This window comes from Neopelma chrysocephalum, unplaced genomic scaffold, assembly GCF_003984885.1.
Source record: "Neopelma chrysocephalum unplaced genomic scaffold, ASM398488v2 Primary Assembly neopelma1_96710, whole genome shotgun sequence".
Lineage (NCBI taxonomy): Eukaryota > Metazoa > Chordata > Aves > Passeriformes > Pipridae > Neopelma > Neopelma chrysocephalum.
Window position 1 is genome coordinate 1,347,288 of NW_020925354.1, and position 134,883 is coordinate 1,482,170.

Here is a 134,883-nt window from a genome sequence, read left to right on the forward strand (position 1 = left end):
AATATTTCAATAATATTTGAGTTGCGGTTCTGGCTGAGTCTTAAAATATTTGTGACGTTGTATCAATTGCAGGTTTTAAAAGCTATAAAAATGCATTTAAATCATACTTGGCTGGTTCGTTATGGTATGTGTAAGAGGAGAAACTGCAGTAGTGTTATAATTTCAAATACAAATCAGGAATTGTAGAACAGATAAGAATCAAAGATTTGGGGGCCAGGAAAGCTGACAGTGCAAAAACAAGTAATTGCCTAGTATCTGTACTGCTTTCGAAACCAGAGAGACAACTGCAGCTGTGCTGTGTTCTTACAATTGGCAGAGGATAGGTCTGTAAGCCAGGACTGCATGGAGCTTCCCAGCAGCCTGTGCCTAAACCAATGCAGACCCCTCCCCTCCCTTCCCTTCTCCTCTCCTCCCCTACCCCATGCTGTCTCCCACAGGACAGGCATGGAAATGAGGGTACACTCCATGCATTAGTCAGTATGTTGAGTACAGTTCATACATTCGAAAGGCTGCTGTTTGGATTGATGGAACAGCTGTTAGGAGCTGAGATGCCATCATAAACCCACCTAGGAATCTGTGACTCAAGAGGGAAGAATGAAGGTAAAATCTGGAACCCAGAGCAGAACATGAGGAAGAAAATAGAAATACCAGAAACAGTAAGATACTGATGCCATATTATAAAATGTTTCAGCAATTTAGCATTCCTGGTGCTCTGCTGACTGTGGCCCATGGGGATTGGATTCTGTCTAATATCAATTAGTCAAGTATCTGTGTGGTGTCCAGGCAGTGCAGCAGCAGAGTGCAAATGAAATGGTGGAAAGCGTTTACCATTTCAGCTTCATCCTCCAGGGTCACCTCCTCTGCCTCAGCAGCTGAATGAAGCCATCTGGAGGAAGAGCCTCTGTGCAGGTTCAGTCAGAGAGCACTCCCAGATCCTGCTCCAGATTCAATCCAGGCTTCCTGCTGGCAGGCAGAGGATGGAGCTATGCTATCTGGGGTACACAATATGCCCTAGAATCTGGAATAAGAGTTAGATGAGTTCTCTCATCCTTGTTGGGAGGCTGTTGGCTCATAAGGAAAGATAACTGGTTTATCTGTTTTGGAAGGAGTCAAGTTTCTTTCACCAGATTTGCATCTGTTGGAGTGTGCTACTTATCTCTAGTGACCTTGCTACAGATGTTCTTTTTGTTTTTTATTTAGGGAATGTACAGCAGCTGTTTCTGTCCCCTGTCATTGGCCTTGCCGTCTCCCATGCTTTGCAGTATGTAGTTAGACATAACAATTACAAAACAAACACAAGAGGCAACTCAGAGTAGCTAATTTAAGTCAAATGCAGTGAATGAAAAAAACAGTAATTATTAGGGGAAGAGGAGGAAGAACAGAATTATGCTGCTATATTATGTATTTTTTGGCTCCCTGAGTGTGTGCATTCTATGTCACTTACTCTTTTTAAGACCTTTCTTAACCCTCATTTGCTGCTGTCCGTGTATGTGTCGCTGAGGAGAAGCTTTTGACTGAGCTGGCTCTGTGGAAATTCTAAATTAGTTTGACGTTTCCATGGAAAGAGGGAGGGAATCAGAGACTGTGACTGTCACAGGGAGACAGGCAGTGCCATGCAGTGGGAGAGAGGCTATGGAGGTGGGTAGTCAGATTGTCATCATTGCTAGTCTTCAAAGAAAGACCTTGGTGGACATGTGTAATCCTCAATACTAATTATGAGAAATTTGGCAAGGAGGGTAGGAAGGACTCAGCTGAAGGATCTGAATAGGGAATTGAATGAACAAAAGCAATAGAGATGATCTTTATTGCATAGCTTTGCATGCCACACTTTGAGTCCTATGAACAGGCTCAGATATTATCACTGCAATGATATTTCAAGATAGTAACAGCTGGAAGCAGAGACTTTAGAATAGGTAAAAGACACATGGTTTTGGCAAACTTAAACTGAAAGTATCTGAAAAGGTATCTGTAAAACTACGTAAAATGAAGAAAGAAATAAGATTAATGTCTGGAAGAATAGAAACAAAACAGGTAACAGCACAAAGATGACAGGGAAGAATAACTATTTTTGGGATAGGACTGGAAAAAATGGAGGAATAAGAAGGAACAGCATACTAGCGTGTTAAAATAGAAATCATAGGGGAGGTTTCCATGAAATCAGGGTGGGAGAGAGGAGAATTTAAGTCTGCCAATAGATCTAGGAGGTACAGAGACTTGCTACAAGACATTGCCATTGTCATTTGTCTGGTAATCTGATCAGCATCGTTCTGAGTACAAGTGATGTTTTCTGCCTCTGCTTTCTCTAGCACTTAGACATTTAAAAAGTCATTTTAATGCTACAATCATCCATCGTTGATGAAATCTGGTATCTTTGTTCACAGTGCCATATGCAACAGATATCTTCATCACGGGGCTTGCTTCATCATGCTACTGGTTTTGTCCTTTCTTTTTAGTAATTCTTGTTCTTCTCTGCTTTCTAACATGAAGTTTTCTTCTGTGAATCTTGTGCTTCATCTTCTTCATCCATTTTTTAACTTTTTTAATCCGTGGACTCACACAGAACTTTTTGCCTTCTATATAGAGACTGACAGAGAAAAAACTAGTTGTCAGTTTCAAAGAAAAGATGTAAAACCTCCAACTTTTTAAAATTATCATACTTAGCACTCACCTATGAAGTTAGACTTGATTAATTGTAAATTATATTTTATACTGTGTTTATTAACTTTTTTTTTTAGTTTCAAATAAGTCAAAGTCAGGATCTGAGTTTTACATGATTAAACCTGTCTTCCAAAATCTGAAAAAAAGCTTTACTACTTCAGTGCAAAAAGAACCACAGTGCAAAGCAGTACATTTCTATTGCAAATAAATAAGTAGACCACTCTATAATTATTATTATTGTCATTACTACCATGCAAAAGTCTAGCAAATGTACCAATTTAACCCAAACAGTGTGATATTGTACCAGCTATAAAATTATAAATAGCTTATGTACAAAAGTAAAGCTTATTTAATGAGTTTAGGCAATGTTTTTTAGAGGATTAATAGTTGGAAAAAACAGAGAAGTCTTAAGGTACATGAGTAATTTTTTAGTTCTGAAAATAAAGTGAGAGTCTACGTGCAGGCTGAATAATGATCAATATTATACTGAAAAGGAAATTCAGTTCTACCAAAAAATTTAAATAGCACAAGGAAAGACAGTTCTTAAATCACAAACAATGGTGTTTTCATTGAATTTGTATTAGTTTTCCAAGATTACACTTATTTCAATGGTGCCTAGCAGGTTTTAACTCCCTTTCCCAGAAAAGGACTCAAAATATTTCTTACATAACAGCTTCTAGGTGACACAGGCCATCAGCTTTCTGGATTTCAAACCTCTCCACTCTTCGGAGAATTCCTTTGGGAATTTCTTCTGTAATCTTTGTGCAGCAGTTAAAGGCCCCAGGAAACAAAGCTAAAAAGTGTAGTAACGATGTTAGAAAGAACAGAGATATGAAGGGGACAAGTCATAGTTTGACTGCACAGAATCACATAGGGGTTGAGATCGGAAGGGACCTCTGTAAGTCATCGGGTCCAGACCCCTGCTCAAGCAGGGCCACCTGGTCCCTGGGTCCTGCTTAAGCTCTGCTCCCAGCCCCTGATAATGTAGTTGGCATAATTAACACCATTTTATGAGGTAAGCAGCCATTCTGTGACCAAGCAAGTCATATGTTCATGCCCCTTCCTTCATTGTCAGAATGAGGATCTTCCCCAAAGATCCTATGAACCAAGCAGACAAACCAAGCAGATTTCCACTTCCCTTCCCTACTGCCCCCCAGCATGTACTGCTGCCTGCTATCATTCCTCTCCAGATGAAGGACTTTGTGTTTCCTCTTGTTAACTTAATGAGATTCCTCTCTGCCCATTTCTACGTCAGTAAAACCATGTGGTGCATCAGCTACTGCTCCCAGTATTTTATCTTGTGCAAAATATGCCACAGGCACATTCTCTTCCATCATCCAGGTCATTAATTAAGATGTTGAACAGTATTGGTCCCTGGGGTTTGTGCCACTGATCACAACCCTCTGGACCTGATCCTTTCTCCATTTTTCAGTCTGCCTCACTATTCAGTCATCTATCCTATACTTTGTCAGCTTGTCTATGATGATATAACAGGAAACAGCATCAAAGCCTTTACCGAAGTCAAGGTACACAACATCACTGCTCTCCTCTTGACCAACAAGCCGGTCAACTCATTGGAGAAAGTCGCTAGGTCAGTAAAATGTAATCTCCCCTTCATATATCCATGCTGACTACTCCTGATCACTGTTTTGTCCTTCAGGTCTTTCAGAATGCTTTCTTGGAGGATTTTCTTCATTGCCTTCCCAGGGACTGAGATGAGGTTGGCCTATTTGTCCTGTGGCCTTATGTAGGTCTGGGTTTTAAAAGTGCTCCCTAATTTGGTCTTCCTCCACTGATAGTATGTCATCCTTGTTCTAGACTTTCCCTCTCAGGGACCTGAGATTCTTAAAGGCCAGTCTGAATCGTAAAGAGTAAGGCAAAAAAAGTGTTGAGTCCCTCAGCCTTATCCATGTAATTTGTCACCAGTTACTCGGTCCTGTTTAGCAGTGGGTTCACATATTTGCTCCTCTTTCTTTTGCTATTTATCTACTTGTGGAATACTTTATTACACATCACGTCCCTTGATAGATTCAGCTCCAGGTCAGTTTTGTCTTTGTCTTTCATAACCCCATTCCTGCATGATTAGACAACAACTATATGACTCCACCTGGCTCACCTGCCCCTGCCTCCACCCCTTTTTTCCTTACTTTGTTTTTATGTTCAAGTTTAGTTAGAAGCTCTGAGCATATCCATGCAGGCCTCCTGACACACTGCTTGGTTTTTTGTTTGTCAGGACAGATCTTTCTAGAGCTTGGAGGAGGTGGCCCTTGAACATCCACCTACTCTGCTCAACTCTCTCCTATCTAGGACTATATTCCATGGAATTCTTCCAAACAGGTCTCTGAAGAGACTGTAAATCTGCTCTCATTAAATCCAGGGCTGTGATATTCCTTTTTTGCCCTTCTCCCTTCTCCTAGGATCCCAAACTCCACCATCTTATGGACTCTGTAGCCAATGCTGCCTCTGATTTCATGTGCCTGACCAGGTTTGCCTTGTTTGCAAGTATCTGGTCCAGCTGAGCGTTTTTCCTTGCTAGTTCCTTGATTACTTGTGGTGGAAGATGTCATCAATGCACTTGAAAAAGCTTGTGGATTGCTTGAGCAATTGCTTTAGCTGTATTGCCCTTCCAGCAGATATCAGGGTGGTTAAAGTGCTCCATGAAGATGAGGGCCTGTGAACCTGAAGATTTTTCCAGCTGTTTAAGGAAGGCCTCAGCTACATCTTCCTGGTGAGGAGGTCTTGTCAGAGACTGAAATGGTTAATGATTTATGCATTCCAGGAGTTTGCAGGCTTTTGACTTTTGCATTATACCTCTGATGGGCAGTTGGGCCTGCCCCGAGACATGGCCCGTGACACTGACCATGGATATAATAACTCATAACTTCTTGGCGTGTGGGGGCTTCCCTCCTTCACCCCCAGCAGATCAAGGCCACCACTTCAACCGACAGACATGGAAGCGGCAACTACCAAGTGTCATTGCTGGACCCCGTGGGCGGTGACTATATCTGTTTCTTTTGCACTCTCAGCTTTTCTTTTTCCTTACTCTCCCTTACTCTTATCCTGTTTTTTCTCTCCCCTATGCATTTTCTCCCCCCTCCCAAAGGTTATCTCTATGGCGCATTGTTATATGACAACACCCAAAATGCTAGCATACCTGTTGATACAAGATTGTTAAAATAAACCTTACCAATATATGTTTTCAGACACTGATTATTTAGTGTCGTTTCACTCTAATCCACCCCAAGGGAATTATTGATAAAAACCTGAGTTACCCCCCTCCCCTTTTCCTCAGGCGGGTCGTAACAGGTCTATAGCAGGCACTTGCTACCACGTCACTCATGTTGGTCTGCTCACTAATCCTGACCTGTGACCTCTCTGTTGGCTCATCATCCATTCCCAGGCAGAGCTCCATGCACTCCTGCTGCTCTCTTGCGTAAAGGCCAGCTTCCTCTCCTTGTCTTCCAGCCTGCTCTTCCTGAAAGCCTGTATTCCTCAGCTGCAGCACAGCAGTCATGTGAGTCACCCCACCACTCACCCCAGTGAACTACCAGCCCTGTACTGCAGACAGACTTCAGACTCCTGTTTGCTCCCCATGCTGTTAGTTGAAGGGCATTTCAAAGTGGTGTCAAGGGTTAATTATCTTTACAGCTTATGGGATACCATCCTCTCAGCTTCTCCCACAAGAGAGATTGGTGATTTTGTTGTTTCAAGAACAATTTATTTTACCTCTCCTTGTGCACACATATGTAAAGGCTTATTACAGTAAAATAAAAATAATTTTAAAATATTTAGAATCATAGAATCAACCAGGTTGGAAAAGACCTCCGAGATCATCAAGTCCAACCCTTGATCCAACACCACTGTGGTTACTAGACCATGGCACTAAGTGCCACATCCAGTCTCATCTTAAAAAACTCCAGGGATGGTGAATCCACCACCTCCCTGGGCAGCACATTCCAATGCCTGATTACCCTCTCTGTAAAAAATTTCTTCCTAATAGCCAACCTACCTAAACTTCCCCTGGCAGAGCTTAAGACCATGCCCTCTTGTCCTACTGCTGGTTGCGTGGGAGAAGAGACCAACCCCCACCTGGCTACAACCTCCTTTCAGGGAGTTGTAGAGAGTGATGAGGTCTCCCCTGAGCCTCCTCTTCTCCAGGCTAAACAACCCCAGCTCCCTCAGCCTCTCCTCACAGGACTTGTGCTCGAGTCCCTTCACCAGCCTTGTTGCTCTTCTCTGGACCTGCTCCAGCCCCTCAATATCCTTCCTGAACTGAGGGGCCCAGAACTGGACACAGTACTCCAGGTGTGGCCTCACCAACACTGAGGACAGGGGAAGAATCACTTCCCTGGTCCTGCTGGCCACACTGTTCCTGATCCAGGCCAGGATGCCATTGGCCTTCTTGGCCACCTGGGCACACTGCTGGCTCATGTTCCGCTTCCTGTCAAAATTATTTTTATTTTTTGGAAGAAGATCACCAACATTAATGACAGAGAAAGTGTCAGGAGTATAATTTAAAAGATCTGCCTTGTGAGGTAGAATCAGGGTCATTACCTTGTTATCTTTTAGAAATTATTAATGCTGTTGCTGGGATTTGTGGGTTTTTTTGCCTCAAGGGCTCCCATGCCTGAATGTGTCTCCACTAGGGAATAATCTCCTGCCAAATTTTTTTCTGGTTGCTAATACCATCTTGAAAATAAAAAGTCACTGAACTTTAAAAAGCAGATTGTAATTCAAGGTAGTTTGTGGGGTTTTTGGTGGGTTTTTTAAAGACAAATACTAACATCTTGGTATTTGATTTTCTCTGTGCTGGCCCAGAAAGGAATTTCCTCCATCAACACACGGACAAACAAAGCTATATATATATTGCTTAGGGATCTACCCAGGATGAAGGTCTCAAGATTAAATTTGTGCTTCAAAGTGAGCACAGCAAGGACTCCTGTGTCCCAGACCATGAACTAATCTGGGAGAAGTGGTGAAAGTGTTCTTCCTATTTGTTTGAATTTTTTTCCTAGCCACGTTGTCGCCTAAGTAATCATTTAGCTTTGAGCACAAGACTCACAGCAATAGAAAAAAAGACAGAGAATGAATTTCAGTTCCTGTAAGTAGGAGATAAGAAGTCTGTTCAAAAATTTTCCTGTATGCAAGAAGACTGTGTTCTCTGGTCCTGACAAGAGTGCTTGCTCAGTGCTGGAATAACAGATGCTAGCACACCTAAAGAAGTGAGTTTGAGCAGCAGGTGGGGGAGCAGGAGTTGCTGGAGAGCAGTCACACTGTCCACTGCAGCTTGCGGGGGGGCTTTTGTACCTGTGGGGCTGATGACAGACTCCTGGGATTTCACAGTCAGAAGGGAGGGTGAAAGACAGCAGCTGGCCTAGCATTTGTCTCCTCAACAACCAGGAGAGAAGGACTATAAATAATCACGTGGTGCAGAAGAACTAATTAAGTGTTGAGCATTACCTGTGTAATCTCCCTGTTGTCCTTTGCTTTTCTCTCTTCAACGCCATACTTCTTGTGAAGCCAATTAATTGATGTTCACAAATGGATTCAGCTCATCGAACACCACTAAGTGTAAGTTTTTTTCTGAGGCCTCAAAGCAGTGTTGGTAGCACTAAAGGATAAACTTTTGTTGTTGCCAGTCAGCTCCTCACAGAAGGATTATGCCAGATGAAAACTCAAGGAAGAGTAATTATATCTTGAACTCTATCTGAGGTTGCCTGCTGTGCTTTTTGGAGAAATCTATTCCTGTTCTTTTTTGGGGTCGAGTAAACTAAAATACCTGGCAAGGCCAGCACTGCCAGCTCCCGTGGAATGGCTGGATATTAGCAGGAGGTGTTAGGGAGAGCCAGCGGTCCTCTGAACTGTGCCTCAACTGTTTTTGCTGATGCTTGGCTACCATCTCTTGCCCCTATCCTACTTTATGTTTAAAAACATTGCTTGTTTTGATCTGATTACTCAGATCTAAACCATCAGTATTGCACTTCACAGTGCAACCTTTGAATTGGAGCATTAAAGCCACTGACATCCAATTCACGCAGTTGTACAAAAGCTATGCCTTGCGACGTGAGCATGGGTAGCAGACTGCATGTGAAATGGTCAATACACCAAGAGAAAGCAGACTGAAATTCCATATATCATGTAAGCAAGGTGGTGCTTATGTTCTTGCTAAAGAAACAAAAGTGTTTCTTATGGAGATTGAGAGGCTGCTAGTAACTTTTTTTTGGAGATGTATGCCTGGGAGGCTTCTTGCTTTCATTGGTATGTATTCCTCAAGGAATTCTGATCTGGACTAGTTTTTGTAATGAAAAAGCTGTCTCTTTTTTTGGTTTCGTTCTCTGCATGAAAGTACAGCTACAATATGGAAAATAGAAATTAATCTCTGAATCACAGATGAATGCATAGCATTGGGGACTTCCTGTCAGGGAACATGACAGAGTCATCAGCAACCTTCTGCTGACAGCAGCATTTGTGATAACTGGTACCTTTTTACATGGGAGCCAGTTTTAAAAGTGATTTTTTTTTTCCTGGGTGTGAAGAATGATTAGAGCAGTGAGCCAAGGAATTCCTGTATTTCCCCAGAGCCCAGGAGAGCTGATGCTACTCTCCTGGAGCACTGAGCCATCCTGCAGCTCCATTATTACTCTAACTTCACTCTAATCCTGCAAGTGCAAACAAAGCAGGAGGTAATAAGCAAAGCTAATGATTTCTGCCCAACCCAATATCATAATTTTTTGTGGTTTCAGCAATTAGGTCACGGTTATTAGTAATCATTGATCTAAACAGTAGTTAAAAGGAAAGAACTGTGGTTTTCCACATGGGTGGCCTTTCATGTGCCATTTATCAGTCAATGAGATTTTTTCAGTGCTGTCCATTTCATTTGTCTCTGTGGCTCAGTGGCACAATCAGAAATACACAGCAGCTTACCCGAAAATTATTTAGACCTGTTGTCTGACACTGAGCCTCTTTAACCAGCTGCTGCTGGTTAAAGCAGATGATGAAAGGACCAACAAGCTTAGTGATGGATCTTGAGACAGGTCCCCTCAAGGATTGCTCTGTTGTTATTTCAGCAAGTGATATTATCTGTTTTGGTATTTCTTCCCTGGGAACTCTTGACAGGGAAAGACCTATTGGTTTTTAAGTTATTTAGCACATTTGAAAAAAACCCCAAATCCACTTAATTTTTTTCTCAACAAAAAAAACCCCTAAAATTCTTAATTATTTTTAAACAGTGCTTGTTGTTCAAGGAATGTAGCACATGAATTTAATTTCAACTTCCCATGGTGGCTTGTTTCCTTGGAAGTCTGTCAAATCTTTGTGTCACTTTCTTAAGGCTGAGAGAATCCAAAGCAGTTGGCATTTAGAGATTAGTGTTTTCATCTTCATTCAGCTAGACCTATTAAAACCTGTTCTATTAAAATGTTGCTCCTAAATGTAGAAGATCCCCAAAGACTGTGAGAGTCAGTGAGTTTGAATTGATGTGATGGGGCTCTGGGGCCCTCAGGACATGGACCTGCTGCAGTGAGTCCAGAGGAGGCCACGAATATGATCAGAGGCCTGGAGTACTTCTCCTATGAGGAAAGGCTGAAAGAGTTGGGGTTGTTCAGCCTGGAGAAGAGAAGCTCCAGGGACACCTAATTGCAGTCTTCCAGTACCTAAAGGGGGGCCTACAAGAGAGCTGGAGAGAGACTATTTCCAAGGGCATGCAGTGACAGGATAAGGCAGAATGGCATGTTTACATTAAATGTTAGGAATTAGATGTTAGGAATTAGATGTTAGGAAGAAATTCTTTACTGTGAGGGTGGTGAGAAAATGGAACAAGTTGCCCAGAGAAGTTGTGGATGCCCCATGTCTGGAAGTGTTCAGGGCCAGGCTGGATGGGGCCCTGGGCAACCTGGTAAGTGGAAGGTGTCCCTGCCCAGGGCAGCAGGGATCTAGATGATTTTTAAGGTCCCTTCCAACCCAAACCATTCTATGATGGAAGTAGAGTACTTCGGAATGAAGCACAGTGAAAACAAAGCATCTGATGGTACGAGACCTCTGTGAGTACTATTCAAATATAATGTGTCTTTACACTTTAGTTGATCAATATCAAGTCTCTTTGACTGTCTGAAGTTTCTTTGTCCATTTCCTATTTGCTACCTGGCCAAACTTAGTCCACAGAAACTTTTCTCATCCTTCTGCTTCACTTTTTTCATTGTCATTCTCAAACTTGAGAGCCACATGTTAATCAGTTGAGGAAGGCTGCGTCGTGTAGGGTTCAGGCAAGAAAAATTAAAAGCAATTATTGCTGCTTTAGGCAGGACTTGTGCAGCTCTTTTCTTCACAAGTTTCACTCCAGCAGTTAGTGTTTTGACCAGGCCTTTGGTGTTCCCTCCTGAACTTTGCTGGCAGCACAGAGGAGACTGTCAGTACTGCTGGCAGAGCTCCTCATTAACCTTTTTGAACTGGATGTGACCCATGGACTGCTGAGTGAAAGGCCATGCTGTAGTTTTTCTTTTATGTGACCAAAAACTGAGAAAAATAGTTCTGGAATTTACACAAACTAAGGGAGCCCAGCAAATATGCATAATGTTACTGAGCAGGAGGGGTTCCCCCAAAGCATAAATCTGAGGCATTTGCTGTTTCTATGCTGAAACGTGAGACCTGCCACTGATGTGCCTCAAGTTCACGCTGAACTGATGCAGCTCTGCACAACTTTGACACACCTGTGCTATTAGCTGCAGGCATTAGTGTTTCCCAATGGAATTCTTTTGTGGTTACAAAGTAGGCTTTGTACATTTGGAAGAACAAAGCAAACAAAACAATTTGCATTGATTAATTTGATTAATATCTTGCTTAGAACATGGAAAGTGTTGATATGCTCCAGTATCAATACAGCCACAGACAAGTTTCAGCCCTAAATCCCATGTTGTTGGCTTATGAACATAGAATCCAGGCTCTACCCTTGGAGGGAAATTTACTACCACATCACCTACACTTTAAATTACTGTAAGGCAGCTCATTTAGTACTCACTTGTTCATGAAGCTGCCAGAAAATGTTCCTTTCATTTGAAACAAACTTGAGGCTATTTTAAGAGTTCAGCACCTCAAGGCAGGTCTTTTCAGCTTAACCTAATGCAAGCCAGTAACTATTTCATTGTGCAGAAGGCTCTGATCCTGGTTGGCAGGTGAACAAAGTGGGATGCTAGAATCCTTGACAAATGTAGCATAGCTGTAGTCTGTTAAAACAAGGAGGTTACTTAATAGCTGGACTTGAGAGGGGAACTCAAATGCTGAAAAATGTGCTAGTGCATCCTACTGCTTTGACTGCATGGTAATACACACAGTTGAAGCACAATTCTGAGAGATGAAAAAGGATAGAACAGTTTCTAACCTATAACTCTAAATCAAATATAATTAATAATGTATAAATCTATAAATCATACTATATAATTCTGTGGCAAAGAATAAATACAAATGAAGTTATGCAGTGATGCTTTTCCTGTTTTGCTATGAGGACTGCTGTTAATATGGACATTTTCAAGGCTGGAAGAATGACTGGAGATGGACAGATGAGTATTTCATACACATCAGGATTGTCAGATTGGTCTTTGTCCATCAAATCATGAGAGCTTCCAAGCTCTCTGTCCCTATACAACATCCTTGATGATTGTATTACAGAGCACCAAGGAAATGCAGGCTGTAAATTGGCAAAACAGAGTGTAATATTGATGTGGTCAAACAAACAGTAATATCTAGTGCCTCGCCTAACAAAAACAAACCTCATAATGCCTTGCACATAAGTGCATAAAGAAGCTGTCATGTGAACATAGATCTGTTTTTATCTATAAAGCAACACATTTTGATAACAGAGAACCCATCTCCAACACTGCACCCTAGGTCTCACTAGACTAGCATTATTAGAATAACTTGAGTAGGATAACTGCAGATAATTCCTCTGGAAAGTCTCAGTCATTCTTATTTAGTTGTTATTCCTATGCTGTAGCATCAAACACTTGATTTAGATGCTATTACTGTGTAAGGATTACCAAATTTCTCTCTTCATGTCTTCAAAATGAAGTACATGTAGGAGCTTCCGAAAGAGAACTTCTGTCTTCTCAAACTGAAATTCCCAAACCAACCATCTTTAAAATAAAGTTCTCTTGTCCAACCTACTGATAGTCTGTAATGCAGTGCTGCTCCCTTCACTGCAGGTATGGCACTCTGTAAATCCCTGGCACAAAGATGTGATGATAGAAGGCTATCAGGATTTTTTGAAGTAAAATTGCAAAAACTTCTATTGAATTGTATTACAGGGAGTGTGGGTGGAGGAGTGGAGGTTGTGGCAGGGGAAATCCCCATCACACTCTTCAAAATAATCTTGATCTCATTTTCTGGTGTTGCCTGGCCAGGCCGCATTCTTTTCTGTGGCCAGATATGGTTTTGGCCAACATATGGCTTTCCTGACCTCTGTCAACAGCTACCAATTCACATCCACAAGCAAAGTAAACTTTTGCAAGTTTACATGTACTAGCCCAAATCTCACTTGTATATCTGTACTGTCACCCTAAAATAAATGGATGCATAATGGAGACCCTAAGGCTACACTGGGTTAAAGCCAAATCTAGTTCAGCTCGTGGTAGGCTGTGCCTCTGTACCCTGACAGCCATGTGCAGTTCTGCTCTTTTTTATTGTGGGTTCTGTCATTTGAGTATCATTGCCAAGTATGGAGTGTGTTTGGGTGAGGAAAGTTAGGTGGTAAAGGCATTTCCCCTGTGCTAGGTGATTCAGTATAAAAGAACGTGTTCTAAGAGAACCTTTACTTTGACCTGTGCATGTACGTGCCAGTACTATTGTGCAATACCTTGCTGACTGGCTAGATCATAAATCTAGTACAAAACCTTTCCCATGCCAGCAGGTGCAGTTGCCATTTTAACAGGATAAAGTTTTAAGGCAGATTTTGTCCGTGTGTTGTGTAAATTTTTATAGAAATCCATTATTCCTACTCCTATAAAGCCAGTGGAGCTTGAGAAAGGTTCACCCCAAAGAATGAAGTGCTCCAGAAGCTGAGTTATCTTCTCTGTGAACACAGTTTTTTTAACAATAAAAATTACATCGAAAAACGAAGAATTCAAGCACAGCACTGGCCAATCTTGTTTGAATTTTTTTAAATTTTTATAGAAATGCATGAAGTGTTATTAGATCTCCTGAATCCTCAAGACATGCTGCACTGAATGCAGAGCAAAGCTGCATGCAAAGCTGCTTTTCTGGTGAGAGAAATCAGTTACTTGAAGTTTGTCATTAAAAGGTTTTTGAAACCTTTGCCACCCAGGGCAATTTCACTTTAAAGAAAAAAGATTAAGTGGTTTTCTAAACATATTCTCCCTGAGAAGCTTGGAAAGGAGGAATTCACACCTGAACTAGAGTGATCCTTTTGAAAAAATACTGAAATTTTACTAGGTGCTCCCTCAGGAGATCACTGCTTCTCCTTCAGCAGCTAAAATCTTTCAGCTATCTTTTTGATAATGTTTCCTACAACAAATAATTCACTTGGCTTTTTCTTCCTTAAGCCACTTCACAGAATGATAAAGTGCCCACATCTGTTGTGGAAACACCAGGTTTGCTGAGGAAATGCTCAGGTGACTCCACTGAAAATGCCAATTGCTCTGTGGAGTTAAGACAGCCAGGTTTCACTTTTTGAATCTTCCCATGCTACAGCAGAGACCTCTAAGCTATCCACTCTGGTCCTGTACAGAGCTGCAAAGGCTCAAGCAAACACAATTCCAGGTAGACACACTTGGGGTCTTTTTTTTTTTTTAAGAGAATAAAGTATAGAAATAGAGAAAATACAATTTTACTTACTCTCAGACGTCTGACTAACCGTGACTGCTAGAACAACCAAAACAGCGACTAAGTTCACATCCATTCCTCCCAGGAGCTGTGGGAGCACAGCCACAGAGCAGGCAGTGAGCTGAGCTGCAGGACTAACACCTGACCCTACCTCCCGGCTGCTGGGGATGAACGTGGCTTAAAGCCCCACCCTGAGCAGCAGCTTGACGTTGGCGTCCTGTGTGGCACTATGGACTTCAGCAGGATTCCTCTTCCCACCTGTAGACACATGGTTAAGTGTTTTGCCAGATGGGAAAATCAGCTGTATTCCACATAGTGCCCCAAGATGGTACTGCCTTACAGCCAGATCCTCACAGCCCCCACTGATGAGGCTCTTCAACAACAGAAATGCCAAGAGTAGAAATAATTCAGAACCAAGTCCTTGTGGGATTAAGGCAAAAGGAGAAAAATCCTTTGCTATTAGGTATCATCTCCATGAAGCTAAACAAGCATTGTTGTTGGCCAAACCTGCTGTGTTATAAACAGGTTCAACCTCAAGGAGACCTGTGCTGTAAGGACTGTAAGGACCCTGAGCAAGGCCCATATTATTCCTGCCACACTTGGCATTCAGCACTGGTTCAAACCTTAAAAAACCAAAGAAAGACTACTGTGCAATCTCAGCCTGAATGGAACACTGTGGCTGTATGAGTAGCAAGCAGTTGCTGTATTCCAGCAGGCTGTCTGCACTGACCTTTCCCAGGGCTGAACCAGAAAAATGAGTCTGGAAATTCTCTCTGCTCAACCAAGCTCATCTTTGCTCTGGCTTATTACAGCCATCCTTACCATTCCTAAATTTGCAGAGCGCAGGGTAGAAGACACTGCTAACCTCAGGGACTTTAATCTATACTTACACTGTCCCAACACCAGTTTTGCAACTCCATCTAATAATAAATTAATATAGTGCAATCAACCTTTCTAGCTATCAGTGTTTTACTTTACAGCTCTCGGTTTCTGCTTGACTGTTATCTATCAGGATAAGAAACTGGGGCAAATCCAGAGTGCACCACTTGAAATGTTGTACTTGAAATGCAAGTCTACTGTTAAGAGGAAAAAGAGTAGATGATAATGATGTGTGCTGTTTAAAGAATGATTTCAGGGAAGTAACTTATGATGAAATCAACAAGCTGATTCATTGTCACCATTTAATTACAGTGAAAAATCTGTATTATAAAAGCTAAACAACACCTTTATTAACTTGAACCTATGTAAGTATAAGACTATTAGCAGCATTAATGTTCTTCAGAGTAGCATGAAGAGGAACAAGTTAGAGTAAAAGAAATATGAGATAGGTGTTACTGGAGTAACATGTTAAAGGAACAGTTTCAGTCAATATTAGAATTTGTATTCCAGTGTCTGGTTGATGCTGTAAACTGGGTGCTTTGTTTCCTTGCAGATAATTAATTAGTTTGTTATGGCAAATGCTTCACATGGGATCTCCAGGTACAGTTTTAAAAGTTTGATGTAGATTACAAAAGTATCACCACAGTGTACTATGTGGACTATGGAGTATAGGGAGCTGTAGCAGTGATGGGGATGGAGAAAGAACCAAAGCACCCTGTGTTTCTTATGACTAGTTCCTGTATGACAAGTTTGAAGTGTTCCCAGGGGACTGCTCAGACACACACACCTGCTATGTTCTCAAAAACACAAAGCAAATACAGGTATCTGCAGGTATTTATTTTCTCTTCTGCTGGCAACAAACAATAGCACACTGAATAAAACTTATTTCTTTCAGCGTGAACTCAAGTTTTACATCTCATGTTCCCTCAGAGGTCATGGTCTCATTCATAGGTCCAAAATAAAGCAAATGGTTTTTTACTTCAATGGGAAAGTGCAGCAAGGAAACTATGATTGTGTCAGATCCGGAACATGCTTTTCACTTTATGGAGGCTATATAATGTGTCAACAATTTAAAATGCTAAACCTAATAGAACGGAGAAAATGTAAACTGAGGAAACAATGCTGATTTATGAGATTGAGAAATTAAAAATAAAATCAAAGTCAGAGAACAATAGCAAATATTGTGCTATGGCTCCACGTGAATGTGTAGGCAGCCATCCAATTTACAAAGGAAGAAGGAGCTAGCCAGAAATTCTTTTCCAAGAATTGGGCTGACATAGTTGACAGTGGCATTAGTTATAAGCATAGCTGAAGGAAGGCGAAGAGTTCTATTGACATATTGATTTGGATTGCATTCAAAGCTCAAATCAAAGCGCTAACCTGCAGGTAGAAAGTGTTGCAAATGAGAAGCTAGTCATACGTCCATCCTGAGAAACAAATTCTTGTTTTAATCCTTTTAGAAGTTCTAGCTTTTATTTGAGAATGTAAAACTGCTAGAAAGGCTAAAACTGACAGCTCTTTTAATCTGAGTCTTTAATTTTTGAGCAATGGTTAATGATTTTAACTTCTTCTACATTAATATGCATTGTAACATGATACCCTCAGTTATATATACACCATTCCCCAGTTACTCAAGTGGAGGCAAGAGTAAATGGCCCTTCTGTAATCTATTCCTGTAACAATCTTCTTTTGCCACAGGAATGCTGATTACTGAGGAAGACTAAACCACTGACTCAGTTTGTTAAAGCAGGATAATTCTGTTAAAACAACTTTGGATCTTTGCTGTTTCCAGCAAGGCTTAATTTGATGAAGGCTTCTGACATACTGATAGATGCAAAAGGGTTATCACAGTACTTCCCATTACTCCGTAAATGATCATAATCATCAACTCACAATAATGATATTTTTTAACCTAGACTTGCTTAAATTATGAATGGAAGAGTTCACAAAATTATATTTTGGACTTCCTAGCAATGTCTCCAATTGTTTGTGTGGGCATCAAAATCCCAAACTGTGAACTCCTCAGATGTCCCCTATTCTAGACTGCATCAGCTGGCCCTGTGCCTACCATAAACCCCCTGACTTTAAAATTCTCTGCATAACTCTCATTCAGACTTCTGCATACCAGATATTTATCTGTGGGTAGTTTAGCTGGGGAAAAAAAAAAAGAGTCCAGAAGAAAACTTTGAGCTGTGAACGTTATAAATGGTTAATGCACTTACTAAGATGCAAGCCAGCCAGATTCAGTTCTCTGCCTGAGAGGAGGGTATGGATAGACCCAATTCTCAGGAAAGCTCCCCAACAGCCAGCTGAAGCCTCAGCAGGGTGTATTTTATACTCAGCATTACACCTTTTTGCTACATAAAACCTAGAAGAAACTTGAGGTGGGACTGAAGCACCCACTTCCCTTCCATCAGGTGAATTTACCCACAAACAGATAATGCTGTCATACTCCTGTGGTGCTCAGCCTCCCCAGGACCCTCTGGTGCACAGAGCTGCAGCACTTATAGGAAAAGCTGAGAGGCTTGTCCCTGTCTGTGCTGTTGCCTGGCACTTAGGGCATGGACTTTCCACTCCCTGACTGCTAAATTATGACAGAATAGGATGAAAGTTGAGTTTTTTGGAAGAACGCAGGATTTTGTTCTGAAAAAGATATTTTGGGCTTTACAGACCAATAAAACAAGTGCAGTGCCAAAATTGCAGAGAAATACCTAGTATTTTCCATTGTTCATTTCAGTAAAATGTTCCATATGGGTATTCTGAATTCCATCAGAAGTAGCTGACACAGACAGACAGAAAGACAGAAAGACACCCCAGCCCCCACCCCCCCATTTTACCTTTTACCTGGGAGTGTCTCTACTGGACTTAAGCTCTTACTGTGGCAGCATCTATCACCACCAATGGAAACAGCACAGAGAAAGCCCCTACCACCAGGGCACAGCAAAAAGGGATTGCTCCTGACAGGAGAGGCCAAACCACAGGAGGAGGCACAGATGCTAATAGGGATGAGAAGCTGACTGGCATTCAAAAGAGAAGTGAAAATCTTTCTGAAGCGAGAACTATGAGGAAAACTGAAGTTGATACAAGTTCTGTGACTCTGTTCCTCTATGAAGGCAAGAAACAGATACTGCAGGGAAGATGGGCACAAAAATATTGCAGTCTAGGGAGGCAGACACCCAGAAATCCATTACTGAGGAAGCAAGGAGTACCATTTGATAGAATGCTGTGTTAGCATCTTGTTGCAGATGTTGAACCATTCTGGGAAGTCAGCCTTGAGCAGAGACCCAGGATTCCCCTCAAGAACTTTCTTCAAGACTGCCAAGGAGTACATTATTGCCAGTGAACTGAAAGTTTGGCTTCCAGTGGCATGTTCCCCTCATTTGAGAGAGGCAAATTATAACCCTTCCTGTACATCCAGTATGACACTTAAGGCTGACATACTATTATGCAGCATTAGAAGATGGACCTAATCCATTGAGGCAGTGAGCAAAAGGAAAAACTGAAGACCCTTCCCTTCTCAATCTCTATATTTAAAAAAAAAATCATAATTTAGAGGACCACAAGATGGATGCTGAAGAGAAAGAATGGCAGATGGCTGATTGGTTCAGGACAAAACCTGACGCTGAGATGCACAAATGAGAAATAAGTAGACTGGGATTCGTATTTCTGAATAGAACAAAGACCATTAATTCTGCATGCTTCCTTATTAGTTATAAAATAAACATATTTTCTTGACTACATAGTTTAGTCATTCTTGAAACCAAGTAAAAAATGTAAAATGGAACCATTTACATGTGTCCACACAGCCTCTTTCCAACTTGGCCTCCCAAGAGCCTTTGTCTTTTGTCATGACAAAGCGAGTGCCAAAGACCAGGTTCCCCTAAGTTTTGGATTTTTTTTTGTCGTAGGCCTTAACCGACTTTTAAATGAGGAAGTGAATCTATTATTTTGATTCTAAAAGACAAAAATCAAAACGGGGGATGGACAGAAGGTCTACGGACAAACATGTGAAAACTCATGCCCTACAGAGGCAGTACCTGACCACACAGATCACTGCTCTGGATCAGCACGATGCTCTGTTTCTAACCTGCTTCTCCCGAGTCCTAAAAAGCTTGAAGTTGGCTTTCAGGACAAGATCTATTATGATCTCCCTATCTTTAAAAACCAACACTGCATGTATAGGGGGACAATAAAAAGTGAGAAACGTTCAATGGAAATGCATTAAATTGTTTTTAGAAAAAGGCTGTTGCTTTTTTCTACCAACACAAATAAATACGCAGACATTCTGTTTTGCACTTCGGCTGAAAATGTGTTTACAGTCACAGGAGACTTGCGCAGGGACAAGAACAAACATAACCTCCTGACAAGGTTATACTAACATGGGTCTGTGTGGAGCACATGCAGTGCACTACACCAACGCATGGCGACCAGCAGTCTTGCACCACTTTTATAGGGAAAAAATGTGATTCTCTCTCTTCTCCTGACCCAAATTCACTGACTGTTACAGTAGCTTGTGAAGTCACTACCAACCATGAACTATGATCTCTTGCAGCCCTTGTTTATACCAGGAAATGAAATTTTGTCTTCTAAAACATCATGCCCTTGTGTTACATTTTGTTATTTGGCCAGTACTTTTGTACAACTTCACATGACCTCACATCTGGCAGGTATCAGGTAGTTGTCCCCTTGCTGAGGCTATGCTATACTCTTTAGTCTCACATGGTTCCTCATTCAGAGCTGAATTCAGTTTCTTTAAGCCCTGCGTAGACCAAGACTTTTATGCTTCTCCTAGCCCAGGCTAAGAAATGTTAGGGTGACACTAACGAAGGATCTTTCCTTTCTGAACAGGCCCACTTACTACAAAACAAGAGTGGTGTGTTTTCACCTCAGGGCCTTGCATAAATTTCCTGTCAATGCTTGTTCTGTCTCCAGAGCTGTCAGGCAGCTTGGCAGAAGTGAGGAAATTCACCATGCAAGGAGTGGTCATCCCAAACAGCTTCTTCCCTATGCCTTTTTTATCTTTTTCTGGTTCTTTTTTTTTTCACAGAAGGGCACAAATGAACTTCAGTGTACAACCTCATCATGTGTTAAGATTAAGCACAATAGACAGGGCTGCAGCTGGGTCAATTTCTACTGCCTCATTTGGAGAAAATCTGATTTACCATGATTTTGAAAAGGGATGTACTTTACCAACAATGGGAGACATAAAGAGCAAATTTTTGAACAGTAAAATGATGCATGAATTGGATCTAGATCCCCCCTATCCTCCTCCATGATGCCACTGACTGAGGAAAATGTACTTAAGAATTTTCATTTAACGAGAATTTGAAAGAAAATTTAAAAAAGTGTGTGACTATTCTTGGCTGCTCTCTTTTTGGAATACTAGATACATGAATTTCACAAGTCCTAGGAGTATGTGAAATGCCAAAATTTTGAAGAAAGAAGTACTGATTTCCCTTTATTAGTTCTAATTTACATTTATAAAGTCTGTTACTTGAACTTAAACAAGATCAGAATCGTTTCCTCTATTTTCATATTTTTACAGTTAAATGTTACCTACATGATATAAACCAGACTATTTATACTGTATGACCACTTGGGCACAGACTGTCTTCCTGTTACACAACAACTAACATAATGAGTGACTGAAACCTTCCTGCACTACCCAGATCAAATAAATTATTATTAAGGATGCTATTAATAATATATCTGCTTCTGTGGTTTTTACTCACTAATACCGGGAAGGACTTTGGTTGCTGGATTTGGCCTGCTTTTCTTCTGAATTCCACTCAAAGAAATGTGATCACCAAACATTCCTCAGCCGCAACAAATATTCCTCATTTGCATGAAACCAGCACAGCAAACCAAGCTCATCTCACAGCCAAAAGATCAAGGCTTCACGAAAATACAAAGGTACAAATTTGCACTTAAATTGCTTTTATGTTGTTAACCACTTGAAGTAGGGTAAGTAAATATGCGTTTTTGTTTAATCTCATTTACACTCAAGTACCACTGACTGTATGTTTCCAGTTAAAGATGGACAACCATGACTTGTCCAATTCTTCAGGGATCCAGTCTTTGAGTTCAACAAAAAACCAAATCTTGCAAGTAAATGCTGACTGTCCTGTCCAGGCATGGTTCCGTGCCCTCCAGAGGACATTACACACATTGTCTTACTTGTAAGACAATGCCTCTCTCAATGCCTTTTTTTTCTCAAATTATCCAATGGTTTCCAGTCCATCAAATACCTGAATGGAAAAAGAGTCCTACGCATTTGTATTTACTGACTAACTTGGGGCATGGAGGTGATTTACTTTGGCAAGTGATTTTGGTATCTTAGTTCCTCATCACTATTCCAAATCCTATTTTCTGGCATTGGAAAGTTGTTTGCAAAACCTGCTCTGTTTTTGTAACTTTAAAACCCAAACTATTTCATCACTTTAGGTCAGCTAGCAGGAAGTGACTGATATATACCATTTAACCATGAAACTCTAAGCTAGTCTTTACAGAATTGGAAACAAGCTCTTCTCTAGAGCAGGCTTTTTCTTGAAAAACTACATTTCATCATAACATTCTCCAGTCAGCTCTACTTCTTCAGTTTCAAAGTAGAGCTGTTTATCTTTCAACACACTTCTTGGCCCAGCTCCCCCACTTTTTCAATTTAGACAATAAACCTCTTTTCCTCCTATAAACTAACCAGGGACCTAGTGAGCCTGGGTAATTCTTACAAAGCACAATTGGAGATAAATGTGAAATGCTACCGCCAGTAGAGTCATGGAGATAGAGGAAAGAAAGGACAAGTCATGGACTGGAGAAAAGAAAACAAGTGGCAGTGAAATTTTACTTTGATAAAGTATGAAGGGATAAAACATTTGATAGCATTGAAATGTATTTTATCTAAGTCCCACAAAACCTTTGCTCAACTATTTTGACTTTGAAAGCCTAGCAGAAAGCCTCCAGAACCAAATTTTCTCCTGTATGTCACTCTGCAAGTCCTATCCTTCTCTGTGAAGCAGATAAAGGCCTGCAAGTATGGGTTGCTTTGGGAGAGAAAGTCAGCAGAAATAGCAAACACCCTTTGTAAGCATGGCTGGATGAGTGTTTTCAGACAACATCTTCAATAAACAGTATTCTGTTGCATTTTTTCCCAAGTCTAGATATAGCACAAACTTGAAATATCTTAGTAGAAGCTCTTTTCATTACACAGAGACACCAATGTTTATTACCTCTATGAGAAATAAAATAATCTGGTTTTATTATAAGTAAATTTATTTAAGTGGGAAACAGGGGGTGTTGGGATTTTTTTCTTACCTCCCATTTAATTTCGGGAGTATTTAGGCGCCTCGTGAAGATTGTAAGGTGAAAGGCCCCGTCAGGGCTGCACACTGAGGGAATATTGTGGTTGAGGTAGGATACAATATATAAATGGAAAATTTACACTGGCCACATGTCTTTGTGTGCAAAAGAACCCCCACTGTGCGGTACAGGGGGGTACGTCATCAACCAATCAGGTGGGACCAATCAGGTGGGACCAATCAGGCGGGAGGGTGACACCCACCCGCCGGTTTGAAAATTACCCTTTAAGGTAAAATACCTGTTACTTGCTGAATATTCAACATCTTGGATGGCCGAAGAGTACAAAAGGAGAGTACAAAAGGAGCGTGGTTTTCGAGGGGGGTGTGCTTTTCCAGGCGGGTGGCTTGGAACTGCAGCCAGCGCTGCAAATAAAGGATTCTTTTCTGTAAGTTTCCTTGTCCTGCAAGTGTTTTTTGCCATTTTATAAACTGGGAAAAGAGATTTTTCTCACACCTCTGTAGAAGTAATAATGTCAGTGTGCCAAAGCACCTTGAATCTCAACTGAAAGCAAAAGCTTCTGCATCCATCAATAAAGTAACTCCGGCCAGGGAAACTGGAGATATACTGGCATAATGAAGTATCACCACTGCCATGGAAATTACATGTTCTCTACCTTCAGTCAATATTAATCCTTTTGAGTGATTCTTCCTCTGCCGCTACTTGGTATCACACACCATCAAAGGAGGAACAGAGCATTCTGCTACAATCATTCAACTCACCTTCACCTGTGCACTTGAAACCTTTCATCTTTCATGTAAGCTTGGAGTTTGTGTACACTATGTGGCAATGAGAACAAACTCACTGAAAGGCCAGTCCTTCTGCAAGACAGGAAGGTAGAATTACTGGGTGAAGGAAAAAGCAAAGCAACTCTGTCTTCAATTATTCGTTTTTCAATAGCCTTTTTCATACTATCAGTTCCTTTCTTCCAGAGATTCACCTACAGCCTGCTATGTAAGCAGTTTGGACAGATTCTTATTAAATGCTCAGTGTATGCCTAGTCCTAAGCACTTTCCATCTTCTGCTGAATACCTATCATAACTGTGACAAGTGAATGCTTCTGAATATGTGCCAAAGGCAAAAAAAGTTGTACTAAACATTTCCAAACTTCTGTTCACTATAAAGTGTGGAAATGCTCACAGTTGGTAACTAAGAAAACAATGCCTTTTTTGCAAAGCTAATCCAGGCAACAGAGAACCACAGAAATGTGCCAACATTCATTGCTTTTAAACAAGCAGCAAGAATATACTTACTTGTAAACAAATCACTGCCAAACTAGTTTTCTTATCTGAAGTGAGTTTTCAAGAAATTTGATCATTTGACTGGACTTTCAGTGGCAGAAATTCAGTAGGAAAAAACCCTCTTTTTTTGAAACTCATGATTTTCTTTCTAACAGAAGCCGGTTTTAACACTCACAGAATCTAAAGAATCATGGAGCCCCATACAGCACATACTCAAGCCATGGCTTTCCCTAATGCTCCAGCACTCCTTCTTTTCAGTGAGTGTGCAGATGGCAGCAGGGAGAACAACCCACATCTCCCTGGGAGTGCTGAAGAGCAGTATCAGAGATTTCTAACTGCAATAAATATCTATCATGACAAGATCAGGTGATCAGCTTTTATATATTGCCACTAAGAGAGACTGACAGTACCTAGTACAAGCTCTGATGTAGGATACCCAAGCAGAGCCTCTTCTATGTTTAGCTTCAAGAGAGAAAGAGGTGCAAGTTTTTAACAAATTTCATGTTCCCAGTCCAAGTCCCCATACACTGGTGCTAGAACAAACTATTTTTTTCAAAGAAATGCAAACTGAAGCAAAGATTTTGCACTGCAAATTTCAGCCATGTTAAATGTACTAACTGCAATTGTGAAATCTTTCAAAGAGAAACTCCTGGCTTTGGACAGATTTTGAGAAAGAAAATTGTCTAGTTTTACAATAAATGATTGATCTGCATTTTAAATGTTAAAATTCATTTTAAAAAGCTGATCATCCCTCTACTGGAATATACTGGTCTAGAAGTAATCATAGAATCAGTGCCTCATGAGATCTGCCTTTAGTTATTTCACTTTTTTATGTTTCCTTGTATGTCAAAGAATCTCCTGGATAAAAGTCTTTGAAGAGATAGTTTCCTTTTTGAACAATAGGAAATCATGTGAATGACAGGAAGATAAGCCCAATCTACAGTGCCAATTACAGTCAGCTACCATCTAGTTAGTACAATCAGGGATGACTGGAATGCAATTCAGCATGTACACTGGAAGTATACATCTGTTCTAGGAAGAGATAAATTGCATTTTAAGCACCATTGAACAGACTGACTAGCTACACACTGAATAAGAAAAAGGGTCTTTACGATGGTTTGCTACGATACAGATGTCTACCACTTAGTCTGCTGCACCCAGCTGAGTTATCTGGTACATTGAAGCTGAACCACGCTTTTCATCAAACCTGAAGTAAGTCAAGCACAAGGAGAATGCAAGGAACACTGCTGATGTCTCTGTAGCCATATAAAATTACTAGAAAAATGCTTGCTCAATAGTTTTATAGATATTTAAATGCAAGATGCATGATGCAAAAACATGTTAAATTATTTTTCACTTTGGGAAAAAATTATACATAAATTGTGTCCATTTTTATGGTACAAGGTTCTATGTGCCTTTGCTTTGCTCATTTATATTTAATGTACAAGGCATACAGAATACTCAGCCAAAAGATGCTGGCAAATCACTCAAATTTTCACCTTAGCAAAACAGGTCTAGCAGAAGGAAAGATCTCTCTCTACATGAACTAACAAAAAAAAAATTACTTGTGCTAGAAGGCTTTGCTAGCTAGAGCATTCTGTATCAAAACTCCCCAAGACACAACCATGGTTCCACAGTAAAACTAGGAAACAACTGAGTGCTTGTATCTGCATATTATATACAGTTAAAGCAACAGAAAGACACAGATGATTTTGTTGGAAATACACTGATAAAGCCCTATTACTTGAATCTTACAGTATTCATTTGGCCCAGAAACACTTCATATTTTTAGCAGTCATGATAAAATTTGCTACTAAACTGTTGGCAGTAATATGTAAAAAGGAATTGGTTTTGATTATCAGCAATTTAAACTGAAATGTGAAACTAGCAGTATTATAACCTTCTAAATCCCTTATGCCATTATTATGTCTACTATCTTTGATTTAATTTCTTTACTGCAGTTCCTGTACTAGAACTCACAGCTACCAGCTTCTTTGGCTCATCTGTAAAAATTGTTGTGAATGAGATCAAGGAAATTATCCCACACCAGTCCAGGAGCCCTTGCTCAATGTTATGCAATTTTTAAGGAGAAAAATGAGATCAAAGTAAGATTAAATTCCCCTTGCAACATGAGGAAAGCTCCAGAGATATCAGTAACATTCCTTGGTCAAAGGAGTTGTTTCTGTGGTGTATACAGCAACAGCATACAGAGACTTGGCCAATTATCCCTGCAACAGTTTGATTAAACAAATCCATTTTCACACAGACCGTTTCACCCATTCTTACTAATAAAAATGTTTTTGGTCAATTAATTTTGACTAAACAAATCTGTTTCTACAAACTGCCTAGAAATCTACTTAACACTTCCATCAAAAGGAATACAGTATAATTTCTTTTCTAGTTTTCAATATTCTGAAGATTTCCTTCAAACTGAACTAAATTTTTTGCACACCTGGGTTCCCCAGTCACAGAAATAAACACTCCTCCTCACCCCAGGAAAAATCAATCCAAAATTAGGTTAAGCAAATTGAGAGTTATATATGAAGATAGGAGGAAATATCAGTGTTTGATACATATAAATATATGTATCAACACATACACATATAAATACAAGCTCTGTTTTACTTCAATAGAGGGTTTTAGTACAAGAAAACAGTTCTACAATACAGCATTCAAATTTATAATTCAATGCAGAGGATGTAAAATTTGGGAAATTTTAAGAAATAACTGAAGGCACTAATTTATTATTTTCAGAAAAAGTGTTACTCCTGTTTTTTAGTAATGAATGCAAAGGGTACTTAAACCTGACAGCTCTTCCTTTGATTCAATGCAAGGTCTGCCTGTAGAAGGGAAGCAAAACCTAGCCTGTGGACTCAAAATTACCAGTTGATCAAAGCCTGATATGCAAAGTGATATGTAACATTTAGAATACAAAATTCTTCTGCCCTGAAAAAAATGCATAATTGACAGAATTTATATTGGCTCAATTACTTAAACAGAAATGTTCTCTTCTGATGCATTTCATCACTTAGCTTCATACTGACAGTAACTGATGGAATAAAAAACCATGTGTTCCACACTAACTACGTACTAACATTTCCTTTAGACTGAATTTTTACCCCTTTTCTCTCTTTCTGGAACTTAATGTCCATTAGCAAAGGAAATGTTTTTTCGTAATAAGCCAATATCAGTGGCCTGTTGTAAAAATTATTTCAGTTTAGTTCAAAGTTACAGCATTTTCCTTGGGACATGGCACCAATTATGAACAATTCGCTTACCAATAACTAATTAAAGGCACATGACACAATATAATTCACTGTAGAAAAAAGCAGGACCAGTAGTCAGGTGAAAAGACTGATTAAATTTTAAACTAGAATACAAACTGATAGGAAATGTATTCACTCATTCTGGTATGGCCACTAGGGAATTAGGAGAAATTTTATCTTATTTCTACAGAACTGGGGAGAAGAAACATTCCAACAGTTTTCCTTTAACTTGGCAATTATTAGTACCTGCTTTTTACAGCAGCAATCCATTAAAGCAGGAACAAAAGCAGCACAGTTCTAACAGGAAAAAAGTAGGTCAGGAAAACCCCACACTTACTTCAAATTTTTTAAGTTCAACTTGAAAATAAAACTGGAAATGGAAAAAATTTAGACTGGCATACTAAATGAACCACTGGAATACCTAATATTTTAGTGATATATATCACATATTATGCACAAAATCATCAGCTTGAGTTTGTAAACCATCTTTTGTGTAATTCACATGCTTTTTCGCATTCACATTTACCCTCTGTAGCAATGCATGAAGTAAAGCACAAAGTCATTACGTTTTTAGCATTTTGTTTTATTTTTGTCATGGTTTTGCTACACATGGCAGGCATCAATGCATAGTTGAAAAATACCAGTGAATTTGAAATGTACATGAAATACCAGTAAGGAATTGGTAAGCAATTCACCTGTAACAGGCAGGTGTATCTCCCAGGTGCCATGGTGTAGCAGGATGCTCTGCCTGGAATGGGGGTAAAACAACTCCAACAATGCCCTCTTTGCAAAGCTACAGGTGCATGGAGAAGGGGGCTGTCCTGCTGCTTTTGGTGTGGAATAATGCTGAAACTAGCCTGACTCATCAGTCCCAGAGTTAAACATCCTGATAGTGAGATGAAGCTGTGGTAGACCTCGTAAAGTACCTGATAAAGGACAACCATGTAATACCACTGATAAACTGACTGAAAGATGCTGAGCTGACATAGCCGACCTGGAAACATATGGCCCAGTTTCCACTTTTTAATTTGAGGACCTTGTAACATCCCTCTTTCTGGAGTGTGTGTGAAAATTCCTCCCTGGAGTGGGGATGGCCCTCAAGGTTACTCCTCAAGACTGAGAGAACGAGATTTGCTCACAGTCGTTGGTATGGCTGAGTAACATCAATCTCTGCTTAATAATTGCTTTTGCTAGCTTTGACATAATTGCTTCAGTAGAACTGCTTTAATATAATAACTTCAATATTGCGTCAAAAATACTGCACTGCACTGTACAGCTACCAATACTCTGTAGTAAATAATTCTGGTAAAGATCTTTTAGTCTAATCATTATCACAATAAAGAATTTACTTTTATATAAATATTGCCATTCTTAATTCTGTGGGACAAAGCTGTATTAAGGTTCAATTCCACACGTATAATCCTTTAGACATAAACCATTGGCAAAGTCTAGGGCTAAGACTGGATCCAGCCACACCTAGACGCCTCTCTCAGAAGGAGTTTAGAAAGCAAGAGGGTCCCTTCTGTGCCTCCTGACTCAGTGAGGGGGGGACTTTCTAATAAACTTTGTCTGAAGCTCCCACTCTGCCTGTGACACACAGGTGAGACAAACACTTTTAGTTCTCCTTTGTACTCTACTCTGTCTACGTACAAACTACAGCAATATATGCAACATCTCTGTTTACTTTGAAAAGTTGCCAATGTCAGCTACAGTTGCCTGAATGTCAGGTTGAGGTGTGAGACTGCCATGTCTGTTTGGAAGGAAAGAAGTCATGTATCAGAAGTGCTTGCTACTTTCCTTAACACATCTCCAAGTGGTGTTCACCCATTGCTGTCGTAGAACTGGTGTAAGAACATGACCAGAAAAAACAGCTAACAATTATTGTAAAAACTCACACAAAAATAGCTAGAAATATAGAGAATGAAAATATGTGGTTTTAAACTACTGAAGACATCCCCATTAACTGATCCTTAAAAATAGCTAGAACAGTACAGTACCAATCTTAAGGACCACTGGTGGACATATAGTTACCAAAAATGCTAGAGCTACAGTCTAAAATTGAGAAAGTGAAATTCTCCACTTTGCTCCTATATGCATTTCCCTTTGCAACAAATCTGGATAAAGCACAAAATTATACAAATATAATACCATGAAACGAGAATATTGAAAATTTTCTACACGGACTTCAGTGTTCACTCCTTGCACCAAATATATTCATTACTGGCGTTCATAGCCTGCAGTTTAAAATACAGGACAGAAGTAAACAAATGAGCAGTGCTTCTCTAGTAAACCATCATGCCTTTGGATAAAAGACAGTTCTTGCTCTGAGGGCTCTAAAGCAAGACGTTTCTTATGTTGTTTCTGGAAAACTATAAGAGACAGAAATCCATGGCATGAGGATAACCCTTTAAGAAATGTTCTGCTTTTCCAATCTTTGTTCCAAGAAAGAAACCTTTTATTCATTTTATAATAAAGGCTAAACTGTACTGTCAGACAAGTTCGCATTAGCATACATTTCTAACGTGAAGAACAAACAGTGCAGAGACTATTCTTTTGGTGGAAAGACACATTTTAAATGGGTAAAACATTTTCCATAATTAGCATAGTGTGCTGCAAAGTGCCACAGAAGGTCTCTTGTACTGATTAAACCAGTCATCCCAATTAATAATTTGCTTGGGGGCTTTTTTTGTACTTTATACTAACATATATTTACAAACATAAATGTAGTATTGCCACAGCACCTAACGTTGTCACCCCTTGGTAACCTGGCAACTTAAGGTCAGCACATGCTACCCTATATATGCTCTTCCACAAAAATAATCCCTTTTGACAGCTAGTCATCACAAACTGCAGTAGTTAAGGTCCCATTTCTTTAATGGGCAATAGAGTTCAATGAATAAAAATATTAAAAATTAGTAATAGACATTCTCGGCTTGTACTTCATAAACTACACAAGAGTCTAGACAGTCTTATCATGTTAGACAAGACCAGACAATTTTTAATTTGGGACTTTTTCTGAGAAATTCTGTAAATGAACACTGAATAGTCCACAATGCAAAATACTACTTCATAAACCTGCACCATAATAACATTTTCCTCAAGGAACTGATTTATGAGGAAATTTCTATTTCTGTATAATAATAATAATAATAATAAAAATAAAAATAATAATAATGCATTTTATTTAACGATTATGAGGATGATATTGCACTTAATGCAAAATTCCATTTACAGGTACAGTAAGACAGTAATGTCTTTAAGCAAACACATTTTGAGCAATTTTTATTTTCTTCTATCTTCCCTAAAGCTTATGTTTTACTATAATAAATGTTTGCCTTCACACAACCCTTAAATACTTACTAAAATTCCTTAGTTTCAAATTCAATAGTATTCATAATTAGTGTATTTTTAAAAATTAAAAACAATTTGGTCAGCACATCATAATACTATAACCAAACTGCCTTCTCTTTTCTAACCACGAAGCTAGTAATTATCTGCAAATTTACTACCAAGCAACTATAGAGGAACAGAATTTACTAAAACTCTACATGATAGCAGGGTTCAAAGAGGTGCATAGACAGCTGCACAGTGTGAAATACAGACAGTGTTTCTTTTAAAACAGTCCAATATAAGAGTCCAGCGGGACTCTTAACAAATAATTAAATTCAAAAGGCTAACATTTTTTTTACAACTACCATACACTATTAAATCCCCAGTAACACTTAGCATTTATATAGTACTTTACATTTTTAAAGCGCTATACAAATACTATCTAGATTGAAATATATTCTCTAAAGGCAAAATACAAATCCAAAGTGAATGGTGATCAGAAGAATGGCACCATGACAATAAAATGCATGACAGTAACGCAATTACTACAGAGAGAGACTAAGAACTTTATAAATCAGCTAGCTATGCATGAGCTATCATGGGAGATCACATGCTTAACAAGGGAAATGTACAGATATAAAATTATCACCATTCATTAAATAGGTTGTATGACAACAAGGGTAACTGGCTTCACAACCTTAAAATGCCTAACTTGGGAAGGTGTAGGAAACAGAAAGAAACCCCTTCAATAATAGACAGCCAGGTTATTTCAAGAGATAATACAAACAGCCTTTAAAAGCCATCATTCTTACACATCAATGTGGATTCCATGTTTTATAGACATTAATTCTCTAGTGCCTGTTAAATACATGATGAATGAACACAGATGAGGTAAAGATGCTGTAATTGCCACATACAGCCAATACGGCAAAGGAGGAGTTTTTCCAAATGGGCAGATCCAGAGGCCATGACGAATCCCGTCACGGACATGATGAGAAGTCCAGGATATGAACAACATCCAGGGAAGAAAGCACCATGAGTCCTTAAGCCTGAAAAGGTGCATAATAAACTTTAATGTCAGAGCCACAACGGGAATCATGGTAGAACAATGAAGAAGTGGTCTCCGTGGAAGAGTCAGAGCAGCCTGCAGGAAAGAAAAGTATAATAAGGTTCATGGATGTTTACAGGTGTACTGTCAGGTGACTAAGTGGAAGTGCAAAGAAAAACCACTCCTTTTCACTACAGTGATCAAAACTAACAATATGACTATTTTATGCATGAGAGCTGTGTGCTCCCCTGTCTCTCTACTGTATGATATGAATCATGCATCCTACTACCCATTATCAACAGCAACACAAGGAGGGAGAGGGATGAGGTATCCTACTTGTCATACAGTCATATGGTGCACAGGAACTTGTATAATCTGCTGCACTGACTATTTGTATTTAATTTCAAGATAATTAAAAGGAAAACAAGCAACCAATACACTTGAAATATTTAATATGCTTTACTTGAAATAAATCATATGGTTTAATGGCATTTATTTTCAAAATCCATTTTGTATTTTACTACAGTTAGCACCTGCAAAGTTGTTTCAGTTGCACAATGTTTAAAACAGAACAGTAATTTTCAGTACAATAAAAATGGGATCAAAGTCACATGTATTTTGATTGCCTTGAGACAGTCTTCTTCCTGGACAGGCAAAACAAAGTTCAGAAGCCCACATTTGAAACATTTGTGACTGTTTTTTTTTGTATCAACAATTTGTTTAACATTAACTTAATTGAAAGCCTTATATTTATTTTTAATCTAGCTAGTGAGATTTGATTTAGCCATTTTAAGAAGTGATAATGTAAATTTAATGTACATATTTCAGAAAATATCCTGTGGATGTACTTACTAGCAGCAGCTAGAACCACTGCCACAAATTCAAACACTGTAAAAAAAATGTAATAATATCTTTAAAGATACTATTGACAAATAAGTGACAAATAAGTAGATTCATTTTTCTGTAAGCACAGGAGAAGCAATAGCACATTACTAAAAGATCTATACAGGTGCAGATACTGGTGAACATTTGGAAGGACTGTAAAAGGCACCAGAGATGTAACTTGACAGTGTATCTCACTGTTGTATTGAACAATCCCTCACTGTAACTAATGCAGAAAGCAGAGCATTGCTAACCTGTTCGGTCTTTGGTTGTGTTTAATCGTTGCAGAGTTCAACAGCAGGAGTACCTGGCAGTGGGACTCTGGAACAGCTTCATCAAGCCTTCATGCACAATTTAGACAACTGCTTGGAACCCTGTCTTCTCTGTAAAGGAAACTTTGATGTAGCTGTAGCTAAGTAGTACAGAGATGGGAAATTATGGACTACCTTGGATTATAACAGCCTCTGCTTTAAACAGAAGCCAACAATACAAACCCTGCAGAAAGCTTTGCCCTATTAGCTTCCCACCACATGCTTGTCCCTGACTCACATTCAGGTGATGGGATTAAAAGTCTCACAAACTGTCTCAACCATTTTCAACTCTAATGTTATGGACCCAACTCCTTTAAGTTGGTTCAAAAGGCGTGTTTTCTACAACTTAATTTCTGTTTCACACAAGCAGATTGTTCACGGATTAAAACAGAAAAATCTTGCAATGGTGAAATTGTTTATCACCTGCCCTGCAAAGAGTCAGATTTTTCCCACTGTGAACAAGAACCTCAAAAGTCCATACTAGCCTAATTTTGAAAAAACCTGGATAGTGATACATTTTGGCAGATAGCCTTGTTATAAGTCGTAAATTCAAGAGTGGAAGTTTTTCCTTCCCCTGCTCCCCTGTAAGAGAAACAGAGTTCGAATAGGGAAGGGGGAAGGGGATCAATTAGCCTTACAAAAGAACCTAGCTGGCCAAGCCACATTCCTAGCTAATGGCCCATCAGAGGCTGGGGGTGGCTGGCTCTTCCCAGAGAGGAGAGGGGCTGACGGCCGAGAAAGGGACTGTGTCCGGGCATTTCTGGAGGAAAAGCCTGGGAGCCAGTCTTTCTGGTTTTCTTTTCGTCCTGGTGAGGCCTGACCACCGGCCTTGCGCCGCCACTGCCTCGTGACTCCAGCTGGGACCTACTGGGTTTTCATCGGAGAGGTCTGTGCTTGCTGGGAGAGAAGGGGAGAGCCTTGGAACACCGTCATCTCAGAACAACAGTGAGTCCCGTTGGGGGTGGACTGCTTTCCCTCTGCCCTTCTCCCATTGGGGGAAGGGTCTCCGTTTTCCTTTTCGGCTTCTCCTGCAATCCGAGACCACCCCCCAGACCCCCTCCTCGCGTGGTGACCGCCAGAGCCCAACAGCGCCCCCTGCAGGTCACCACAGGGAACTGCAGGCTCTGCACCTCCAGCGACCCAACAGCGCCCCCTGCCGACCGTGATTAGAACTGCGCTAAAAGACAGAGAAGTATTCAGATTTTTTCTTTTGTTTGAAGGGAACTTCTGGGTACAGGACCATTGTTCAGTTGTTTTTATGTTCTGTTACTGTTCTTGCCAATATACATATATCTTTTAATAAAGGGTTGTTATTTCTTCTGTTTTTTTCCGCACTTCCTCGATTAAAGCACCTTAATTTTAAACTTACAATTGCTGAGAGAGAGAAGTTTGGTCTATCTCATACCTCATCCTCTTTAGCAAACATTCCAGTCTCTTCAGACTGAGACAAGCCTATTGACTGATCTTTATTTCTGCACTTTGAAAAAATCAGTAGCAAAGTCTAAATTAGTCTTTTTCCTCTGCCCTGTTAATGTTAGGTACCAATAGCAACACGGTAAGTAAGGATATTTTTAATGTTACTTACATACCCAGTTTAGCAGTATTGGTGCCAATCTTTATCCAGTTTTCGGAAGGTGAGGCTTAAATTTTTTTCCTACAAATTTTAGAGGGCAGGGTTGTTCATACAGCCACCTGTGTGTTCAATTTGAGCAAGACAAAGCCCTATTTTATAATAGCAGTACAATTATTAGGCTTCTGAAATGCTGTGCCCAGCAACAGTTGCTCAGAATAGTCTGTTTCCAGTTTTACATTCTGTGACTAGAGGAACACTTACATCCTTGAGTTGCCAAGCCCAAGAGACAGATAGGTAGTTCTGTTTGGCAATATAAGCAGTTACACTCTCCTAACAGGCAGATTTGTTTGCATTTAGAAATCAACAGATCTTTAAAAAAAATTAATTTAAGTTAGCACAATTTTCTGCCTTAAACTGCCTGAAAAATGTTGCAAACAGAATTTATTCACAAATGACCTTTTCCATGAAATGAACCTACATGTTCAATCAGGTGCAAGATGATCTGGAAGTTCCTGCTCCTCCAGCCCCTCTCACGCACTGCAATGAGCAGCTGGAGACAGGAGACAGTAATCACACGCAGGAGAACTGTAACACCATGGATGTTAAGTCACCACACAGGCTCCCTCAGGCATATCCTATGACGCTTCCCAAGCCTGAAGACCTTATTTTATAGTAACATATTCAGTGTAACATATATAGTTATATTATAGTAATAATGTGAACAATACAGTGTCATATTCAACACTATATTATTTGTGTTTGTGCAAAGCTTATTCTCCAGTTCCAGAAATGCCCCTGTGCAGCCCAGGTTGGTCAGCAGTGGCACATTAACCAGCTGTGTTATGTATATTTGCTGGTACAATCCTGTTTGCCACCAACTGCATTTTCTACACTTTCAGAGTCTTCAGTAGCAATACAGCAATTTCTGCAAGTCTGTTCTGCAACATGAGTATCTGGGCTATAATCCTGGGGGACACTGGGAGCAGCCTCTCATTCTGTATCAGCAATCCTGACTGATGACAGGCTGCAGTACCTATCACCTTTAGGGTTAGTCAATGAAACAGATTCTTCAAACAGCTATTCCTCGATCCTTCTACACTCCTGCACACAGTACAAAGTACATGGAACACAAAAAACTACAAATTCCAAGTAGTGAAGTTCTTGTAGATTTCATACTTGTTGCAAAAATAATGTGGGAAAAAGGGCAGATCACATGGTACTTGGTACACAAGTATTTATTAAAGCAAACATATAAATACTACAGGTGACTATTTAGCTGAATAATCCAGAAAAATAATGATGGCCATGAAAAACAGACCAATGGCCACACAATCCAAGTAGTGAGCTGCGTCAGCAGGAACAGAAGTAGGTGACTGGAGTACTGTGAAGGTAGCAAGTGGAGGCAGAAGGCAATACTGCCTTGCGCTGCACAGAAAGGTTACTTAAAGAAGTTAATCTGTCATCAGATTTAAAAGTGATGATAAAGAGCTTTATAGGTAATTGTGTAGAGTAATGTGAAAAGTACTATTGTTACAAATTAGTAATAGTGGTGTGGTTAGTCATTTAGACTTCTTAATTGATTAGTAATGTGTTGCATAAGCAGTAAACATTGTAGTGTCATAAATCAATTACTGTCAATCCTGCAATTTAAAGACGAAGAATGAGACTGTAACTAACAAATACATAGTAAAAAAGTATCCCATGAAGTAATAAATTACATAGGAACTAGCCTGAAATTATGACATGAAACTGAGAGGTGCATCATATTAAACTGAGGAAAGAAAAATCACACATTACATCAGATCTAGCTTGCCAGACAGCACACTGCAGAAAAGTTTATGGGGATTACATTACATCACAAACCAAAGAGACTGATGGCACTGCAAGAAGACGCAAAACTTGTAACAGGTGATTTTTTTTCCTTTTTAAAAAGACAAAAGTGTTGTATCTGTGTGCCACTGAAAGGAATTAATCTATGCTATTTGGCTCATATGAAGTCTCACCTAAAACACTACTCATGGTTTGGGACAGGACCTTGAAGATAATTCAGGCAAAAGGCAATCCGGAGGAGAGGAGAAAAGCAGTATGTGGTTTAGAAAACATAAATCCAGCCCTGTACAATTTTTTTTGAAATTTATTTTAATTGAGAAGAGAGTTTTTGTAAAGCATAATGGCTTTGCAAGTTGTAATTCTGTTACTGCTCTAAGAGTCAAGGGACCTACCCTGGATATGTTTTACAGTTTTTTACATTTTTTTTTAAACATCTTTTATTAGCCCAGTAAACATATGGAAAAGGAAGGAGTTTGTAGGCAAATTACTTTGAAAAACCCTTTGGACTTCTTGTTTTTTCCTTACCTCAGCTAAATAAATTTGGCTACTGAAAGGGCTATGATTCTACTGTCCACATGGTGTGTTTCTGACGTGAAAAACATTTTTGAGGAGAGCAGAGAAATTAGCTGTCTTTTGCAGAAAAACCTTAAAGAATAAGAAAACAAGATCTAAATGTCAACAACGGTAGCCTGGATTAGAAAATGAATTGCTAGCTGCTTGGGAATTGAAACAACACAGGAACAAATTAAGTCAAGAAATTACAATAATTTACTGTGTTTCAGATACACAAACGTTCTCCATCATGGAAAGTGTAAGAATATTTAACCTTGCCTCACTGAAAGCAGCAAAGAGACAGGCCACCTCCCAATTCCATGATACAGTTCAATACTCAACTTTCCAAACAGACATTGGTGAAGAGAGACATCTAGTGTTCACAATTAAGAAAAAAATACTGGTAATCATTTCAAATGCAAGAAGCAGCAGTACAATTTCAGTAATACCTTCTAATAGCCAGTCATTCATTACTTGCATTTACTGATTTTAAAACAAGAAAATAAACATGAGAATAATTAAGGCGTTTAAATTCTATTCCATAATGTTAACATTATAGGATCCATTAATCAACCAAGCTGAAGAGTGGGCATAAAGAGAACAGAGCCAGGCTCCCGGTACCCACTGACAGAGCAAGAGGCAATGGGAATGGACTGAAACACAGGAAGTTCCTGGGAGGGAACACATTTTCACTGTGATGGTGACTGTGTATGCGATGCAAACATATTACTCAGAAAGACTGAATGAAATCAAACAGCAGCTCTATCATCTACTTTTTAGATAGTTCTGCCTCACATTTCAGATATTTCTAACCCTTACTGTAAACAGAAATGAAATAATCCACTTTATACACAAAAGAGTTCAAGGCAACACTTAACTTTTTAACTTGGCTAACAAAGCAACTACATGATACACATAGGATAGCATGTACAGCTTTCAGAACTCTTTTTCTAAATAGCAGAAACCTAACAGTAGAATATTTTTATGGCTTTTAAAATCATAAAACCTGCATATAATTCCATATATCTAACTTTAGTGTTTAGGACAATAAAGTAAGCAGTGATGAAGAAATAAAAGAAATAAATTACTGATCTATTGACTTACCCTTAAAGAGAGGGATCCAGCAAGAAAGAAGTGGTCCACATCAATGACAGAGGCGAGGAAGCCAGCCAGAGTGACCTCAGTGAAGTCACTTTTCTTCCTGAGTCCAATCACTATGGCCCAGGACCACATTCCCAGTATACCATGCACTGCATTATCGGAGAAGGCTTGGAGCCACTCATTTTGCTGAATGAAGGAAAACTGCAGAAGTCTGTCTGCTATGAAGCAGAATATCCCCAAACCTAGACTGGAAATAACTGAAGCTGTGCTGAAAGTCTGGAGAAGAGCGTGGGCCTTTTCAGTCTCAGATGCCATGACAAAAGCCATGTCACAGCACACCAAATGTCATCAGGATACACACTGTGCATTGTCCTTTGTATTGTCACTTGTTCTGGAAATGTCAGAGATCAGAAAGAAAATTATAAAAGAAAAAATCCATTAGCACAAAGCATTTGTCACAACTAGAATTGAGCATAAAAAAACCCCAAATTCAACCTTTGCACTTAATATTCCTAGGGAATTTTTAGTTTCAGTTAATTTGTTGACTTGAACACCACAGCTCTGAATTAAAACACTTGTCCTGTTTTAATTAGAATGAGCACAAATAACATGGAAAGTTCTAACTGCACTTACTGAAAGATTAAATTTTACAAAGTAATTTGAAACACGTCTATGATAATACATTTCAAGACTCCTTCTGGTCTTAAATACATGACATTAATTGAATTAAATACTTTACAATGTAACAACAAAAGATTACTCAATATGGAGGATTCCTAGGACTGATGCTCAAAAATCCCAGATCTCTCTATGTGACAACTGTTAAAACTGAGTTTTTAATCTATAATCCAAACCACTATTTTAATTTACATATTTTGCAAACATATGTATTATCCCCCTGGTACACTTCCCTAAGCAACTCCTTGTTCAGTTTAGAGACTGGGACGTAGAATAAGCCTTAAGAAAACCAGAACCACTTAAATATCTTCACTATTTATCATAAACACAAAAATACAACAACCATTCAGTCAACCAAAGTAACCAAAACTGAGTGCTTACAGAGGAAAACTACATATGCTTTTCCTCAGTATGTTCTCCAGCAGCAAATTCTGCTGTTAGTTTTAGGACTGTTGTCTGCCACATTACCTTCATAACTCCTCTTTTTGCAGAGAAAAAGAAAAGCAAATTAACTAATCTCAGTCATTTTACTATTCAAAAGTTGCTGTTTGAAAATAATGGTGTTGTTATTTACATTAATAATAATTTTGAAGTTCTTAGAACCTATTTATGTTCTATGAACATATGTTTTATGAAACCCTCTGATAAGAAGTGATTTCTTGGGAATAATTACTTACCTTAAGTAATTAACACCTCAAAAGAAATTCCAAAAATAATTAAAGATCTTAAAGATCTCCATCCCATTCCTCCCAAACAATTATAGGATACCTGGATTACAAAGATACAATACTCATTTACGTGATAACATTAAAAAGAACACTTTTGAAAAAAAAGTCCTCATGTTAATGAAGTATTCCCTAGCTTTGTTACGTTAAACATGCTGAAAAGCTGTCTTTGAAGGACAGTACCAATTCTACCTGTTCTAACTGCTATGCTAGTCTTTTTGGGGAGCCATAGGGATAGACCACAGTTTTGAAACCTATATCCTATCTAAAAATGGATTCTTCCCACGAATTTGCCATTTTTGTGCGCTACATTAAACCTTGATACTCTGTCTTCATATAGTTCTATTAGGTAAACTTTTATTCTAAAGGTACTTTTTGTGAGTGTATTAGAATTCCTCTGAAAACGAATAACAACGTTGACACGTAACAGTTTATGATTTTAAACATATCATTTATTGTAAGTCTCGGAAAATATAAGATGTTTCTTCCAGATTATTTCCATGCCTGCTTATTGTAGAATTATCTGCAAGACATGACTGCTGGCATCTTTATAGGAAAAAAAAGCCTGCTGAATCATTTCTGTGGAAAACATTAAAAAAAGAGAAGAAAGCATGAATAATATATAGCCTTTGTACAGAGATGAAAAAAGTAGGTCAAGTTTAGCATCTGTTAACCATGACTGTGCCTCTTGTGAATGAACATGTAAACACAAAATATTTCCTGAAACACTCTAAGTGCCATTTTCTGGTGGATGACTTAACAGTACATTTCTGAATAACTTCCATTTTAAAGAAAAAATGGTGATCTCCTCACAAATGTTTCTTCTATATAACCATCATGTCAGATTGGATTTCACTTAAAATTACCATATAGTCTATGTAAGAATCCAATCTGTGCAGAGGTGATGCAGCAACATACCTTTAAAAAGCACACCAGTATTCAAAATCAAACTTATCCTGGGACTAGGAGGACATATTTTTTTCCACTGCAGGTGCCTTATTCCAGTAGCAGATGTGGTCTCTGCCTCAGAGTTGAGCCTCTGTGCTTTCTGAATCCAGTCTGTCCAATCCAAAGCAGGAAATACCAAACACCATTTGTTCCATCCTAAATAACACAAACAAGGCAGCAGTAAGACTGATACTACACAAAGCTCTTCAAACGTTTTACAAAACACACATGAAATCTGAACAATAGTAAAAAAACCCAGAAAGGATAAACATATATTTAATTAATTCATGAACAAATATAATTGAGCTAAAAGCAACTTCCAGCTAGGGCTCTGAATTGCTGTTAAAGAAAGCAGGAAAAAAAGACCATAAAACAAGAGAAGAGCACACATAAAGACAGAACACAATAATAATGAAAAGATAATAAACCCCAAAGTGGTAAACTCAGAAAAGAACACTTCCAGTCTTTTAAGTAACTGCCTTTCAAAAATATAAAGCAATCTATTTTAGCAGATCCCTTCTTGTGCCTGAAAGATTCCCACCTAATGAAACATTTATGAGTCACAATCGGGGATCTATTTTTTAATTTCACCCCGTTACCAAGTGGCCTTGGAATAGATAAACAGAGACCTAGAGATTGAAACAGCAACAGAAATCTGTGTCAATTTGGTGTTAGACTTACACTGTTTTGCTATGGATAGTATTACCATGTGCATAAAGTACACAAGACAAGTAACACTACAGACTTTAAAAATCCACAGTGAGTATGATTTGAGAATTATGTATCATGAAATAAAGGTAATAATGCCAACTGGACAAGAACTATTGTATGTGAATGGGTTTCTTTCATACAGAATGAAAAACAGGATGCAAAACTGGCTTCAGGTTGACCTCAGTGAAGAGCCATGTCCAAATGTTTTTAAACAGCCTATTTCTACCATCTTTTTAGACAAAAATATGTGTAAAAATCAAGTCCCATTCCCAGGCACAACGACATTAACTATAAATATTCTGCAAATCAAGAGTGAAATCAGACTAGAAAAGGCAAAACTCTGTTCAACCAAAATAATCTCTAAAATGATAAATTTAATGTAAACCTAGAAACACTTTTTTTCTGAAATGATAAATTTAACGTAGAACTAGAAACTTTTTTTTGTCCGAAAAATTATGATTTCCAAGCTGTTTACAAAATATCACAATAAAGTATCATATGTTTTTCTATCCTATAAATCTCAGAAAGCATATTGGTGGAATATACATTCCTGTTAAACCATAAAGTTGGGAAATAATTCACACAAGAATGCTTAAACTGGGTGGTCAGTCCAGTTAACATGCTGAGGGGAAGCTTTATGTTGGTTCTACATAAAACACAAAAGCTGACAGAGTAACACTGCCTAGAGTTGTGATTTCTCGTGTAATTTTTATATGAGATAAAGCATTATACATAATCTCTGCCTATGCCCTCAAAATGCAATTTTGCTGATATGTTTAATGTAATTTAAGGAAGTTACCAATAATACTTTAAAAAATGCACAGTTAACACTTTAAATTACTGACACAAGATATTTACATCAAAACTGTAAATATGCATTGGGGGAAAAGAGATGACACTAAGAGGCCTTTCAACTCATGCTGTATGAGCAAAACAAAATTCCAATGGTTAAAATTATCACTTAGAAATACTGCTCTCCCAAATTTTTTCTCCAGTTTTGCAAGATGTTATCAGGTATGGGAAAACGTAATGCATAAAATGACAGAATCACAGAATCAATTAGGTTGGAAAAGACCTCTGGGGCCACTGAGTCCAACCTGTGACCGAACACCACCATGTCAACCAGCAGAATTATTTGGACTTTATGCAAGAAGTCAAAAGAATGTAGTCCCTTAAAACTCTATTATCTCCTAAAAACTCTAATATTCGATATTGGATGTTAATTTATATTAAAAACTGCATGATGTAGAATAACCATTTAAGACACCAGCTCAAACCTTAAGCATATTAATTCATGGAAAAGGAGATCCCAGCCTAAGACAATTTATGAAGATCTGGCAATGCAAGTATTTTTGGGTCAAATAATTATAATCCATTATTGGGGCTGGAGGGCGGGAACGGACAAAAGCCCAGAAGGAACCCGTAGGATTTACCAAGATGCTGAGAAATTAACTAAATTTAACCCAGCAGGAAATTAACCTGAAAATCCGGAGTGTGAGGGGAGCCCGGAGCCCCCGAGGGGTGACGGGACTGGGAGCCGCCGCCGCCCGTGCCCAGCCCGCCCCGGATCCCACCTGGAGCGCGGCCGCGGCCGCCGCCATCCGCCCCCTCACCCCATGACGGGAAGGCGTCCCGGCCGCTCCGATCCCAGCAGGAGCGGAGTAGGAAGCGCGTTAGGAAGCATGCGTGGCCGCGGAGCAGCCTGGGACCCCCATCAGCCTTGTCTCCTCCCATGCCCGCCCCGCCCCGGTTATGAGGGAGAAGTTTTTCCTAGTGGGGGTTAAAAATAGTGTTTGGGTGTTCGTGCTATGGTTCGTTATAGCGCTGGGAGAAAAGCGTCTTCTGCCCTGATAGAAATTATTTATTTACTAAAAAAAAAGAGAATATAAAGCATTTGGGAAACATTTTATTGGACTTCTTGGTGTAAGCTTCTGAATAAAAGCACGTTTTTACAGTTAAAACTGCCTATCCCTATTCTAGTCAGTTCAGCAGTTCACTAAGTTGTTCTATAAAATCAATTGATTCAAACACAACTTCATACATTTAAAAGCAGCGCGGTCAGGTCAACCATGATGTATTTATACTGTGCTCTACTATTTCACCAGTTCTCTTTGTCTATACCAAATACACCACTGACACTGTTACTGACATTACAGTGGCAGCTTACAGACTTCACGGGTGTTACAATGGCATCTTGAACCTGTGCCTTCAGCCTTCCTTCCTGTCGTCCCTCAGAGCTCCCTCAGACACAGCTGGGACAGCTCCCATGAGGACACGGAACACAGGTCTTCATCTGCTATGAGGCTTCACTTCCCAGAAGCTGCAAGCAGAGATTCAATATCCTGAATGACTTTAGAAGTTTTCTCCAAAGCTTTCAAGACACACCCGACACTGAGTTCTTTTGATTCACTCCTGCTTTCATTTTTTCTGATAGCAATACCAGACTGATTGGATTTTGCAGCATTTTTCCTTTCCAGAACATTGCTACTGTCTAATAAAACTAGTGTTACTTTGTTAAGGAAAAAGATCAAACTCTTCCTCCTAATGAGAAAAATAATTCTGCATGTCTGTATTTATCATTCTGCATTACAAAGTCTCACATTTTGTAGCATGATAATTACATATAGCCAAAAAATAAAGAGGGTATATTACTTAAAATGTCTATAACATTTATATAAAAATGTCTTTTAGACTTCAATTTTTCCAGGAGTTACTTTAAAAAGAAAACCAATGTTACACTGCAGTTTAACAGTGTGCACTTTTCACACTAATTGAATTGTACTATGGTTTAAAGACAATTATAGAGTGGCTTTAAGCAGATTCAGGACAGTGCACATTTTGAGCTGGCTGAACACAATAAAACAATACTAAGGTAGCTGATAAACAGAAAGATACTGTACTGCAGCAACAAGCCCCAAGGCAACTGCCTTCTCTGTCTTTCAAGAACAGATCAGCAGATGACTCTTAGCAAAACTGACGCAACAACCATTAAAGGGCTTTGTTTTTCAGTGACTTTTTTATTTTGGTGCTGTAATGTAGAAGTTGGACAAGATAAGTGATAAAACAAAAATGATAAATAAGAAAAAGAGGTAATTTTAAGAAGTGAGTAAGGGAGTAAAAGAAAGCAGGAACAGGATAGAGAGCCTTTGATGATGTAAAGTGAATATTTGAACATACAGATGAACAGCAGAATATAAAAGTGAAAAATCTTTACAGCTTTCAAAAAGACACAATTAAATCTCTGTATTTTTTCAAGCTCAGCATCAGCAGACCTGTCCAAAAAAATAAAGGTTATTAAACTATTTAGTATAATAAAAGGTTCTCAAAGACATTTTATATTTCAGATTTTATTTAACAGTTTCCAGCAATACTGAAAGTTGGATCAGCAAAATCCAAGTGAAAAATGAATGCTTTATTTCTGTCTTTCATACCACTATTCAACGGCTGACATTTATTAATCATTTGTGTTCCCAAAAATCAAGGCTCTGCTCTAAGAATAGTCTCTTGCTCTATGTATCTATAAATATAGATACAATTTTCATTTCATCAGCTATAAAATGTATCAGCTGAATCTGCTATAATTTAAGTAACAAGTACAAGTGTAATTGATGTCAATTAACACATTTTTAATACCCAAATGTGTTTGCATGTTATGTCAGTAGACTTCTGGTCAGTAGTACGTATTAAGAAGGGCAAATACATCAGCAAGAGATCCAACTGCTAAGTTCAAAATTCTGTTTTGAATTGCTTGATGTTCTGTTAAAAGACACCTTCCTTAGTCTAGTTTCTCCTTTTTGCCTTGCAAGATACTATCTCTGTAACATTAATCCTCCTTTAGCCAAGTCACCATAATTCTGATATTTACGTAAGACAGGCTCAATGAAACAACGTCCACCTGGAACCCACCTAACATTTCAAAAACTGAATCAAAAATATAAAACCATACAAAATAAATGGTCTTTTTGACTATTAGGAAGTGCAATTATAAAATTCACAGTTTATAATATTTTTGAGTTTTGTTTTCAACATTATTTATAGTCAATCTTTTAGGACAATGATGAATACCAGTTTTCTTTAGTTACAGAGTGTGCAGTATATTCAGCAATCTCTTTCCTTTCACTCAAACTTCTGCACCATTCTATTGCTGTTCTGATGTACCTATGTTAATATGAAAATTCAAAAAAGCAGTTATTTATATGAAAAAGAAACTATTAATTTAAGCAAAAAACTGAAGGTGTTAAGCAATACATTTGGATCTGAAAGAAAAAGCTATGATTCAAAATCTAGCTTTTTCTCTAGTTTGCCTTGTCATTTTTTGATTCATATTTTTTGTCCAGAATGTCCTTCATATTTAGATTTATGCTGTTACAGAAAACTATAATAAAGCTGTTATAATTTGTGATGAATAGTGTGCAAGTGGTTATTTTTGTTTGTGAATATCTGCTTGCTGAAATGCAGCACAGTAAGCTTCTGATGATACCCATAATAGGCTGTAATTCGAGCAAGGAGATTACAGAAAGTAATCTGCAGGCAGAGGTCATTATCTGTAATAATGCAAAAATTGGATAAAGTGCTGTCCAGTTTTATGTACCAGCTCTACATAGGACATTGGGGTTTCTTCTTATCCACTGAGGGAAATGCCAAGTTGCAGCCCTAGTTATTTTTCTAAAAAGACATTGCAGTAACAATTATGATGTAATCAAGCATGCAGTGGCCCTGGGTCATACAGGTCCTGAATCTTTGCCAGACGTAAGATGGAGCTTTTATCATTATGTGTTTGGTTCAGCCCTCCCAGTATACTGGCAGTAAATACTGCTTGTTCATTTAAATGGATTTGTACATTTAAATTGCTTAAACTGTTTATACCTTTCATAGACTCCAGGATGACTTATTAACTGCTCTACCCCATCAGGAGTAGTTAACTTACACCAGCCTATATCTTCATTTACCTTAAAAGAAAAAAACATTACAAGTATTAATTTTCTGCTGCAGTCTGAAGACGAAAAAGCAAGTACAATTTGCCAACCTAAGAATTAAGTATCTATGAACAATCCAGTTCAAACACTTATAAGTTTATGCTTTGCTAAGGATAGAATCTGGCACACAGTCTTAAGCTGTGCCAGGGGAGGTTTAGGTCAGACATTAGGAAGAAGTTCTATACAGAATATGATTAGGTATTGGAACGGGTTGCCCAGGGAGATGGTGCAGTCACTGTCCCTGGAGGTATTTAAGAAAAGAATGGATGCGGCACTCAGTGCCATGGTCCAGTTGACAAGGTGGTGCTTGGTTACAGGTTGGACTCGATCTCGGAGGTCTTTTCCAACCTAACTGATTCTGTGATTCTGTGGTATAGTCTGCTATGACAAATGCAGGGGAAAAAGGCCTTAGCATAGCTCCAAAACTTGCTTTGTGCTATTCAAGAATAAATTACTTCTAACAGTGCATAGAAATGTCTCCGAACCTGTAGAATTTTCAATTCTTTTTAATTTTTGTATTTTATAGTCATCAGAACTTTTGCTTCATTTTCTCATTGATTTCTTAGTAACACTTTTTCAATTAAAAGTTTTAAGAATAGTCCTTCCTCTAACTTATGAGTTACCTGGATCTCACTAGAGGAGGAGCTGAAATCCCAAACCACATTCAGGGTCAACCCATCCCAAAAAGCAGCATGGACTTTATGATCTGAGTACACAACGAGTCTTCCCATGTTGGGAATAATCTTTTCATACAGCAAAACTAGCAACATTTCTCATCCATCTGTCTCAGGCACCTAGAACCAAACAAATACATCAAAAACTTGAGGAAAGATTACTTACATCACTATAGCTGTTTGCATATGGCCCAGATTTTCAATTCACTTGTTTTTCCCCAATTACAACCAGCTCTCTTCATCATGCAGTTTCTTTCTGCTTCATAAATGTAATTTTACAGTGCATGCTTTTGGTTCCCAAATATCTACCTTCTGATCTGTGAGAATACACTCAACATTCATTCCTCCAGATTTAGTCCTATTCCCTATAGTATGTATAATCTTCCCTATAACACTGAAAGATTAATAAATTTTCAGCTACATACCACTTTCCAGCAGCAGAGATGATAGTTATGACTTAATAACAGTTTTGTCGTGCAGCAATAATGAAATATTCTGAGGAGAAAAAAACCCAAACAAAATATTAAGCATTTCATTCTTATTATGTCTTCTAGGCAGTTAGGAGCTTCGTTTTTTATGTTTACATATGTCCTCAGTGCTAATATAAATTCCTTTAATTTTTATACTTAATGTAATAATAAGTGTTACATGTAATTTTAACTCCTGTCCTTTCTAAGTCAGAAGAATTAATGTAACAAAGGTAAAGTTACTTGGTTGCCTGAGTAATAATGGAGGATATAGAGTATGGATTTCCTGGTACATCAGGAGGAAGACTGTTCGCTGAATACATTTTTTCTTCCACCTGCTGTAGAGCAGAAAGATGAATTAGTTACAGGTACCATAGCATGAAAACAGCATTAAGAGCTTGCAAGTCATGAAATTTCTAATCTCCCAGAATGAAACTATAATCACATTTAAATCTGCGCCCGAACAACTATCTCCTCAAAAAGTAAAAAAAAAAAAAAATATTCAGCTTCTCTGCACTCAGTAAGGGCCAAGAAGTTATCTTATCAGAGTAGACTGTAGTTCATTACTGAGTAACAACGTCTGACTATGAGTTAAAGGCTGGGTTTGAAGAGTACAACGCTGATCCTTAACTCTGCTTTAAAAATACAAGGCACCACATAAGCACTTGAGAGGATTTCTGCTCTGGGGAAACTTAGCAACAGGAAGACACAGAGAGGCAAAATCCTTTCTCCAGCACTGAACAGCTGGTCTTGTAGCAAAGCCAGAATGTATCTTCTAGGTTCTGTCTCCATACAGTAGAAAACACTTCCAAATACATAAAGATTAATAATCAATATGTTAGTTTAAAGACTAAACTTCTAAATTAGCGACAAATGGTAGTAGTAGTATCTTACTCTTGGGTTTGATAAAATAAATGTGACAGTGAATAAAATTTTCCTTATTGTGTCTGTAATTTCCAAAAATACTCCTTCTGAAGCAGAAGGAGTAATCTCATTTTTTTGTATGATCGATGGCTTGATACAGGCATAATTCACTACAGACTGCATAGCCAAATGTATTAAAACTAAGAAAGGTGCTAAGTTGAAGGGATTTGGAATATACTTTAAAATAGCTTTATTCCTTTTTTGTTCCTTTTTGGACTGCATAATGTATGAAATATTCTCCAAAAAATGCTCCCTCTGACTTGAAAAATGAGTCATCACCAGGATAAATTTCTGTGATGTTAGTCCTACCATGGATAAATCTAAGAAAAATAACATAATTTTTAACAGGTATTTAAAATGCTGTTTCACTAGACAAGCAAAACAAGTTAGTACACTTGAAGAAAGCAATAAGCAGAAACATATTTTCAGCAACTCTCATGTGAAAAAAATTTCATAAAGAGTGAAATGTACCAACAATTTCTTTTAACACAGAAGATGAGCATTACCAGGGCTGTTTCTCTGCATGTGTGCATGAGGGGAAGGATTTAAATAAGCTAATCAAAGTTTTTTTGTGTGTTGAGGTAAACATCTCACAAGAGCTGCTCATATCACTGACCACAAAATACAGTGATTCTGAAGAGAATAACCAAGTTTCTTAGTAGACCAGCCCTACCTAGTGTACACAGAAAACTGTCAGACTGAATGATTCCTGAACAATCTGAAGCTCAAAACCACACTACAGCTGTGTGTTTCTCATTAATGTCAATGGTCTTTTATCTGTGATCATATGCTATCTTCGAGCCTAAAACCCACTTAATGACCCAACTCTGTGGTTAGATGCCTGGACTTAGGAGGTGGGACAAAAGAGTTAAGTGTGGCTACTCACCATACTTTCAAAGAAAAGAGGTTTCTGAGAAAAAAAGCTCTGAAGTGCTGCAAACATTTTGTTCAGATGAGATGAAAATTTAGGAATTACACTAAGAAAAATGAAGAACACTGGGCAAAAGGATTAAAAGTTTCAACAGCAATGATGCTTTTATCAAAGACTCTTAGATGCTGATAGCAATTATAACCATTTCAATTTGAAAGAGCATTTAAAAGAAAAAAGTCTTTTTTTTTAACCATATGGACAAGGTGACTAGCCAGGAAAATCCACAGTTGAACTGCCTACAACATGTGAATTATGGAGGTCACCAAGACAAACATTTCTAAAGCATTAAATCATCAGTACCAAAAGGAGCACTAAGTAATTTGCAAAGAAACCAAGTACCATGATTGTCAGTGAAATCTGAGGGAACTCCAGCTGTCCAATAAACCTTTAAGAAATCAAATCATTTCTTTAGAATCCTTAAACATAGTTTCAGATTCAGACCTGGAAATACACTGTACTAGAAAATCTGAAGTCCAATGACAAACAGGAGAAATGAAGAGACTCTTACATGAAGATTGTCTTCAATTTTTCAAAGAGTGGTAAATGGACAAAGTAAAACTTTTCATCTTAAAGCTTAATTCCCATACAAATAAAGTCTTCCAAAGATGACACATGTGATTTCCTACATACCTATAAAAAACACCCTGGCACCATACAACTTGAATTAGCTGAGGGCATGAATAGTTTTCAGTGTCTTCATTCTGAAAGAAGTCACAGAAAGTCCACCTGTGTAAAATGCAATAAAAGTCTCACTAAGTCTAAAGGTTGGTTGGTGTTTTTTTTTCTTTTGTGTGTGTGCTGGTAATCATTTCTGTAACTAGAATTGATGCATGCACCTATTCAAAAGGAAGGGGCTGCATATTTTCAGAGTCCTCCAATTCCTTAGTTATTCACATTAGTTACCAAATTAAACTTCTCAACCCTGCAAATGTTTTTATTTTTAGTGATGCTGACAAAAGAACATGTGCCACTGACCCAACTCAGAAGTATTTTCTCAAAAATAAAAAAAAAAACCCTAACACCTGTGTACTTTTTCCACTATTCTCTTTTCCTTTTATATGTTTATACAGCATGTTAGAAAAGAGAATTTATTTTTTTTGTTCTGGACTAATTACTATAGTTTCATTACAGTAGGATACAGAATGTTGATTTCACAAATGTCATGTTTGAAGAAGATTCTAAAAAACCCCCAACTGATAGTGATTTTAAACTTTTTCTTTAATAGCTAGAATTCAGTTATTTCCCTAGAGGCTGAAGTTCCAAATTGCAAAATTGTGAAACACGTTAACATTTACAGTGTAAAGAGCTTAAATCACCTGTGTAAATGTGGGGCTCTGCAGCTGAGCGGCAAAGCTGTAGGTAAACAAGAAACTGATTCATGTGTTTCAGTGTCTGTTAAAACATCAGCCTTGATAGATGTATGGTTATTTTTCCCATATGGCTTCATTACATTCTTAACAGTATGTAAGTTACAGAACATCAGTGCCAAAGACAAAGGATATTTCCATTCTTCTGGACAGGAGGAAACAAACACTGTGTAACTCGTGTATTCAGAAGAAAAACTGGTGTAGAACAAAGAGTCTCCATCTCTGTCTCCTCAGTCCTTTGGTTTGGTTGGTTCTCTATATTTACCTTCAGCACAACCATGTTTATTTTTTTTATTCTCTATTCTTGTTTGTTTCAATGACATTTCTGTAACAGAGTTACTACTTGGTTTTCCATGCTGATCTCCAGTTTGATAGTCGCTGTACTTTTGAAAGGAGCGTAAGGATGCTGCAGATGACTGGCTGACTTTGCATAAGAACTCCACTGTAAATTCTTGCTGCAATTCTGACAGGTAAAGGTGAGCATAGCCATCTACAGATGAGATCTTCACACTGCCATTGTCTATACATCTTGTCAGACCAGCTGCCCAGCTGTTGCAGGGTCAGGCCATCTAATTTCTAAGATATCACTGAGAAGAATCTAATACAAGAAAAAGAATTGGAATGTGCAGCAAGATAAAAATGACCTGCCTTTCAGAAATTACAATGGAGAATTTACATTTAAATGAATTCAGTTATTCTGCAAGGTGATGTATGACATGAAATGTTGCTCTGTATTTATTTGCATATATGAACTCAAGAAGCAGCAAAATATCTAACCTTCATATCTGCTTCCTCCTGTTCTAACAAAGTTCTATCTAGCAATAAGGTTAAAATTTAATAATAATTCATAAAGTAGTGAGGTCCAGGGGAACTGACAAGGCACAACTACCCATAGACTGTATGTATTTCCATTTCCAAGAAACTGCTTCTTAAGAAACACTGAGGAGAACGGCTGAACTATCTTGTACATGTCAGTTACTGGCTGAGTTCATAAAGAATTGCAAAAGGACCCTAAAAAAAAAAATCAATGACTAGACAATAACACTGCAGATAAAAATTCAGTTGGGATAAACATAATGTGATATAAATGGGGAAAAGCAGCCCTAGCTTTCTATATAAAAGAATGGGCTCTGAGTTGACTGCTCCTGTTGGAGTTCCTCCAACCAGGAATGAGATCTTGGTATTATAATTGTCAGTCCCACAAAAACATACTCAATGCTCAACAGCAGTTTAATCAGTGTATTATATGTTTGAAAATTCTAGGAAAGGAACAAGAACAAACAGAAGATATAATGATAACACTGAATATGTATTCACAGTTAACCTGCACTTTGAATACTGTTTGCAGTTCTGAACAGGCCACACCACTGACAAGATCTCCCTCATCAAGCTGTCTAGAGATGTGGATGGTTAGAGTGGCCAAAGGAGATCCTAAGCACACCATAGTAACAGGTTGTTTTAAACCTCAAGCATGATCCCAGTAATGCAGTACAAGTGGTTTTGTGCCCTGTGGCACATATATAGTGATACCGACTGACAGTGTTTAAGCAGCTAAGCATTAGCATGAAGTGTTTTACACTTCTAATGAAGTGTCATCTACAAGTTATAAAATTCGCCAGATTTACCAGTTGTCTTAAGACTCCCACACCGGCATTCAGTGGGAACACCAGAGGGATGCTGATGAGGAGTAAAGCTCCCAGAAACAGTAAACTGCTCTCTGGATGGACGTTCAGTCTGACCTAGAGCAGTCATTCCTGCAGAGTGATGCTCTGCCCCATTCCTCTCACAGGCCCCAGCAACAGTCTCACATAGGTCCTTCAATGGGGAAACAATGGAATACTGAACCTGACAGCCGCTTGGAAAACACCATCCTATTTCACTAGGTCTTTCCTGAAAGGTTTCTGCTGCCAAAATGTAACAACATAAAAACCAGCTCTCACCTTTTTTCTCTCTGGAGGTATAACCCGAGAAGGTAAGTACGGGCGAGAAGAAAACTTGTTCCGGAAATCTACAGCTCGTAGAAGTTGTTTCTGTTGCAGTGTGGAGAAAAACAAAACCACCCTGTTACGGGTTTTTATATGAGGAGATAACATTTTAAACTAATTTTTTACTTATCTTTTACGGAGCTGATCTAAGAAACCCTCTCCACTTTAGAGAGAAAAACAAGAACTTTGTGCTGTGACTCCCCTGGGCCGCCCCGTGCCCGCGCAGGGCGGCAGCCCCGGCACTTCCATCTCAAAGAAAGCTTCCTGGGACAACACAGGGAAGAGGTACCGCTGCCCTCCCCAAAGGCGATGCTCGTCCCTTACCCTGTAGGCACTGACGACGAAGGCGACCCGCTGGCAGGTGGTCTCCGCCGGCTGGAGCGGGTGGGCGGCGGCGGGGAGCACCGCTTCGTACAGGTACTCGCAGCCGCACGGAGACAGCAGCAGGCGTGACCCTCCGCGTAATGCACCTCCACCGAGTCGTCCCCGAACAGCACCAGGACGTCGAGCTGGGACCACACGGGATCGGCCGGGGCCGACTGCGCTCGGGGCGAGATGGCCCTGCCGGTGAACGGCGGGAACCGCGGGGCAGGACGGGGGCAGCGCTGAGCTCCTCCCGCGCTTCTCCCAGGTGAGGTACCCGCAGCACCCCACTCGCCCACGGAAGCTTCACGCAGAACTGCGCTGCTTCTCCCGCCTCCCTACGGACCAAGCCAGCGGCGTTCATTCCTTGCCTCCCCACATCGGAACCTCTGGAAAACTAGGAGGCAGGCTGCCCATCTACAACATACCCCAGAGACAGACTACTTATAAATAATTCTCTAGTGACTGCTGCTTTACATTCATGTATTCGCAGGGCAGGGAAATTCAACCTGTGTAATTAGAACTGGGTAGCAGAAGTCGTAGCTGAATAGGCAAGGTCTGAGTTCCTAAAGGACAATTTTAAAATTATGCCTAGCTGCCTTTTTGGAAGATTATATACAACACCCTCCCTCCCTAATACTTACAATTAATCAAAGCTGGTTTAAGTGGATTGACAGTTTACAGCCAAGTGGCAATTCATTATTGATCCCCATTCAAAGCACTTAATAAACAGAACTGAAGATCCACACTAGAGCACATGGTCTTGCTGTAACAGTCGTCCCTTACCTACCTATGGAGGTACAAGTTTCTCAGATCAGTGAAATCATGGATGAAGCGCGTTCAGTACAACTTTCCATTCTCAACAGCTGTTTTCCCAGGTGAGAGTACATCAGCATCCAGTCAAGTGGCTGCAGGCACAGCCATGCATCAAAATACCCTTGTTCTATTTGCAATACTCTTTTTAATGAGTATTATTCTGTACAGTACTTGCCTGAAGCAAGTTTCAAAGTATATATTGGGATTATGAATGAGTATTGAATATTAGTTTTTATTATGGGTGATACACTGTATTTTCCTGACAATTTCACTGCTATGGTTGAAACCTTCACCAAAGAAACTGTGGAAGTAGGTCCCACAGACTGAAGTAGAAGTGGCAAATCAGCAATCCAGGGTACTAACAGTGTACTATCTTCCCTGGCTTTTTGTTGGAATGTAATTTTCTGTTCCTGTACACTATTACCAGGATGCACAAGCATAAACTGGATGATTAGGACCGCAATTCAATCAGAGCGTAGTTGCAAACTTGAGCTATCAGTAATAGAATGAGTTCTGTGCAGTAGGAAGGAAAGGCAGAATGTGATAAGAAAGTACTGTCTCAGAGAGAAATAAAGATTACTATTCAAAACCAGACCAAGTGTCACAAATATTCAGTGCCATAATGGATTACTGTATTGAAAAAAAAATCCCAGCTCTGCACAATTTGTGATACCTGTGATACCTGACATAGTTTTGTTTCTTTCTGTAGTGCTACAACTAACCTAAAACCCAACAGTCAAAACCTAGTGACCATTTGTTTTCCTAAAAAAAAAGAAAAAAAAAAAGGCCAGTAGCAAGACCTTCTTTGTAGGAAACTACTGAGAGTAAGTGGACTTCATTTCTGAATATGAAAATCACTCAACAGCAAAGCACATGCAAACCAGCAACTCTGGCAGCCCAGTCTGAAATTAAACAAAGTGTGGTTTTTAAATACTAAACATTTCTGTTAAATCACAATTAGATTTTTCAGAGTGGGAAATATTGTGCACTTTTACTGATCTGTGAAGCTTGGTTCTCCTGTTCAAATTTGAATGTGAAGCCTGTTTCTTTTCGGAACCACTGCTAAAGAAGCTTGCTTCACATCTCCCCCAAAGTTTGCTCTCCATGCTTCTGTGCCTTCGCTGGTTTACCATTACACCATAAAGCAAATCCACCTTTTTAAGTGGTTATATATTTGCAAGGCATTGTTCAGAAACCTGTAGATGAGAAACATATACACAGCACTTGAAATGCGTAAATGCTAAAATCAGGTGAAATAATCTTAAAGACTCATTTCTATCATACACAGAACAATGGGCAATTAAAAGTGGGCAGACAAGCAGAAAAGGGTGATTCTGACAATCAGAAACCTGCTGCTTTGTGTTGCTCTCCTCACATCTCATTCCACCGTCACTAATTTGTATTAAACTTCTGTGAGATATAAGACAAGTAAGAATGACTTAAGTGTTTAACGAAAAGATTATGGTGTGTTCCTTATGCAGTAGGACAGAGTTATAACTAATTTTTCCCTACTGCAGTAATGGCTTAAAGCTCTTACCAAGCTTCACAGGTACAGAGACAGCAAACTTCTCCACTACTTTGAACAAAAGTCTCACTTCATGATTTTTCAGTATTTCTGGTGGAGGGAAAAGCTTATGTTGCAAACTTGACCTCAGTTGCTTCATATATACAAATTCCTAGTTCTCAACATTTTAATAACACAGGATGATTTGGCACACTTCTTATCTATGTGCAAGATGTACTGTCTCCACAAGCTGACCGAGTACATCTGGAACCTGAGAGCTACTTTACAGAAAGACTCATCACGACAGATGCAAAACAAATATGAAAAGTGAAGTCCCTCTAAGTCACTATTACTTAACTGTAAAGCATATATGGGACTTTTAAAAGGCTCAAATTCCTTGGGACTTTTACTTTTGAGTAAATATGTTTTCCAGAAGACATCTGCTTATAAGGTCAGCAGAAAGTCTGACCTATATTTGGATTACAAACTTTGTATGAAAATTATGGTCAATGAGCAAATGCATGTATGAAAATCAGCTAATTTTCACATTTCTAGTTTCTGGATTTCAGTCTAAAGACTTTGAAATGCTAATACAGTCCTTAGGACCATACTGCCTTTTAATAAATTTTATTTTTCCAGTGAGTATTAAAAGATTATTAAGAGTCTCTGCCACTGTGTACTTTGAAGAAAAAAAAGGAGTGTTGGGCAAAGGAGCAATAGAAGGTCAAAATTAATTTTTGTTTTAAAGCAAAAGGACAAGGTAGTGAAATTATACCAAAGGAAACAAAGCTAGTTGAATTTTATTTTCCAAAACCCCAACCTAAATAAGTATGTTAAATAACCATCCAAAAAACAGTGTTCACTGTATTAGCAGATGCACAACTTATTTAATCAAACAAATAACAGTGAAATATTGTCAGAATTATTTACATGCATATTTACAATGTGTGTTCTTTATAGTAGCAAATTTCTGGGAATACTTGCGTCTGTTCTTGGTAAGTTTTTCTACTCAGTCTAACCAGTATAGGTAACAGGAAACAAACTGAGTTTGGCAATAAAACCAGTGGAGCATCCTAGGAAAACTAACATGATTATATGGGGTCCAAAAAAGAGCAGTTGGCTTCAGAATGTTAACATTTATGAAATAAATGAATTTACTCCAATTACAAAATTAAATCAAACTACATAAAATTAGAAGAATAAAGGAAGTTACAAGCGTTGCCAGAAGGTTAGACATGTTAGATACATTATTGAAAACAAAAAAAAAAAGAAGAAAAAAGAGCACTGCATGTATGCTTGAGAAGCATGGATTCAAACATAACCACATTATTGTAGTCTTGAAGAACACAACAAATTACAGCATAGTTTTTGCTTGTAAATTTGAAAATGAGCTTATCTGAACCAAAGATCTTGAAAGCACCCCACTTCCAAAATACTGCTTGCTTTTTCCACGTATCAACATATAACATTTATTCCAGGGGAAAAAAAAAAAAAGTCCAGACCTCACCCATACATGTTTTGGAAGAGTAATAAAACAGAAATAAACAAAACAAAAATCCATACGCAAAACAAAACTCTCACAAAACACTTCTCATGATTGTGATCTACAAAAAAAATTAATTTTTTCCTTATTTCAATCACACTCTTCTTGGGGGGAAGGGAAGGAATCAAATACAACATATATGGTATATGGTAAATAGAATGAGTATATCCCCAATATATACTAAAGCAAACAAGCAAGCAAATTCAGATCATTATTCTTTCCCTTTCTCCCTCAAGGGAAATTTTATGGGGCAATTCCCCATTAAACTTTAATTTCAATTATAACTTCTAAATCATTTTTATTGCAGCCAAAACATTGTTCAAAAAACATTATTCATAAAATAAACTATGATATATACACAACATTTTAAGTTACAGGGCATAAGTTTACAATTTTTGGCAGATTCTGTTAAATAAAATGGAAATTGTATAACTTTAGTACTTGAGGAAACTAAAGTTCCTCATTTTGGTACAAATATTTTTTGTCCCCTGTATTCTAACTATACCTAAACAAGTTTAATAAACTAACATTAATATGTAACATCTCACTGTTTTCTCTCATGTTCTGATTCTAGACAGAATTTTTCATATGCTTCTTCAATTTCTGGATCCATCTCATCATCAATCTCATCAAAATACCTAAAGAAAAAAGAAATCACCAAAGGTGTTAAGTTTACATACAGACTTTGAAAACCATTTGTGTAGATGTCAAGAATAAAACAAAGCTTTATAAATGACAGTATGTATGACATTATTTTTAAAGGGGATGAAGAAGAAAAAATAATGGGTACTAGGAAAACAAATAAACAGAAACCTCAAAGCAGCATAGATGTGTACAAATACCTACAGTGTTTGTCCCCTTTTTAGATCTTCTGCTGCCCAGTTTAAAAGACAGAACTAGTTCTCAATATGATAGAAAGCACAATCATGCAATCCAACCTTCCCAAAATTTACTAACGCATCTATACTGATATATTTACAAAAAACATAATTACCAACATATTAGCATGGTCAACATGCTAGCTCAAGGAATATGTTTATATAGAAACCCTGTGCTCCTGTTTGTTCATATTTAAAAGGAGGCTCCCTATTGCACCTGCGTTATACTACCTTGTATTACAGGGTAGCTGGACTTTCAGAAAAGATCAGTCTTATTTAGGTCAAAGGAAAGACTGGATCCCATTAATTATGTAAGTATTGCACACAGAGGAGACTAACACAGCGTTTCAAAATAAAGCCAGGGAGTGATGGGCATCACTTCAGCTTCTTTCCCCCCACAGTATATTGGGAAGTAACTTGTGTGTTCCCTGTTTTCTCCATATCCAACTCTCATGTCCTAACCATAGACTAGGACAATAGAGTTGTAGCTTGAACATGATAGTGTATGTAATTCTAAACAGTCTTAAAAAATTGAGTCAGCAGCTACTGACTCTCCAGAGGTGTGCATTAATTTCAGGTGTTCAGTTTACTACTTTCTGTGTCTCAGTTCTGAACAGCGGAATCAGCATGTCTGATCTGCACAGAGGCCATAAATGTGTTTCACAGAAAACCTCAGCAAGCCATAGAAAATGTGTATGAAAAGGTTTTTTACTCCAGCTTGTGCACTGAAAAAGCAATCTACATATTTATTTGTTCCTTTTTTCTTGCAGAAGTGTAGCCTGCAGAAGGCAGAATCCTCACACAGAACCCTCCTCCCTGATGTCAATCATGAGAAATAGCTGACAGAGAATCAGCAGACATTTGTCACACTTTTCTTAAGCCTTCAACAAAGAAGGTTACAGAGTCACCTTGCTTTAAAGTTGACTCAGAGTCACTCTTTGGATTTGCTGTGTTTTTAACTGCTGTCTGTTCCAATTTGCATTTATTCTTCTAAGCACAGAGGTTCACATGCGTCTTTTTTTGATACCTCTGTATAAGCTTGTTGATTTCTGATGACATCTCTTATTTATCTTCCGAAGTTGCCACTCCCCACAGTTAGGCACAATCTAAAAGTTTTCTAATTTCCTAACACAAATATCAATCCAGGCTTGCACTCTTACCACACATAAACACAACACTGAACATGTTCTTGGGTATCAAATCATGATATGAAAGTCCTTCTCTGTGAGTCCAAAGCTCAGAACAATTTATTTTAGACCATATTCTTTTACTTATTTTACATATTTCTTTCTTATAAACTGACACTAGAAAAGTCAGACTACATTTTCACCTATTGCTTCCCCCTTTGCTTTCCTTGCTCTACAGGAATACTGAAAAGCTCTTTAATTCAAGCACTCTTGTGCTGAGGAGAGGAACTTAAATTCCTTCCTTTGAAAGACTAAAAATTCAGTAATTACCTCTAACTGAGATGTTTATGTACATCAGTCAAATGAATTTAGGTTGCCTCACTAGAAACACTTCAAGGCTTGGTGCTTCATTTTGATTGCAAATTTTTTTGAAATGCAGACGTTTGTTTGTATATGTGCATAAATATTTGAAATGTAACTATCCTACTGAAGTGGGTACATATGAAATTGGTTTCAAACTTGTGTGATTACAATCCAGTTTACACCCAAACAAACACTTCCACTGTAGAACTAAGTAACAATTATCTTATTTAATTTCACTTTTGTCAAGATTGGAATCCTAATTCTGCAGCATCACAGAATCACAGTAAAAATAATTATTATTAAAAAATTACATCCCTAAAAAAGAAAACATACATATCCCCAGGTCCTGATAGATCTGCTCCATTTTCTTCATAATATGGAAACAAATCCTCTCTTTCAAGCAGCTCTTGGTATTCTTCTTGATAATCTGGTGAAGTAAAAATAAGATTGAGTAACTAGAAGACTAATCCTCTAAATTAATATACATCTATAAACTTTGAAAATAGGTTAACGATACCATAAATGTCATGAAGCATGTTAACAGGAAAAACTCCCCCTACAATGTTTTCTCAGGACATGATTTGACCTTTAAGACTGATGCCTAACTTCCCACAAACTGTAAAGGTAGTGACAGATGTCTTTACATCAAATGATGCCATGCCACATTGTGCTCAGATTACAGATGACAAAGAAATGAAGGAATAAAATCCCTTTTACCACAAACAATGGATAAACAGTAGAAGATTTGAATATTTCTGGCTTCCTGGAGAGACTGAATGCTGAGGACTATGGCACAAATTCTTCTGAACTGTATGAACTCAAATGCACATTCTCTATTTCAAACATCTTACCTTCTTTTAATGCAGAATAAAGCATGTGTTCCACAAAACCAGGAATTCAGACAGATTTTTGTCTTGTAAGTTGTCTAAGTTTCAGATGTTTGAAGAACTTCAACAAGCCATAAACTTAACTACAACTTTTTGAAGATGATTGAGAAGGCAGGTAAACTAAACTTGTGACATACCTGGGTCTGCTGCAGTGAAAGGAACACCATCAGATGTGTAAAATGTTGGCTCATTCTAAGAATAAAGTCAAACAGAAGGTTATACGTATTCAGAGACAGCTGTTTGTAGTTTTGAGTAATGTGACTATTTATGAATCAAATTAAATTCACATTAATTTAAGAAACTGAAATGTCCATGTATTCTTACCATAAAATAGTTGGGGTCATTTTCAGGGGTAGCTTCTGTATGTGAAGTTGTTCCATGAACTCTACCCCAGTTACTAGATCGCAGTTCTACTAGTTTCAGAAGCTTATGTTTCACATCTCTGAAATAAAGAAAACCACTACAAAAGTTACAATGTTTTGTGCCAAGCAAGAAATTGGGCTTCTCTTACTGTGCAATACAAGATAGTTAAATCACTCCAAAAAATGTTCTAGAAAGGACAAAATTTGGTCCAATCTGCAGAAAATTTTAAGTTAAATTCTTCACCTGCAAGTATAGATGCTTTATGTGTCAATTTTGAGATACTCACCCTCTCCGCTTTCTCTGCTGTTAAGTAAGGAGCTCATATGAAAAAGGAAATTGTTATAGTTTTTATTGGGATACCGCACCTTGCAACACAAGCTGGGGAACAAATCCTTTTCTGATAAAAGGAAAATACTGGGAGTAACAGGGGGATGATCTTCAAATTTTACTTCAGCCATTTATTCTATGCTCCCAACTTCAGCCCTCCTCATTGTACTGAAATGTGGTAGTTAACAGTGAGAAATAATGTCCCCAGTACATTAGATACCTACACCAATTTCATCCCTAAAATAAGAGAAATTGCCTTCTTTTAAGCAAGTCTATGGAGAAGAGTCTCATTAAGGAATACATAAAAAAATAAAATTTTTTATTGTTTTTTAAATTCAAATGAGTTTGCTGTTCTGTGTCTTTGAAATCTCAGCTTGTGCCATCAATTTTGATTCCTGAAAGCAAAATTTTTCTCATCCTCCTTGGGGGCAGCTCAGTTACAACCCATAAGATATGAGCTACCTCTTGGCCTCCCCTCCATATGGCAAGAGATCAGTGTCTGAACCTACTACAGGTTTTTAGTGAGTTTGCAAGAAGTTGAGGATGAAGCACAGCAGAATCAGACAACATCATGCACACAGTTGATTGGTCAGCCACTAGTACATTACTAATATGTTAGTCAACCACTCATTTTTTTCCAGACCACAATAAAGACCTTGGCAAAAAGATGTGTTATCCAGAAGAAAAACAAAACCACAAAGCATATTTCATTTTGCCTCTACATTTATAGTGATTTGTAGGTATTTGATACTGCTACATATTTAATACTGTTTGTATATACTTAATGCTGTTACATTCAGATTTAAAAGTATAAACTATGAGATATGGCCACTATTGTTTCTTTGTATATACTTGCATTTAGACCGTAAAGCACTTATGGAAGATTTCAAGACCTAAAAGGTTAAAAAAAAATAAAAATAGAGTGGAATATGCACCTCTGTTAAAAGAAAAAAAAAACCAAAAAACCCTCCACAAAACAAAACCAAAAATCCACACACCTCTTCAACTGAAAAATACCTTTTCTTTTTTTACATGGGAAATGACCCAAACATCATGTTATTTTTAGTAAATAAAAGTAAAGATAATTTTTTGGACCTGTTCATTATTCTTGAAGATTTTCAAGTTGTTCTGTTCAATATAAACAAAACACTGCACGTAAGTTTATCTTCTCACCTGCTACAGCTTGCATCCAACACAACATTTTCAATTCTCTGAATCACTTCCTCCATATCATTCTTTCCTTTTTCTTTCCAGGCATCTTCTAAAACTGAGCCTGTCAACTAAAGACAAAGGATTAGTATTTTTTTTAAAGAAAATTAGAAAACCTTAATAAACTGGCAACTTAAGAGATTCTGTAACAATTCACGACGCTTAGATGCATTAGGTGACTACCTGAGGGCTGAAGCACCCCATTGCCTACATCTCTTTGTTAAACAGATTAATAGATCTCATAATAGTTTATTTTAAACTACAGACAGCATAGTAACTCTATGTCCAGTAGAGGTATATGTTACCTAGAAGTTCACAACCACTTTTTTCAGTCTTGAAATATGATTTTGAAACAACTCTGCAGTGACAGCAGTCAAATCTTACTTGATTTAAGTGCATACTATGACAAAGGAAACCTTATTTTTGCAGCTGATGCCACCAGCTTACGTGAGAACAAATACTTTAATAAACTGTAGAAACATTGCAGTCAACTTGACTAGCATCACAGAGAATTTCATCTGGGTGTATATATAGAGGAGACCAGAGTCATCTGATCAAGCCACCCCAAACTTTAATACATAAAGTCTGTGAAGCTAAAGCTGCTGTTGAGAAAGCTTTAGCAGCAGTCTAAAGCACAGAACTGCTGTGGATGAAAGCTTTTTACTACAGGAATAGGTACTTCATTGAGTATTTTAGTATTTATAACTTCAAGACTTAAGTAAGAAAAAAACTGGTTTGCCACTAGGACCAAAGTTAATGGTAATCCCTGATCTTCTCACCATAAATATTACATGATAGAAAATGCTTGAAATGGCACCTGATGATACAAAGGGATAAAATCCTAAGATAAATGCAAGATATATTGGTCAGCATTTGTTTGGTATTCACACTATTCTACTGTTGTCCTACCTTGATCCTAGATAATTAGATAATAGCATCAAGAAGATTCATTAAAAATAAATATTGTACAGCAAAAAGGTGAAAAACTGTATCACTGTATTAAAATGAAAAGATAAGACCCTTATTGCTTTAGTAGTAAAACCAAGGTTTTATGAGATAGCCTAGTCCAGCTACATGTGAACTCAACATTTGTAGATACTGTAAGACACCAGAAAATATGTGCATTAAAAAAGAGTCTCTATGTTCTGTAAGACCTTTTAATACTGTAGTGTGTCAGAATGATCTAGATCACTCTTGTTTTTTTTCAGAATGAATGCTGTCAAGCCAAATCTCCACCTTCATTGGAAAATGACTGAAAAACAGCACTGCAAAACTTCCTGAAGTGTTGGAAAAGGTTCTTCAGTGGGCCTTGCCCTCAGGGAAGCACTGTCAATGTAATGACTGACCACAGGAGCGAATGTGCTCATTGAGCACAACCTCACACTTGCAATGAAGCAATCTGCTTAAACATCCAAACATCAAATGAAGGTTTTAAATTGAAAATATCTCTCTTCCTTACTTTCTATTTACCATATCAAAAGAAGCTGTCAGAATTGAAATTCAAGCCAGAAGAGGCTGAGAAACAGTGGAGAGTGAGGAAGGGTAAAGAATGAGGAGAAACAAACAAGTCAACCAAAAATCTTCAGAAAAAAATGTCTAGCACTTAACTTTCATTCCTAAAATAAACTGTGTTTTTCCAACTATGAGTATAATAATACCAGTGAAGATAAAAGTTTCTCCCTGCATAAAAGGTAATATTTTTTTTTTTTAAAAAGTAAACTTACTATCAAAGAGGTTTGTTTTCATCATGAAAGACAAATATATATATTTCTATAACAGTAACGACACAGACAAAACAGAATAAAACAACAGATATCAAGAATCTTTTGCAAAAAAGTGGACCCTAATTGCCCAGTGTCCTTCAGAACATACAACACACCCGAGATTCCACAATTCATCCAAGCTGGTTAGTTTTCTCCCACACCAGAAGCAGCCAAATGAGACCTGAAGGGACTGCTTACTCCTTTGAACCTTAGCTTCAGTTTTATTTCTCTTGTTCATACACAAATGGCCTTGAATTCACTTTTAGAGCATCACTTTACTTTTCTTACTGGCTCAATTTTCTAATGATATTAAGGAAAACAAAAGTAGTTTGCTCTGCTAATGATGTAATGCATAAAACTCTATAAATACTTCCTCATTTGCAGTTTACCCTGCTGTTCCCCAAAGCTAGGAAGGTTAAAAACCCATGATTATAGTACTGTCTCACCTTCAGGAGTTTCACTGCACATATCAAATTACTGTCCACAGGATTAGAGAAGAGTGCATTTAGTAATTCCCGAAGGCCTTCTTGAAGAATTTCTGCTCGTGTTACCTGTCCCCTCGTTCCTTTAATCTGAAAAATACATATTAAAAAAACCCCCCACATTTAAAAGACTTGAGTTTTAAAAATTAGTCTAGGCACATTTTCTCTTTTCAATGCTGTGTGGTTTGTTTTGTGATCAACATAGTTGATCTCCACACTGGGAAGAACATGCTAAATACTGCAATCATTTTAGAATGCAGATTTTCACAGAATCATAGAATGGTTTTGGGTTAGAAGGGACCTTAAAGATCATCTAGATCATCCTCGACCTGCTGGCCACACTTCTAGTACTATCTAGTACTTTAAGTACTATCCTTACAATTCTGAAATAATAATGTGTGCCTAGCATTTGTTTCTCTGCTAACAAATTGCTAAGAAAAGCTATCAAATGCCTCCCCAATGGTCCACCAAATATCAAATTCTCAAAACCCCATGCTCTTTTCCACACTACATTATGTATTTTTTACAGCTGTGGTGGCTTACTTCCAGAAGGCATTCTTTATGTATTTAAAAAATTACAGAAAATGGTTTAAACATAAATGGTATACTCCACAGAGTATGGTAAACTCCAAAAATGGACAACTCCCTCTCCTTCAAACTCTTTGCACATCTTTCTTTTTTCCTTCTAGCAAGTGAAAAGTAGATTTCAAAGACCACTTGCAAACAGAAATTAAAGAGTCAGAGAATGATTTTCCTCATGGCAGCAGAACATTTTTATAGTGTCTGCTTAAATCAAACCATTGAAATAATCAAGTCAAAAGTACACTACAGCACTTAGTGAATTTGGTGAATACACAGCTGTAAAAGAAAATTCTGTAGACTTTTTTGTACATATCACAAATACAGAAAACCAATACAAGATTTCATGCTTCATGCATAAGCCATGGAGTCAATCAGCAGAAGAAATATGTTTAAAGGTCTCAATTTTTAATTTGTCATTTTGAGGATTTCCACATCTTTCTCAAGGGTTTGTTAACACCTCCTATTAATGTCTTAATGCTGATTTACATGGGTTATTGATCCTGATCTGCTTCTGCTAGGCTGTAACATTTCGCATGTTGGTTTAAGTATAGTCATATGGGGGTTTTGCCAGTAAAAGAAAATGTCAAAAGCTTTATTTCAGAGGTGTTTTATGGTCAGTTCTTTCTATGAATTCTTACACTTTAATTTCTATACACTTATCTTCTAATGATTTTTTTTGATTGTTTGTATGTTTCTTGGACAAATGCTTTATAATGAAACTGTTCTAAAGTTCTTTTACTTTACTCCCCTCTGCTTTAAAAAAACACCTCAAAGTATTTCAGTTCAGTGTTTACCTAAAAACAAAACAAAAAAATAACGAAGAACCAATTGACATACAATTTTCTTCTTACCTCTAAGTTAAGGTAAAGTTCAGCTAAGAACAGCACAAAGGAATGAAATTGTTTTTTAGTAGCCTCGTCACCTTTGGTAGCTTCATTTCTGTTTTCATACTCTGTTCGACACCTGTAAATATTAAAACAAAATCATATAATCTATAACCATTCTAACATATGTAACGTGCTACTCAAATATTGAAGGGAATGATGAGAACTTATGACCTGCATGAAAATTGTTACATGCTGAATGCTGGGGAGTGTGATATGTGAGGGATATGAGGCCTTCACAAAGGAACAGTGGATTTTCATCCCTTTAGACAATACATATGATTACATGATTATGTGTTTAAGCAGTAAGATATCTGATGCAGCAAAATGAAATAGAGCAATTTACAACACGTAGAAATGAAGACAGTTCAATAATTTATACATTAGAACATCAGTTGAGAATGTGTAACACTAGCACAGGCAGTCAAATGTCCACAGAAATAGACACGTTCCCCCCTTCAGGACGCTGCCCATGTTGTCTTAGATGCCTTTACACTTATTTAATAAATTCTTTATCTCACCATTTTAAATGACAGTGATACACAATTCAGGACACTGAGCTGAGGGGTGCAAGTGATATTCCAGAGGGAAGGGATGGCACAGGATGGGATCTTGACAGGTTTGAAAGGTGGCCTGTGCAACTCATGAAGTTCAACAAGGCCAAGTGTAACATTCTGCACATGTGTCAGGGCAATTCCAAGCACAAGTACAGACTGGGCAAAGAAGTGGTTGAGAACAGCCCTGTGGAGAAGGACTTGGGGGTGTTGGTTGATGAGAAGTTCAACATGACAGTAACACACTTGCGGCACAGAAAGCCAACCATGTCCTGGGCTGCATCCAAAGCAGCGTGGCCAGCTGGACAGGAGATTCTACTCTGCTCTCATGAGACCCCAACTGGAGCACTGCATCCAGCTCTGGGGTCACCAACATAAGGACACAGACACGTTGAGCAAGTCTGGATGAGAGGCATTAAGTTGATCATAGGGCCCGAGCACCCTTCCTATGAAGACAGGCTGAGAGATTTGGGGTTGTTCAGCCTGGAGAAGAGAAGGCTTTGGTGACACCTTCCAGTACCTTCCAGTACCTACAAAGAGCCTACAAGAAAGCCGGAGATGGACTTTTCACAAGGGCATGTAGTGATAGGACAAGAGGGAATGGCTTCAAACTTAAAGAGGGCAGGTTTAGATTAGATACTAGGAAGAAATTCTTCACTCTGAGGGTGGTGAGGCACTGGAACAGGTTGCCCGGAGAAGTTGTGGATGCCCCATCCCTGGAAAGTGCTCAGGGCCAGGTGGAGTGGGGCTTTGAGCAACCTGGTCTTGTGGGAGGTTCCCTGCCCATAGGAGGGGTGTTGGAACTAGATGATCTTTAAGGTCCCTTCCAACTCAAACCACTCTATCATTTAAATATAAACACACAGGATTAAGACAGTATGGCAATGAAGTAATTTTTCTAGTATTCAGCAACTGTGCCAAAACTATACAAGTTTAAATGGCAGTCCAAAAACAAATTTAAAAAATAATTGAGATAAAAGGAAGGCCAGACAAATTCTAATGTATTCTCAGTGATTGTGTAATGGATTCAAAAACAGTGGAGAAATTGAGAAATCTAAAGAGCTGAAATTTCAGGTAGTAACTTTGCTGAGAAACAGAAGAGGATCTCTCTGTGGTCATATTGTAGGGTTGTTTATCTGCACACACCCTCTCTCCTCTCAATTTCATCCATATTAGCAACAAAAACCTAAGCAACTTTGAATTCATGGCTTCAGGGTGCTAAAATGAATGTTATCTACTAGGTTTGCTTAGGAACCAGGAAATCCAACATACCTAGGGATTTCCTTTCATTTCCAAGTAACACACAGAGTTAAAAAAACCAAAAGCATTAATTTTGAAAGCAATGAAACAAGGGGAAAATGAGTATTTTCAGTCTGTGTATGTCCTGGTTTTAGCTGTTGCTTTGCAGTGTTTACATTACATCAAGGACTTTTCTGCTTCTCATCCTGCCCCACCAGTGAGGAGGCTGGGGTGGCACAAGCAGACAGTCAGGAGAACTGACCTCAAGTGACCACAGGGATGTCCCATTCCACGTGGCCTCATGCTCAGCATATAAACTTGGGATAAAGCTGGCTGGGGTCTGCTGTTCAGGAACTGGCTGGGCATGGGTGGGTGGAGTGGGTGGTGAGCAACTGCATGGTGCTTCATTTGTTTTGTATATACTAATTCTTTACAAAACAGAAAGATATGTAAGAGAGTAACAGGCTTCAAGTGACCTGCTGATACTGACCTTTGAAGTAACAACTGTCGGAAGTTCCCACTTTGTGGACTAATGGTTAGATGGTGAGATAGATAGTTACACAACCGTGCTCCCATGTAGGAAAAATTTGGGACAGATGTGGCCTTCCGAAATAAAAATGGAAAAATAAATTATTCATAAAACTAATGATTAAGCTATCAGGAAATACCTTTAAAAGCTTCTTTGAAATCTGTGCTTAGTTACAGTTGATTAGACAACTGAAGAGCAGAAGAGTAATGATTAACAATTACTATTTGCCATGTTCATTTTGTATCTCATCAACACTTCACTATATGCATTTCAGCACTTAAAAGTTCATTTTACTGTGATTTTGTGGCTCTAAGAAAACAATCACCATTATGCCATATATCTTCAACTCTACTTCTGCATTGTGACCTACAGCCAAAGAGTGTCTGAAGGTCACTTACAAACTCTTATACAAAAAGCAACACTGGACATTGAAACACTTTTTCAAAGACACATACTTTCTCAAGGAGCAGTGTAAACCTGCTTAGTTGGGTTAAATTAACATCACTAAAGCAGACACATATAAACTTCAGCAATTTTAATCGTTTTGTGATAAGCCAGGAAACAAGTATCTGGGCTTCTGCTCAACACAGAATAATAATAAGCGTAGTTGACTTACGCTTAAACACTATCCTACCCTGACATACAACAAATCTAAAATTAGATACTTTGGGATAGTAGCACAGCTTTTTTGTGCTAAGTTGTATTTTTCACATAATTTCAGACTGGTAACACTGGGCTTCTCAGCTGAGGAAGACACAGTAAACCCTAATGCTGGACTTGTTTTTAAGTTACATTAGATGAGAGTCAATGTATTTAAAATACAAGAAGTTAAAAATAGCATAAATTCCTCTTTTTTTCTTCAGTGAACTTATATGGAATATTTTCATCCTTTTATAACTATCGTCCATGGGTTCAAATAAAGGATGGGAATGAAGTAATTCTTCTAGTATTCAGCAACTGATGCTGTCAAACACCACACAGATGATCTTAATGTCTAACTAAACTGTCTTCAATTAAATGTGCATTAATTTTGTATAATAATGAGAAACTTGAAATTCTACAGTTCTGTACAATGGCCAACCAGTCATTCCACTTTTACATACCCCAGATTAAAATATTCTGCAGGTATCTGCTCTTGAATAAAAGTCTGCATTCAAGGTAGAACTTGAAAGCAACAAACCCATGAAAGGGTGAGACACCCAATGTAATAAATAGCAAGCAGAAGCGTGGCTTCATTCTATGCAGTGAGCCCAAAAGACAGCAACAGCAGCTCATTTGCTAAGCAACACATATTAAGCTGTTCTTTCCAATGGCTCCCCCAATTAGTACAGAGTTCAGCTCAAGGTCTCTGTCCTCATTTCCATGGCCATCAATGGGACTGGATCTAGTTACCCTCAGATGAGCTTTCCTCTTCTCCAGTTATGCTGTTCCGAAATAGGTATATTCCAAATTAAAGCAAAAAACCTGTCAATAAAGAACCATTTCCCAAGGGGTGATGTGTACAGTAGGTATGAACTTATTTTTTTTAAATACCAAGGAATTAAGAATATTTTAGGATTATGAAGAATTTTTTTTGCAGGATAGAATGAAAAGGTACAAGTCTGACATTGATTAAGAGTTTCAAATATAACCTTCTTTAATTAAACACCATAACTTCAACTGTAGAATTTTACCGAGATCTACAAATACATAAAAAAGGAAGCAGCAAGCTGGGGAAGTGTATACAAGATAGGTAACCCACATTTGAGCTACCATTTCAACTTATTGAGCAAAATCTTTCCCTGTATGTTTCAGTCTGAAAGGGGGGGGGGGGAATCAAACCATTAAAATACTACACAAGTACAATGAGCTAACAAATAATACTGGCACACATTCTTGGACACTATGTAACAGAGGCATATCTTTGTTATAAGACAGAATACACAGACTACCTGCTGGTAGATGAGTTCAACAAGTTCTTGTAAAGCTTCATCTGTAGTGACCCAGCCATTCAGTGCCTCAGCAAAATGCTCTATTTCAGTTTCAAAACAACCTGGCTGCTCGGTGAGGTGATTTAGGAAGTCTTGTACATATTCTGCTAAAGTCAGATAGCCATCGTATCTATCTTCAAAGGAAGAATCCTGTAGAAGTGAAAGAATATACCAACCTCTTAAGAAGAACCTTGAAAAATGCTGTCACACTATCTCCAGAAGTAACTGTACAGCCCCCAGTTTTGAGTCTCTGCATACTGATTACACAGTGCACTTCAACTTTTTTACAGAGCACAGACCTCACCATATCACAAAGCTCTTGTAGTCTGAACATCTTAACCAGGTATTTTAGAGACATTAGGGTCTTCCAGCAAAACACATCAAAAGAGGGATTAAACAGAAATCAGTTTTCCAAGTTGAGTGCAAGATTAACTAACAAAGTAAGTATCTGTTAAGGGTAGGACTACCAGACCGAGGCTCAACACCCATTCCTGATGTGCACACAAAATGTATTGTGGACACATGAACTGTAGAAGTAAAAAACTGAAAATCTGAAACAAAGTATTTTGGACTTAGTGTGTACAGTGCTCCAAAAGAAGGGGAAGAAATTGAAGAAATACAATAAATATGGTGTCGTGTTCCCATGTAGAAAGTATAACCAGGAAAACTGATATTTTAAAGTCAGCATATTTGCAGCACTTGGCAATAGATGAAAGATTACAAGGCATGAAATGAAACTATTCAAATGGCATTGCATTCATTTGCAGCTACTGAGGTTAAAAACCAGACAGTAAACACACCTGTTCCCTAAAGAAAGGAGTGGCTAGCCCAATATCACTTCATCAATGCCTATGCTCCTACTGATGGGACAGAGGAATGATGATTCTGTCCATTCAAAAATGAATGTATATAAGTATCTAATGTCAATACTGTTACAAATTATTATGATGTGATATATTAGAGGAATAGCGAAAAAAAGCAGCACAATTTGTGATGTCACTAGTAGAAACACAGTACAAATAATTCACTTTGTCACACTACACAAATGATTGTGAAAAGCATCTCATAGATTTCAGAAGTGTCAGACAAAGCCTGAAAAGTGACTGCTAAAAAGTAACTTACAATTAGCAATTCAAGACATAAGAGTAACAAAGAATATCAGAATTCTCAACTGATCTACTATTTAAAAATGTTTAAAGTGTAGTATCTACTGCAATGAAAAAATGAGCTAAAATGATTAAAGACTCCTTCTTTACATAGTGTACATAGAGTAACAAGGTTTATAAGTATATTCTTCCTCTCCCTTAATGAGGGGTTTTCATTTACTATATCTTCAAAATGCCTCCATCTCTCCTCTACTGTGAAGCAACATGGATCTGTGAAAATTTTTATCTCAGTATGAACTGTGAGAAAGACAGATACACACTGCTGAAAATCAAGTACTGACATTAATTTCATGACTTGTGAAGAATGCGTGGGAAAAAAAGCAGACTTTCCAAAATTCCCCAGATAAGGTTATACAACTCTAAGCTAGTGAGGTGGGGGACACATTGATGTAACAACAGTAAAACTAGAAAGATTTCCTATGATGTTTAATTAAGCAGAATATTTGCTCAGTTAATATACTAAAGACTAAGTAATTTAATGCTGCCCATCAGAAATAGGAAAAAAAATATGGGTTTATGGAAATAATAGTAAACTGTTACTACCCACAAGGATAAAGCCTTCAACAACATGATCTGAGCTGAGGATTGAAGCACAGGAATTTTGGAGGTCCTTTTCAACCTAAAGTATTCTATGATTCTAATGGATTAGAGCTCATAAAACCAAAAAGTAAAGGCTAACAGGCATAATGTGTGACTTGCTAAACACTCCATGTTGCTAAAGGAAATCAACTTTTACAAGGTAACTTCAGACAGCCCAGTAAGAGTTCTGTACAATAAACTTAAAACTATTTTATTCCACAGCACTATTACATTACTGTGCAGCTAGTGCAGCTTATTCATATACAGCTGAACTAGCATCTCTGCAAACAACCTGTTTGAAGACTCTCCAGCCAGGCTTAAGAGCATGCAATTGCTGTAGCTAATAAAAGAAGCTGCTCTTTCTGACAGTCCTCAGATTGTTATGAGATCCCCATCAGCAGAGAGGAAGGTATCTTCCTCTCATACACACTTAGTAAGAATTCAGTCTTGGAGGAGAATGAATGTAAGGGACCCTAGTACCATTTGGTGTACTGGTGTCCCCGTATACTCCTACTTCCTACAATTTTGTAATTAATTGGCTAAACACAGAGGCTAAACTCTGTGCCATGTTCATATATCTGTACTAATTATGCGACTTCAAAAGAAGCCTAGGTTTTAGTATTTATGCTAGGGAACTGAACAAATGGGAGAGAAAAATGAGCAATCCAAATATGATAATAAAGTTGTATATTGCTAAATTACTTACACTTGATACTTTAAAAACTAACTGAATTTAGCCCAGTGACTTCTAGACATAAACTATGTGCATTTCTCATTGTCAGATTTTAAGATTTAACATAAAGATAGCATCATGCACTGTATCAACGCAAGAAAAATACAGCAAATGGCTCTTGCATATTTTTAGCAAAAGTTGGCTAACAGAAACCTGCAAGATTACACACTCATTACAAATCTATGATTCCAAGCCATGGAAGTCGACCAGAAATTTTTCATTAATATCAGTAGTTTCTCCATCAAGCCAGCGCTAATTCTTCTCCCTAATGTTTGAGAGCTATAGGATGGGATCCTGGATTATTCACAACAAAGGGGTCACCAATTAAAAGATTATAGGTTTGCTTCTCTTCTATTAAGTGTCACTTCACAAGTTTACAGACATAAGAATAGAAGACTAAATAGGTACTAAAACTCCTCTGATTTACATAAAGATAAAACAGAAATTCTACAGAAAAGATTCATGAGCCAAATCTGCTCTTGGAGTCAGTTTCTGTACATATGCTGGTTACCATTTTCCTCTATCTAGTAAATTCACATTTTCACTTAGGAACTTAGTAACTAATCATTGATTTGATTTCTCTTTGGACTTCGTTGGAACGAGCTTTTTTTCCTTCAGATTATATGCACTTAACAAGTTTACAATAAAGTTATTGCAAATTCAAGTACTAAGACTGTTGCATATACAAAACAACCTGTGCATGCTGAACGAGGTTAAGTGCCATTCTTATGCTTGGCCTTCTTTTGGAAACTAATTGAAATTAAAAAAAAAGGCAGGAGGGAAGGATTGTGGAATCCTAAAATAATAAAAGTCTCACTCCTCAAACTATTAAGTGAGAGCATCATTATGCCCTTCTCTAGTCTACTGTAGACACCTACAATTTCTGATGGGTTGGACCCTGTATGCAAACAGAATTTCGTGAAGGCCTTTCTCCAAAGCCCTGGTAAAGTTCTTCTGAAAATTCTAGTAAGCATTGTATGCTGTACCTCTTAAACTATCTTCACAGGTAATAGATAGTTTTGAGTATCAGAACTGACTGGAAATAACTGATCTAATAATCAAGTGTTATATGGACACATATGGTAATTATAATAATGTACAATCAAATAATAAATCAGCACTATTTCCAAAACAATAAACGTTTAATAGCAAAACCACTGTATATTTTATATGAGAAATTCAAGTTTTCAGACATAAAAATTCTGGGGAACTTATAAATGAAAGCTAAAAAGTACTAATTTTAATTCAGAGAAAGAGAAAAGTTTCTCAAAACCTTGTCTTGATTCAAATTTTAAAAACTCATGGTCAAAATCTGTGTAATAATAAAGTGTGCTAAAATTTCCTATTTTTACTGCAAGTGAGGCCAGTTTATGAAATTAATTCAGTCATTAAAGTAAAAAACCCAATATTTTGTAACAGCAAAGGATGAAAGTCTGAAATAACACTGTTTTATGCCTAGTACATTCTGATTAAAGTTCCTGCAACATACTTTCAAATATGCATTCTAGGTTTTGCTAACATTTCAAGAGGTATTTTTATTAACAGATGAGTCACATTCATAGCATATTCCAACAACATAGCAATCAGGAACTCCCACATGCTTGTGTGTTTTTGCAAAACAGCTGAAAAGCAACATTGTTGGCCTTGAAACTTTGCAATTTTAAGTGAGCACTATGTATACCATTCAAAAGGGCCTTTTTTTTTTTTTGTCTTGAAACTAAAATATTTTTTTTTAGAAACCATGTAACCTCTACTGGGGCAAAGTAGTTATTTTTCCCCTAGATTCACTGAAGCATATTCACATTGGCATTTTGTTAACAGTTCTATATTGGCAGTAGGCTTGTATTATCCAGGAGAGTAATCATATTCAGTAAGCTGATAAAGCTGGTAACATAAAGGTAACATCAATTTTACTGGTGAGGTAAAGATTTCAAAACACCAAACCCCCACATTTAGCATTCAAATAAAATATTTTTGTACAGGTTATTAAAAAATCTATTTGCTTCATCATCGTTGTTTTTTATCACTTGATTGTATTTGTAAAAGTAATAGTTCCCACCTGTTTGGCTATAGTACCAGAGTTTGCCCGCTTGTGTAACAAAATGATATTCCAAGAATTCACACAGATCTTCCCTGGTGTAGAACTACTGAAGCAGCAACATGGAAGACAATGGAGCAGAAAGTAAAAGTACCAACTTCATGATGCATCTACAATATTGATCCAAAATCACCTTTAGTCTAGCTGGAAATATACTTCCAATTAGGTGTGTGGGTAAGTAACTGCTAGTAATGAGTATAACCTTATTTTTTTGTCCTTTGGTGATACAATGCCACTGAAGAAATTAAAAGACACATGATGATACACTGACTTAGGCAGTCACGACGAATCACAGGAAATTCAGGAAAAGCAAAGCCTGTGCTCATAAAAGCTAAAGTTCAAGCTTTCCCCCGCACCTTCTTCAAAAACCTGTGAACTCTACATAAAAATGCAGTATAGCTTTTAATGAAAATGCAGCGTAGATGTCACTACAACAGAGACAGTCACCAAAAAACCAGCTTACTCTCATGCTAGATGTAACCAATGCTTGGTGTAACCAACAAGGAATGTGGTTACCTCCAGCAAGCCTTGGCAAAATATCCCACACTAAAGGCTCCCATGTACACCATAATATTTGCCCATTACCACTTAACGTTCTGGCTGCGACTCTGGAGGTTATTGTGACAATTTTTGCAGTCTCTTCAGCAAATGCAAAATTGAAATTATCTGATATAAAAGATCTCAAGAAAACACTGTTAACTGGAATATAAGCACATAGGCATATACTAAGGAAGATGCTAAAACACTCACTGTGAAATTCTGATTGAAATTCTGGTTGTACCCTGGTGGATAAAATTCAGGCGCTTTAACAGACAGCTTTGATGTTACCACAGAAGCCACAGTCAACTGAGGTTCAGTCATTTCTGGTCCAGAATCAAGAACTGAAACTTTATCTTCTGATCCAGATGGAAATCCAGTCTTTTGCAGGTGTTCTGAAAAATTTTTGTTAACAACTTGTCTTAGAAATCACTAAACTAGTATGTATTCACACAGAGTAAACCCAGAATATATTTTTACTTCAAATATAATTTTTCTGTAAATGTACTTTCAAGTTTACTTTAAATACATAGTTTTTATTATTTTTCTTAAATAAGGTAAAGTTTTCATTTGAGCACACTCTAGATGTCTTTCTATGTGATGGAAAGTGAAGGGGACCAAAAAAAAGGGAGAAGGAAAAGAAAGAAAAAAAAGAGCTCTTCTCTCCTGTGAAAACACGTTTTCTGAAAGAGCTAACCTAAGTAACTAGTAAATCTGCTTATGGTACGTTTGCTCATCCTGCGGTTTTTCATAGATTTCAAATACAAATTCAAGACTTTGGAAGGTTAATAAATGAAATAAATTTTTAGGAACTTATTTTTAACAAAATGCTCAGAGACACTTAGCTATCATTGTTCTCATACACCATTTGCCAAAACATCCAGTTTAAGGTGTTTTTAAAATGATATTTTCCAAACATATCATTAGAGATTAGCTCATAAGTTTATCGAAAACAGAACCTGATACCTTCCTGAAAAAGCTGACCGACAGACAGTGCTTTGTGTTACTGTTGGGTTGGGTTTATTTTTGCGCAAACCTTTAGGCTGGAGTTCTTCGATAGGGGGAAGGCTGAGACCATCTGTGGTCAGATTAACAGATGGATAAAAAGCACACTCAGATGTGGGAGAACAGAGGCAGGGGGAAGGACAGAGAGTGTTGCAAGCAGCTGCACTACATCACACCTTTACCTGGGCCAGGTCCATAACCCAGTCTCCTGGTTTCAGCTGGGACAGAGTTAATTTTCTCCTTAGTAGCTGGTACAGTGCTGTGTTTTGGATTCAGTATGAGACTAATCAGTCAACATGCTGATGTTCTGGGTATCGCTAAACAGTGCTTAATTTAAATCACGGACTTTCACTTTCCCATGCTCTGATAACAAGAAGGTGCACAAAAAGCCGGGAGGCAGCATAGACCAGACAACTGACCTGGACTGACCAAAGGGACAGTCCATTCCATAGAATGCGATGTTCAGTGTATAAACTGTTGGGGGGGGGGGGAGGGGTCGGCCAGGAGTTGCCGCTGCTAGGGGATGGGCTGGGCATCGGTCAGCAGGTAGTGGGCGACTCTGCTACGCACCACTTGTTTCTCTTCGGTTTCATTCCTCTCACCCCTCCCTAGTCAACCAGGTGTCCCCCGGCTCCCCAGGGCTTCTCACTCCGACCCGGCCTCAGCGCGGTGCACGGCTCGGGTACTTAGGAACAGGACCACCTTCCCGCGGACAGGTGCCGGTGCCCCCGCGCCGCTCAACCCCCGTGCGGCGCCGCCAGGAGCCGGGCAGGTGCCCCAGGAAAAAGGAAGAGGGGGGAGGGTGGTCCATACCAGCCTTCCCGGTGCCCAGCGGCGCCGTCTTCGGAGGCCTCAATGGTTCCTGCTGCGGGAAGAGGCCGCCCGCTTGGTGCTGCTGCTCCTCGGCCGAGCCCGAGCCGCGGGCAGCGCTGACCCCGGGGCAGGCCCCGCCGCTGCCGCTCTCCGACGCGCCCCCTCCCCGGCCCGGGCCACGGCTGGCCCGGGGCGCCCGCTCGAAACTCTCCGACATGCTGAGGCCGGCGGCTCGGGCGCTCATGGGAGGGAGGGAGCGGGGCGGGGGCCCGCGGGGGGCGGGCGGAGCGCGGGCCCGCCCCGGGCCCGCCCGGCCGCTGCACTTTCGGTTTCGCGCTGCTGCCGCGCCTGTCCCCCGGACCCGCGGCAGCCTGGAAATGGTGTTTCCAAAGCCGCGATATTCTCTGGGATTGATCTCCCCTCGGGGAAAGCGGGCGAGGTGGCCGTAACAGGGCCAAGGCTTCGGCTACAGCAGCAGAGCTGTAGCCACAGGTGCATCGCGCCACGCTGCGCACGCACAGCTGTTTCCAGCAGAAAGGGGTGGGAAAGCTGTGGGTGAAATTCTAAATTTAACGTGACGAAGTTAAGTCTCCAACATGACCACATTATTGTACAGTTAGGGATACTTAATATAAATGTGTTTGCCAAGAACAATGTGTTTTCATGTATAATTTATGTATGATGTGGTAACAAATGCTCTTCTGATTTAATTTTTAAAACCACCTTCCATGCCAAGAAGAACAGACTGAAAAAGATGGTCCATGTAACGCATTTTTCTAATATTATCATGTTAACTGTGAATGATCCAACTCACATGTGCACTTACAATTTAATTCTTCTATTTTTGTTCAATTTCAGTCCAGAGTCTTGCTCTACTTGTTCTGCAAACTCCAGATCACAATCTGCTTTCAAGATGAGGAGGGCAACTATGATCTGGGGTGCCCCAAATATACCTCAGCTGATCCTGCTGGCAGTGTTTGTGTTTTGTCTCCCTGAACAGTCTGATCTTTGCTGACCTTGCCACCCGTTCCTGCCAAAAAGTCAAAAGGTTGTGTGGTGTTGGGTCAAATTCTGTTCACCACTCATGAGAGAATGAAAAAATAGGCAAGTATGTATGAAAGGTTTTTAAAAAAATCAGAACAGCGCTGTCTTGTATTTAAAAAAAAAACTGGATTGTAAAATGGTGCCTTTAAGAGTTCCTACTTTTTTTAGGAATGTTTACTATTACATGTTACCATTTTCAATTTTTAACAGGGGGAGGGGTAGGGTGTAACATATTTTTTACTTCCCCAAAGCATGAATTGAACTGATTTTTGTTGAGATAAAAAGGTGGCCAGACATTAATGGTGACACAAGTTAAAATTAATGAGGCTTATGGGAACACTGTTCCTAGGCAACCCCTTCTGAAAGTAAAGAATGGTAAAATAACATACCTATACTCTGTGACTGGAATGAGAGACAATGCAGGAGGTTCTGTCAGAGTCTTGTGTAAACAATTGTCACAACTAACTTAAGGAGTATTACCAATCCTTTAAATATCACAAATTAGTTACTAAAATATCTATATTACAAATATTCAGTGTTCTTGTGTTATTTTAGCTCTAGTTTTAAAGCCTATATTGTGACCTCTGTCCCCATCTGTAGACTTTACCTTACCAGGAGGTAAAAAAAGCTTGTATTAATGTGAAAAAGAAAGTTGAAATTCTGCATCATTATATACTGCAACCACTTTTCAATATGCCAATTTTTCAAGAAAGCAAATCTTACTCTTTAAGGTATACACCTATGAGGAATTAAATGCCTCAGGTTATCATTATTTAACCAGAAAACTTTTCACCTTTGGTCATAAATATGAATTCTTTTCACTTAGCAGATATTCTATATTATCTTAATTTAATGACTGTTTGGCAACTACTTACCACTTAGAGTGGAATGTGATCCCAAGTCCATATTTTTCTTACAGATGCACTACTGAAGTTTGCATGAGAACAGTTGTGTTTGACTGGGAATCCAATTTCTCCTCCCTAATTAGACATCTAAAACAAAGTTAAGAAAAATAATCAGAGAGTTAATTTCAAAATTACAATACCTGAACACTGCCTACAATAGTATACCCCTTTAGACTGCTAAAACATTCTAAGCAGAATGGCCTGAGTAGCTGAAGTCCTGTCAATTGCTACAAGCCTCTGAGACCAAACAGCAGAACACTGAGATCCCTAAGCTAGCAAAACATATCCTAAGCACTCAATGACTGGATTAAACCTTCACCAAAGGCCATTAGGAGCACTTCTAAGTATCCACTAGGAGTTACCCACTTTGTCCTAAGAGTCTTACCTAATAGTCTGAAACAGTTCAGAACCAATACTGCACACACCTTTGATGCCAGGTGTTGAGAAACCACACACTGCAACCTTGTCACTATTCAGAACCCAGGCATTTTTACATACTTCTGTTTGGGGTTTTTTTAATGCTGATAACATATAATAATTAGGAAAAAAGAGAGGGCTAATTCTAGCTTTTAAAATGGAATTAATAACTGAATTATGCCGATCTCTATCATACTGATGAGGCTTTTATTGGACTATGGGCCCAACGGTTATTGAGCCCAAAACATAAAGCACAGGTATAACTTATTTAAAAGCACCATAGTGAACATGTAGTAGTAGAGTATCCTAATAATATCCCTCAGAGACTCATGTTTTCAGTGTTTATCTTCAGTGTGTTAAACCTGGAAGTTTTAACTTCAGTTAAAACCTGGAAGCTGTGTGACAGCTCCAGCAATGTGTATTTTGCGTGAGCAGTGACACAGACTTAAATAAAAAAAAAATTAAAAAAAGAAAAAAGAAAAAAACACGCCTAACTGATGCCTGAAAACCACAGATTGTGTGAAGTAAGATAACATATGAAGGATCGTATGAAGTTAGACAACATATGCAGGCAATGGCCAGCCTGGGTGGTTGTCCTCTGGAACTGCCTCTCCAACCACGTGCTCTCTTCATCCAGCCATGCATTATTTGCACAGCTACAGAATCACAGAATCAATTTACAGGTTGGAAAAGACCTCTGCGATCATCGAGTCCAACCTATGATCGAACAGAACATCACCATGTCAACGAGACCATGGCATGAGTGCTACGTCCAGTCTTTCCTTAAACACCTCCAGGGACGGTGACTCCACCACCTCCCTGGGCAGCTCATTCCAGTGTCTAACCACCCTTTCTGTGAAGAAATTCCTCCTGATGTCCAAAGCTGCCACAGCTCATTTCCTCTTACCCTCCCTTACCGCATCTACCACCTCAAGTCCAACACTTCGCTGCTTTATCATGCATTTTTAAGAAGTAACAATAATGGAGGGGACACCACCTACGTGCTGTGGCGTTAGTCCCACGTCCAGCACGCGTCTCTTCGCCAGCCTCGACCTTCCCCTCCTGGCACCAGTCAGCCACCGCCGGCTGGGCACGGTTATCCCCCTATCCCGGGCTCCCGCTGCCGTCGCCGCGGGCTCGCCCAGCACCGCGAGAGCCCCCCGCCACCGCCCCTCACACGCCGCGTGACGCGGCCGTCCCTACCCCCGGCACTCCCCTCAGTCCTTCCGGGTTGGCGGACGCAGACCCGCCCCCGCCCCGCCCCAAGGTCGGTCAGACCCGCGGCGGCGGCTCCGCGGGGCTGGTGAGTGGTGTCGTGAGGGGCCGCGGGCGGTGCGTGTGCGGGGCTGCGGGCAGGGCCGGTGCGCGGCGTCGTGTGGGGCCGCGGCGGCACCGCCGCGTTTTCTGGGCGCGGACGGAGAGTGGCTGCTGGTGAGGGAAAGGCTGCGGTATCCCGTTCTCGGGGGAAGGGAGGGGGGGAGAGAGGACGCGCGGAGAAGGCAGGTGGCGCGGGAAGGGGCCCCCGGGAGCGCTGCCGGGCGGGGAGCGAGATGTGGCGGCTGCGGGCGGCCCCGCGGGCAGGGCATGGTGCACGGCAGGGGACGAGCCGCCTGCCCAAGGTCACTCGGTGGCCGCGGACTATAAATAGCGGGAAGGGGCCGCTCCGCGGGCGCTCAGGGAGGCTCCGGCAAGAAGCCCGTTCCCGCTCCCCCGCCCGGCGTGTCCCGCCCAGAGTGCGTGCCCTGCTGTGTCCCGCCCGCGGTAACTCTCTGCGGGAGCTCTGGCAGAGATTGGAGGCGTTTGTTTAGTTCCTTGGGGCGGGGCGGGTTTTTACGTGTCACAGTTCCTCTTTTGGGGTAACGGTGCAAAGAGAAAACAGCCTGGAGTCAGAGAAATGCGATCTCCAGGCCACTTACCTTGATCTGATAGGTCTCTTACAAAAAGTTGATTTTGTTTTCTAGCCAGAAAGATAAAGGTGGGAAGAAATGATTGTGTCGTGGCTACTGGCAGTCAGCTGGCCTTAAACCTGCTGCGTTTACATACCTTCTGTCCAGAGCCATTAATAGCTTTTGCCTTGTTTTTGCATGCGCCGCAGGGATTCCATACGTGGCAAGGAATTTGCTGTGAGGTCTGGGAGCAATGGCGAGCCTCCTGCGTATTGCTGTCCGTGAGTGCTCAGCTCCTGTTTTTGGCAATGTGTTACCACCAAAGGCGAAGATGTCGTGTCTGCGCATGTTTAGAACCCACCAGATGCTCAGGTCTCAGGCAGCTCCAAAGCCAGGTAAACTGATTAAACTGTTGTAAATAATCTATTATTTTAAAACATGAATATAAATTTTTTCTTCTTTTTTTTTCTCTTTCAGATCTGCATTAGTACAGAAAACACTTAAAATAGAAATCATGTCAGCAGCATACTTGAATCAGTTGCAGCACATTTTTAGACTGGTTTTGTAGGGCTTACACAAGGTGTTTGTGTTTATTAAAAGTACTTTGAATCCAAATAGTTTTTATTGCTAGGAGGTCCAAGCTCCTGTTGACACTTCCTTGCTTGAGGGAAGTATTTAAACAAATACTTCTCTTAGTTAAAAGCCTTGAGTTCCCCAGGAGTTTTGGTAGTCCAGCTTTTTGTGTGCATGTGAGAAAAAATACAGACCTCACGAAGAGAGCATCTTGCAAGCAGGACTATATGTAGATATAATTATCCCATTCAAAAAAATCTGTTACCTTTGTTCAGGAAACTCTTACGTTGTACCACTCTGAAAAACTTTTGATCTACATCTTCATATGTAGGGTTTGCTAGGATATTTGCATTACTTCCTTTTTAGCAGATAATGGACCAGTTCAGGTATTTTCAATGAAAAAAGTGTGAAAGGGGCCATCCTTGTTTCCAGTTTCTAATATAAGCCCGGTGTATGAAGATCAGAATTGACTTTTTTTCCTCTGTTCTATGCTGTGCATAGCCTTACAGTTGGAGAACTGGAGAATACATAATGAAGGTTTAATGCTCTTTTTGCCCATTAATCCTGCATGGGTCATGCTTCCCTTGGAATTCAGAGACCTTGCTTCAGTGCCGATCTGGGGTCTTAGTCTGCAACTGATTAATGTGGAGAGTTGGACTAATTGCATATGTGATGCTTGGTTCTTCCAAATGTAGACAGTAGGTAACTGCATTAGATACTTTAGAGTACTAGGAAAGTAGTGCTGTTTGGGAGCAGAAGTGTCTGGCTGTAAAAACATGGGACACAAAATTAGCATGTATAACTGAGAAGCCTGTGTTACATAGAACTTCTGGGAATACTGACATTAAGTGGTGCATTTTGTGGTCCTTTCATCTTGGTGACTGAAGACTTGGAACTTCTGAAGAAATGTCAGGAGAGGAAGTTTCTTTACTTTGAGGGCTCCTGATAGTCTGTGTCATGTGGTCTTTTACCATAGTGGCACAGTGAAACCTTATTTGCTCTGATAGATTTGTGATGCTCCAAATTTTTTTTTCTATATTAAATATCTGAATGAGAGAAACATCTGTCAGTTTTGACATGGCAAATTGTCCCTTGTTTGGGAGTGTAAACTGACATGTAGGAAACTGGGTTCAAAGTTCTTTCTCGAATGTCCCAGGTAAGTGCCCTTGTTGTTGTTTGAGTTTGGAATCAATCTTTTTAATTTGACCACAAATTTGGTCATGAAACTGAAGAATCTCTTCAGTTTTACTGAAATTGGTGTGCTACTCTGTGGGTGCATTTTCTTGTTTTTAAGAATCACTATTGAAAAATTTTTCTAGAAGAATGGAGAATTCTGATTAGTGTCATGTGTTTAACATTCAGTACTGCCTCTTCATATCTGTTGTGTGGAAGCCCTTATTCAAGGATTAGTAGTGTTCATGAAATGCAGTTGTTTAATATGGAGATTTACAGATTTGGTAGTCTTTTGGTTGATAATTAAGCTGTTCTCATAGTTCATTTTGGCAACATGTGATTTTTTTATTCAGTAGAGGACAAATCAAGGATGAAACATATTAGTAGCAATACTACTGCTTATATTTACTTTTTAAGTGCTCTTGAATCAAAATGTAACAGCATACAAAATAACTACGTTTTATTCTTTCAGAAATTACCTGTGATTGTAGTAACACTTGGTAAAATCAGTGTAACACTAAGTTTTTTGAAAAGACTAGTGTCATAGTAATTTTTCTTAAACCTGTAGTTATTGCTTTCCTTCTCTCAGATTAGGTTTCATTCCATCCAGGCTATGTTATGTACAAGAGTAACAGCTGCTTGAGGGGTGAAGGGATTTGGAGTCATCTGAAAAGTGAACTTGGAGGACGGATAACTTTCTTATTGCTATTTCTTTTGCTGCTACTTGTTTATTAGAAACAGGAATTTTCATTTAGGAGTAAACAAGTATTCCTGTAGCCTGTCTCAAATAGTCACTAGTACCAGATGTTTCAGAAACAGGCAATTTGTAGTTCCTTGCTTCTGTAAGAGGAGGGACCAGGTGTTTTTTTAATCTTTTGTATCATTTTTTTTCTCCTTTTGCCAACATCATATTGGTGTTCTTCGGAATATGTCCTCATCTTCAGAACAGGTGAGATGGTTTGTTTAAAGGTTATTAGAGTAATATAAAAAATAAGCGGGTTACGTATCCTGTTCTACCATCCCAGAACATGTGGCATATAGTCAAAACTTCTCCTTTATCTTTCCTCTGAGTTAGTCTCTAGTATTTGTTGATACTATTTTGCTGCAGGCTACTTCCCAAAACCACGCTAAGGAGGTTAAAAAACTATATTTTTTCGCTATAGTTTTAACTTAAAATCTGTAAGATTCTTGTAGATGGAAGTTACATGGAGAAGATCACTTTCATAGTTTTGTTTACTTGAAGTAAGGACATATTTGTTCTCAGTACACAGTCAAGAGTATGGTAAGGGGATGAGAAATAGTGGCTTCTTACTAGTTTTTCTGAATTCTAGTCTATGTTTAAAACATACTAAGCATTTGATTGGAGTGTATGTTCCTTTCTAAGGCCTGTGAATGATTCTGCTTCTAAAAGTGGCATAATTGTATTGGTGTTGATTTTTTTGTATCAAAAAAGTACTGTGTATCTCCTACTCCCATGAACAATTTATTAAAAATCTTAATGTGACTCAAAGATGTCTTCCAAGTATGTGTATATTAGTATTTGGAAAATGTTCTTGATGTCATAAAGCAGTAAGTCACTAAAAGATACTCAAAGCAGTTCATAGAGAGTTTGTCTGACATGACAAACTCTGGAAGCTTCACAGTCTCATGCAATTTTGAACCCATGACAAGGATAGCTGATGCTCTTCTTCAAAATAAAACCTTAAGATCTTGAGTTTATGATCCTAGATTTCAACCTTTCAAAACTAGTGACTTTAGTGAAATTGCTGAACTCAACAAACCAAATCTCTGTTCATTGTATAGCTGCTTCCAAACATGTTGTCCATCATACCCTGTTGTATGTGTTGGCACAGACAGGCAGCCGAGACAGCCACAAACTTGTGGCACAGAAACAAAAGTGGAGGCACAGGCACCAGTAAATCATCACCAGCCTGCTGTTCACACAGGCCTTACCAAGAGTTATTTCCAGCTGCAAGGTCACTTGTGTGATTTACAGTTCTCCTTGCCAGTCTTTGGCTTTTTAACCCTTTTCTCCCAAAACCTTGTCTGAAGTTTTAACATAGACCTCTTTTTCACTTGTAAACATCTGCTCCATTTTGGTGGTGAATGATGTGAAAGCTCAGGGTAATCTGCTTGAAAAATGTCCTATACCTGCTCTAGCTAAAGGCTGGCAAACTGACATCTGTTTGCTTATGTATTCATTTTCTTCTGTATTTACTGGTTGCTTTAAGTTTGGTAGTGGGATAGACCAGAAAAGAAGGGGAGAGGCAGGTGAGACTTGTATGTTTGGTCTTCCCAAAGCATCGGAGGAGGGAATAGTTCTCAGTATTGGTTTCTGATCATTCTGCTTACTGAATAAGGTGCTAATACTTTCTATCTGAAAAAGTTGTACCTATTTTTATTGCATGCAAGATGTAACAATGTGAAAGAAAGAAGTGAGGAATGAGGAAACACATTTGGTGTCTAGCAAGTGCGTATTCCTGTCCTATGCCTCCTAGTCATTTACTCTTCTATTCTGGTACTCCTCAAAAAAACGAGTGAAGAAGAAGAAATCAGAAGTATCTATTGTCATTTCAGACTTAAAAAAGATTAATTTTTTTGCTTGAGAAAATAAAAGCTTTAGTTGTGTCTGTGTTTGAATTTGCAGTCATCTTTCTATTCCCTGTATGCTATAATTTATTCTTTCTCTCCCATCCTCCCCCTTTCCCCCCAGCCCTAACTCTTCCCTCTGTCTTCCTCCCTTCCTCCTCTCTTCCCCTTCCCTTTCCCCCCCTCAGCCTCCCCTTCCCCCTCTCAGCATTTCTATGCTACAAAAACTTCCAAAAGGAGAAAGGGAAGATAGAACTCTAGTTCTTAATTTTTCTCACTGCTTCTTGAAAAGCTTTTTTGCCTTTTATCCTATCCTACAGCTACTTTCTTTCTGAAATTACGATTGATTTTTGTTATCCTAATAAATTTCAATCTTCTAGGTTTCATTCCTACTTCTGAAAGACAAGAGAGTTCATTTCCACCGAGATCATTTAGTGAAAATCAGAAGCAGGACTTTATTGTGTAGTAATTAGAAGAGATCAGGAGAAAGGTGCCTTCAAATGACAAAGGGTAATTTGAGTGACAGCAGCAGTTACCACAGCTGACAAGTGGTTAGTGCTGCTGTGGTAGGTATGGCCTGAGTTGCACGGCTATATTTAGATGTAGTGTCTGCTGATGAAGCAAATAATTGCAAAGCACTGTTACCTTTGTGGGTCTCTTGTTTTAGATGTGCATTCTCGCTCCTGTTGTGACTTCATGTTATTTTAACGTATGTTTTTCTGAATTTAATTTTTGTCTTGTAGTTAAAACATTTTAAATGCTCTCCAACATATAAAATACCAAAATACTTCTGTCTTCAAACTATTTATTGCTAATTTTTTAGTTAAATTTCAAAGACAAAGCTAAAATTAAAAAAAAAAAGTAATTAGAATTGTAGAATCATTAAGGTTGGTAAAGACCTCCAAGATTGAGCCCAACCTTTGGACAAACACCACCTTGTTAACTAAACCATAACACTGAGTTCCATGTCCAGTCATTTCTTGAACACTTCCAGGGATGGTTCTCCATATCTCTCCATATCTGGGGAGCCCATTCCAACCCTTAACCAACCTTTCAGTGAAGGAATTCTTCCTGATGTTCAACCTGCACCTCCCCTGGCTCAACAAAACCTGGCACAGCAATTAGAAATAATGCACTTCTTTGTTTGGTGATTTTTCATTTTGTCTTCTTGTTGGATGTGTTCAAATTTTTTTTTTAATGAGTTAGTAGGCTGAAAAGTATAGGTAGGTACCTCAAGTACAGTTCTTAGCAATTCTGTACTGTATTTTCAGAACATTATAAACTAATCTTGAAAGTTTTAATTAAAATATTTTCAGATTTTCAACTTTAAGTACTTTATAGTCCAAGTTTTATGTAATGGAAAAATTATTTTAATATTTTTAAATGTAAACCTAGTTCCTCAAAGTTCTTGTTTTGTAGTATGTTTTTAGCTTTGTTTTGTTTGTTTCTGTCTGAAAGTCGAAAGGAGGCCTTCCTAAAATACTCCTTGTGTGGTACAAATTTTCATAGCACAATACATACATGGATAATTTAAAAGGAGATATATAACTTAAAAGGAGCCTTTTATCTACCTTCTCTCCTTCTTTTGGTTTGAGGTTTTTTGTTTGGTGGGTTTTGTTGTTGTTGCTTGATCATTAATACGAGTGACTGCTTAGACAGCTCAAGTTATATTTCATTAATATATATGTGGGATAAATGTCTTGTGTAGTTGTGTCACAATCCAGTTTTAAATTCTGGATAGATGTCAGTGAAAGCTGATATAGGATTGGTCCTGTGATGGACTGCATGCTGTTGGTATAATTGAAACAGTGTGGTAGTTTGATATATGGTTACTCTGCTTGAGCCTGTATATTGATAAATAATGTATTTAAACACTTGTTTGGATCAGAGAAATTTAACTCCCAGATATTAGACTGGAAGCCCAGAAATCGTACATAAACAAAGTTAGATGTTTGTAATTTGAAAATGTCAGCTAAAACTGATAAATTTTGGCTTCAGCAGTTTTCCCAGTGTTACTTAGTGGAGCTTTGAACAAGACAAGGAGATAATATTGAAGAGAAGTACTGTTGAAGAAGCTAGTAGATGGATATTCCATTATTCTTCAACTACTTCTGAATTCACATTTTTCATTTCTATGGCAACTTTTTAGAGTACCTCACTGATGTAATTGTGCCTTTGGATGTACTTTATCGTATGTATGTTACGTTCATTAATAGTTATTTGGGACAGCTGTAATTTGATCGACACTAAAAGCATGTTCAGTTAAGATGTAGTTTCACTGTTCAAACTCATTTGTTTATTTCTTCACAATGAAATGGAAGTGGCTAGAGATGGATTTAAATCCTTGCCTAAGGTAGAACGTTTTATTAGCAGAACGCCAGGTATTGTGTAAATCCGAATGCTAGTTATACAGTCAGAACTGTGTAAAGTCTGATGGGTATGAACTGCATCAAACGCTTGTTGCTGCTTGTGTGGCTGATTGTGCTGACCTACTGATTGCTGAGAGAACAAGGATCTCTGGGAAGATGGTGCAGGTTAAGGAAATGTGAACTACGTTCCTAGAAAATAGCTTTCTGCTTCCTCTTCTCTTGAGAATTGCTAACTGTGACATGTCTGCATGTGTCTGTACAACATTGAAGAGTGCCCTTAATATCCATTAGTTATTCTAGTACAATTAATGCTGTTTTATCTGCCACTCTTACAGGAATTCCTTACGAACAGTTGACTGTTGGTGTGCCCAAGGAGATATTTGAGAACGAGAAGAGAGTGGCTCTTTCACCAGCTGGAGTTCAAGCCTTGGTTAAACAAGGCTTCAGTGTTGTGGTGGAATCTGGTGCTGGAGAAGCCTCCAAATTTTCTGATGACCATTACAGAGAAGTTGGAGCAAAGATCCAGGGGACCAAGGAAGTCCTGGCTTCGGATTTGATTGTGAAAGTAATTGCTTTATTAATGCATTTCCTATTACATTATTTTAGCAGAAGCTTATAGGTCATTTTTTTGTAATAGTCTGCTAAAAGTTCAGTAAGTAAGGTCCTTTAGTATTTTCTATTCTGAGTCCTGATTCAATTTTGGTGGTTTTTTTTTTTAAATAGCTCAGGTGTGCACCTACATTAAAAAAACTAGTAAACGATGGTGTTGAAGAAATTGGGGATAATTTCTTAGCAGATTTTTAGCTACTTTTTACTTGTGTTTTCTAGAGTGAGGTACTCTAGAGTGGACTCTAATCAGGTGAAATCCCTACTCTAAGAAACCTCCAAATTTAGTAACACATAACTCAAGTTACTCTTTAGATAGTTGTTTGGAATTTTGAAGATACAAGTTTCTACTTTTTCAGTTCCACAACTCAGTGTGTATCAAAAGTATTTGTCACTAGATGAGTTACAGCTAATTTGGGAAAACTGCTAAAAGTGAAGTTACTTGAGAGGTTTTAGGTTGTACAGAGTCCTGAAGGAAAAAACCAAAACCACCTTAAATTTAATGTTGAGGCTTCCTGTAGTTGCTCTGTTTGAAGTTACACATCAGGATTAAAGGCAGAATTTCTGTGAGTTGCTTTGTGAACAACCCTTTTAAGAAGGTTTCTCTTTGAAGAAAAGTGAGAAACTTAAGTGAACATAGGTGGAGATTACTATCTGGATATCTGGCTTGAAATTCCCTGTATGTAGTCATGCCTTGCCACCTAATTAGTGATTCTTGGCCTGTAGAACTTAATTGACATATCTGTTGAGTAACCATTTTGCTTAAAAATGATGGTTTTGAGGGTAGCTGTCTGTTAGAAAAGGCAGTGGCTGCTGGTTAAAAGCCATCAGATCTTTCTGAAAGTGTGTGCTGACAACTACTACCCTGTCGCCAATCCACCTAGAACTAATTCCAGTACGTGCACTGCAATTAAGAAGGGCAGTTACTCAGTTCAGTTGTATAAACAGCCTTTGATATACATGCTTCCTTCTGTACTTTGTGGCCATGGGATTGGCCAGACTGCAAGCTGGGAGAAAGGAAGTGGAGTGTGTTCTGATTTCTTTCCTCTGATTGACTTGGAAACTTCTGTCCTTCTTCAGGTGAGGGCTCCTATATACAACTCGGCTCTAGGTGTACATGAGGCAGATCTTTTTAAGACGGCGGCGACCCTGATTAGTTTTATCTACCCGGCACAAAATCCAGACCTCCTGAAAAAACTAGCAGAAAAAAAAGCTACTGTCTTGGCTATGGATCAGGTTCCACGAGTCACCATTGCTCAGGGATATGATGCACTTAGCTCCATGGCCAACATTGCTGGGTATGATTTATTTTTTTTCCGGTTCACTAAGTATAGCTGGATTAAAAATCATATGCTTTGATATTAGGTATATCTAAAACAATTCTACATCTCTGTTTTCATGCAGTAGTTTCAAGGAGGATGATGCTGTTGGAGATGCCAAACTACAAAAGTTTCTTATGGTCAGCTTTACAGCAGACGAGAACAAAGGTTTTAAAAAAAATAAACAAACCGAAGGCAATTCTAATTCCCTGACTTTTTTGTCTAGTATCTCTTTAATCTGAACTGGGTCAGAGCAGTTAAGATATCATTAAGTCATGTTGAACACAGGTTGTCTGTTGGAAGGATCTGATGTTGAGAGGAGCTAACTAACCCAAATAACACTCAGTATGAATGCAGTTGCCATAGCAGATACAAACAAAAGATCAAATACTGTCCCATATCCTCATGCTTTGCAACTAACATTTAGGTATTGCAGTGATTTAAAATGTTGTTGTCAAGCTGGCTTTTTTTTTTTTTTTTGACTTTGATGATGTCTGTGAGGCATAATAAGCCTTTGAGAAGGCTTCCAAATTTTGTGCACACAAGCAGTATATATCCACATACATGTTTAATGACTTCTCTTAGTTTTCATTTGGTGTAATTTTATTAAAATATAGACATTCATAATTTCTTTAAAGGTATAAAATCTGCAAGCTGTATTCCAAAGGTGAACTAATTTTGTGGCATACAGACCTCGATATGCCTGTTCTAGAGACAGGAAAAAAAGTGGAGCGTGACTGTTGAACCACAACACTGTTAGTAGAAGTGCAAGACAATGTGCACTGTTGTTAAGACAAAATTACTCTTCATTTTAATCTTAATCTTCATTTTCACATAGCTGTTCTGATGTTAACTTGGTGTCCAACCACCCATTCTTGGATGGGGCAAATGAAGAAACAAGGTTACACGATTTGCCCTAAGTCATATAGCTTTGCAAAGTTAGGGTTAGAATATCCTTTTTGAATGTGTGCTTGCTCTAAGTGAGCTTACTGCAGAATTACTCAGGGTTTTGCAATTAGTTATTCGTTGTTTCCTTCTGTATCAGGCCTCAGGTTACAGCCTTTGAAGGTAGTTTCAAAGACCAGAGAGTTGACTTTTGGCAAGTTAGGCATGCATTTTTCAGGTAAAATTTTATTTGAAAGAGTGAATAGTTGCGGACATCCAGTATGCTGCAGTCCAAAAACTATGTCTGAAAATGCATTCAATGATTTAAAAAAAAAGGCAAGACATATGAAGAAAGACTATTAAACTTGTGCTCAATGGTAAAATATTAAGATATCCTACACATGCAATGGTCAAATGTTCATCCTTTTGATTGATGTCATGAATTTTACTGAACCTTGGGAGAATACTAATGTATGTTCATCCTTAATTGACAGTTACAAGGCTGTGGTACTGGCAGCAAATCACTTCGGTCGATTTTTCACAGGTCAAATCACAGCTGCTGGTAAAGTTCCTCCAGCAAAGGTATGTGCAATTAAACACATGGCAAAGGAATATGAGTTCCTGAGCTTAGGTAACCATTGCTGAAACTGTGTTATTTGTTTTTCTGCCTTGGGGTTAGTTCTAGAGACTTTAGAAACTGCTATGATTATTCTCACACCATTTTTTGTTCACATCTGTAGTTATCTTATTTTGGGAATAACAGAACAGTTTGAGTTTTACTTAAGTTTGCTTAGTTTTAAACATCAGACTAGCCATATGTAGGTGGATTTATTTTTTTTCAAAATGGGGAAAGAAAACAGTCAAGAGAAGTCAGAGATATTGGGATTTCTGGGGCATTGAAGGGTACAGTGGAAAGGTTTACTTAATTGGAATTACTGGTGGACTGGGTTGCAGAGAAATGCAAGTAGAATTAGAGAAGGAAATAAAAAAGGAAGATAAATCAAGGAAAAAACCGCTACTTACTTGCATAGACTATTTGCCACAGGTGAGTTGGCTCTTAGATATGTGAAATTAGGAGTTACAGCTTTTAAACTGTTAGTTTATGGGGCAGTTTTGCCAAAGTAATTTTGTTTTCTGTGTCCTAAGGTATCTTGTTTAAATGGCTGCTTAATGAGATTTATCATTCTAGGTTTTGATCATTGGAGGAGGAGTTGCTGGCCTAGCTTCTGCAGGAGCAGCGAAATCGATGGGTGCGGTGGTTCGTGGATTTGATACTAGGTAGGTGTAAGAAAATAGTAATAAGAATCTGAAATTACTTTTAAGTTGTTTGTATTGCAGTGAAATTGTACTGCCATTTTTTAGAGCAATAGACTAGGAAAATTAGAGAGCAAAAATATTTTTCTTCTTATAGCTACAGAGACTGCAAACTTGATTAGTTCTTTTCTATTAAATGGCCTTCTTGTATCAAATTTTTACATGCTTAATACGGTATTCGCATTAAAATTTTGTACTTATATGCTTTATGTAGAAGTGGCATCTAGTGCTACTTAGCTATATCTAATATGAAAGAATGAAAATTAGTATGTCTCCAGATTTATGATGTGCAATATGAGAAAAACAGTCTGGTTTCTTAGAAAATCTGCATATGTCTTAAAAGAAACTGGAAAGAGGTTATTTTTCATAAAGGCATGGTCAAAATCAATCCACAACTTTTCAGATCTTTTAAATTCCCTCCTTGAGCACCCTGTGTACTTTTATCTTGAGATGCAAGAATGTTTCTGTCAAGTTCTCTGCATGTTGTGAATGTTCACCTAACACTGATATTTATTCTCAATATTTACTGTGATGTCATGAGTCAAAATAAATTACAGAATAACTATTAAAAAATCCAACTCCAAACACCCCCACCCCAGCAATTTTCCCTGTGAAAATAAGACTTACTGGACTTACTTCCCATTTCACAGTTTAAAGACAGCACCACAGGTTGTGTATTTATCACCCACCGTAGACACTTAAGTTTGGGCTGTGGATTTACCTAGTCATGGCATAAGAAATGTGTGTGCAGAGCTAGGCATCAGTTAAATCTTCCGCTTTGAGGCTTTTCTTGGAGCAACTCTGCTGACTATACAGGAAGCTGTAGGCTGCCTTCATTCCTTATCCAAGTCTGCCTGGAACCAAAATTTAGTGATGCAATTACTCTTTTCACTAAATACAGAAAGTTGAGGACATTAGTTATAGTTTCCTCAATCCTGGAATAAGTTTTGTATCTCTTGTCTGAAGACTGCTACTGAAAACACTGGTAAAGTCATGGTGTATTTTTAAACTGGTGGCTTCCTCTTCTACAATTTTCTTTTTCTAGAGCTGCAGCTTTGGAACAGTTCAAGTCTCTTGGTGCTGAGCCTTTGGAAGTAGACTTAAAGGAATCTGGAGAGGGACAAGGTGGTTATGCTAAAGAGATGTCCAAAGAATTTATTGAAGCTGAAATGAAACTGTTTGCCAAACAGTGCCAAGATGTTGATATCATCATCACTACAGCACTGATTCCAGGTATGTTTTATGTGTAAAATGCTGATTTTTATTTATCGAAGTAATTAAGTTGGCATATTTTGGAGCTGCACCTGCAGGGTTAGTGAATTTTGTCTATGTGAGCACTAACTTCCACGCTTCTGTGATAAATGCCTGGTTTTAAAGTGTGTGCCTCCTTTAAAAGCTTTTGTTTTCATAAAGTATCAGTCTTTGGCTCGATACCATCATTTTTTTCTTGTTAAACAAGGAGTAGATAGTAATAAAGTAAGAATATGTAATTCTCTTGCATATCTACCACATCGCTGTTACTTCTCTACAACTTGTGCACTAAAACAGGTCTGATTTAAATGGTACTGTCTTTGCAATTGAAATGTAGTAAGGTAGAGCTTATATTTCACTGTTTTGTATTGCGCAATATCTGTATTTCAATAACTTATGATGAGGCTCTTTTTTGGTTATGACTTGAATTGTAAGATTGGATGTTATCAGTTTGCTGACAAAATTGGACTTGCTAGCATCTTTGGTAGACTGCCCATGCATAACTTTTTGTATGCTTTGGAGCAGGATGTTCTAGCATCTCTTCTCTCTGTCTTAACAAACATTCTGTGATATTTTATCCTAGCTACCGATTACTTGAAAATTTTGCTTACAGAAATAATATAGGGAGAAGTGAGAAGTAATCTCCTGAGCTCAACAGGTAGAAAGTTGTATTTTGTTTTTAACTTGCTGTGTTTTATCTTGTCAGGTAAAAAAGCTCCTATCTTGTTTAAGAAAGACATGATTGAATCAATGAAGGAGGGTTCCGTTGTTGTGGATTTAGCTGCGGAAGCAGGGGGAAATATTGAGACTACAAAGCCTGGAGAAATGTATGTTCATAAGGTAAGCATTTTAATCTGCAGTTCATTCTCAGTTGACCTGAACTCACATTGTGTTTTGTAAACTGGATCCTGAAAATGGGTAGCTGATTTTGGTCTTTGACTTGCATTTGGTCACTATAACACGTATATGAATTTGAATACTTTTAAAGAAACAAATACCTTTGTATTGTCTTAATTTGCTTGTTAATGGATGTTATGGAATTCTCGCTACTTAGACTTCCGAGTCCAGTGGTTTGTCTCTGCTGAGTTGAAGGTGTGGTTTGACCTAAAAGAGACAGTAATAGAAATAGGTTCTTTGACTTGCTTATCACCTCCCATGACTTGGGGTTGACAGTCCCTGCCATAGGTAAGCTAAGCAGGATCAGACCATGTCAATGTTTACTTCAGTACGAAGTCTCTGGCTTAGTTCAGTACAATTTCAGCTTCAGGAGGGTGCTGGCTTTTTATGTCTTTAGCTTCAAGAACATGTGTCTTCTGTAGAGTATCCAAAGCACTTGTAACCTAAACTAGGTGTACTATAAATTGGTTCATTAAAGCAGTTTGGCTCTGCACTGAACTACTTTGGTCTTGCTTTGGTGTTCACTGGTTTGCTTGAGAACTTGTTTTTGTGCTTTTTGGGTTTTATTTTTGGTACTTGTGAGAAATCTACTAGCAATTATAAAAATCTGGTAGCAGATTATCAGGGTTGTTGCTTGGTATTGCAAGGATATAATGGCATTATTTGTGAAGCCTATAGGATGTTGCTGTCATGGTTGTCGTTAACAAAAGCAGGGCTCTTTGTGTGTGTATATGTTAAAGACTCGTGTTGCATTTGGATTTGTGGCTTTCTAGGGCTTTTGATGTCATTGGTTAAAACCTGAAACTAGAGAACATAGAAGACAAGTAAGCACATACTTCCATGAAGAGTTTAAATGGGGTGCTTTTAGAGAAGTATTACCCCTGGATTTAGTATACTGGCACTCTGCTATGGAAAATGGCAACAATGCAGAAGTATTAGGATTGTACCAGAGCATTGTATTAAGAGGGCAGAGTTCTGGAAGCTTGCATGGATCTTAACTGTAAGTTGTGGGAGCAGTGTTCTAACACAAGACTGCTTGAACACTTATGAGTGTATGCCAGCCTCAGCTTCCCCTTCCTCCCAAAAGTCTGATAGCCAGGTGTACTCTCATTTGTTCTTTAAACAGTGAGGATTTATTATGTTCCATTTTTACATACACATGAACCCAGACATACTGCTGGCACAGCTAGCTAGCCCTGAGAAGCTCCCTTCACTCTGCTGGCGTATAGAAAGTTGGCTTCTATGCTTGCCTTCCAGAAAAACGGAGAAGATACCAAGCATTAGGCAGCATAATCTGTTACCTGATTGCTTAAAGAAGTTAAGTTCTGAGACAGTGGTAGGATTTGGAGAAGACAAGCTTTTGCACCAATATGCCTTCCTCTTTGTGTAGGAAGAGCTTGTTGCTAATAGCATTTAAGGTGTTGGTTTTGATCATGATGGATTCTGTAACTGTTGTGAGTAATCCTCCCCTGACTTAATAATGTCAGAACTGCAGGTAGCAGTTTTAGTGGGATTATGAACAGAAATAAGTGCAAGAGTTGGGATATGTATTTCCAGAAGGATATACTGGAAAAGATGATGCTCTTTCAGAGATTGTACAAATTCTTATTATTTTACTTGGATTTCTTTTTTCCAGGGTGTTACACACATTGGGTACACAGATCTGCCTAGCAGAATGGCTACTCAGGCCAGTACCCTATATTCCAATAATATTATCAAACTTCTAAAGGCTATTAGTCCTGACAAAGAGAACTTCTACTTTGATCCAAAAGATGAATTTGATTATGGGACTCTGGATCATGTTATTAGGGGAACTGTAGTAATGAAGGTAAGTTGGTGAATATTCTCTTCTTAATTTGTAAGTACATCTTTAACCTTTATCACTGCTGTCTTTTCGAAATGCATTTGAAGATACTGCATGTCAACAGACTTCAGAGGTGGCTTGATGAGAGTGTGAGTGTGGATAATTGTGTGTTTATTCAGCTGAGCATTCCTCTGTCCCTTTTTGTTGTGGGAAACCTCTTTGCTTTGTTTTCTTGTCAAGGTTAAACAAATACCTAATGTGTCTCCTGTTGAAAAATAGCAAAAAGATAAAGTTTGCCTGTTGTATTCGTGTGATAAAAACATAATTATTTAAAACATATTTGAGACTTTACTACAGGACCAGAAATACATTCTTCCTTTATTTTTTATTTAATTTTTTAAAATACATTTTTCTTTTATAGTAAGAGTAACTTCAGAAAAAATTGGTGAAACTAGAATATGCAGGATACTGTAAGCTTTATTAGGAAATAATAAAATACAAACTCAGGGAATCAACCAGTAAGGGCTCTCCTTCTATAACTATTAGGAAATAATAATTTGCGGTTTAGGTAAGAGGTATTAATTTCAGTTGAGTTTTGGTGCATACTGTTGCCAATACTTTATGATAGCTACTCTAGAGGAGACTTACATTGACTTAAGCTCTATCAGACCACCGCTGTGATGTGTACAGCTTGGGACTGACAGCTTCACAGTTCCCTCTCTGGATACCTGGAGAACAGCAAAAAATATGAGACATTATGCTTGATCTGGATAGGCTCTGATTCCATTCAGACCTGTAGCAGATTTTGCAGAGTTGTACTGATGCAGAAAAAGAAAATATTCCTGTGGTATGACTGTAGGATGTTAGAACTTAATTTGAACTTTGCAGTATTAAGAAGAAAAGGTTTCTCTAACTACAAACTATCTGCCATGTTAGGCATAACTGTAAATATTTCTTGTCAGGATGGCAGGGTCATTTTCCCAGCACCTCTACCAAATAATATTCCTCAAGGAGCACCTGTGAAGCAGAAGACTGTAGCAGAGCTGGAAGCGGAAAAAGCAGCTACTATTACACCTTTTAGAAAGACTATGACTAGTGCATCTGTATACACAGCAGGTAGGCAACTTCCAGAGTTGGAGAATCAATGTAGAGTACTCCTCATTTGGCTAATACTTCTGAAGTGACTCATAATCTAACACATTCAATTTAATAACTATTTTGTAGTGCAGTTGATTGTCTGGTGTATCCTAGTGCAAAATCAATGTAGTGTAATAATTGCTTTTAAGAGAGAAACCAAAACTTTAGAAATTTAACCAAAAATATTAACATTTCAAGAAGTGCTGACTCATGTGATGTGCATTTATGTTTGGCTCTATTTCAATATCCGTAAAATGCTCGAAGTTCTGAAGGACTCCTGCCAGAGACTGTGCCCATACTTTGCAGCAGAATCAGTTCGATGCCATTGCTTTCTTCAAATTTTACTGTATTGGATGAGATGTAAATGCTCACAGTCTACTGAAATACTAGGAATAGGACCTTCGTCTTGACAAAAAATATTGTCTCTGTAATTTCATACTCTCAGTGCATCAGAATGTCTATTTGAGGTAATTAACGAATGGAGTATTCTTAATTTTAACCTCTGTTTTTCATACATATGCTTTGATATGTTCCAAGTAGTACCTCAGCATGATTGTGACTCTTCTACATTTTTTCTATACAGCAGGAGAGGACAGGATTCAGTGTTTGTGTAGAAATGTATCTTTGCTATGTTGTGTGCATGCATAACAAATATTGTGTGAAATCTGGCTTTATTTTCTATTGTAGAAGAAACAGTAGCACGGAAAGAACTTTGTATTTCAAGAAGGTGATCCACCTGATCTTGAAGCAAATCCATGCACAGAACTCCATTTTGGTTTTATGTCACTATTGGACTCCTGTTGTATACAGTTTAAATGTAAGAAATCACTGAAAAGTTACAGAATTTTTCTGTGCTTTTCTCCTAGGTTTAGCTGGTATGTTAGGACTGGGCATTGTAGCACCTAATGCTGCTTTCACTCAGATGGTGACAACATTTGGCCTAGCTGGAATAGTGGGTTATCACACAGTGTGGGGTGTGACTCCTGCTCTGCATTCTCCACTCATGTCGGTGACTAATGCTATCTCAGGTGAGTAGCTGTGACACAGCTGCTTATTTCCTATTTGATGTAGGCACAGCTCCTTTTACTTGAACTTTAGACAAAAGTCTGCTGATATGCCTTTTAGAATGCCAAAGAGCCTTGTAGTACTTAATTGAATTTATTTTCATAAATAACAAGGACACCTGAAACATGGTCTTTCTGAGAATATGATTTTTCAAAGGAAGGGCAAATGTGCTGCTGTGTATTTTTAATTTTCATAAGTAATTTTTTACTCTTGACCTGTTTGCGTTAAAGTTTGTTTTACTTGGAGTGCTGCAGTCTGCTTTCATAGAACACGTCATTCCTCCCATCTCTCCACAACATTGCCCTGAAAATAACTTGTCTCTCATATTTTTTGTATTCATTTATTCTTCACCTCTATGTGTTTTGAGAGAGGGGAAAAAGAAAAAATTCCTGAATTACCCGTAAGACTCATAACTATAAATAGGTGGGATTTTATATATCTGTGTGTGAGTAGATGTGGCAGGTCACAAGTCTGATTTACCTTGGCTGTTAAAAGCAAAATTTCTTTTATTGAAAAAGCACTTATAGGCTAACTCTGCTTGAGGTGCTGTTCTTTAAAAACTACATTCATACACTATTTTTTTTTTCTTTTGCACCATGTTTGTATTGCTGAAAAAAACCATGGTAGTCCTTCTTCAAAGAGTAGTGTGTAGAGTAGGGGTCAAAATTTGAGTTGGCTGATATTTGTTTGACTGTTGAAGACGTATAGAGCCTTTTAAGGTTTGGTAACACTTCTTCTGTTTTAAATAGGTCTAACTGCAGTTGGTGGGCTGGTATTGATGGGAGGACACTATCTCCCTGAAAACACTTCTCAAGGTTTAGCAGTGCTTTCAGCCTTTATCTCTTCAGTCAATATTGCAGGTATGAATGTTAGGTTTTGTCCTGAGAGTAATTTCAAGCACTTGTATAGTTTTATAATTTTTTTTAGCTCTTTAATTGTATAGATTCCAGAAATAAAAATCTGGGAATAGGATCTGAGAGCATTCATCAATATAAAACACCACGCCTCCAATTTTCATATTTGTTATTGTATCTGGTTGACATACTCTGTAGAGTAACCTTTTTACAGGGAAATATTTAAATGTGCATTGTTCTTTTACAGTAAAATTTGGGTGATGATTGTATTACATATTATATTTTCCTGTATATCCCAAGATTGTAGTGGATTTATGCTTACAATCATTTTCCTACTTGAAATATGTATTAGTGGCATAGAACAAAATTCTGCTTGTTTGAGCTTCAGAAGTCCCAACTTCAATAATAAAAAAGATAAGAAAATGAGCAACATGACTTATGAATACTGCTTTTGCTAGACTAGGTAGAGAAAAGGACAAAGCTATAAACTCAGCTGTATCCTATAGTCAGTGTAGAGTATAGAGCCAGAGCAAGTCCTCCTTTTCTTCTGAGTTTGTTCCACAGGCTAAGAGACAACAGGATCGAACTCTGATCACGCCTTTGTTTCCTGGTGATTTTCTGGGTTACCAGCTTTTCAGAGGCTCTATTGGTGTTGGTTGCTAAAATGTGTGTTCATATGGTTTTACTACGTATTTCTTACATTTTGGCATATGCTTAGTTTCAGATTTTATTTTTCTTAAGATTGTTCCTTTACTTTGGCCAGGTGGGTTTTTAGTCACACAGAGAATGCTGGATATGTTCAAACGTCCCACAGATCCTCCTGAATACAACTACTTGTACCTGCTTCCTGGTGGTGTATTTGTAGGAGGCTATGCAGCAGCTCTCAGTGGTGGCTATAGTATTGAACAGGTAAAAGGTGACTTTGTGGTTCTTAGCCCACTGTTCACTGTAATGTTTTGTCATGCTCACGCTGTTGAGGAGTAAATAAATAATCCAAGGTCTTTTCATCAACTGCATATTCCCACAAGGCCAGTCTGAAGCTTATTAACTTTAAGTTTGCGATCATACTCCAGATGATGAATCTACAAATTTTAAAAGCTTGGTTGTTGCTGTTTGTTTTTGTGTGAAGCAACAGGTACTTTTATTTATTGGGCTGTTTTCCTAAGTTCGAGCTGTGGCCTCACCAGTACCGAGTACGGGGAATGATCACTGCCCTAGTTCTCCTAGCTGTACTATTGCTGATAGTTCAGAACTATCTGAACTATTAGTTCAAATGTGCCAGAAGCAAATTCTGAAACTATTCCCATGATGAACAGGACCTTTTAGCTTTGGATTTGGTCTAGGGAAAAACTTGCATCTGAACTGATGAGGAAAATTGGTTTGGCTCCTATTCATGCTGCAGATAAACAAAGGTTGTAAACCGTGGAAAAAGTTTTATCAATATCACATTTTAATTGGCCAAAATCACAACCTGTACAACAGTTTCTCACAGTCAGGAGTTTTGACTTCATTTAAGAACTGTGACTTAAACACTTTCTGGAAAAATCAGCCCTTTTATTTAATAATCGGAAATATTTTTTATGGTGATGCAATTTGTCACTGCTTTATGTTGATGGTTTACTTATTTTAAAGGTGATGTATCTGGGCTCAGGACTATGCTGTGTTGGTGCCCTGGCTGGTCTATCTACTCAAGGAACAGCTCGTCTTGGAAATGCTTTGGGTATGATTGGTGTTTCAGGAGGTTTAGCAGCAACTCTTGGAAGCCTTAATCCCTCACCTGAATTGTTGGCACAGATGTCAGGTGCAATGGCACTTGGTGGTACCATAGGTATGTGTATGATACTATGAACTAGCAAGCTATGTTCTGTGCATGCATTTGTGCAAGCTATATATACATAAAATACTGTATAGCTTGCAGGTGAATTGACTAACTTACATTTGTGGCTTGTGCAATAATATTTTGCAAATGTGTGAACAAAAAAAAATTACTTCCAGGGCTTTTATTAATGCTTCAGATTGTGGTAAAGAATGGGGAGACTGGTGGAAAATCAGGAGCACATCATCTCTTATTAGGGAAGCTGGGTGTCCAGAGGTGAATGAGGTTGCCCAACTTCATACTTGTGTTCAGTTCCTGACTGAATACTTCAAATTCCCTTTTCCCACTGTGCTTTTGTCACAAAAAACATTCAATTTCTCAATATTTAGTGATGCTTCTAAGAACACGGTATGTTTTAATCTTCTGTTTTTCATGATGCCCCCATGTATACATGTGCAGCCTTCAGTTCAGTGCCATAGCGATTTCTAGTTGGAACAGTGTTGTGTGTGTGTGTGTGTATTCATTGCATGTTGAACCATGCTGCATTAATTTCTAGCTGAACAGATTGGTTGTGTTTTGTAATACTTCCCTTCTGTTTTCAACTCTCCATAGGTCTGACAATAGCTAAACGCATCCAGATTACAGATCTGCCTCAGCTGGTGGCTGCTTTCCACAGTTTGGTTGGTTTGGCTGCTGTGCTCACCTGTGTAGCAGAATACATGATTGAGTATCCTCACTTTGCTACTGATCCAGCTGCAAACCTCACTAAGATTGTGGCCTATCTTGGCACGTACATTGGTGGAGTGACTTTCAGTGGCTCTCTTGTTGCTTATGGAAAACTGCAAGGTGAGACCTTCTATTCAGAATTAGGTATTTGTTAAAGGTTTTTTTTCCCCCCCCTGGATTTAGTTCTGCATTCAAGTTGCTGTGTAATTACAAAGAATGACTACATTTTGCATCAGGTAGAGGTTTATATGTTTAATTTTGATGAGCATACTTTTTTGTTTTTAATTATAGTTAATTTGTGTACAGCTTTAGCTACAAAAGGTTGTCCTCAGTGATTAGGCATATTACTACTATTCATTACGAAGTCATGTAAACTTCCCTCAATTCATCTTTTCTAGAAATAAGTGTTGCTTTAGTATTGCTCAGACACTACCTGATGTTTTCCTCACATTTATTGTATTGAACTTTTATGATCACAACTTTGTATTCCTGAACAGACATGTTAATTAAAACCCTGGTGTTACTGGATTCAGTGAGCACTGCTAATATTTATGGGATTTTGTTCTTAGAGCTGCAGGCTTCGTTCAGGTGGGCAGCTTACAGTATTGGTTGAGGCTGCCTCACTTTAAACCATTCAGTTCACTGTCTGTTTATCTACTGTGCAAACTCCATGTTCCATACCTCTTACTGTTTTAGTAAATACACTTTCTAAGTTAAATACTTGCTAATTCCTGATTCTTATGCACGTGAATGTTCCTTATTGCATTTATTTTTGGTTTTGTAAACATACAGCTTTTGAGAGACTCAGGTAATACCTTTACTAAGAATTTCAGGCTAAGAGCTTCCTATTACTTTTGTTTTGTTGTTAGCTTTGCAATAGTTCCTTTGGGAAATGTCTGTTTGCTTTCTTCAGTGTTTATGAGACCAACCATTGAAGGAGGAAGCATGACATGGATGGAAAGCTGTTGTCTCTAATAATCTTTTGAAGTATTTGTCAGTAGTTTGTATTTCTGATGTATCTCTGCTAAGTAGTTATTTGTTTCTTCTCAGTTACATTTTTTTCTCCCCTCATCATACCCCCCTTGTGATTTGTGCGCATGTCCCTAGTGAACTCCACTGCCTGCTTCAGCCCAGTCTCCTGTTTATTTTTCCCCCCTTGCATTTTCATATCATTATGATATGAAATACTAAGCTTGTCTGTACTATTGAACTACTGATTCTATACTGTGGAAGAGGTAGTAGGTCACACACTTTGACTCCCAGTCCTGAGACCATCAGTTCCTTCTTCCTCTGAATTCAGCTAAATTTAAATGAGATACTCTGTCACTTCTGATGTAAGTAATTACTGAGAAACTTGCATTCTTTCTACTCTTTGCCATACTGTTTGGAAAAAAAAAAGCCTAGAATGAGAATAAATATGTGATTGTCTTTTTAAACTGATTCACACAAATAGTGAACCCCCTTTTCTCCTTAAGTCTCTGCCAGTGTGGGAAGCTTGGGAGGTCTGTGTAGCTGAAGGTAGTGGTGAAATTAAAGCATTTGAAAGCAGGACTGTTTTATATTTGGTGTTATCTGTGCAGTCATATTTTTTAAGTGCACAACTTTTGAGAGACATTATATCTGTGTAGAAGTTCCAGTTAAAAGCTTCCTACTACAATGTATCTTGTACAACATACCAAGACTTGGGATTTTTGAAGGAAAAATAAAAAGGCTTTTCAAGAGAAGAAGAGATTTTTGTGACAATTCTAGAGCACTTTAGTGAAATTAGGAAGTTGTGCTGGTTTAAAAGTTAACCAGCAAGGCAAAATGAACTCAATTCAAAAGAGAGATTTATAAGTCAGAATAACAATTTATTAAAATAATGCAATAAGTACAATTGTACAGGCAGACAATTGGTTTTAATCCACAAAACCCAAATGTACAAACCCAGCACCCTGGGGTATGAACAAAAGTGGTGTACCTTGGCCCACCCCCCGAGTCCAAAGCAAAGGGAGAGGGAATAAACCTGCTGGTGGGAGAGCTGCTGCAGTCTGGTCAGAAGTGGTGATTGCAGTCCAGTCGAGGGTGGTGGTCTCAGCCTGGTTGGGAGCAGCGGTGGTCTGCTGTCTTCCTCTGGGTCCCACGAGAGGTCGCAAGGCTCTGAAACTCCCAGTTATATACTCTCCAGTTCAGGCGGGAGTGCTCAGTCCCTCCCTCAGAGTAGGGAATTCCATAAAAGGGCATGCGGATGCTCAGTCCCTCTTATCAGAGCGAGGAATTCCATATAAGGATATCAGAGCGGGGAATTCCATAAAAGGGTACAGGAACATCTTCCCACCTTGCAGGCCTCTACTGACAGCAGTTTTTGGGAAATGGCATGGAGGCTATAGAATACACAGTTTTGGGTTACACCCATCCAGGGATGAATTGGTCCCAGCCGTTCTAACCAGGACAGAAGTAAACCGAGTTTAAACAGGAGTATTTGAGAATCTAGAGTGAGTTGAATGTTTTGCAATTCTGAGTCATCACAAGGTCTCAGCCTCAACTAACTTGTTTTATCTTCTGCCCCTCCCTTTTTCTCTTTTTAATTTTTCTTTTGCGGAGTTATTCAGCCTTCTCTGAAGACAAGAAGCAGGCTATTCTGAATGCATCTGTCAGTCTCTGAATATGTGTTTTATTGCAGGTATCCTGAATTCTGCCCCTCTGCTCTTGCCTGGTCGACATGCATTAAATGTGGGATTGCTGGCTGCCAGCATTGGTGGAATGGTTCCGTACATGATGGATCCCAGTTACACTACAGGAATTACTTGCCTAGGTTCTGTGTCAGCACTCTCAGCCATCATGGTAAGTTGAGAAATTGTAGAAGGTAAAACAAACAAACAGTTTGTTCTCCAGCTTTGCAAGTTTCCTCTTAAGGATTGTATTTTACCCTCCTGAGTCACAGTTGGCATAGTACCTGCCTGTGTGGTAACTTGCAGCAGCAAGTAGCAACTGACTTCCCTAAATCTAGCAGTAAACCAGAACTGTCCAAGAGAACAGGCGTATATGTATATAATTACTTTTTGCAGCTATTGATGAATGAAGCATTCTATATGACAAAATGATGTTTCAGAAGACTTTTTGGGAAATTAATGCTTAAAATACTTAAAAGAGTTCTGGATCTACAGTTTGTCATGATAACTTATTAAGATTATCCCCATGTGTAGCTTCTTCCATTCACTCACACCGGTGCGCACCAGTGTTGCAAAATTTACCCTGATTATTACCATTCTGTAAACTGAGTCTTGCAAAGACTGCTCAGTATGAATCCTTTAACAGTATGAACAATTCCAGGGAGCTGGTAGGATATTTTTGCAAGTAAAAATATGTGACTAAGCACAGGATGAGGACGGTGGGGTACCTTTCTGTACTCTCTCAAAAGGCAGAATTTGTAAGTCCAATCCTCAGGTCACAGCTTGAATAACTATACCTACACTGAAAATACTTGAATAGGTTATTAAGTAACTTGATACTTGCCTAGAAAGTTTGTGGATGCCCCATTCCTGGAAGTGTCCAAGGCTAGGTTGGATGCCTTGAGCAACATGATCTAGTGGATGACATCTCTTTCCAAGGCAAGAGAGTTGGAACTGAGTGATCTTTAAGGTACCTTCCAACACAAACTGTTCTATGCTTCTGTATTTTTCATTGCTGCCATCAGACTGTCTTCTCTGCATTTTCTCTTTAGTCATAGCTTACACTGAAGTATTTTCTTTTCTTTTCCAGGGTGTCACTTTAACAGCAGCTATTGGAGGTGCTGACATGCCTGTAGTTATTACTGTCCTGAATAGTTATTCTGGATGGGCTTTGTGTGCTGAGGGCTTTCTACTGAACAACAACTTGCTGACCATTGTTGGTGCACTCATTGGCTCCTCTGGGGCCATCCTCTCTTACATCATGTGTGTGGTAAGAAGTCAACAGAAACTCTGGTTGTTTGCTGAATAATGAAAAACCTTATTCAATATGTTTTCTAGGAAGATAAGCCATTAGATCTCAAACTGTTAGGTCTTTACAGACTAGAAGATTCTTGATTGAAACAGTTGGACTACATGTCAGTTGTCTTTCTTTGGTTTAGAGAGACACATAACTCAAAACTGAGGACAGCCTTTGTATTAACTTGAGCATTGAGGGTTTGAAACTGGGCTCAAACAAGTATGATTACTTGTGCTCAGCTGTTTTTTTCTAGTCATATACCTATGCAGTTTTGTTAAATTTAAGCTAAATTTAGTATTTAGCAGGAGATACTTAGGTATCTCCTGTAGTGTGTACTGTGTTCCTTTAAAAGGCTTGTTTGATTAGACAGTAATTTACAGTTTGTTTTTTGACGTGCAGGAAAGTATGCTACTTTCTTCATAGCAGCTACTTTGAAGTACCACAGGATGGCAACAGGCTTGCAGTTCACTGCTGTGCCAGTGTCTGTATCAGCAAACTTGAGCTTCAGCTCTGTGTATAAATCATATTGCGTTATTAGTAATGACCTCCTTTTCTCTGCAACATTTGTATAGAAGTCTTGTTTTCAAAGATGTAGAGGTAATGATTTAAAGAAAACTGTTCACAGTGCAACAGATGCCAAACTCCTGATTCTCTGTTGTGTAATCCTGTTTTACTTCTGCTTGTGTTCTTGCATGGTCACTGTTGCTGTTCTCCTGTCTAATGTTTTCCTATGGTCAGTGCTGGCTGTCATCATTTACTTCATCTCAGCTGATAAATAGTGTTGTCACCATGTTAGGAATGTGTAGTATCATTAATTTTTATCTTTCTTGAGGAACAATTTCAGAAAAGTTTAAAAAGGCATTTTTGTCCAGCTTCTTGAAGGTGAGCTCAAATGAACAATTCCCGGTATGAATGTCAAAGAATCTTGTTCTTTCTTAAACGTTTTCTGTCTCCTTATCAGAAGGAAATGAGATTATGTGGCTCATATTTATTTGTATACATTCAGGACTTTAGTCCATATCAATAGAGAGATGGTGCTTATGGGTAACACAGTTATGAAAATCATGTTCTTTAAAAATTGAATTCTTGTGAAATCTTAGTGAAAATATGAACTGTTTGATATATATTTACCGGTAGGCAGTGTCTGTCTGTACCTTCATTTTTCTTTTACCATCTCCTTCCTTTTTAAATTTATTTTATTGCTAACCCTTCTTAGCACTCATAAGAGAATTTTGAAATACTTTCAGAGTTGCTTGGAAGAATCCAGATAAATAGGAAGCCTGGGGGAATAGTTAGCAAAATAGTTATGCAGTGACATTTCTCAGGAATATTTCAGGAAGTCTAGCTTTTGAGGTAGTATTCTAAAAATCTTGTGCTGTTTATATAAGCTTAGACAATTAAAGTTCATCAACTTGTAAAATGAAAATTATTTTGTATAATTTCTGCACTTGCTGGCCCAGCATTTTTCATTTATGCTTTACTTCCTTTAATGGAAATTATTTCTTTTAAAAGCATTGTTATAATCAGGGATTTCAGTATCATTGTCTTGAAGCTGCATTTCAGGAGAAAAAACGCTCAAGGGTGTCAGTAAACTCTGCTTTAGGTGTGGCAACCTGTGCTAATGAAGCAGCAGTTTTCCCCTCCCTTTTTTTTGTTCTTTTTTCCCACCCCCACACTCTTTAATATGACTTCCATCAAAACCAGTATATTTATTGAAACTTATCTAGTACAGGTGAGAAGGTATTTGTGGAAACATCTTAATGGTCGAAACCTTATTTTTACAACATTTTCAATTACTTTTTGTGATAAAACTGTAGTTTAACCATCCAAAGCCTGTCCAGCTAATCTCTTAAAGCTTTGGTTGATAAAATTGACCAATATGTATTCCAATAACCACTTAGTTTTTGCACTCATACTACTTGATTTTCTATTTGTCTTTCCTTTGTACCTATTAGGCTGAGTTAAGGACAAAGAATTTCACTTCAGATGGCAAAGGCCTGTACTGTTCACTCATCCTGTGAGTTGTGGCTCTTAAAACACCAACCCATCTTCTTCAGAACAGTTGGTTGTATTAGCATGTCCTTCTCCCTCCTTTTTTCCCCATAGGAAATACTTGATTGCAACTGTAGTGTTAGAATCACTATGCTCGGGGATGGGGAAGAAGCTTGACGTTGAAGAATAGCCGTTAACTGGGAGAATGAAACAGAGCAAGAGAAGGGACAAACAGTATTAGTCTTATAGATTGTGGGCTGGCCCATCACCTGTACTCGCTGTGTAGTTTCTGTGGGCACAGTGGAAACACTTGGAGTTCTTCAGGATCAAGTGTTTGATTTTCCCTGGACTGTAAGCTCCTGACCACTGTCATCTTGTATGCACAGCACAGAGGGCTTTTTGCTGGTTGGTGGATTATCAGTGAGTGCTGAACTCTGAACTTTATACCTCTATATTTGTCGTCTGTGGTGGTAAAGAAGGTGAAGGAGGCTATAGAAGAGTTTTCACACTGTCCCAGTGCTGAGCAGGTTTTAGCTGGTTAATTGTTGCTTGATAAGGTTTTTGCTCTTCTATACCATCCACTTTTTTTCCCCAGACTTCCCTCTTGGAAGGGAGGTCTTCTTGGCTCTTTGTGGTAGAGCCAGGCAAATGTGCTTCAATCTCACGCTTGCTTTTAGTGTCTTCTCAGATTTCTAATAATACTTTAACTATTTTCTCCTTTGGCCTGGTCTAACTGTTGTCCTTTGATTTAGATATGTGTATAAAGTGCTTTGCTTCTTGTAAGCTTATTGTGTGCAACATCTGAAGAGGGTATTCTTCTGTCTAGGCTGTCTTACCTGACACTTAATTGCTATAATATACTACATAGTCTAGTTGTTGTTTGGTGTTTTAATATTGTGATACATGTCAAAGGCAGTGTGTTCTTAGAGGACACGAGCTACTGTGTACTGCAGACAGTAGAGAGATGCTGATTTCACTGCATTTGTGTGCTTCCCTTACAGTATCTGAAATAGTGATGACTTATCAGGACAAACAAAAGTTCTATTGTCTTCATTGTGCTTATTTGCTAGATGATGAATTTCAAAGAATGGCATATCTTCTCAGGCTATGGCAAAACACCCGTGGAATTGCATGATTTGAAATGTCAGTGGAGAATGGACAACTGGAAGCATATTATGTGTGGGTGGTTCCTCTCACACATCTGTCTCTCTCCAGATCCATTCCTAAATTTTGTTGGGGTTTCTCAGCTAGTAGAGAAGATGTGTGTCACATATGCAGTTAAAGAAGCAATTTGTCCTGTTCCTTTCCTGCTTCTAAAGTTTTGTTTCCTGCAACTACGAGTTCTGCCTATTTCCAGTTATTGACAGATATTGCTTTGGGACCACACTCACAAGGAGACATGCCAGTGAAAGCATTTAGCCAGTGGCTTTTCTGGCTATATGTCTAATAGAGGCAGATTTTCAGGATGTGTTCTTCTCTTAAAGTTGCTAGTTCAAATCCCTTGTTTCCCTTTGGTGCTCAGCCAGTAAGTAATGGCCCCCTTCAGTTCATTAAAATTTGACTAGTTTCGTGGCTTCTTAGCTGCTTTTTGTTCTTTTCTGCATTGTTGCTGTAAGAGTTTTGCTTCTGTACTACCTGTAGGAGCTTTGTGGTTTCCATGCTGTCATTAGCAGTTCTGTGCTCACATGTTGAATAGGTCAGGAGCTATAGAAAATATCTTGCAAAAATTTCATGTGCGTGTGTATATATGTGTGTAAAATTTTTTTAAAAAATTCTGTCAAGTATGCTTTCTTTTATAGCCCTCCGTTTTAAGAACAAAAAGAGACTAATATTTGCTTTCTGTTCTCTGCCTTGGAGAAATGCTGGTGCTTTCTTGTTAAATGTGTAATGTAATGTGTTAGAAGCTGGTGTTTGGTTATTGATGTGTTAAACTGTTGTAAGGAACCTGTTTTAAGAAGTTTTGAGTTATAAGAAGGCAAAACCAGCAGATAAAGACTATTGTCGGGAAGTCTTTAATATTTTCAGAAAATATTTTCAGAAGTTCTTTGTGGACTCTCACCATTATTTTTGCATTTTATCTTTTGTCTGATCAAAATCCTCTTGTCTTTCAGGCTATGAACCGTTCCCTTGCAAATGTGATTCTTGGGGGCTATGGCACTGCATCCACAGCTGGAGGGAAGCCCATGGAAATTACCGGAACCCACACAGAAATCAATGTGGACAATGCAATTGAAATGATAAAAGAAGCCAATAGTATTATTATTACTCCAGGTAAGACACTCTTGACTCACAAGATGTTTAGAGGATGTATTATGAAAAAAAAGACCCCAAACAAACAAAAACCCAAAACAAACCAAAAAACTGTAGCCTACAGTGGCAGCATGGCAGCAGCATGTCAAGTGTTGACTGAGTCCATGTGATTTATTTTTGTTCTCAGCTCAGTTATCATTCTTCTTTGCAGAGATGTATGCCACTTCATTTTTCTTTATGTGTGTTTCTTCAAACTCTGTTGTTTTTATTTACATTTTAAATTCTTCAGAACAAAGACTCTCTTGTAAATTAAGCTTACACAACAGCCGTACACGAAGTTAATTGTGTTTCCAAGCACTACCACAGTACCAGTAGTTCCAGTACATCTGTCTAAGTTACTGAAAAGATTTTGTTTACAGTTTTCATGTACTTGCTTAATTCTGCGTGGATTTATGAAAAAAAAGGCAGTACACTCATTTAAAACTTACTTTAATTACAGTATTTACATTAACTTAAAAAAAAGACCTGAAAACCAAAACCCTGAATTGTCTGAAACTATTATGTTGAGTGTAGGCTCATATTGTTCAGTAGCACACTCCCTGATAGGAGCTCAGTTAGGGAATAGCTCAATATTTCTTTAACTGAATGGCTTGATCGCTATGTTAGATTTATTTTAGCATTGGAATGGGAAGAGTGCTAGAATACAAAGTCATGTTTTATTTTGCTTCAGCTTAAATGAAAACATCAGTGAGGTACGGTTTTTATTTGGGAAGTTACCTCTGTTTCCCGTAAAGCTTGCAGTCATCCTCAAGGAGTTTGCCTCTTTCTCCTGTGGTCAAACCTTGAGGACACCAATAATAATTTATACTCTTTGTATTTTTCTGAGTATAGTTGCTCTGATGAATTAGCTCAGACAGACTTAAAAGAGAAAGCCATATCCAGCTACTAGATTTGAGTTATGCAAATTCAAAATTCTCTTGAGGGTAGTGGTTGTGAAGTAACATAATAATAGCCACTCTGTCAATTTTTCAGAGTACCTGTCTGAAACAAGGAACATGTATTTTTGTGAAGCTGAAATAAGTTGCTTTTGTGGTTGGACTGGCCAAATCACTGCACTATGAGTGGTCAGGAGATCAAAAAAGAGATGAATTAGAGTGGTCAGGCTGTGAATATATGAGAATCTGATGTGTGTATTTTTTATTTATTTTTAGTTATAAGAGATTCTGTTTGTGTGGAAGATACTCTTATTGTCTGCAACTAGTGTTTCTGCACTGAAACAGAAAAATAGCTTAAGATTTTGAAATTCTTGCAGGTTATGGTTTGTGTGCAGCAAAAGCTCAGTACCCAATAGCTGATCTGGTGAAGATGTTGAGAGAACAAGGGAAGAATGTCAGGTAAGTGCTTTCCTTGATGACAAGTATTACAGTGTTTTGTTTCGGTTTGGTTTTTCTTTTCATTCCATTTAAACCCCCTACAAGTAAGTCTTAGTTTTGGTTTAATATTTCTTTCAGCATTGACAGAGTCACAGAATAGTTGAAGTTAGAGATCTCTGGGGATTGTCTGATTCAGCCAGCCCCCTTGCTCGAAACAGAGTTAATGGGAGCAGGTTGCTTGGAGTTTTGTCCAATTGGGTTTTGAACATCTAATTTCCAGAGATGGAGACTTGTCAATCTCTTACAATGTTCAGTCATCCTTAGAGTAAAATAGGTCTTTCCCGTATTTAAATTTGCAACTTTACCTCTTGTCCATTCACTGGATACCACTGAGAAGAAACTGACTCTGTCTTCTTTACTGCCCTTCATCGACATTTATACACAATGATAAGATTCCCTTGAGTCTTCTCTTCTTCTCCCAGTTTTCAGCCTCTCCTCCTGTGGCAGGTACTCAAAACTATTGAGAACTTAGATCTACACTTATGGGATTCCCATAAAATTTTGCTGCTGCAAGCAAGACTGTTATTAGAGTTTTGAATACTGGATGGAAAGATTATTGGAGCGCATGACACCAGTCCCATGAATTTATTCTGCTGGAGTTCTGCTCCAAAAGCAGAGATAATTCTTAGATTGCCAGTATTAGCCTCAAGTCCTTTCCTACTTCATTTTTTTTTGTAGACCTTATAGATAGTGAAAGTACTAGAAAGCAAACAAAATGCCTCCCCTGCTGATTGTTTGAAAGTTTGCTTGGTTTCTAATTATGATAACTTAATATTTTAAAATAAGTCAAGTCTCAGTTTTTATTTCAAACAAGATATTTAGGCAGATGCTGGTTAGCCAGACTTACTCTCTGATTTCCATGTGTTTATTTCAATTAGATGGTGACTTCCCTTTGGAATCAGTACTCTAGTAGTTAATGTTTTTTGCTTTTGTTTTCCTTCTTCCGCTACTTTTTGAACCTCATTGAAAAGTTGCATGTAAGCTTTTGCAGTGTGTTACAGCATCTGTTGTGATGGATAACAGCAGAATTGTAGGGTTTAGCAGGAATTACTTGTTAGTGTTTAGCCAGCATGTTGCAGTTTTGCATATAAAATTGCTTTATAGATGTGTTTGTTCATGGATACATGAGAAGTGAGGGGGTGTGGTGGTGTATTTGCAGTTCTCTTCACACCTTGTTTTTCTCCATGTTTAGTGAAAGCTCTGTGTGTGTCCAGATTGCATTAAAAAATTTGAAGACTCCTTATTGTGCAACAAGAAAACCCGTTTGTGGCTAATGGGATGACAGTATTGTATATTTTTGTCTTTATTTCAATGCTTCTGTGGGGGAGAGCTTTTTTTTTCACCAACCTTAGTGAAATAAAAAAATACTATTTTTTCCTTTTATGTTGGCTTTGCAGGGGAGAAAGGTGAATGAGTCCTTGAAATAAATGGCTTATACTTGAAATGAGTCAATTTCAGGAAGGGATCACTGCAGTGGTTACATAGTATTTTAATGAAATAAATCTATATTTACAGTTTGTGGTAATTCAGGCCTTTCATCACTTTACTGAGCTCCCACGGTGTTCATTGAGTGCAGCTGTTGTCCTCTGGTTTCAGTAGGCCTGGAGTGCCTCGGGACCCTAAAGCACTCACTGTCCAGGTGTAGTGACACTCTCACACATATGCTATGGAGGGGTGCCAACGTGGACATAGGATTGCATCAGTCTGTAATGCCCACTGTGTGTCAAGAAAAACTGCAACTGTCATACGTTCTGGTTTTTTTGCTTCATGGCTCACCATTGATCCGGAGGAGCTGTTGTTTTCATTTGCTCTGCGTTCATTCTCGGTGAACGCATATTATGTAACATGATACATAACCTTTGACTAGGGTTTAAATTTAGAAATACAGGAGAGTTTTTGGGAAATTTAGACTGTTTTAGTTACTCAGTTGCGTAGCTAACATCATTGCTCACTTGAGATGGTCTTGCAGCAGATCACATCTTTAATGCATTAGTAAAGTCACATAGAAGGCTGGATATTACTGAGCCTAGAGTATGGCTTTGCCCTGTTATGGAGGGATAAAACAACAAAACTTTTTGTAGGCTAAATCCTGTAGCCCCCAGAATCTATTGGCCTTGGAAAATGGCTGTTATACAAGTGGTTTTGTATTTTTGCAATGTCAGAACTAAGTAAATTGCTGAAAGTTCTCGCTTTACCCAAGTTTGTCAGCCACAAGTTGTGTTGTTTGTAGGAACCTAGTTATGGAATTCTGATTTTTTTCCTATACAACAGAGTTATATTCTGTAGTAATTTTGCATATAGACATATAATTACACTCTAAAACTGTATACATTCTCATATGCATGTGGGTTATTGATGCTCTCCACGTCCACATCAAATTATCTGTCCTACCTTTTGCCACAGTATGACATTCTTAAGGCATTTTCTATCAATGTGTTTTGTTTTCCTGCACAATAAGAAGTTCCTGATGAGAAAAATGAATTTTAAGATGAAAGGACTTAAATCGTGCTTTTTATAGACTTTCTAAATAATTTCATAGTAAATAAGTTGATTTTCTGGTAATTCATAGTTGAGAGTGATGCACATTACCTCTTTAACAGGCTTTCAAAATAGTTGCTAATAACTTAGTGTTTTTTGTTTTTTTTTTTTAACCTACTTTTTATAGATGGATACCTTGAAGGACTTGAATTTCTGTCTTCTGATGCTAGAGAATCTAATTACTTTTAAGCATATGGAAACTAGTTTTTTACGTTTTTGAAAACATGGGAGTACTGATTTAGTGTTGTACCTGCATTTTTTGATTTTTTTTCCATTGATACCTCAAAGGCTGAGCTCTAATCAAATGTGTTCAGAGCTCTGTTCCCCTCCCCCTTCCATTGTTCTAATTTCTTGGAAGTAATAGAACATGTGAATGGGTATCAGTTACACATTTATCTACAAATTAATAAATAAAACTGATTAACTACAACTGTTTAATTATATCAGTTTACAGTTGTGATTCTTTGTGGCTCTACAGGAAAATTTAGAAGAATTTTAAAGCATGAGCTGTTGACATGCTGTCCTAAGCAGTCTTAACATGCTGTGTATCTCAGGTCTGCAAGATGGAATTTACTGTCACTGATGAATGACAGCATAAGAACCCAGCTAATACAAGTTTCTGGGAAGCTGAATTATACTTAATATGAAGACACAAAGTGTGTACATGTGTGTCAGTTCTTGGTTGGTTTGCTATAATCAAATTAATTGGGTGGGTTCTGAATTATTAATGCTGCAAATGAAGGGACAGAAGGAGTCCAACAGATCTCTTAGCTCCAGTGCCTTATTCTAAGCAAATTTGCTATTTGCTTAGAACTAGCAAACCTTGCTGTACCTGATCTGCCTTTGCAAGGATGCAGCTGTTGCTGTGTGCTCCTGTAGGTGTGCCATTGCTTTCATTGGGGTCAGCTCAGCTCTGGGTGACCTCACTAGGTCTGTGTGTGATGTTTTGTGGAAGCAGGCTCTACTTTTTTCCCTGTAGCTGGGCTCTTGGGAGGATTATTGCATAGAGCTAAGGTCCATTTGGATCTTGCCCCTGCTATGATAAACCATAGTGGTTGGAAATAGGGAGCCAATATCAGAGCCCTGTTTAAGTATGCTTAATTTAGCTAATCCAACTCAGTTTAAATTTAACCGACCTGATTGATTTTGAGACATATGTTGCCTCAGGCATGAAACCAGGTCTAGGCTATCTAGGCTAGCTGTATATGTTGATTCTAGTAATCTACAGAGTTATCCATAAGGTGTGATGAACATTATACTGTGATACTTTGCAGTCATGCTACACTGCAACTGTTACATGGCAGGATTCAAGCTGTCGAATATCTGAATGATGCGCTTCTCTGTTCATCTAGTTTTTTTGCCTTTTTTCCCCCTCTTGTTACCTAGAATAACAGGTTATTGTTTGTACTGGAAACAGAGGTGGAGAGGTGTCTAAATAAAATGAATGAGACATTAGGAACAGTAGGTGAGGCAGAATCCTTGGGCAAATACAGCATCTGAAGTGTTGAGTAAGCTAAATTAGGCACCAGCCAGATGTTACCTTGCTCTGTCCAGCTTTGTCATAATGACAGGAATCCTATCTTTACATGGATGAAGTGATCTTGAAACACTTCTGTATTGGGTTAGGTGCTGCTCTTGTGAGCCAGGTCTTTCGGTATTGATTACAGGAATGTTATCTAACCGGTTGTAATAAAGATGGGTACTGACTTTATGTGCTGTATAAAACGTAATTTCTATTCTGAGATTTTTCAGTCATTTTTTTATGGTATAGTTGTCCTTTTCATACTACTATTACTAGCTTCATACTACTTCCTCCACCTTCAGTCCCTTCTAGCTGCCCCCCCTCCAATTTAAGTGTTTTCTGTGCTAAAAGTGCTGTTCTAGGTGCAATGTGTATGTCAGGAATTTTAGATATTTGGTCTAAATTTGAAAGAAAATGTTGCACTTTTTGTATTACAAGGAAAAGTTCAAAATATGAACTCATTTTTGAGTGTGCTGTGTTGTCTTTATAAAACTAAGAATTATCCAGTAGAGGCTGATTAATAAAGCTGAATATCCTTGCCTCATGCTGTTCACTTATTAAGTCAGAGTAGCAAGAAGATGTATACTTACTTCAGTACCTCACAGTTGGTGGTGATGATTAAGCAAGCTCCACATTATATTGTCAGGGTCAAAAGAAAAAATTCCTGGTGAATTCTGTGTTTCACTGAACTACCAGGATAATGTTTCAAGTTATACACATCATGATTGTGAATGTGTTGTGGGTTAAGATTTCTGCTTGATTTACAAACAAACCAGCCAAGCTACAGGAGTTCCTGCATAACTAATACTAAAAGAATATCAAAGAAACTTTGCAATTTTTCACTTCAAAGCATTTTTACCATAAAACATGTCTCTCTTTTAAAATAATTTCCATGTTGAATTTTTGAATATGAATGAGGTTCATATTTTGAACATCTGTGAGAGCATATGTAACAAAATGTTCCGCTGTAATGCACACAGCTCTAAAGAAGTGCTGCTGTTGTGAGTCGAGAGCAGCTTTTATTAGACACGTTGTGATCCATCAAGGATTTTAGGTGTCTGTTTTCCATGGTTACCTGAATTCTGAATTCTGCTTTGTGTTGGACAGGCTGATTTCACTCCAGAAATGTGTAGATGTTACCTTTTGACATAATGAAAGCCTCAGAGAAGCACATATTTTGTCATTATTCTTTTTGACGTTCTTGCATATCCAATTACAAGTAGTACTGGCAGGCTACTGTCATATTTGGTTAACAGGCTCTTAGAAGCAGACTTCTGGGAGTCACTTCAATATTTGTCCAAAAAAGCTTTTGTATGAGCAACTTTCTCCAACTTCGTGGATACGCAGTATGTGGTTTCAAGCAGAGTCTGTCAGAAGTCTCTAACTACTGATGCTTCATGCCATAGCTCTTCCTGAATGAAGATAATTTGTCCCTTTCTTTCCTTCTTTCCTTGCCTCTTACTGGGAATGGTAAAGTCAAAGGTGAAATTTATTCTCTTGGCAGCCTAAATTTTGGCTTTCCAGCCCTTGAAATAAGATTGTATGTGTATATAGTATTTAATAGAAACCTCACAAGTGTTTTGTTTTGTGTATTGCCAAAGCAGCTTTGGTCACAAAGGCACTCAAATAATTTTATTAGACACAAAAGAGAATTTCGTTGGAAAATCTGTTTTCACTGCCAGAGCAGTGATGAGTTTTCTCAAGGGTACTTTCAGAATAAGAGTTCTCCTACTTCACTGTAAGTGATTGAATTTGGTGTACTTAAGGTCTGTCTGCAGTACTACACATGGCTTGTATTATTGAGTCTATGTGAAACGTAAGCTGTTAGTAATTTGTCCTATTTGCTCTCCTTTTTCCGATTCCAGGTATTATCCTTTGCAACAGAATCCCAAATGTTTACTAGCTGAATACAGTCTATTGTCTTTGTTTCTTTAAAAGCATTCCTTTTAAAGCCAGGTTTTATCCTACTGTTTGGTATAGAGCTTATAGCTGTAATATATCTAATACTATGTGGATTAATCATATGTCCTTAATTTTGTTGCTGGAGTTCAGTTGTCTCATTTTTGTATTGTCTTAATGTTGTCTTAATGATGGAGCTCTCAGTTGCCCTTTTAAGGATGTACTTGTACAGTGTTAAATTCACAAGTGATTTGTGTTGATTGGACTGTGACTTGTGGTCAATCAGTGATGTTATCCACTTCCATCATAGTAGAGTTGAAAATAGAAATGTATGACAGTCTGTCTGTCATGGCAAATTGATTTATCAGTCTTTCTTTCCTTTCTGAAGAAATCTGAAGTCCTTTTATTTCATTCCTGATTTTTTTGGATTTCTGCTCAAAAATTTCTGTTCCAAAATCCAAGAATTCAACAATCCAAATTTACTCTTGACTATTTTCCTTCTCTTCCAAAGGACATATAGGCTTCCTCATTGAACATTTATCTTCAGCCCCCTACAACATTCATCTGATGCACTTCTGGTGTGCTTGAAGTCAGCATACATCTGGTGATAGCTCCAGAGGTGGAAAGACAGAAGGTGCACAGGACAGTATACATGGATTTGCCTTGCTTATAAGGGCCATTAGATGACCAGAAGAGTATAATATGCCAGCACAAAATAGATTTGCTTCTAACCAAATATGGCTTTGATAGTTGCAGCTAAATTGGTTTAATATCTTCATTTTGACTTTTTCCTTACAAGAATGATATGTATGCCTGAGCAACCCTAGCTTGCCACTGTGTTGTTTGTCTGAAGTTTTATTAACTCATAAGCAGTGTCTTTTATCTAAGTTGTTTTTGAGCTGTTCTGAAAACGTTTTTTTAAATGGTTGTACTTAAACTTTTATAGTTTCTTAACTTCTCACTCCCCCTCCTTTTTTTTTCCCCTTTTCTTTTTCTCCTAAGGTCAATCATGAGAAGAAAGTGGCATGTTAACCTAATTCAGCAAAGCATTGACTTGTGCTTGCTGATTTTACTGTTGGATTCGAGTGCTAGACTGTAATAACAATACATACTCTAGAGACACCTTAGTCAATAAAGATCATTTGCCAAGGGCATTTCTAGGTCTAGGAGTGGTTTTACTTCAGAAAGGCAGCACAGCCTTTTGTCTTTTTCATGAGGAGTGTTACACCATGGTGATTTTATTTAGTCTGCAGTGATGTAAGGGATCTACAAACTATATTAATGTGGGTGGCAGTTTTGCAGCTAAAAGGCTTATTTGTAAAAGTCCAAAAGGTTTTAAATATGGTACGCTTGGAAAGTGAACTGTTAAGGTTTAACCATTTTATTTTATTTTATTAATTCCCGCGTGTGCTCATATGTAAGAACTCAGCCTTGTAGGTCACAGGTGACAGTTTTACTGTATAAAACAGAGCAGTCTGTATTTATAAATGGAGTTGGATTTTCTTCCCTTTTAGGTTTGGTATTCACCCTGTGGCTGGCCGTATGCCTGGTCAGCTGAATGTACTACTAGCAGAGGCTGGTGTTCCCTATGATATTGTACTGGAAATGGATGAGATCAATGAAGACTTCCCAGGTTAGCATGTGAGCCATAAGTTTCCAGTAGATTAGATGATGTATTTGATTTTGGTTTTGTATTGCACAAGGATTTTAAAAATAGAAAATCTCAGTCAGGCCATTCAGTTTCACTTTGTGCCTCTGGTGATGGCACTGTAGACGACAAGAGGTCTATCTTTTTTTTGTGAGGAGGGTACATTTTGTTTTTTAATTGCTTGTAGCTGTGAAGTAAATGACAGATGCTGGGTCGTTATTATCTCTGTTACTACCCCAGTCCCTGTAGAGGAAAACTGTTGTTGCTTCTTTAGGTCAGGTGTTGCGGATGACTTGACCTTCTCATATCTTGCAAACCTGTATAGCATTGTGCTGGCAACCTCTTGTTTTTTTACATCTTTATTTAAAAATCAGAAGGTTGCTAGTAAAAGGTTTTTCAGAAGAATATTCAAAGGAAAAGCCAGGCACCAAAAATTTGAAAGTGATGATACTATGTGTGTATACAAACACATTTAAATATTAAAGGATTTAAATTTTTGTGTGACCTGGTGGTCTAACAAGTTCCTTGGAATTGGCTTGTGGATGCTTGCAGTTTGCTGGAGGTACCTGGGAGCACACTTGAACTCTCACATATAATTTGCCTGGTAAGTTTATAAAATATTTGTGTGAATGATGTCCTCATAAATTTTTGTAGAATACTTAACCATTATGGGTTCTTCTGCCTGTAAAGATCAGAATTAACACAAAAATGTGCATCAGCCTCCGTGTTCAGATTTCAGATAATTTTTCATCAGTGTTATTTTCCTTGTCTTGCTGCAGAAACTGACTTGGTCCTTGTAATTGGTGCAAATGATACAGTTAATTCAGCAGCTCAGGAAGATCCAAACTCTATCATAGCTGGAATGCCGGTTCTTGAGGTCTGGAAGTCCAAACAGGTGAGATTAAGAGAGTTGTGTTAGGACCTACCTTAGGTAGCATGCTTTTACAAACATGGTGGATAAGCTAAAAAGATTCTCCCGCTGTTCTGGTTTCCATGAAAAGCTTTTCTCTGAGTTGTCCAGTAAAGCAGTCAGTGCTTTGGAAGTGTGATGCACTGCTCATGATTTTATAATCATCATCAAGTGCTTTAGCGAGACTAGTGACAACTGCAATAGAAAAGACCAGTGAAAGTGCTGCTACTAGAATATGTCATCAGAATAAATAATGTCCTGCTCACTTGCAGCCCTGAAGCATTTTATACAAATACCTGTTTTTTTAGGTTTATAGGAAATTTGATTGACAACTTTAATATTGAGGTAGAAATACAAGAATGGATAATATGCTTAAATAACAAATAATAATTAAAAAACAACCCCTCCAAAAAACAACCCCAAACAACCCAAACCACAAAAAACCGGAACAGTGAGTGGCTGAGTTGAGTAGAGAGCTTAGTCTGTCCAGGTTGAACTGACAAGTTTTGTTCCTTAAAAGCAATGTCATCTGATCCAAAGTACGTAGACTTGTGTTTCTTTGATGTGGAATCTTTAATATCTTTTTCTGAACCCCACTGTACCCTGAGTTCTTCTGTAGGTTAGCCATTCAAGTACTCAGCCATAGACACATATATTTATCAGCAGTGTTTGTAGATGTGTGTTGCAATTTGAGAAATTACCACAAATGTAGTTAAAGTTGGTAGAGCTTTACAGTTCCTCTCCTGAAGGTGCCATGGTTAACATGTTTTTGAAATTGATTTGGATATCAATTTGTCTGCTATATTAAAATCTGAAATACAGCTTATAGCAGTGAGCATCCGGTTTTGGCCAGGGATGTCTATTCCTCTTCCTTTGTTTGTGGAAGCTGGTTTTTTGTGGTCTTTGCTTGAGGGAGGATGGTGGTTGTTTTTTGCTATTTCAAATATGAGCTCTTTATGTGCAGGTCATTGTAATGAAGAGATCTCTGGGAGTTGGTTATGCAGCAGTGGACAATCCAATCTTCTACAAACCCAATACTGCCATGTTGCTGGGAGATGCCAAGAAGACTTGTGATGCCCTGCAAGCAAAAGTCAGAGAATTGTATCAAAGCTAAATACTGATTTGTATTCTGTTTATGTTTGCGACCGCAGTTTTTGCAGTGGTCATGGAAAACAAGAGGTAGAAGAATCTCTCATTGTTATAAGGCAGCTGGCTTTTGGAGAAGACTGCATTGGCTCCTAGGAGATGTAGTTTGGTCAGGGGATATAGACTTTTATAAAGAAGATGGGCAGATTAGCCCTTCAAACTAAATCTCCAGTAAGACAGTGCATTAAAAAATGAAAATGTGCATTTTAAGGTTAACATTTTGCTGTTACAAGAAGGAACTAGTAACTCAGTCATCTTTAAGTAGTTACTGACTTCCTCCTTCTTACTGTCTGTACTTCTGTCATGAAAATTCACTAAAAAATGCTGTGCCAAAACTGTATTCAGTCTTATCATCAAAGCGATATTTTGGCTGGTATGGACAAAACAACTGTTGATTTCATCAAAACTTAAAAATAAATTTCAAACAGATGCAAGCAGAAGTAAATCCTTGCATGTCCCTTCGAACTCAGGACGTTTTATGGTTCTGTGAAATAGATGCTTACAGGATTTGAAATTCTAAGCATTACGCTCTTTTTCTTTTGGGGATTGTATGGATGCTGTGAATCAGGAACGTTTTAGGAAAGTTACTTTTCTTTAAAATACGGTTCCACTTTTTTTATGGTGCACACTTATGTTAAATGAAACACAGGATTTCAGGCACTTGCCAAGTAATCTTCAAGTCTGACAAGGAAATGTACATTTACTTGCACTGCTTAACTATTTTAAGCAGCTGCTCAATTCTGCATCTTTTCCAGTCGTTGCCTTTTTAGGTGTCTGAGAAAAAAATATGGTCCAGTTCTGCACAGACAGAACATCTTACATACCTGATCTGTTCACAGAATTTGGACCACAGTGTTTCAGTTTGTTCACTGAGACTTTTAATTGTATTTACTACTTCAAAATTTAATGCTGCTTTCTCAATTAACATTTTTGTAATGCTGGAGAAACACTTTTGAACTCTCCCTCTCTACTCTGCTATTGTGAGACCCCACCTGGAGTGTTCTGTTGAGCAGCTGGGCCCCCAGAACAAGAACGATGTTGACCTGTTGGTGCAAGTCCAGAGGAGACGCACTAAGTTGATCACAGGGCCTGAGCACCTCTCCTATGAAGACAGTCTGAGAGGGATGGGGTTGTTCAACCTGGAGAAGAGAAGGCTCTGAGGAAACCTTAGATCACCTTCCAGTACCTAAAAAGAGGCCCATAAGAAAAATGGAGAGGGACTTGTCACAAGGGCTGGTAGTGATAGGACAAGGGGGAATGGCTGCACACTTTTTAAAAGAGAGTAGGTTTAGATTAGTTATTAGGAAGAAATTCTTCACTGTAAGGCTGGCAAGGGACTAGAAAAGGTTGCTCAGAGAAGTTGTCGACTCCTCATCCCCGGAAGTGTTCAAGGCCAGGCTGCTGGGTAACGTGATCTAGTGGAAGTTTCCCTGCCCATGGCAGGAAGTTTGGAACTAGATGATCTTTAAGGTCCCTTCCAACCCAAACCATTCTGTGTTTAAGATGCTGGAGTTTATTAGATTTTTTTCTAAATAAATAAGCTATTGTTTGGACAGCACAGAAACATACTAAACTTAAAATCTAGTGTATTTGATTATTCTCACTAATCTAATTAAAAGCGCTGTTAAATTCCCAGCATAAGTCCAGCAAAGTTAAATTATTACATGGATTGCTGTTTTGCTTTTATTATATTAAGTATACTTGAGTGAAACTCAAATATTTTTCTCGTAAAATGAATTTGTCATATATCCATAATGTTTTCCTAATGATGTGGCAACTGTCCATGGTGATGAAGGCTAAGTAGAACTAGCTGTGCTTATGTTAGAAAGCATTCATATCTGGGGAAGACAAACTATTATGAAGTAAGTCTTGAAATTAATCTGTCTTGCTTGATAGAACAAACATTTTTTTCATTACACCATGCATAGAGACCTCATATAAAATACCGTATTTCTTCTTGGCTACCTCTGTTTTTATGTGAAGATCACCTAAAACACAGACTTTGAATAGGTAATGAGTTAAGAAATGTAGCAATATACAAAAAATCTACCCTTTTTGCAGATCTCTTTTATATAATTTGACATAAAAGTTATCATGCAAGCATTAATATGCTGTATACTGCAGGAAAAGTCTTGTAATTTTTATTTAAAACATCATGGCAGCTATATTTGAATGTAGCACCTATGGCCTCTTGATTTCATTGTATTCAACTTTTCCTTCAGGTCTGCAAACACTAGGGAAATGGGAGAAGAAGAAAGACAAGGAATCCTCTATCTCTCTCCCTCACAACTAAGAAGAAAAAAGGGAGATTTGAAGGGATCTAAAATCCTAAAGTATTCATTTTTGTCATGTTGAGGTATCTAACTGCAGTATGCATCATGTATCTGCTTATGGATAGCTAATAAAAGACCTAGCTTTTCCTTAAAAATAGCAAATAACAAGGGAGGGGGAACAGTTTACTTTGTATTTGGAAAAACTCCCACACTATTACCTTGGATCAGAAGTACAGTGTTACCTTTAAAATGTGCTTTACCATGGAACACCAGGTAATTGTTAAAGTGCTAATAAAAAGTCAGTTATTTTTCTCTGTTGATCACTGCCTCTGTTCTCTCCTGTTGTGTTTCCTGAATAGGTAACTGTATCTGAAAACAGGTCCAGTTCGATCAGATTGCTATAGGCTTTGATTTGAACATCCTGGTGGAGATGTCACAGCCTCACTATCATTGCAGTGTTTGATTCTTCCAGTTGGGAATGGATTTTTTTTTTTAATTGTAATTAGAATTTCCTTCTTAATTTTAGTTAGAATTTCCTTTGCTGAAACTGCCTCCAACCTTGGGAGACCAGTTTGCCCACTTGTTCAGTCTCCATCAGCATTTCATACCCTTTTACAGGCTGATGTGCTCCAAAGTCGGTGTAAACATCTCAGCTCCCCCATCTCTGCAATACATTAATTGTGCAATAATCCAGACAGTTTCTCCTGCAATAACCACCTGGTGTTCCTATCTTAGACAAACCATACTGAACATCAGAGATGGGTGAAAGGAAGGGAGATGGAGTGTGTGTATGAGGAGGCTGCACTGAAAACAGAACTAAAACCAACTGTCTTTTGCCATTGTCCTACCCTTGAGCCAGTGACTGAAAATCAGAAATTTAAATTTGTAAAATGTGCTATTTCTAGCAGATATGCTGCTTACTTTCTATCCTAAGAAGTACAAAGTTTGTTTTTGCATTGTTAAATTGGCTTTGAATTTTTTTGTAAGTAGGGGAATTTTGCTGACTACAAAATGACAAGGTTTCAATTATGTGATCTACTAATCTGTTCTGTACCTGAGCAGTGCAGTTCAAATACTCATTTCATAAGACTTGCAATGAGTATTGTTCCATCAATATTGAAAAATAAATAATTTACAAACTGTAGTAGCTTGCATACTGCGACTGCTCTGTAGCTGCCCAGAGGATGTATTACGTTACTGTTTTAGGCTAATGTGATACATGGTTCTTTCTGAAAGGAAAATATGTACTTAGACATTTTCATAAATGGACTTAGTAATATTCAAAGCTCCAAGTTCTCAAAAGGTGATGTTTTGGAGAAGCATAAACAATCCTAAAACATTAATTGAAGGTATTACTTGAGAAATTAAGGGACTAATTTATAGCCCTTTTTCCAGGGTGATCAACCTCATGACTTCTAAGGAAAGAGCTTTTTCTCCAGTTGCAAAGGTAGTGAGGAATGTTAGCTAATGAGAGACAGTGAACAGAAAAAAGTGGTAGAGGAAATGTAACTATTCTGCTTTCTCTATTTCACTTTTGCCTGGAGACAGGTTTTCCCTGAGAATGAGAAGGATTGTACTCTTTAACAGAACACATGCTTCGGTAGTTTGTGTTCTTCCCTTAATGACAGTTCGTCAGTTCCCTGTATACTACAAGGCTGCCCAGTACATCACTCTGACACCTGGCACTCCAGAGTCCAGTTTTCTGCACAGCATATATAAATTATATATTAATAACAATTTTTGCACATGTGTTAGAGAAATGGCTTTCTGAATTCCACATCACCGATTTTTAAATTCACACCTCTTGACACTTTTTTTAACTCTGTAGACTTTTGCAAAGCAGTTTCAGTTTGACAAGGATATAGAAAATAGCTGTCAAATCTTATTTAGCAACTGCAACTATTTTTAGAATATTATGTGAATGAGGTACGAAATATGTCTGTTATTCGTTTTGATAATAGAGTCAAAGCGGGTCAGACAAGGGGGAAGGAAATTGTGTGTCAGAGAATTAAAATAGTCATGCTGCAGAGATCAGACCTTTACCTCACATATGAGTATGGCTTTAAAAATAATATTATACCTGATGGAGTTCTGTTAGATGTGCTGAGTATGACATTTACTAAGTGTGATGTTTTGCAATTAGACGTGAGACTGGGAAAAGGCCCTGTCTCTATCCTGACCTTTTCCTGCCCCAACTTGACAAAACCCATAAAACTGGTTATTATCCAGCCATTTCCCCATTAAAGGAAGGAAGCAACAAAGGAGCTGGAGGACAGAAGGGCTAAAGGTGCTTCACACTCAGTAAGAAGTGTCTTCTGAAAGAAGGTTGAGGCTGAACTCTAGCACAGCATGAAATTAAGTTATTCTATTACATGGTCAGTCTAACCTATAATTTAAAAAATCCATAGCAGAATGGAAACTAACAGCTAGTGAACATAAAAAGCTCAAGCAGATGTTAAAGCTGTATCATGCAGTAATAACTAGCAGTTGCCTATTCCCCCTATTAAAATATTACAGATATGGTAGGAAAAAACATTTGATTTTCTGATTCTACACTCTCAGAAGCTCGTTGTTACAGGCCATGGTACAATGAACTCCAGTTTTCAAGAGTTTTATGGTGGATTTATAAGGGCACAAAACATAAAGTCTCTTGATTTATAGGCACATCAACCATTCTTATTTTTCATCAGCATTTTGTCCCCAGACATATCTATTGAATGTTAGTTTAGTGAACCATATAATTTGAGGTAACTGAATTGTATTTGAATTTTAAAAACAGAGAAGTGTAACCAACAAATGCAATGTGCTAAGCATCGCTATAATTTTCATGTTACATTCCTTATGTGACACTGACTTCTGTTTTTAAGCTTTCAGAGATGTCATAAACCACACTTTATACATGGCCTGTTTGATCTGTGAAAAGTGTTAAGTTTTTCTGTGGAGCTGCTGAACTTCAGCTGTAGACCTCAGAACCGTTTCTTTTTCTGCAGGGCAATACAGCAAGAAGCATCTGTTGCCTTTTTACCTACTTGTTCCTTTTTTTGTTTTGTGTGAAATTATTATGGCATTTGGTATTTAAATACTAACTCTCAGTAAGGGATCTAGTTTCTGTTGTCCACCTTGGGAACTAGTCACCTTTGCCTGTTTTTTATGGAACTGATCTTACAGGAAAGGAGAGGGAGCTTTCCATCTCTGCTGGACCAACCATTGTGGTTGGTTCTAAAATGTTACTCTTCTGCTCTAACATTTGTTTTCAAATACAAATCTGTCTCATTTGTCTTTACTGTGGTGATGGTGAGGCACTGGAACAGGTTGCCCAGAGAAGTTGTGGACCCCCCATCCCTGGAAGTGTTCAAGGCCACGCTGAATGGGACTTTGAGTGACTTGGTGTAGTGGAAGGTGTCTCTGCCCAAGGCAGGAGGTTAGAACTAGGTGATCTTTAAGGTCCCTTCAAACCCAAATCATTCTATGTTTCATTTGTTGTTTAAGTTAGTTGTAAATCCCTTATGTTCATTAGAGATCTGAACAGAATGAATATGGCCTGATGGGAGATGATGTGAGTGAGAAACTTCAGCTTTAGTGTGGAAACATACCCTAGTGTCTTGTGTTACTTGGGGATTACCATAATCTTCATGTTAGACATATATTGCAATTTTTCAGATTTATTAAAATTATTTTTATTAAAAGGTTAAGCAAAACAATGTTGGGATGAAGCTGAGGTGACAGTGAAGACCAAAATACAATTTGAAGACCTCAGTGTAATAAGCAATGTAACACTGGACATAAAAAGCCTTGCTGTGGTTGTCCTGCAGATATGCTGGATTGGTCTTCCTAATGAATTGCAGTGTGTCCCTCTGAATAAGGAGACATCTGAAATTTTATGTCTTTTGTTGATGACATGAGAAATGAGAAAATTTTCAAGAGTGTGTGAGTTTGACATTTGTAACAGTCAATTCTCTTTCACTCTATTCAGGCACTAGCTCTGTGGCTTTGGGCTGAACAGTTAAATCTCAGTGTTTGGAGGGGTGTGATATCCTTCCCTCTCAGAAAATGTACAATGGCTTACAAACAGCAACCATTTTTTAAATAAAGTAAGTAGTAGGCTTAGCAACACATTGTTTCAGTGCAAGCATTCTTCTCAAAATAATTGTCCTCAAAATCATCAGCTCTTAAAAAGAAAAAGAAGAAAACTGGATCTTTTGACAACCAGAACCTGGAACACATGTAGTCTACAGACTGCTTCCATGTTGCTGTTCTGTTTGTAGAGTGGTATTTCTACCATTAGATCTTCATAAACCTGTAGCAAAGCCTTCCACAAATAATGTAATTTCTCCAGATAACCTACCTGTCTCTTTAATTTAGAGTAAGTTTGGAAGGCATGTATTTGGAAGGCATTGTTCCAGCAGGCAATGCCTTTTTTTTTCCCCTCAAAAAAGCATGTCAGTGAGGTGCAAAAGTTAGTATTTGAGCCATAGTTTTCAAACAGTATCTTTTTTATTCTGTCTTCAAAATACACTGATTTGACTCTCATCCAAATTTACCTAATATATTACAAAGTTGGGACAGGGAAGTAGCTCAGGTTTTGATCAGTTTGACATAAGGTTTACCACACCTGTAGACTTAAGCTCTTTGCAGAAAATACTAAAGCATTCTGCCAGAGTTAAAATTCATTAATATTTTTCCAGTTCCAAACAGAGTTAGTATCAACTCCCTTTTGTCTACTTATCTCCAAAGATTGCTTCCCTCATGGCTAGTACTTTTAAAAATAGTTGTAATTGCCCTGGGAATTATTCTGGTGGTCTTGCGCTATAACTTTTAATAGGTCGTTTTTGTGGGTGAAAATTTGTTTGGGTAATTTTCGTGATTGTCTGCATTTTTATTGGAGGAGGTGGCTATAGTTTATAGGAATGGAAATGTGGAAAAGAATTATCATGCTTTGCAAACAATTAAATTGTGTTGAATACAAATATAAGAGGAAGGGAATAGAGACAAATAGGAGTTGGTTATCTAAAGCATCTTTTTTCCCCAAAAATTTTAGTGTTTGTGTATTGAAGTTTCGACAAAATAAAGACACAAGAATATACTTTATCTAGCCTGCATCTGTTGCTGGATCAAAATTTTTCCGTGCTCCTAATAGGAATTATTTGTGATTTATTTCAGTATTCAGAAGCTGTCAAAATGGAGGCATTTAAGAAATGTAAATGTTGAGATTTTTATCTTGAAACATGAAATTAATGTTTTCTGATTAAAGCATAGATAAAATAAACCATCGTCCCCTTACTGGATTGTATTTCTTGTGTAGAAAATATGTTTGTGAGGCCCAAAATAAAGGATGGTTAAAAAAAAAGGCCCTTAATAATAGATAAGGTTTGATAGTCTGAGAAGGGGAGTCCCACTGTGCCTCATGACTGTCCTGTGATAGAGTACTGCTTTACAAGAGGACTTACGATCTTTTTCACCTTGATGACTACGTAAGTGTTCAGGATGTGGAACGTGAGTTCCCACAAAATAACAAGACCTTTTCAGGCTAATGTTTTGCCATTGTTTATTAAAACCCTGTAGAAATAAGTACTGTGGAAGTAAAGCTCTGTTAGAGTATGTAAATACGAGTTGTCATAATGTAGGTTTCACCTGATACATATCTCTACAAACACATTTTGCTCAAATATCAAAGGCTTTTACATGTACTGGTGCCTGGTTGCATATTTAGAGAGGGTTTTTTAAACCTTTTTCCAGAAATCTCAAAGTTAGGGCTCTTTAGCTTACCACTGAGAAATAACCTCATGCTGAATGTGTAATGGAGCAGCTATGACATTGTCTTCTGAAAAAGACCTTTGCCTCTTGGTGGTTGGTTGTTGCTATTGTTTGGTGGTCTGTTGTTGTCATAACAGACTAAAAATGAAAGGGAGAGTTGACATCCTTTGTTAGGCAACTGCTGTAGTTGGAAGAAGAATAGGCACATTTTTTTCAGACCTCATTTTATTCTTCTAGTCAGAAATGGCCTTGTAACTTAGCTTTGAAGTGTGCATTAGCTTGAAATACTGTCTGGTCCTTCTCCCAGTTATATTGTTAGGTCTTACATTATTTCTTCTTACAAAACTTGCTTTCCATGGTATGTCAGGCAAGCCTGTACCTTGTAAAATTTCCTATTGCTGTGGCATCTAAAATTATTAAATATTAATATTAAATCTATCTAGTGTGGTTTTTTCTGACATTTATTCTTAAATGACTGCCTATTTTCCTCTAACAGCAATGTTTGTTATTCTTATTTTGAATCCTAAAGTCTTGAAAACTATTAGATAAGAATTTAAAATGGAATGCATGTTTCTATTAACACAGAAAAAATGAATCATATTACTGTAAGTAAGCAACAGCAAATAAAATAATACGTGCGTGCATGGTAAATAGGTATAGAGGATACTTCAAGGCGGAAGAAAAGGGCAACATTTTTTAAATACTGTTTTGTGTTTTCTGGCCTTTGGTGTCTTGCAGACATCAAAGTTTAAAGTTAACTAAAATACATTAGTCTCTTGCAGAATTACATAGCTTATAGCATTCTCTCATTACTTAACTGGATCATTGAGTCCAACCTATAAACCTAACACTGTCAAGTCCACCACTAATCCATGTCCCTAAGTGCCATGTATAGTAGTTTTCACGTCAGAAATGGTCAGTGGCTGCCTTTTGATGGAACCTGAGAATCTTTTCTGTGCTGTGTCCTTTTATGGTGAGTTCTGGTGGTAAGAACAACAGCAAGTACTAACAAGTCCCCAGTGCTGTGACTGGGCCTTATGCTTGTGACTGTCACAGGAGATCCCATTTTCTTGGGATCATTCCGGAGTGTCTGGGTTGAAGATCAGCCCATCCCTCTTTCCCCTGGTGTATAAATTCTGCCCATGTGATATTATTGTGAGTAGCGTTCAGTAAAAACAGATTAATGATTTCCTAGGTCTTTATGTAACTATCTATTTTGAGATAGTTACCACGTAAATGCTTTATTTTTGAGCTCATAAAAATGAGGTTGAATGTAGTTTGTAAGTATGAAAGTACACAATGTTACCCAGGAAAAATGCTTAATGCTGCTTCTGTGTTCCTGTTTTCCTTTGTTCCAGAGTCTTCCTGGGATTTTTCAGGAGCAGTTTCTAAATACACCTTCTCAATTCAGCTGTTCAGCTGTGCTTTTTGAGAGCATTCTATGCAGCACTTTGAGAATTGATGTATATCACAGACAGATAGCAAATTACATTTTGCTTTTTTGAGGATTAAAACAAACATCAACGTAAGTGGCCTTGCCATCAAATTCCACTGCAAACCTAAAGATCAAAAGTCTCACTTAAGGGTGATCTGGGCTTCCTCTCTGCCTCCCTAATCCTTGTATCAGTCTCCCATGTGATTTTTTTTAGTGAGTGTCCTGAGGTAGTTCTTCTCATACAGAAAAACTGAGTGACTTGTTTTGGGCCCTTGGAGTAAGCAGGGAGCAGAACAAGGGAAGGAGAAAGATTAGATGCTGGAGCACCTGGCTTGGAAGTTGAATGGTAATTGAGTGTATCGGCCACTGGATGTCACTTGTTCCACATAAATACATCCAAGAAGTTATTATTCTGGCATCAGAGACAATAGTTTGCATGTTTGTTGTGAACATGGAAATGTGCCTGGGTGAGCATGGACAGCAGAATTTTTCTTTCTCTGCCTCGTTCTTTTTCACCTGAAAGTCAAGAGAGCTTAATTTGAGGTGATGTCTTGTTACCTTCCAACTTACTTTTGCCTATGTTACTCTATAAAGCTTCTTAACTGGGGTTTGGATGCTGGTTTTTCCTATAATGTGGAACCATGAGGCAACCATCAGGAAGGTTCTGTTTTTGCCACTACCATGCTGGTCACCATCCCATTTGTAGCATTGACATCATCTTGCACTATGAATTAAGTCAACAGAAACGTGGTTTTCACAACAATGCTTTTGGTCTTCTGTGCATTTGTAGGTTTGCCTTAAAGATGAAAATGTGGGTGTAGAGAAAGATACAACAAAGTCAGAAAAAGGAATGGTGCAGAAAAAAAATAAAGCAGAAAAAAAGATAGAGAAAAGATAGAAAGGAGTAAAACCCAATAAGTAGTATTCTATTCTTGAGGTAGTGACCATTTGCTGCAGAATATCTAGCTAAGGAAATTCACATCTTGGAAAAAAATGTGTGGACAGTGTCAACCAGTCAGATATTAACTGTTCTTCCGTCTATTGGCTTATGTAATTGCATTTGATCTGGTCATGTGCTGTGCAAACAGAATTGTGCTTATATGTACAGCCTGTCTATTTTACCAGTCCTAATGGCAGCATCTCTCTGACGGCATTATCAAAAGACTGGAATAAAAGGGTGAAGGGCCTTCTCCTGACTAATCCACAGAGAACTGTGGTAAGTCTGTGTAGACTTAGGTGTCAATGCACATGCTGGTAACCCTCAGGCAGAGCACAATGTCCCATCACTTCTTTTACTGGCTAAGTTTTCATCTTTCCAGTAAGTATGTAAAATAAGGAAATATAAATAATGTTCTAAATATATTAGCCAAATGTAGTATAAAGACATGTAAAATAAATATAAAATATATAGATTGCATAAAATAAGCTGTGTATATATATGTATGTATGTATGTATAATGTCCCATAGTGAGTGAGTTATACCAATACAGACTTCCTGCGGTGTCAGAATGCTTCCTGTCTAGATGTCAGCTCTTAACATTTTACTGGTATTTAGGATGTAGAATAACACTTGTCCTTAGTGAAGTGAGATCTGCTTCTTCGAATTACTTCAGATTGAGCATGTTTTCCTCATGTGAACTGAGTTGTTCTGAAGTGTTATTACATTCTTGCAAATAAAACCCAAACACTCAAACAGAACTATTCCGTCATCTGGGAAACAACATTTAAAAAAATCATCCAGTGAAAAATCAATTCTTATTTTTATTTCTAACCACAACTTTTTGTTCAAAATGAAAATACATATTATTGCATCTTACAAAATTCTGTGCATTTGACTTGAAGAATTGAAGTTCAAGGGTGGATCCAATCCAAAACCTTGCAATTATTGTTAAAAATTTCCTACTTGTCATTTCCCTGAAACTTATGACACAAACACTGAAGTGATAGTGTCTTTGCAGAGTACATTAATACATTTTTAATATATTTATATTTGTAAGTTTTTATTGTGTTTTCACCTATTTATGGTAAATTGCTATCTTGAAGTTTTATTTAGTGCTTTGGAAAACTTTTTAGTTTTTACAGTAATATATCAAATATCTCATGTGTTTAAAACTGGAACAGTATTTTTTTCCCCTTTTATTTGTGTTTTCCATATCTGATGTCATCTGCTATTAAAACTCAAGGATCACTGCATGATAGAGAGTCTCAGGTAGCTGCTGGTTAGCAACTCTACAGGTTATTTTCTTAAAAAATGGTCCCTTACCGAGAGTCTTTTAGTCACCTGTGTGTTTTTATGTCTGGTTTTTGGTCACATCTTTTAGAAAGCAGTTTTGCGTCCTCAGTTATGTTGTGTCTTAAAACTCTACAGTGAGGTTTGAAGTCCCAGTTTTTCATTTCTCTATGTAGTATTAATTTCCCAACAGCAAAGATTGCCCCTGTCTGGTTGTTATAATACCATATTAGATACCAATGGAAACAACAGAGCTTGTTTACTCTTAACTACATACAATTCAAGCAGTGTATAATACAAACCTTTGCTAATTTTTTTTTAACAGTTAAACATGTTGGTCAAATTTGGTAAATGATGCTCTAAAGGACTGTGTTACAGATTATAAGAGCTGTAGGAGTTTGTAAGCTGCTTTCTGGCACTGAATATTTTAATTAAAAATATGAGGGGACCTTTTGTAATCACACACATGTGAGGTGAGGACTGGAAAAAAAGAAAGGAAATAGAAGTTCGGCTTTAACTTATTGTTGTGCACTTCAATGTATTTTTTTCTTCTAACAGCTATACCATGCTATTTCAAATACTCCGTATGGAATTCCGATAGGGAGGGACACAGCTGTTCATGGAGGTAGCTTTCATGTGCTAGATCTCCATCCCCACTTTCAGAAGAAGCTGTTTGCCACAGTTTGTCACTAGTATTCAGTTGGTGTCTCTTTCCAAATTTGAGGAGGGGGACAGAGGGCTGCTGCAGGTAGTTAGTGACTAGTGTATTATGGCTTCACATTATGTTTCCCCATTTGCCTTTTCTCCTCTGAGCAGTGTGGATTTCACCACAAGCAAGGTGTTTCTTTGTTTGTTTGTTTTTAGTGCAAGTTTCTACTTCACATGATGAGGAATTTCAGGAAGAGGAGCAAAGACAAGGTGGCAGGGTTAGTGTGTTCTGAAGCTTCCACTTCTTCCTTGCTTTGCTTTGTAACTGAGGGAGACCTTGCTGGATATTTTTATTAATTTACTTGTCTAGGAGCCCTGTAGGTCTTCTTGTTTTGGGAAGCTATCCAGTTCTAAATTACAGATGAGTAGATGCAGGCATATGAATCTTAAGTTGTTTGCTTGGCTTGAATTGTATCAACTACATCCAAAGGAACTCTCTACAAGTTTCATAGAATTATCTCCTATGTTTGATAGACAATATTAAACACACAGTTTAAGGAAACATTTGCTACCTCTAAATTCAGGTTATGTAAAGTCATAGATGGTATCCCAACAGAAACACATGAATATAATGATACCAAAAGTACAGCAGATTCTCAGGGCAGTAGTATTTTACTCGTACAAAAGCTCAGTGCTGTAAATTTTACTGCAGTCTGGTTGCACACACAGTAAGTGATGAAATGAAACTACCTACTTGAGTTCATTTTCGTGCAAACATTTCAAACAAGCTGAGGAAAAATGAGAAAATGAGTAATGCATGCAGTAGTGTTCCACACTGTTATATATTGATTAATTCTTTTACAGTGTATGGTGGACCTCCTTTTTAATCACGAGAAAAGACAAAGTCATCCCAACCTGTGGAATGTCAAAAACTATCTAAAAATGGTAGAAAAACTTATTTAGGCTTTGTTTTGTTCATTCTTTTTAAAACTTATGTGCCTGTGTACTTTAGGCTCCTGACAGGCTATTAATGAAAACCCTTTTATTCTCTTTTTCCTTTTTTTTTTTTTTTTTTACAGCAAATAATGAAACAGTTCTGCAGTTCTGCTACTGGTACCTCCCAAAAGAAGTAGAGAGGAGAAAAAGTCAGGTAAAATAGTGTAGCCAGAAGCCATTTTGTCCAAAGAAAACAGGCAAGATATGACTATTTTGTTGAGTTCTGCAAGTGTCAAAATGACTTATGGTGTAACAGACTCACCATTAAATTGGAAAAAAAGAAGAATCTTTATGTGAAGTGTGAACATCCTCTTTCTGAGTCTTAAAATGATCTATGTTAGTGAGGTGATCATAGCTTAGAGGAAAAGGGTACCTTCTTGCCTAAGCTGAGCAGAATTCCCTTCTGCTGCCCTTCTCTCTCCAATGAGGCAGATTTTGTCATCAAGTCTGTTATATTTGCATGAATGATCTCTTTCCGGCAGAAAACCTTTTTGACTCTGGGCTCAGGAGAGCAGGCCCAGCTGAAAGCTTCAGTCTGTTGTTAACACGGGCAACACACTGCAGCACGTGGACAGTCTGAAGGGCTGAGCAGCACATTCTGCACCTCCAGAGGCACAGACCTCTCAAGTCTTGGGTTTGAGCCCAAGGGGAATTTCTATCTGGAGAGCTGGTCCAGATGGAAATGCCTCCCCAGGTCAGACAGTGGGGAAGGACCTACTTGCACACAGTCTGTGAAAGGCAGGCATTGCTCCTCATAAAGTGAAACTACGCAAACAGTCACACAAATACATTTCAATAGGCAAAGTAATGTGTAGTGCTTTTTTAGTTAAAAAATGTTTATGTGAAAAATCTCTTAGTAAAATGGGAAAAAAACTATCAATTTTTCAACATTTTGAACTCTTGAATGTGACGATGATAGGAGAATTACCTTTGCCAGCAGATATTTTCATGAGCAATGCTCTTTGGTTTGACATTTAAAACATGTGCCAAAAGCACTGAGATCAAAAGCTAGAACTTAAAAATTTAAATTTTCTTTTCTTTTCTTTTCTTTTCTTTTCTTTTCTTTTCTTTTCTTTTC

At 38.2% G+C, this 134,883-nt stretch overlaps 5 protein-coding genes across 17 annotated transcripts; 1 reads left to right on the forward strand and 4 right to left on the reverse strand.

Annotated features, from left to right (window-relative positions):
* Positions 1-1,777: 1,777 nt before the first annotated feature.
* On the reverse strand, positions 1,778-14,731 carry CCL28 (C-C motif chemokine ligand 28). Its single transcript, XM_027709236.1, has 3 exons — positions 14,500-14,731; positions 3,325-3,451; positions 1,778-2,584 (listed from the first exon to the last, which is right to left on the reverse strand). Exons 1-3 carry the CDS (start codon positions 14,561-14,563, stop codon positions 2,428-2,430), a joined length of 348 nt encoding a protein of 115 aa, XP_027565037.1. The 5' UTR covers positions 14,564-14,731; the 3' UTR covers positions 1,778-2,427.
* On the reverse strand, positions 14,041-42,625 carry TMEM267 (transmembrane protein 267). Of its 5 annotated transcripts, XR_003538500.1 has the most exons (5): positions 42,490-42,625; positions 40,175-40,360; positions 37,857-38,238; positions 31,233-31,700; positions 14,041-14,052 (listed from the first exon to the last, which is right to left on the reverse strand). XR_003538500.1 is itself a non-coding variant. In XM_027709235.1 (4 exons), the coding sequence occupies exons 3-4, from the start codon at positions 38,178-38,180 to the stop codon at positions 31,365-31,367; spliced, it is 660 nt and encodes a 219-aa protein (XP_027565036.1). In that variant the 5' UTR covers positions 38,181-38,238; positions 40,233-40,360; positions 42,490-42,625; the 3' UTR covers positions 30,374-31,364. The 5 variants fall into 5 exon arrangements, 4 of the variants coding, with proteins under 4 accessions (XP_027565036.1, XP_027565033.1, XP_027565035.1 ...); XM_027709235.1 differs by lacking the exon at positions 14,041-14,052 and having other exon boundaries at positions 30,374-31,700; positions 40,233-40,360; XM_027709232.1 differs by lacking the exon at positions 14,041-14,052 and having other exon boundaries at positions 30,374-31,700.
* Positions 42,626-43,125: 500 nt separating this feature from the next.
* Positions 43,126-53,085, reverse strand: CUNH5orf34 (chromosome unknown C5orf34 homolog). Its single transcript, XM_027709248.1, is given in 15 exon segments — positions 43,126-43,415; positions 44,147-44,187; positions 44,981-45,073; positions 45,782-45,864; positions 46,515-46,685; positions 46,991-47,060; positions 47,276-47,367; positions 48,135-48,276; positions 49,518-49,613; positions 50,204-50,799; positions 50,802-50,852; positions 52,195-52,284; positions 52,564-52,691; positions 52,694-52,940; positions 53,080-53,085. Coding segments are annotated over 15 exon segments (2,100 nt in total). The 3' UTR covers positions 43,126-43,221.
* Positions 53,086-55,705: 2,620 nt separating this feature from the next.
* On the reverse strand, positions 55,706-80,040 carry PAIP1 (poly(A) binding protein interacting protein 1). Of its 6 annotated transcripts, none has more exons than XM_027709254.1 (12): positions 79,921-80,040; positions 78,473-78,589; positions 74,949-75,130; positions 69,584-69,772; positions 67,614-67,726; positions 65,298-65,409; positions 63,829-63,954; positions 61,584-61,690; positions 60,045-60,162; positions 59,858-59,912; positions 59,167-59,260; positions 55,706-57,103 (listed from the first exon to the last, which is right to left on the reverse strand). In XM_027709254.1, exons 2-12 carry the CDS (start codon positions 78,501-78,503, stop codon positions 57,010-57,012), a joined length of 1,221 nt encoding a protein of 406 aa, XP_027565055.1. In that variant the 5' UTR covers positions 78,504-78,589; positions 79,921-80,040; the 3' UTR covers positions 55,706-57,009. The 6 variants fall into 6 exon arrangements, with proteins under 6 accessions (XP_027565055.1, XP_027565057.1, XP_027565056.1 ...); XM_027709256.1 differs by having other exon boundaries at positions 79,917-80,026; XM_027709255.1 differs by having other exon boundaries at positions 78,473-78,591; positions 79,926-80,015.
* A 130-nt stretch (positions 80,041-80,170) lies between these two features.
* NNT (nicotinamide nucleotide transhydrogenase) lies at positions 80,171-120,914 on the forward strand. 4 transcript variants are annotated; one of them, XM_027709251.1, is made up of 23 exons: positions 81,089-81,200; positions 81,283-83,500; positions 85,521-85,650; positions 87,845-88,074; positions 89,196-89,413; positions 90,814-90,901; positions 91,509-91,597; positions 92,679-92,866; positions 93,591-93,724; positions 95,418-95,609; positions 96,548-96,701; positions 97,589-97,750; positions 98,537-98,647; positions 99,405-99,550; positions 100,274-100,469; positions 101,070-101,303; positions 103,846-104,006; positions 104,925-105,104; positions 109,235-109,394; positions 110,686-110,767; positions 118,280-118,398; positions 119,193-119,308; positions 120,288-120,914. In XM_027709251.1, exons 3-23 carry the CDS (start codon positions 85,641-85,643, stop codon positions 120,435-120,437), a joined length of 3,120 nt encoding a protein of 1,039 aa, XP_027565052.1. In that variant the 5' UTR covers positions 81,089-81,200; positions 81,283-83,500; positions 85,521-85,640; the 3' UTR covers positions 120,438-120,914. The 4 variants fall into 4 exon arrangements, with proteins under 4 accessions (XP_027565050.1, XP_027565051.1, XP_027565053.1 ...); XM_027709249.1 differs by lacking the exons at positions 81,283-83,500; positions 85,521-85,650 and adding an exon at positions 80,171-80,222 and having other exon boundaries at positions 81,015-81,200; XM_027709250.1 differs by lacking the exons at positions 81,283-83,500; positions 85,521-85,650 and adding an exon at positions 80,260-80,350 and having other exon boundaries at positions 81,015-81,200.
* The last annotated feature ends 13,969 nt before the right edge of the window (positions 120,915-134,883 follow it).

Coding starts and splice junctions, on each gene's coding strand:
- NNT (XM_027709249.1), top strand. CDS start 81,059: ATGGCGAGCCTCCTGCGTATTGCTGTCCGTGAGTGCTCAGCTCCTGTT. Junction 93,725..95,417: donor GAGAAATGTATGTTCATAAG/GTAAGCATTTTA, acceptor TCTTTTTTCCAG/GGTGTTACACACATTGGGTA. Junction 101,304..103,845: donor TGCTTATGGAAAACTGCAAG/GTGAGACCTTCT, acceptor GTTTTATTGCAG/GTATCCTGAATTCTGCCCCT.
- CCL28 (XM_027709236.1), bottom strand. CDS start 14,563: ATGGATGTGAACTTAGTCGCTGTTTTGGTTGTTCTAGCAGTCACGGTT. Junction 3,452..14,499: donor GGTTAGTCAGACGTCTGAGA/GTAAGTAAAATT, acceptor TACACTTTTTAG/CTTTGTTTCCTGGGGCCTTT. Junction 2,585..3,324: donor TGTCACCTAGAAGCTGTTAT/GTAAGAAATATT, acceptor TTTCTCTGTCAG/TCTCTATATAGAAGGCAAAA.
- TMEM267 (XM_027709235.1), bottom strand. CDS start 38,180: ATGGCTTTTGTCATGGCATCTGAGACTGAAAAGGCCCACGCTCTTCTC. Junction 31,701..37,856: donor CTGGATCCCTCTCTTTAAGG/GTAAGTCAATAG, acceptor TCTTTCCTGCAG/GCTGCTCTGACTCTTCCACG.
- PAIP1 (XM_027709253.1), bottom strand. CDS start 76,770: ATGTCGGAGAGTTTCGAGCGGGCGCCCCGGGCCAGCCGTGGCCCGGGC. Junction 65,410..67,613: donor CGACAGTTGTTACTTCAAAG/GTCAGTATCAGC, acceptor TAATATTTACAG/GTGTCGAACAGAGTATGAAA. Junction 59,261..59,857: donor TTTCACTGCAGCAGACCCAG/GTATGTCACAAG, acceptor TTACTTCACCAG/ATTATCAAGAAGAATACCAA.